Source organism: Indicator indicator, chromosome 4 (assembly GCF_027791375.1).
Source record: "Indicator indicator isolate 239-I01 chromosome 4, UM_Iind_1.1, whole genome shotgun sequence".
Lineage (NCBI taxonomy): Eukaryota > Metazoa > Chordata > Aves > Piciformes > Indicatoridae > Indicator > Indicator indicator.
This window is the reverse complement of record NC_072013.1, coordinates 6,650,431-6,794,609: the sequence shown is the minus strand read 5'-3', so window position 1 is coordinate 6,794,609 and position 144,179 is coordinate 6,650,431. Positions and strand designations below refer to the sequence as shown.

Sequence of the window (144,179 nt, the reverse complement as noted above, 5' to 3'; positions counted from 1 at the left end):
AAGACTGAATAGACACAGATGCACTTTTTAGAAAAGCCACAGGAAATGCCTGACTCTTCATGTGCTTGTGCCATTGCAGAAGGAAGCCTTGACAGTACAAAGCAGAGAAGCACTGAATCTGGTTTGGAGTTTGGAAGACCAGACTCTCCCTTCACTGCTGTGATCGTTAAGTTCTCTCTTCTTCCCAATATATGCTCTGTAATAGACTATGGCAGGCTGTTTAGGATGCAGAGCAATGGACTCGAATCTTGCTCTTTCATTTGTAATTAGGACAAAGCATTTGTGGCTGTAACTCGCTTGGCGATGCAGTGACTCACACCGATCACTCTGTTACAGAGTTTGACTCAGCCACCAGCTCTAAGTCAAGCAAGCTCAAGCCCCTTTCTTTAGGGGAGAGAGCAAAGAGCAGCAACCTGCCTCAACTCTCCCAAGATGCCTGTTCAGTTTGGCCCCTCACCAGCAGGTCCCAGCCTGGTTTCTGTGCCCTTGGTAGGATCACAGAGGTCAAGTGTGCCTTCAAATAAACCACCGCCTGGGAGCGGGGGGCAAGAGAAAGCATCATAGCCTTTACAAAACCTAAGATTTCAGATGGTTCCTTTTTTAAATTTTAATTTATGAAATCAGAAATTACTGGCTTAGCTCTGCCTGCACATCTGAAGGTTAGAAAGTTGAAATCTGCTCAGCCTTCCTTTCACTTGATAGATCAGCCTTCAGTTACATACTGCTAAAAAGTTAATCATGACTGTTTCTCTTTGTTCTTGATTATCAGATATTGATTGCATTATTTTTATAGTCTATTCTCTTCAGTTCTCTGAGTTGCATTTCGTTAGTTCTGTGGGTGTGTTTCCTTTCCACCACCTCTTCTTCCTGCATTGCAGGAGGATTTGCAAATTAGTAATATTATTTTTATCACATTTCTCCTTGTTGATGGTTTAGAGGCTCTGAAGGTAGTACATGCAGCCTCTTTTGTTGGTCTGGGCCAGGAAGGAGCAGTACCTGGTATCCTCAGCCCTTGTTGCTGCACAACAGGAGGAAAGTAGGATGAGCAGAAGCTGAATAACCCCTCCTGAGGCAGAGAGAGGGCTCAGCTACCACCTCCCCAGCAGCAGGATGCTTAGTCACAGTCCAGCTGGCCTTGCCATAGGTGAACTGCAGAGCATGGAAAATTTCAGGCATCTTCTCCCTAACTTCCCTGCTCGCATACAGAAAGGCAGGATGGAGGCCACAGGACGACTCAACTCTGTTTTCACTGTACAAGGACATAACACACTGTCCTAGGTTTCTCAGCAGTCAAATATTTGCCTGGTGGGCTGTCTTCAAAGCTGTTTCCAGCAGCCAGGCTAGACTACTTCCTGCAGCCGCAGAGCTCTGCTCCTCCCATTGCCCATCCCTCCTCTCACACAACATGCCAGAGAGAATTAAAACATCCACACAGAACCTCATGTTTGAGGTATCATCCAAAATACACCCTGCTACCACCCACTCTGAGGAAACTCATTGTATTTGTCTAACAAGAACAAAGGGCCGAGCAAGTTAACCCTGCCAAGTTTACAGCCGGGAATCCAGACTTTCACATCCCATATCTAACACCCAAACCTACCATTCAGCTAATCCTTACACAACTGTGATAAATCATCCTGTATCAGAGGCATCACAGAAGACATGACTTCTACCAACTCCAGCAGGTGCAGGAGATGTATAAACAGGATGTGTTGGATTAATAAACACGTGCACTCTCCATATTACAAATTACATAGTCAAGGCATTCCAATTAAAGGAATAAAAAAATAATAATTGTATGTCTTTTGTGCTGTTAACTCAGGAAAAAAAATTCTTTCAGAGAGGTGTAAGAGAAAATGGCAGGGAAGCTATACCCTAGGTCTGACATACAGTTGTGTGTGCGCTGTAAGAGCTTTGAAATAATTTTCCTGCAGCTGACAAACCAATAAATCCCTGCGATTTAAAGCAGGGTGTCAGAAACATCAGGGTGGGGGAAGAACTGTGCAGAGCATCATTGAGGGGGCTGGCAGTCCTGCTTTCAGCATGTTGCCTGCTGCTCCATGGGTACCAGTTGTCACACAACTCACTACATCTCCAACCTAGAAAGACTGAGTAAATATACTGCCAGTTCCTCTGTCTATTTAGACAGTGTGCCTACAGGTATCCCCAAACTCTATTAATTACATCCTGAACTTGTAATAGTCTATAACACTCACACTTCTTTAGTATCTGTTTCTGACTCAGTACCTTTGCATGTTTTGTCTGAGTGGTATAAATCTAGGAATGTTGCCATTTATGGATAGAGAAAAAATAAATGTGTGACTGCCACTGATGGGACACTGTCTGAGAAGAAAATATTTCAAGTTCGATAAAGCTGCAGTGCTACAGTTGCACTGAAAAGCAACAACATCAGCTTAGGCAACGCTAAAAGTAGGGCTCTCCTAGACTAATGGTTTCCAAATGCAAAGTGGAAACCATGTACTTCCAGGCTGGATGATTTACTGCAGGTTAACAAAAAAAAAAAAAATAAAAGAAGGGAGACAGAGGTAAAATACGAATGTGGAACAGGCTGAGCAGCGCCTCCATCTTGAATCAGCTCGCAGCCCCTTTGCTCCGCAGGCAGGTTTTACGTGGCACATGCTACACAGAGAGTGTACACCATTCCCACACAAAGATGACTAAGACCCTGACTGCTCAATTTGCTGAGCCCCTCAAATAATCCTATGTAAATACACTGCTTTCCAGAATCCCCTCAAGGTCAAAAACTTCACAAAGCCTCCCTCGTTGGCCTACTACTAGTTGATCTCCTTCCAGGAGAAAGCTTGTAGCTGCTCCAAAGATATTTTTTATCCAGCTGATCCTAAAACTTCAAAGGAGTTATTGATATTTATGTGTCCTTGGGACCAGTTCCCTGACTAGAACATTTTAGTTATGACTTTTCCATGCATCCAGTATTGTAAATGTTAATAACACACAGAAATTGTTTACAGAAGTGAAGATGGGTGATAAGAGAATTTGCAAACATGCTGCAATTGACAGGCTTTTCCGGCCTTTTCCTTTTGTTTGGATGAGTGGGTTGGTGATGAATATTAAGGAAAAAGAAAATAACTTGCAGGTTTATGCCAGCAGCTGAAGTCCACGCTGTTAGAGCTAATCTGCTACCAGCACTTGCTGTGTTTGCCTGTGCTATGCATGTACAGACGTACCACAGTCTAGGTATATCCTTTCTTCAATCGCTTTGCAGCAAATTGCTTTCAAATACAGAGTTTTCAGTTGTACACATTAAAAAAAAAAAAAAAAAAGTCAGACTAGTTCTCATTCTTGCACTGCTCATTGCTTCCAGCTCCCTGCCCATCTGCTTGGATTCTGCCCCGAGGAGGTTAGAACATAGCCTGTGTCTGCAGGTCCATACTTCATCCCCTAACGCACCACAACTATAAGATTCTGCTGTAGTAACGAGCCCCTTTTTGTCACCAGATAGGTTTGAAGTACGTAGAGGGCCCCAGGTTCAAAGCTGGGAAGCAAATCCTCATGAAAAAAGCTTTTTAGCATCACATTCCTGTCATAGGGTGGATGCTGGCGTCAGAGCCTGAATTTAAATGTGACCTAATCTTTCCTGGTGTTCAGGGCTGCTTGCAGATGGGATTTTGATAGTCCATTAGGGAGGCAGGATGCACTTTCTTACAGAGGAGGAAACATCCAGAGACCCTGATCAGTGAGGGCACAATGTTGTCTTCAAATTTGTGGTAAATTTAGTTTGGTGCTGAGGGGAAACACACAAATTCATCTCTCCTGAAAGAATGTATCAGGATTGCGTATCTGGTTCTTACACTCCCATGTAGGAGGAAACACAGTGTTTCTTTTTTCCCCTCATCCTGAGGATATCTTCATTATGTTCTACTAAGAGCTCAGCTTTACATGATGATGTTGGAAATGAATGCCTCTAGGCTTCAAAGGGCAGAGTCTCAAGAGCTCTATGATTAAATATAATAATTTGCAGTTCTGCAGTACCTTCCATCTGAAGATCTTAGCTGTTTGTACAGAATTCTGTGAATTAAGCTCAGTTTTTCACAAGTGAGCAGAGAAGCTGTTTCAAATACTCTCATAGCAGCAAGTTTCCCTAGAGGTCAGAGACTGAGTTTTGAGCCTCTTGCATACGACTGGAACAAGAATTGGCCCCAGGAGCCCAGTGCTCCTGGAAGGTCCACTCTGCAGCTGCATGCACTGATAGGGGAAAGGACATATCCCACCTTGCCTGCTGGCAGTTTGGAAAAGGTGGCCTCTTCTCAGTGCTTTAAGAGAAGGCTATACATAATGGATCCCAAACAGATGAATATGTCTCCTGGAAGACTCCCAGGGAGACGGATTTAAAGCTTATGTATCCTCAGCATTTCCAGCCAGTTCATGGCTGGGTCAAGAAAAGCTGAACACAGGATGCTTCATCCTATGGTTTGTCTGAGTCCCACTAGAAAGGGAATTTAACTCAGTCCTTGGGCTGTATGTAGGACATTGACACCTAACACAGAGTTCTAGATTTTATGTAGTCTATTTGATATAATTCTTCATGATTACATAATTCAAGAAAATTTACAGAATGGGCTGATGATGCATGATTCTTCTCTTTCTCTTGTGTCTTCCACACCAGTTACTGCTTCTTTGCCCCCAGCAAATTTTGATTATTGGCAAAATATGTCTAGACAAATTTCAATTTAATGTGACCAGTAAAAGTTGATAGGTAAAATAAATAAGTAATTTCTAATTATTCTAGCTGCTTTTGTTTCAGGAGTCAAAACAGAGAATGGGTTTAGAACCCAACTCAAATCCTAGAAGTAGTAGTATGAAATGCTGCTGAACCATTAGACTGGAAGTTTCACTCCCAAATGTCTTAAACATGCCCCCTATATCAAGTAGAATTCTCATGCAAGTTTTTCTTAGTAAATTGTTTTCAGTAGCAGTGAGGTCATGTATCAAGTGGATATTTCAAGTGGATGTTCAAGACTCCAAGTTCAGATCTCTGTTTGTTCAGTGTTTTAACTCTTCTAGTTTTAGCTCTTTTGAACAGGAAATTTCTCTGATCTGCAGGTAATGGAAAAGTGCAGAGAAACAGAATCGCAGTAATTCATAGAATCATAGAATGGTCTGGGTTGGAAGGGACCTCCAACGGTCATCTAGTCCAACCCCTTCTGCAGTAAGCAGGGGAATCCTGAACTAGATCAGGTTGCCCAGATCCCTGTTGAGTCTCACCTCGAGCATCTTAGGGATGGGTCTCCAACCATCTCCCTGGGCAACCTGTTCCAGTGTTCCATTACCCTCATGGTAAAGAAGCTGTTCCTAACATCCAATCAAAATCTACTCTTCTCTAGTGTGAAGCCATTGTCCCTCATCCTATCACCACAGGCCTCTGTAAACTGCTTCTTTCCATCCTTCTTGTAGGTCCTCTTCCTGTACTGGAAGGCCACTATTAGGTCTTAGTGGGTTAGCTTTAGTTAACTGAGCATTAAGTAACAAAGTGAATCAATAAAAGAGGCATCCTCCTTGAAGGCTTTTGCTGCATTCTTTCTAGAATTATTTGTTATATGCTAGAGGCAAAGTAACATTTCTTTCAGCAAGAGGGGAAGAGAAACACGTGCTTGGGGCAGGACAGTTAATGAAATCCTGCCAGAGGGGAGGTCTGAGACACTTCCACATGCAGGCAGCTGGAGGGAAATGCATTCACCCAGCCAATGAGAAAGATTATCCAAAGGTCAGGGAGTAGCTAAGCAACAGAGGGGGAAAAAAAAAACCAAAAAGAAAAAAAAAAACAACCATACCAAACCCACAACCCAAAAACCCCCAACATTTCCAGCTGGAAATAAAGGAGAAAATAAAAAATTGTCCAGTGGGTAGGCAGGCAGTGTCTAGCTTTACTCTGTATGCAGAGTTGTTATTTTGTCATTAGGCAAATGAACTGTTACTGCCTCAGTTTCTCACCTAAAGATGTCGATGGTATGCCTCAAAACATATACAGCATGACTGGAAGGTCTCCATTTCTACGCTGCTTTAAGACCCTCAGGTAAAAGAGGCTGCAGAAGTTGTGACTAACATAGCTATTTTCTGTTTATTTCTAATAGGTAGACACACAGTAGAAACCATTTTGGCATGTGTTAGCGTAGGTGGAAATGACTCATTTGGCTGCACTGGGAGATAGCTGCTATAAACTAAAACATAAAACAGATTTTGAAAAATAAAGTGAATCTTGCTGCTCTGATACTGCTTAACTAAATATGTTTAACATGTGTACATATGAGCATGTCTTAATTTATACACATGTGAACATACCTACACTCTCTACACTGTATCCGCTCTTTAAAGTGTAATGAACGACTAATGCCAAAGGGGGTCCCAAGTGTTTATTTCTCCACTGTCATAAGATCATAAGATGTCCTAGAAAATACCATACAGACATTTCCTGAAATTTACCTACATGTTTTCTAAGAGACCTGTTATATCCAGAAGGGGGTTTAGCAACAAATGTAACTTTGTGGACAAAAATGCAAGAGACAAAACTCAGGCTCAGACTAAGATCAGGGAAGCTGAGGGATTAAGATCAGAGTTTCATTCTCAGTTCTATCAGGGATTCTCTGGCTTCCTGATGGAGACAGGAGAGCTACAAAACACTGCTGGGCCAGGTCCTGCAAATGGCTGTACCAAACAAAAAGCTCCCACTGGCTGCTCCTCAGAGCACCTCCTCTTCCTGACTTGTGCACAGTGTTTATTCATAGACTGTGCAAAGCAGCTAACAAGTATTTAATGGCTTAATTTTTGTCGTTAGATCTGCATCACTCACTTTAGGGTAGGGATGCATCTTTACCTTTATGGTAGAGACTACAAAGTGCATTCCTGGGCAGGCAATAAGGGTCAGTACTAAGCCATAGTCACCATTTCTTTCCATTGCAATAAAGATGTGTTCCTGATTTCAAGAAAGTGGATGCAAGCTACTTGCATTTCCTGCTGGCCTTGTCAGCTCTCAGCCAAAACAGCAGCATCAGAGAAATACAACACTTAACAGTACAAAATAAGGGGGAGGCTCCTTGATGAGCTAGCTCTGCTGGGCATCATCCAGGTTCCCAGCCCTGTGGGTGCCCTGGAGACACCCTGCCTGGGAAGGGGACATGGATGACCTGGCAGATCGGGGTACAGTTGGCCCCTGCAACTGGACGAGTTGGAGTTAGCTGCCCACAGCCAAGAGAAGGAAGCTCTGTGCCTGCCCACCTCAGGGAACAAACAGAAAAGGGCACATCAGCCCTGCTCAGTTTCTGTTCATCCCAGGAACACATCTTCTCTCCCCCTTCTCCCACACGCCAGTAGACAGATATTAAAGCAACTGCTGAGAGGCTGCTAGTCAGAGATCCACTGATTTATGTCACACTTAACTTTGGCAGAAGCAGACTTGGAGGTGGAAGCAAGAACATTTCAGTGACAGCATTTCAATGCCAGATTTTTTAAAAATCAGGGCCTAATGTTTCTGTAAATTAAAGTGACCTAATTAGTCAATGTGCTATGAGACTCCTTCAGCTAGGAAAGGACTGTAGATGCAAAGCCCTACTCTGAGACCAGAATAGGGCCTGTGATAGCATTCACAAATCTCACCTCATACAGTGTCAATGTGATAAAATACTGCGGAGGACCTGCAGACAAAGCTGCTACCCTGCTCCAACAAACCTCGTGCCACAGACCCCAGGGGAGTTCACTAAACAGACCTTTTGCCATTGTCCTTGCCAGGAAGGAGAATTAATACTGTTAATTGTTAATTCTGCAGGGTTTGGATCAGTTTCATGCTCACCCATTTCCATATTCTTTCATGCTGCCCACCAGTTTCACCTGCTCCGGGAAAAATCTCGGGGAAGCCCCTGAGCTACAGAGCTGGGATTATGTTCATATTTTAGAACTTAGTGTGAATATTATTTAAAGCTTCAAGTTCCATGATAGCCTGGAGATCACTTATTCAGCACACCTAGAAACACAGAGCACCCAATTTTCAGCAAAGTCAATGGAAAACACTAATTTCTGTACCTCTTTCTAACAACACATCTCACTGTATGATTCCAAATCCCAAACATTCTGGGGAGAATGGATGCACAATATGGGTGTAATAGCCAAAAGCAAAACCACAGAATTTTAATGTTCCATGAACTGAAGAATGGCCTCACAGAAAACCTGTGACTGACTGCTCTGCATAACTACGTTCCCAAACATTTTCTGTAGCTAACAGGTTGCTCCCATTTTGGCATATGGAGTAATCTGACCCACCCTGAGTGGTGTGAGTGGGGGGCAGCTGAAAGTGGGAGTCTGTGACTTGCTAAAATAAGACATAAACCCTTGAAAACAGCTTGATATACTCTTTCAGGGGGTTGTTCAAACCTTCTAACGAGAGACTCTTATTGTTCCCTTGCATCTGTCCAGGAATGTGCTTTTACTATTGTTAAAAAAAGATCCTTACCTTCATGGATTTATTTATCCTTGTGTTACATATCCAGATAGATGAGAATTTGGACCTGCTGCTGTTTCAGGCACTGGTTCCTCAGCCTACACTTGCTTATTCTTTTCCAGGAAAATACATGAGGAGGATCAGGGAGGCGAAAGTGCTTTTCACGCCAATGATCTAGGAGGGATAAAAAGAGAAACAATTTAGAACCAAAACTATCCCCAGCTGGAAAGCAGAGGTTTGTCCTGAGAAAAGCCACTGTGAAGAGAATTTGCTAAACTTCTGATGAAAATAATGAAAACCACCTGCACTGTAGCTCCCTAAGGAAGCTAATTAAGTGAGGAAGATTGGCGCTTATTGAAACTCAGCAAAATTTAAAGCATTATCTCTCACATGACTTATTTGCTTACTGTTTTAGGGAAACATATTTTTCCTTCGTTAAACTGATTGGATGACAAGATTTATTGAGTTCCTATGTTGCTTTGAGTGATTCAGATAAAACCTGCAAAAGAAGTATGTGCGTCATTGTTTACACTTTCTGCACCTCGGTGCCCTAGAAGTCCGTTCCTATCTCCACCTGTGTGCCAGCCTGCCACAGGAGCAGGAAGGTGCACTCATAGATGGCCTCTTCTCTTGCAGATAAGAAATGTGCAATCATTATAATCCTTTAAAAAAAAAAAAAAAAAAGGAAGAAGAAGAAGAAAAACTAGGTCCCATGCTTTAACTTTCCCCTCCTGTGAAATGATGGTATTTACCTATCTCACAGGGTCTTTGAATCATTTTGAGCATATGCAAATACAAAAAATGACAGTCCTGACCCTAAGAGGTGTCATATAAAAAGAATTAAAACACATAATGGAGAAGAGAAAAACGACAAATATGCAAGCAAGAAGAGTAATGACACTGCTAAGGCATACCTAGCCAGCTTGTTTTGCAATGTTTGCAACATTTATTTATCAATACTTCCTTCCTGTTCTCTGTATCATCATACGAGCTGCAGTTTCATTGTCCCTGTAGTACATGGCAATGCACCTAAAGCATATGGTACCTGATAAATGAGATGAGGGACTGGCTAGTGTTGTGGTTAGAAGGGGTAGATGATCATCAGGCTGCACCTGCATACTATGCATGAAATACATTTTGTATGTGAAATAAGATAAGCCAATCAAACTTTTTGGAGGTGGCCTGCAGTTCATAGAATACCAGGTTGGAAGGGACCTCGAGGATCATTATGTGTTTATTATTTTCTGGGTGCCTGACTTGAGGCTTTGAAATTGCAGGTAAAGTGAGCTGGAGCTAGAGCACACAAAGTGATATGAGTTACTGAGTGCTGTGAAACACGAACTGCACTCTAAGATGGACACTTGAAATCAGTAACTTCTCTTCAGCTTCTGCTCTCCATTCCTCAGCTCTGCATTCACAAAATACAGCTCCACATTCATGAAACACAGGTAGTGCCCTGCCATCTCCAAGGGGAAGAGAGAAAACAGATGAGCTAGTATTCGTAAGGCACAGTTACTATAGCAATAAGCAGCACAGAAAAACTCACGAGGAAAGTAATTGCCTTCAACGTGGATAATATGCAGTCAATAAGGCATGGAGACACTGAACAGCAAAGGGAAAAAACATTGAGCAGCTGCTCATTAAGTGAGCCCCATCCATCTTGAGTGCTGGGTGAGGCAAGGGTCCTGTGGAGTGCAATGTAATCATAAAATTAGCGGTGCTCCTTTAGCACCTACACACACAGAAGCACACAGGTATTCTTAACCCTGGCATTTTCAACTTTTGAAGGCCTGACTTTTTGGTGAGGGCAGAGTGAGTGCAGTACATACTTATCCAATCTACAGAAGCAGAAATTCCATGTTGTAGCATCAAGTCATCTGGAACACTCAGGTCCCCTACACAGGCCTCTGTTACTTAGACTAAGGAAATAATGGACTACAATAGCAACCTCTCACCCTTGCAATGTGGACCAATGGGAAGGTACAGAAATCTTGTCTTTCTTGAGGCAAGGTGATTACTCACAGAAAAATATTCTCCCTTCTTTCCAAGCTCTCTGTGCTTTTCCTCCTCTGCATCTCTTTGCCCAAATCTCCCTCTGAATTTATGTGTGCTCCTGCTGTCAGCTTCACCCACATGTCCTGGCTAACACCCAGTTTCCCATCTAGGGCACCTTGTACAATTTCATTAGTCATCCCAGCCCATTTCTTAGTTGCCTCTCCTAAACAATAAGAACTCTGCCTCTGGATCTTGGCTTCTTGTAAGCTCTATCTTCTTTGATCCTAACACTTTCTATCTTCACCAAGTCAGTTCAGATTCCTCTTCCTGATCCCCTCCTCTGACTCAGTTTTCAGGACCATCCATTTGTTTCTGTTTTCAGAAAACTGAGATTCTCCTAAGAAGCCCATTGTAGCAATTCTGGCTAATGAAAACACTTGATGTTGTGTGATGAATTAAAAGTCACGTGTACTGGCAGCACTGCAAACTGTGACAAACATTTTTTTGCATGCTAAAAATAGGCAAGTAAGCCCTGAGATTATCTCCTGTCACAGGCTGCTGTTGCAACTGGTACATGACAGCAGTTTTCTGAGATTTTTGGTGGGATATTTTGCATATCCTGAAAATCACTGCAGACACTCAAATAATTAGCTCTATGCTATTTTCCTTAAACCCTTAGAGTTTTGAGGAAGAAGAGTGCTTTACTGAAAACTTCAAGCTACACAGTTATAGTTGGTTTAATGTTTCCTGATGAAAAGTGTTTCCTAACACTCCCTGATTTGACTCCTAAGAGGAGGCTGGTAGTGAGGTGAAAGGGGGAAAGCGTCCTTGTGACCCAAGCCTGCCCTTCACGTTCAGAAGAAAGATCTAAGAAGGTGAAGGTAGCCAGACAGGGTACCAGGAAAGGCCAGTCTCTCACAGCCAGTAAGGGATGCTTAGTGAAGGGCAAGCATGGGGTTATTCTGTCCCTAGGATACTCTCTAGCAAGGTGTAGCTTAAGGACTTCTTGAGCTTTGCTGTATCTTTATCCACTGAACCACCCTTGACAGACCTTCCTAGCCAAGAAGATGTGGGTTTTTTTATTTTGTTTTCTGGGGGCTTTGGGGCTTTGTTTGTTTGTTGGAGGGTTGTTGCTTTTTCTTTTTTTTTCCTTTTGCCCTTCAACATGCATATTCTTCTATCATCCAGGGCAAGCCAGAACTGAAAGTCACAAACTAATGTACTAAGGGAGAAAGCACTGACCTCTGTGCTTTTTGAATGCACAGACTAGCTGGGCTTAATGCATCAGGAATACAGTGAATACAAAACTGTATTGAGAGGATCAGGGGAAGAGGGACACAAGGACCATGAACTCACTTGGCTCTCCTGTACTGTCACTCATGTTCTGCTACCAATAGTTAGGCAATAAGTCTTCCAGCCCCAGGCCTTATCACCATTTTAGGAGGAATTACTAATTCTCAGTGTGTTGTTTCTAGTCTGTGTTTCCTGGCTTTGTTCAGCCTCCAGGTCTCTCTCAATCATGATTCCCTCATGATCGTATTTTGATTTTTCCTTTCTGGTCCCAGAAGCATTATGTTTGCTGGTTGAACAACGACCTGAGCAACAATGAAGGTGCCCACCATAGTGACTGAGCAGTTCATTACAGTAAAATAACAGAGAGGAAAATAAATCTTCTGTGAATGCTTCCAGGTTTATTTACATGCAGCCCATCTAACCTGATGCCCTATCCAGGGTGTTGGGAGGAGCAACCTCCAGAGTTTCATGGAATTGTTCCAGCTGCCAAATTAATTTTTGCAGTTTACAGCTAACAATCAGTCATACACTACTCAGATGTTAACTTCTTTTGTTTAGATCATTTGGATAATTAAAACACCACAAATTCCATGATGTCAGTGGGTATCAAAGAGACCTCCTGCTGGCTCTGCACTCTCTTTCAGAGATCAGAAAATAAAACAATGAATAATATTAGAAGGAGTCCAAGTAACTCATATTTTATGTTTTGGTTTTTCCTAATGACAAGGTCATACAGTCAGCAGTGGGATCAATGCAAATACAATAAGCCTTTGGAAAAAGGCCAATGTCTGCCTGTGGAAAGGACAGTCAAGGGAACTGTTTTGTTATAATGTACTTTATGGGGTAGATAGCAGACATCACAGGATCACAGGATGTTAGGGGTTGGAAGGAACCTCCAAAGATCATCAAGTCCAACCCCCCTGCCAGAGCAGGACCATAGAATCCAGCACAGGTCGCATAGGAACGCATCCAGACGGGTCTTGAAAGTCTCCAGAGAAGGAGACTCTACAACCTCCCTGGGCAGCCTGTTCCAGTGCTCTGTGACCCTCACAGTGAAGAAGTTCCTCCTCATGTTGAGGCGGAACCTCCTGTGCTGTAGTTTATATCCATTGCCCCTTGTCCAGGGTGCAACAGAGAAGAGGCTGTCCCCTTCCTCTTGACACCCAGACCTCAGATATTTATAAACATTTAATAAATCCCCTCTCAATCTTCTCTTTTTCAGACTAAACAGCCCCGGGGCTCTCAGCCTCTCCTTATAGGGCACATACTACAGTCCCTTAATTAACCTGGTAGCTCTCTGTTGGACTCTCTCCAGCAGATCCCTGTCCCTTTTGAACTGGGGAGCCCAAAACTGGACACAATATTCCAAACATCCCAAAGCTCCTTACCAAAAGGAGGAAAAAACCAGTGATTCAAGTTGCCAAGTTAAAAACAAACAAAAAACAAAACAAAGCAAAACAAAAATCAAACAAAACCCCCCAGAACCACTGGCAAGTCCCTGGATGTGTCCCTGGGCATGATATCCTGTCCTTTGAATGAACATCTCGCTCATGCACACTACGTTTGTGTCAGCATCATTTGCTGTGGCTCAGAAAGCCTATTCTCAGCAAATATCTGGAGCTAACAACTGTTCTGCATTTAGCTGGCATGCACATGGCCATGGTAACCCTGGCCAATCACTGCTATCTCTGCTAAAATGCAGGCGAAAAGTATTAAGTGCACAGATGTTAAATTGTGTCAGCTTGCCTAACTGTTTGAAGTAATTAATTCTGCAGACTATTTTTGACTCAGTCTACAGAATCGACATCATTCCTCCTTATTGCTTGTTCTTTGCTGATTGTGTTTTATTGCATCTTTCAAAATCATAGACAGCGCACAAATGCTGCACGTGACACCCTCAGCAAGCAAACTCCCTGCTCTGCTTAGTCTCCTCTGAGGGTTTTCATGATTATGAGAATGAGTTAGACACAGCTTTTTGTTACCCGGGCTCTGTCCACTTGAGGGAGGTTTTTGAAAGCAGCTGAGATTCACTTTTTTAAAATTTAGATAAAGTGAAAACAGTTAATGACAAAGGTAAAAATAAGGAAGGGTAAAATAAGGCTAGAGAAAGACGGACTGCAAAGTCCAGCAGAGCCCTGGGAAGCTTTTGGAAGCCAGTTAGAAGTTTCTGATCATTTACAGCAGTAAACACCAGCAGTGTGCCTAGGTGACCAAGAAGGTCAACAGCATCCTGGCTTGCACCAGAAATAGTGTGGCCAGCAGCAGTAGGTAAGTGATTGTCCTCCTGTATTTGGCACTGGCGAGGCTGTACCTCAAATACTGTGTTCAGTTTTGGGGCCCCTTTCTACAGGATGGACAATCTGGTTCTGGAGTATGTCCAGAGAAGGAAAATGAAGCTGGCAAAGGGTCTAATGCACAAGTCTTATGAGAAGTGGCTGAGGGAACTGTGGTTGCTTAGGCTGGAGAAAAGGAGGCTGTGGGGAGACCTCATAGCTTTATACAACTACCTGAAAGGAGGCTGTAGTGAAGTGAGTGTTGGTCTCTTTTCCCAGGTAACAAGTGATATGATGAGAGGAAATGGCCTCAAGCTACACCAGGGGATGATTAGGTAGGATGTTAGGAAAAAAATTCTTCCCTAAAAGGATTGTCAAGCACTGGAACAGGCTGCCCAGGGAAGTGGTGGAGTCACCGTCTCTGGGGGTGTTTAAAAGGCGTGTACATTTGGTGCTGAGGGAGATGGTTTAGTGGTGACCTGTCAGCATCGGGTTATCCATTCTACCTGATCATGTTAAAGGTCTCCTTCTGTCTAAAATGATTCTATGACTATGTAAGACTGAGCAAAGGGACACTGGTGAATAGGTTGGAGTTTATCTGACTCTTGGATTGGCATTACCAAGAATACACCAGCTCAGTACTTGGCTCCTTTATTCGGTACTTATGGCACATGGGACCCATAGTGAATACGAGGAAGCAGGAGGTCATACTCCAGCAGAACAGAGCTCAAGTCTGATGTGCTCTAGTGACCTTAAAATAGAGATTCAGTATAAAGGCATAGTAGAGTTTGTGAGTGAATGAAACTGCCCACATAGACAGTATTTATAATCACATCTGCACACTCCTGGCTCCAAGGCTGTCTGCAGGCCACTGGAGTGCAGTTGTGTGTTTGCATGCTAAAGCAATCAGCATGCTCACTTTCTAAGGGCACACACAAAGGTCCATCATTCTTACAGCCTTGCTGGTCTCAAGGCCATCCAGCTTCATCCTTGTGCAACATGGGCTCCTGGGAGCTCCAGGGCAAGCTGATTCCAGCTCCCAGTTTCAGCCACACCTCCAACATTACTGGCTGTTTTCTCCTGCGATACATGGTCTTTCACATGAGATTTTTTTTCATGTGGCTGTCTTCCTTTACCTGCCTGCAAGCTTCAAAACTACTGACCCTTGTTCTCCCATCCCCATTCACAAAGCAAGGTTCCTGTGCATCTCATAAATTGTTATTGCAAGCTTACATCTTCACTGTGGGCAATTATAGAAAGAAGACAGGAGGAGAGGATGAGAGAGACTGAATTGGTCTAAAGCGTAGTCAGATGTGTTTATAAATGTCTAAGGGAAACATGGGAATGTCTTTGATCAACCAACCATCAAGGAGGCAGAAAAGCATCAAGAGACAGGTCTGTGTATGGAAACACAGTACAGTCATTGAACACAGAGGTTAAATAGCCTGTGCTGATCCTTCCTGGCCAACAGACAAAGAGCTCAACAAAAACTACCCTTGCCTTAAAAACTGTATCAAGTCGTTTATGAGCAGTGGGGACCCATTAGGAAAGTGAAACTGGAGAAGCTTTGAGACACACGTAACTCTGCAGGATTAAAACTCCCAAACAATTCCTATTAAAAACCCCAAGCAATTCCTGTTTTATTTGTGTAGCATGAAGGGTTACACTCCAAAGCCAGAAGGGTTTCATTCTGGTGTTCATTATCATCGTGAATGACTAATGTATGGAGTATCATGTTCACTGGTCTCTAGGAGGTTGCCCAGTCCAGTAGGAACTCACTCCATCCATCCATCTGGAGAAAGGCCATTTAGCACTTGCAAATTCCACACCTTCAAGTAAACAAGTCCATGGCATTATACACACCTGGGATGTAAAACCTGGACTCTAAGAACTAGTCTGTATACATGTCAGAAGGCTGCAAAATGAGGACTGCTCAGATTAGCCCTGCAGCCAGGCAAAAAGCAGAACAGGCATGCTTACATGCACTGCACCCAGCACTGGCATGCAAGCCCAGAGATGCAAGCCTGGGGCTTGCAGTATTTACTAATATCCTTGGAGTGGGATATTTTTTCGTTTTCTCCAGGGGGGACAATAGCAAGGGCAAGAATTTTTTCAACAGTACACACTGCCATAAACTGCTAAATATTTATTTGGCTGGAGCTGTCAGCATCAGGAAAGAACAATTCAGTCAGGGTGTTTGACATATGATGCATGAAGCAGCTGATAACCTTGAAACTATGGTCTCAGAGGCAGCCCTGCCTGGAGAATAAAGTGTTCTCACAAGATGGAGATAGGACTGAGCAGATGGAGGAGGGTTGGGAGCATTACTGAGAAGGAGTAGGGAAATAAGGCTCTGGTAGGGCAAAGCAAGGTTTTGCAGGGATTAACTGCAGCAGGCAAGGATTCTGACCCCTGTAGGTAGCCCTTCCCCTGGCTGTGTCCTCTGCAAGGGGGTACATGGGTGCAAAACACTTACAGCCTTCCACTCTCACAGACCATGGGCCTATGAAGCAAGAGGCTTCTCTTGCTGTAATTTGCTCCCACTCTGTTCTTGTAAGTAGTGTGGAGGAGTGATGAGCAGGCACTGTGCTTGCCTTCACGTTGCCTTCACAGGCTGTCTGAGCCAGCCCTGCTCATCACCACTGTGAGAGAGACAGCTGAGCAGCAAACACTCAGCACCCTCCAAAACAGCTCAGCCAAACATCCTCCTCTGCACAACTTCCAAAGCACAAAGAGCACTTGGCACCTGCTGTGCCTGCTGAGCCTGGGCTGAGGAGTCCTTGGTAGCTCATCACTGCTCAAGGACAGAGGAGGGACCTGAATTAAGACTACAGAAAAAGGAGTTCATGCAGGTTCAGACATGCAGCTGCTGAAGCTACAGCAGCATGGTGGAAATTCAATGTTGAATATGCACCGTGTGTGCCTCTAACCTGGGTATTTCTTGTAGCAGTCGGACATGTTTCTGTCCTATCAATCCTTCCCTCTCTGTGCCTGTGTGGAACAGATCAGCTTCTCTTCACATGGTTTTCACAGGAAGCCTGCTGCAGAGAGATCTTTGCAGGGCAAACAGAACCTCAAGTTACTGCTGCTAAGCCAAAGCATCCTTCTTTTGATGGAAAAAAACACATTGGAGAGGGCCAGAAAAACTGTGTGGTTTCTGCAATAGTTTTCTGTCTCACAATTTTGAACCATTTTCCCTTTTCTGAGGCTCACAAGCCATTTTTCCAGTGGAGCAGGATTGCCACGAGTTCTGCTTCTTGCTGCTACCTTTTTGAAGGATCATTTTAAGAGGAAAAATAAGTTGGTATTAATTTGAAGCAGATTCCCAGCTAGTGTCCACAAACTGGAGCCCATAGTTAGGGCTCCAGTCACCACAGCTTCTTTCTTTCGCTGAATCCCTTATACTGCCCAGAGGGGCAAGAAAAAGAAGAGCTACAGGAAGGTGGCTGAAATCCACGTCTCAGAAACTTCAAAATTCTGTATTTCAAAGTGTGCCTAATAATTTTAATTTGGGTCTTTCCTGGTGAATGTTATTTTCCACAATGCTGAAAAAAAAAATAAATGCAAGGCTTTATGAAAGAATTCCAGTCAGGTTTTCAAGTTTTAGGGCTGTGTTTTTTCCCCCATTTATCCCATTTGAAAAACATCAGCCACCAAAATAAACGGCTCATTCAGTCTTCAAGAGTATCCATATATGTGCTGGTGGATTTTTCAGGGAATTTTCTGCTGTTTTGATAGGCAAATGGCTGCTTTTTGTGCTATTAGTCATGATACACACATAGCAATATAGACACCCACCATACACCGTGAAGATGCTTCTGTCTCATCAAGAAGAGGACTGAGATCAAGGCCAAAAGCATCATTTTGCTGCTACAGAATTTCCTGGTGCACCCATAGCAGCTGGGTGCAGCTCAGGTCTCCACATCTCAGGAAGGATGTGATAGAGTTAGAGAAGGACAGCTAAAAGAGCTGAGAGGCTGGAGAAGAGAAGGTTAGGAAGGCTAGTACTCCCTGGCTTGGAGAGCAGATCAAGCTTAATATGATCAGGCTTTATAGAACCATGGAGACAGTGGGTAAAACAGGAATATAGAGACGTTCATGTAAATTCCACAACAGGAGAAGCTGAGGATGAGAGCACTCAATGAATCTAGTAGGAGGTGTATTTAAACCAGAGTTTTAGAAGCCCACCTTTACACAGAGGGTGATGAACTGCTGGACCTTCTTGCCACAGGAGAGTGTGGAGTCAGGTAACATCAGCAGGCTCACACATGGACACCTAAAGGTATATGCAGGCACCTACCCTCTAGAACCCCAAATATAACAGCTGTGATTACTGGGAAAGCTCAAAGGGGAGTGAACAACAGAAAGAGGCCACATTCTCCTGCCATTGCCAGAAACTGGGCAGTGGGCTAGGTGGATCACTGATCTGACCCAGTTGGGCATTTCTCAAGGCTTGCACTTCCCTGGATAAAACAAGCAAGCAAACAAACAAACTAAAATCACTCCCCATATATATGTACTGTGTACCACAAGCTCTCCATACTATCCAGCCAGCAGCCTTCCCATTGAGATTGGGATAAATGTAATGTTGATTTCTGTCCTTCTGGAACAGAAATAAGACAATTTAATAACAAGTTAATAATTTCCATAACCAAGGCTACCTGAAATTTGGCAGGTGTCATGTAAATTATATTGGATGTTTTATTGCTAGTCCCCTTAAGGTTTTTAAGCTTCCCTCTCAGAAATTCGTTTTGAATTATCTTCCAACAAATAAGTACATTAATAGATTTTAGCAGATGCTTTAGTCTCTGTTCTCAATGGGAAAATTACATGAATTAAAAATCAGGGCTTTTATAGTTAGGGAAAGACGTAAGTGATATTAAGTTACTGAGTAAAAATGGATCCTTCAGACCTCAGCTGAAATCCTGCAATTATGCAAGGTGGGGCTCGTTTGAAAGGTCTCAGAGGAAGACATGCCATTCTCACCATAAAAATATGCTTCTAACAAACAAATTGGAACCTCTCTGCTGATGTTGCTGCACAGAAAGGGAAATAAGCGGAAGTCCTTTGGGGGTATTGGTGAGGAAAAAAAAAAAAGGAACACCAAAGCAGATGCCCTTGGAGAGACTTGTAGACCAAACCCACAATCTCTATGAAGGAGCAAAATGAAAAACAAATCAGCAAGCCTCTCAGCCCACTGCTTTGCTATTAAAGTCATACCTAACCACGCAGGCTTTACAGCTGCAGTATGTCCTCACTGATTGACACGTCTCTAGTCTGTATATTTATTAGAGTTTAGTGCATCCTTTCCAATAATCTTCACAGCAGAAACGTGGCTTCTAAGTCGATCTTACTTGAGACATCCCACTGACCTGGGAGGTTACAGGCTGGTACTTCCAACTGCATGCTGCAGGGCAGGAGATTGTCACCATTACATGTCTATGAAATGTCATTCTTTGTTGTTGTCATGGTATTTGTGTCAGTGTCAGTTGTATGAGTAATTAGCTCCCTGTAGACATGGTATTGCCACCCCCAGAAATCTTTAATAGCTTAGTTATCAGTCTTAAACCAAGAAGCAATTTGGTGTTTACTGTCTGAGATACTGTGTTTTACCTTCACTCTTGTCCACTTTCAAACAAACTTGGAAGCTAGCAATCAAGCTGAGGAGCTCACCACATGAGATTTCTGCAGAACTGCAGCTTTAAAGAAAATCTTCAAACACATGCGTATCATGAAAAGGGAAATCATCATCATAAGCATGGGTTCAGCCATATCCTCCAAAACTTATCTAAAATCAGCCTATCTGTAGCTGATAGAAACCTCCCTTCATCCCTCTGTGACTTCTCTCACACAGTTTGGTCCTAAGATTGAAATCAGGTCTTAAATGGCATAAAGAGTCTTTTCCAGGTCCTCTGTAGGGATACAGATTTCATCTTTGAAGCCTTTAGGAAACACTTAGTGCAATTTAGAGGCCTGACCTCACTAACCTTCAACATAACTTTGGCATCCAAACCATCTGAAAGCTTCTGAGAATACCTTTTGTTTGTATTATTTCTAAAGACTAAACCTTTTTCCCTAAGTAAAAGTAAGATGATTTCAGTTAATCCCTGATGCAAGTTGTACATTTCAAGTCATATCAAACCTTCACTGACACTCTAGATCTTGAACAAAAAAAAGGCCAATTCTGAAAGGTATTGTTATCAGGTGACATTCTGTGGCAGATTTAATGAAAAAAACAGAGGAAGACACGATCTGCTGGATCAAAGTCAGAAAGAAGCATCAGTGCATCCTCTATCCTACAAACACTCACTGCTTTCAAAAAATGTGGGCTGCACTCAGGTTTTTGTTGCTCCCTCTCCCTTCCTAGACAATTAAATAACTGCATGTTGAGTGAGGTTTTACTGTGATCTGTCTGTATCTTTTGTTGTTATACACTCCCCCCTAAATTATTTTTAGCTTGCTATCAGCATGTTCATTACAAGCAGATTGGAACATGGCCACCTACTTCATAAACAAATCAAAACAAAGAAAGGGAAAAAAAACCCCAACAACCCTGAGTCCTACCTTTGTCTTCCTGACAACACTGAATCCAGTGTTCCACGCTGCTGCCTTGGTAAGAGGTAAAAGGAGTTAATCTGTCTTTGGACTAGATAGCATGACATTGAATTGCTGGCCAGTTTATTCACAGCCAAGCAGAGAATCAGGTGCAGATAAAAAGAATAGACCACTCACTTCCCTCATAAGCTCCAGTGTCTGTTGTCTATTCCAAATAATTCATCGTTGTCTGCTGTGAAGTTCACATCACCTGTACCCCACTCAGGAACAGTAAACACTTACTCACTGTGATGAAGAGGATTGCCTCTGGCAGATGAATTGCTCTGACTCCCCTCCTCCCTAAGTAAAACACAGTTTCTCATTATTTTCTGGGTATGTTATTTCAGTACTTCATCCAAACACTTGGCAGGGGGCAAGTGCTCTGGACACCCCTTAAAATCCCATGACCAAGCTCCTCATTTTATTTAGTGTTTTTGTAAGCTTGGGTTAAATAAATAAAGTGCTTTATAGAGCTATGGTTTCAAGGAATCCTTGCTACAATTATGGGGAGGTTAAAATTATTTTTCTTTTTTTTTTTTTATTGTTTTTGTTTTGTTGGGTTTTGGTTTAGTTTAGGTTTTTTTGTTTTGTTAAACCAGTTACATAATACAAACCTTTCGTGATGATACTGCTGGGTTTTGGCTGCTGTATTTTTGCAAAGTCCTCCCTGCAAAGGCAACTTGAGTTACTTATGGTCATATCACTTGGCCTTGAGTGAGCCTGGCACCTGTGATATCAGAAGCACTGCTTGGTCCACACCAGTCTTAAGCTTACCTTTGTGCAAAACCAGAACTTGCACAAATTGCAGCCACATCTGAGGCTGAAATGCTCAATAAACACTTCTCATATCACTGTGGGAGATCTTGCTTATCCTTTCTGGAAACTTGACAGGGAATTCTGGGAAGGCCATAGAGGACCATGGGTGGTCTATGGCAGTAGCCTGCAGACGTTCTACAAAGCTGTGTACTGTGCCCACTTGACCACATGAGCCAACTGATCCAAGTTACAGAAGGGTTTTGTGTGCAGATGGCAGCTAAAGTAGGGCAACACCTGTGCTCTTAGCTCAAGTTAACACTACAAAGAGAAACACTTTTGAAGTAACAGATCAAAAAAAAAAGTTTGAGAAACCATCTGGTCAAATGGTGACAAAGGAACTGGGTGGTTGCATGGAATTATATATCATGAGCCCCAAATGGGACATGCCCCAGTGAGTGTGGATTATTTTAGTGATCTACAGAGTGATGATCTCATTTGCTTTTCTTGCAGAGGAATTCAGGAAGGCTAATGCAGCAATGCATGACTTGCAAATCTTTTTGAAACCTTTGGGTGGAAGGTGCTGTTGCATGTGCAACATTTGTTTCCTGATCTCAATATTGCAGCACATATGCATGAGTAGCCTCCATCAGAGGTGCTTTCTGCTTTCTCTACAGTGACAAATGTTGGTTCCACTGCATCAATGCAGGATGCTGGCAGTGTCTAACAAAAATCCTCTTCCTAGCCTGTGCATCTCAGTGTGGAAGAGCAATCTACAACCCACAGTTGGTTCCTCACACCAGCATAGCCATAGAATTGGTTGCCTAAGTAGTAGGAGTCTGAAAGATGGAACCATGCCCTAGGGTACCAGTCTTCCATAGCACATAAGATGACAAGCAGAAGTTGGGCTTGTCCCTGGTTGCACAGACAGCCTCAGGAGCTGGGGCAGTGCTTATCCTTACTCTGTTGTCATACGCAATTGAGTAATACTCATTTTGCTAACAGCTTGTCTTTGCTACTTGCCTGACTTAATTTTCATGCTGGTTTGCAGCCATCTCCTTGGGAGATGATCTGTAGTCTCTGAGCTTTACATGATTCAGCAGAGCAGTTCTCTGCTCCTACTCAGGACAGCAGAAACGGTCACTGGTGCAGCAAGCTGGACCCTTTTCTAGCAGAAGGCACCAGCAGAAAGCTGTACCATGCAGCAAGCTGGCTCTGCTGAGGGAACACATCTTGCCTCTGCAGGCAGTGGAAGGATGCCTCATACATCTCTGTGCAAAGCAACTTCTGCATAGCCCAAAAGCAGCGTGGTTTTTGCCAGCTCACTTCATAGTGAGCAAAGAGATTGGTAAGGACAACTCCCGTGCCTTAAAGTGTACAAGGAGCTCAGCACATGCTATAGGAAAATGTTAGGCAGAGACTGTTGGATGTGTAGGATGACAAGATTCAGCTCCCCTGGCTGGTCTGTGTGTAGCCCTGTGCCACCTGTCAGTGCAGACATCCCTCTCCTCCTGATAAAGAAAGTGGGCATGGCTGCCAAAACAGCTGAGGAAAAAGAGAAATCTCTTTTCAGTATGACTTTGAGGACCACAGAATCATTTTGAGAAGATCTTGGCCCAAGGGTGGTTGCTCTCTGTGGGGTTTCCCACCAGTCCCCCCCAGGACCACCCATAGCACAGCAGGTGTAGCCCACTGCACTGGTGGTGCTGCTCTCTGTGGATACCAACTTCACAGTCTTAGCATTGGAGTAATGACCAGAGATGTTAGCTCACAAATTGCAAATCCAAATGCCAGTTGGGGCTTCTATACCAGGAAAGTTAATGCCTTCTCGAAGCAGACAAGCTTCCTGTGAACTTCTGAATGTTAAAATCCTCTTATAAAAACAAATAGGCTTCAGAGAAAGCCCAAGGGCATATTTCAGAGCACTTTGGATTTTAGCCTGTTTCAGCCTCTACTACCAGCTATCCATCTGTTCTGCTAATGTACTTCATTATGCAGCCAGGTAATGAGCCTACAGCTCCTTTACTGGTGGGATTATAATTGCAAGGGGGCAGGGAGACAACCTTGTTATGTGGGACTGAGGGGGAGAAGGACCACAGGAGGATTTTCTCATTTTTCATTCAAACACAGCTAGAGTACATAGCATTCTAGTGAAGTTATCCCCATTAGTAAGAAATACGTCCCTTTTCCTCACCATGGGGAAGCTGAACTCTGGTTCAGAGGAATTGCCACAGGGGCTCTCAGAGGTGATGTTTCACTGACATGAAGTGATGTCTCTGGATCTGGCCATGCTGCCTCAGCAGAGCATGGGACCAGGCAGACCGATCAGGGCAAGATGCTTTTTCTATTATATTTTCCCTGCACATTAAAAAAGAAGAGAATTTAGATACAGAGCTCAGAAATGCTACAGTGCCAGCAGTCACAGCTTGCCTTTTGTTCATGCCTGGAAACCACTCAGCTGGCACAGGTGCCTTCTCAAGGTCCAGCCAATGTGGATGGGATACAGCAGGATCAAGCTTTGGCCAAGTGCCTGCTTCTCCACAGCTCCCCTCACCTTCCACTGTTTCACTTGCTGCCTGGAGAGACGCCTGCAGGTCCCATTTACATGGGTCATCATTTCCAGGTCTGCTCTGGGAATTTCTGCATTTGCAAAGGAATGATAGCAGGAGGCACATATATCCATTATTAGCCCTTATCCTCCTCTACAATGGGTAGCAACTGAACTTTGTAGTGGTTTATGGTTTTAAAGGCTATTGTTCTTTCAGTTAACTCCTTGAATTTTGCTGCCCGAGTCATCAATGACCTGACTGTTTTGATTTTACTGGCTTCTATTTTGACTTCCATGGAGTGGCATTACCCAGTGATAGGCAGTTTACCATCTAAGTGGGCTAAACATAAAAGAATTGTTATATCATGTAATCATGGTGGGGAAAGAGAATTTATTTTATTTTGATGAGTAGTCTAAATATTTTCGTATCAGATTTTGGCATTGTGAATGCAGAAAGGGCTGCCTTTGAACTCCACTTAGCTACTGAGAAATGGCATTTCTGTTTTATGTTACTGAGGCATCACCTTCTACAGATTTATAATAAGGTTGGATCTGACCTACTCAGAAATTGCAATGTCAGTGTAAGTTGACTGTTTTCAAGTACATTTCTCATCAAAGTGCATGCCTTGATTCAAAAGTAATAGCTATGCTGATATTTTTTGTGATTTTACATTTCTCTTTGATTAGGAGCTCTCATGATTATAAAAGTCAACTGTAATACTGTCATGGGAGCACAGTTACACAGAGCTGGTGTAGCTAAATATTAAAACCCAGCCAAATCAAACCCCGAAAAGTATTAGACTCATGCTAGATTTCTAAGAAGCAGCCAAGAACAACAGAAGCTGACAACTGTCAGCAACTTTGACAACAGAAATCAGAGCCTTCAGGTGATGCACGCAAATATTGAGACTTCCAAAATGAGAGGTTACTCAGAAAAGAAGTTTGATCCTAGTGTTCTTCTCCAGAGCACACACACAGGCAGACCCCATGAGCCACTAAGGCCTCCTGCCAGTCAGGAACGCTCCAGCTTCAAGGTAAGAGTCTCTTTCTCTTACAGCATGCTTTATATGGAATTCAGTTTCCTTTAAGCTTTATGCTTGATGGAGCAAAATAATGTCCTAATTGTTGAAAGATTGGCTATTGACCATAGTAATTTTAAAGAAAAAGAAAAAAAAAAAGTCTGAATTATAAAAGAGACAAAGGGCTTGCACTCAGACTGGCTTTAATGCCACCAAACAGACTTAATGCTAGCTGTGGTTCTGCCTTGAAATATCAGCTTGTATCCAGCACCATCAAAGAAACACCCCTCTCAGAGAGCCCAGTTCTCCACTCTGCTGGGGAAAATGTTGAAGAGTAGTGCTTGGACATAAAAGAAAGGCCAAAGTGCTGTAGCTGCATTGTCTGAAAGAGAAGCTCGTGCTGAAAGAGCAGGGGCTGCCTCGGACTGTTTGGACAGCTAATACCATACTGATGGCAGGAGAAAAGACAAGGTGTAATTCTGCCATTAGCTACCCAGAATAGTGGTGATCATATTAACAAAGAGCCTTACATGCTGTATTATCCGAATAAAGCTCTAATTTGGTTCATTCTTGAGAAAATAATGACGTTTAATGGTAAACTGGGTCAATAAATCAATGTTGTATTCCATGTGTATGCATACTGAATGACTTATCTCGTTAACTCATCACAAGCCCTTTGAACCTAGTTGTCTCCTCATCCTTTGTACACTATAAATCTTACATCAAATGACCATCACACTTCAGGCAGGTGCTTAATATCAAATGCCTAGGCCACAATGAATGGTGACACAGACACTCACGTACCCTGCATATATCCACAGAAAGTCTCACCACCCATTCACCCTGCCTTGTGAAGCCTCAGAAATCAGAGACAAGTTGACATCCCTGAGAGGTCCATCATATACAGCAGCATCTTTGCTTTGCCAGACTGGCCTGGTGTTATGGAGGGCAGCAGCTCACACACACACTTGCTCAATGCCTTTTGCAATTGTTGTGCAAATTATTTCTCACCTCATCGAGGCTTTGTGTGTGTTTTAATAAATGTGTCACAGCTTTGTTAGTCTTTGCATATTAAGATAGAACTGTCTTCACCTGGAAGGATGAAGCCTAAGATTCCAAGCTTTTGGATTTTCATTTACCTTTCAGGCTCATTTTTTCACAGAAATAGTGAATGACCCCTACACTCATTTTCCCCTTGTATGTGCTGCAGCTCAGGTTGTCCTTTGTCCTGTCTTAGAAATAGAATCAACACACAGGCCAGAGCAAGTCCCACCACCATTTCCTTAATCCAGTCAGGCAGTGTTCAGTCCTACTTATTGAGAATTACTCTAGACAAACTGCTTTAGACCTGTGCTGAAGACACCAATTGCTCTCAAAGCAGGAGGCTTCTCAGTGCCAGCACTGCTGAAGTCCCATCTGCCACAGATTTGCATCCTTGAAGCCTTCAACCTTTCCCACAATTTCCCTGTGTCCCATCCTTGACTCTTCCCATTTTTTTCCACACCCATCTCCCTCACACCTACAAGAGCAAGTCCCAGCAAGGACAGGTTGGAAGGGACAGCCATGCCAGCAGGCTGGCTGGGAACTGCCTTTGACACCAACCAGGGCCAAGTTATTGCTACCTACCTGCCAGCAGCAGGCTCACAAGCAGGGGTGTCTGTATTGCCTACCCACATGCCAGTAGTGTGAGCTACCCTTCATAGCTCTGAGACCTCTGCTGCCTCTCAAATTTGTTTAAAATTAACATATGGATACAAAAGCTATGAGGGTTTGTGTGTGAGGGGCAGGGTGGGTAGGGCTGTAGAGACATTGTTGTGTAAGCACAATTCACTTAGGAAAATAGGCTAAAAATAATAAAGCTACATCATCACATTCTTTCACAATGCTTCAGAAGAACTGGAGTGGTGCTTACAGCTGCAATGAATCTCTATTAAAACCAAAGGGAAATAGGTGAGGACAGAAAAGCAACCTCTGTGTCCTGCTCACTCTGCCAGGCAATGCTGGAACAGGGTGCTGGAGCCCCTTGCCTCACCTCACCCCACCCCACCCCACTCCATTCCACACATTCCCACTTACACACAGGCTGCATGAGCAAAGTCGTCACTGCACCACTCCGGGTTAGCATGCAGAGATCTCATTAAAACCTCCTCTCAGCTGAAGGGCTCCCCTGCCTCCTAAACAGGTTTTTGAAGACAGCTTGTCAGCAGGGATGAAGCCAGGTGTTAATCTGTGTTCCCCCTAAGCATGCTGACTAATTAACTAAGTTCACAGACTGGTTCTGTGGGAGCTCTGTTTGCATTTCTATGAAGGTGGAATAGGACTGTTCAGGAAAAGGAAGACTATAGGAGTGGTAGGACTGTGCAGACCAAACCTTTGCTAAAGTTGAGGGTACCTGAATACAAAATTGTGTGTGTAATTCACCCCTACTTCTGGCTTTTAAAAACATTTCCTGACCTAAGATGACTACTGCTGTTATCATTAATTTTTTGTATTTTGTGGTTCAGGAGCCTTTGCTGATGAAGGTGGCTGTCACATGCAAGGAAGGCTCCTGCTGCAAACAACTGACATACTGAGGATAAGATAGGAAGACATAGACCAAAAAGAGACCATGATGAACTGCTAAGACTTTCTCTGGCAGTACAGCAGGCAATGGTCTCAGCACAGCAGGAAATGAATCACTGCAAACCACTGTGTAGTGGGTGTAGGCGCAGGCTAAGAAGAGTCTTCTTCAGCAGAGCCTGCAGAAACACTTGAGAATCTCTGGCCGCAGAGACCTGGCATAACCTTATAGGAGAGCCTGAAAATAAACACAGAGGGCAATGAACAATGTGGACACTTCAGAGTGTCCTACTTCAGAGATAGGAGTCAAGTTCTCAATGAGTGATGTGCAGGAAAGAAAGGCCATTTGTGACTCTCCTATTTTCTGCCCACTTTCCTGTGCATGGAACTGCCCTGGCAGTGCTGAAGGGGATGGCACTGGGGATGTGGCTCAGCTGCTCCTGTACCAGCTGTGGCCCTTGTGCTTTGAGACTTTGTTTTCCCTGTTGAATGTTTGCTGTACCTAAGATGGTAGACAATTTTAGGACAAGTTAATACCTTTTATGAGGCTATGATTTTCCTGTAGAGACACTTGGGTGTTCTCATTCCCTAAGCAGTAAGGGATACTGCAGTAGTGGGGACACTTATGTCCCTCACTTATATCCATTGCCTGGGGGTGTCTTTATGGTTGGTTAGTCGGTGCAACAGAATTGAAAACCACTCTGGGATATGTGTGCTACACAGCACCTAAAGGGAAACAGGACAGATGCTTTCTGATAAAGAGAGAAAGAAAAGGCTGACGATTCATGTGGTGCAATGCTGTGATGGCTGCAATCAAGAAAAGGAAACTACGTTTCTTTTTGACAGAGCCACGTTTCAATGGCTAAGCAGTCACGAAAAAAGCCACATTTACACTGGAGTAGAAAATAGCAAGTGTACGCTTTTATTATCTCATTAACACCCTCTCCTTGCCTCCCCAGGATCATTTGGCTCCAAGTCTGCCAGCAGGGTACAATAATGTTCCCTGTAGAAACAGCTGGTACAGAGACAGGATACTGTTTGAAATGGCCTGAGAGACATCATCACCAGGTGGCATTTATCGGCTGCGTGCGAGCGCCGTGCGCGGGTAAGGCGGTCTGAGAAAGGGGTAGCTCTCCAACAAAATAAGAGCGAAGCACAACTTAGCAAAGAGATGATTTGTGGCTGAAACCTCCTTTTTGGTATAGATGGAAGGGGAGGGAGTAATAAACAGCTCAGTTAAGCTCTTCTTTTGGCTTTAGACCAAGGTAATGAGGCGTGCGGGTGCTTTGACAAGGAGCCAGGAACTGCATTTTGCCACCGATTTGACTTCTACCTTTTTTGTCTCTCTTAAGCTGACAGTAAATTCCTCACAGTCCACTGAGCATATCAAAACGGGGCTCAGGCTAGGTCTAATGCACTGTTAATTGGGGATATAACCTTTTAAAGTACTACTAGGAAAATAATTCACTTAATTGAATATTTCCACTTGTGGAAAGCACCCTCTAGGCAAACTGCACCACCTCTTCCCCATTTCACACACACAAAATGTAGAATAAAATGGATATGCTCATTTTTCCCTGCACACAGAGCTTTCCCCACTTGCTCCTTCTCAGCTGTCCTTCCTAGGGCTACTTTGACATGAGGGAAGATTACTCTAGTGATTGCCTCAGAGAAGTGGGAGTATGAACTCCTGCCTCTGCTGCCCACTTGTTTTGCAGCCCTGGACAGAACTCTTAACCCCTTCTTGCAACAGTTTTTGCATCTTTATGGCCTAGAGCCTAGCAGTGTCCTTCCACCTCATCATTCTGCTCATTGGTAAGTGTCCACAAAGCAGCTTAGACATCCTTTGGTAGGAGATGTTAGACAGAGGAGGGTTAAGAGTTTGTCCAGGCTAGAGCTGTGCCAGTCTGTTCCTTGGACAGGATATTGTTCAGCATGCAAACCCCTACCTTTACGGGACTGCAAGTGGCATGACCACTTGATCAAAAGTGCATGTTCATTACCAGGGAGACGTTGGTGGCCTGCACTGGCAGAGCCCATGTAGGAGGAGAGAGGTAAAGAGGAAATCAGGGCCAGTTGTTTTGTATGGCTTTGACTGATGCTATAGAGACTCTCACTGTGAAAGAATACTTGGGGTTTTTACAAAGATAAGGAGAACAGCAAATCTTAAGCCCTCTTGCAGGAATACTTTTTTATTTCTCAGGATGTGTCACAGCCAGACTGAAAATGTCACCACTGGGTTTCTGGATCCCTTTCATGAGATAGACACAAAGTGTTGCCTGGAGAACAAAGCATCTTGGTGATCTTTTAACAATCACCTCTAACTAACTTGCAGTATTTGCCCTGCAGTAGATAGGCTCCTTATAGCTAAAATATGCCCTGCAGTGAGGAATTGAATCAAAACACACCTGTGTCTTTGTGTGCAGGGGCTGCTCAGTGTCTAACTCATACCAGGTCCCCAAGCAGTTCCTAGTGGCTGTATTTTGCTCAAGAGCACATCTATGCTACCACTGGTACCTGCTAATGTTTCTTTGACTGAAAACATTTCCCCATTCACCTGCCTCTTGCTAGGTACCACCACAAATATTTACAAGTGATGGCTTGTAAAGGAGCAAAGCACAGCAAGTCATGCATTAGGTTTGCTTGTTACACTTGCAGACATTAACTTGCCCTCTCATGCAAGCTCTTCAAAGACTAGGAGACACTGTCTTCAAGGTCCCCCATTGCAGCAGCACCAGAGGCAGGTGACTGGGAGCACAGCTTGGGCTCAGGACCTCATGTTCACAGCATTGGTCTGAAGACAGCACTGAAAGCGTTTTGAGGCATCCCGAGCTGCCAGAGGATGGTGTTCCTCAGCTGACAGGAGACACTTGCCTTGGAGTTTGCTCACTGCTCACAATCAGAGAGCTGGCCAGCTGCAACACAGAAACTGAGTTTTGAACTGCTTCCTCAAAACCAAGGAAGAAAGGGATTATTTTATTTTGGCCTGTAATGAAAACAAAGGGGAAGTGGGGAAGACACATTTATGATCTGCGTAGACATTTTACTATCCACTCCAACAGGAAGGATGTTTTCTGACAGGCTTTCCAGGACACCTGTTTCTCACTGCAGAGCACCTCCCAGCAGTATCACCTTTTTTTGACAAGGAGCTTCATTCCTTTGAACATTATAAACTCAGAAGAGGTCAGAATAATCTCCTCGCCTGGCCTCCAGCCTCACATAGGCCACTGAGGAGCCTGAGTTTATCCATATCTGAATTTATTCTCCATGGAAATCAGTCTGGAATAACCACTGCAAAATGTATCTCTAACAACTCTGAGAAATAACAAGCCCTTGGAAAGACGATGTTCTGCTGTCGGAGCATAGCAGCAATTATTTGACCATACAGGACATTTCAGACCCTTTTGTATGCAGCTGTTATGAGTTGTCCTACCTGTGCCTGTTTCTGAGTGACTTTTAAGTGCATTAATTGATGCCACATGCTGCCTCCGTAAGGAACATGTGAGTCATTTGGCAGATCATGTGAAGCCAGTTGGTGGACCTCAGCCCAGGTCATAGTGGAGAGATGTCAACATTACAGGGTGCTCCCAAGTGTCCATCACATAGTCTAAACGGCTGGAGACCCTCCACATTAAAGAAGACCCTTTTCTCAGAGGTTTGTGTAGTATCTGGATAGATGCCTCGGGTCTCTGGCCCTTTCATTTCATCTTTCCCTGGAAATAAGTTGGAGCTAAATTTAGGATTCAATGCAGAAACAAACCTTCCAGTGGTCTCACTGCCTAATTGCTCTCTATTGCCTTAAGTACAACAGCTAACAGCTAAAATGGACTTTGGACTTTACAGAGCTCCGTAATGGCTTCCTGCTTTTTCTTCCTATTTTCAAGCTATTTTAAGTTCCACCTTTCCTGGGCAGCCCAAGAGAAGCTGTGTTGTGCACTTTCATCAGTTGATTCTGGGAAATGTCAGTTATGCTGTTCTTCTGTTAGTAATATGTTTCTTGAACAATTTAAAAATAGCACAGCATGAAACATTTCCATCTTCTCTCTTCTGGAGGAGAACTGTGGGGGAGTTAACTCTTTTCTGCTTTGCTGGAACAAGAAGTCATACAGCACTCAGGTGCTCTGGGGCTGGAACCAGCTACTGGTGCTGTGAGAGGCAATGTGACAAGGGTGCCTGGTCAGAGTCTGAGCTAAATAAAACTTTTGCTGGTATCAGAGCCACTGCCAATCCCAGCACACCTGGCAGATGTGTGACACAACAGGACTGGGCATCTGAGTGCTGACCTGCCTCTCTGCTGCTTTCACAGCTTGTTCAGAGAGCTTTCCAGACAGCCCCTACCCAGCCAGCTGATGCTGATCATGTTAAAGCTCCTCTCTGTCAACTGCTCCAATACATGCTAACCCTAGAGTCTAAACCAAAGCTGAGAAACTACATCTTCCAGATCTCCACATCAGTCCTATAGTACCATCCCATTTTTAACCCTTGTTGGAGCACATCATCATTGGCTACTTCATTTGCGCCTTGGATTCACTGCTGTCTCCTTCCTCAGCTCTTTTGTTTCTTGTTAATCTCTTCTCCCGGTTTGTTTTGACCTTCCAGCATCTTTTCCTTTGTTTTTCAGTTCTCTCCCTCTACCTTGTTATGGAATCATAGAATGGTCTGGGTTGGAAAGGACCTCCAAAGTTAATCTAGTCCAACCCCCTCTGCAGTAAGCAGGGGCATCCTCAACTAGATCAGGCTGCCCAGAGCTTATTGCTTCTTGTTGCTTATTGCTTCTCCACCTCTGACATCTCCTCCAGGGGCACCTTCTCCTACACTTCCCCTCTGAAGGCAGCTTCACAGTCAGTCAACTACAGTGCCATTTCAAGGAGCTGCTTGGCAGCAGCCTGCTGTACCAAACCTGTATCTACCTATGTTAGAAGCAGAGGGAGAGGGAGAAGAAAAGGTCTTTTTTATCACCCAGCAGCAGAAGCATAGGCTCCTTAGGCACAGCTTCCCCTGTCCATTTGCACTTGCCATGCACTTTTCCTGTGGTCTGTGGTCCTTTTGAGACTTCTCTGGTAACCACAGGTTGGGAAATACTGTTTCAACCACAACATGTAGCTTCCTCTTTCAGATGACAATTAACTTTTCCTTGATGCTTGTGGGCAGCTGAGAAACATTTAAACAACAACCAGTCTTGGCCTGCTTGTGTACATGCCTCTAACACACCCATGTAGTTGCTCATATTTTTAATCTGGTGGCTTTCCTGGAACACTCTTCTCCTCTAAACCTCTCCCTCTGAGTGCAACTCCTTCCAGCTTTGTCTCCCCATTGGTGTGACCCAGGTTTTCTAGGTGCAAGCAGTTGGTGCAACTAGGCAAACACAGACTGACCACATCATCCTGAGTTGGGAGTAACAGTAGAGGTCAGTAAGAGTCAATTGGCACATGGTGGTGGAGAGGTGTAGAGAAGAAACAGTGATGCAGTTAATTACAGAAGACTTGTCCTGGTTCTCAATGAGGTTTAGTGGGGCCTTTGTTCTGTGCCATGGGAAAGGCTACACAGGAGAGTGCTGGCTTTGGAGCCTGCCCCACTGAAATGAACACATTCCCACCAGCCCCATGTGTCTGTGGTTATGGCTCATCTTTTTTCAAGTAGGTGTCTAGAGGCTTATCAGAGCTTCAAATTGCTTTGAGAATGGTGCTATCTCATTCTGTTTTCTTTCTTTTCTCATGGGCAAGTATTACTTGTGGGAGGCCAGTCTTGCTTTCTTTGCCTGCCCAATAACTGCTTTAAGGCACAGATTAGATAGCTATAAATCACAAGGGATCTATGGTATTTTGCATCACTCTGAACTTTGGCATTATAGCTGAGGTCTTGAATGCATTCTCCAGCAAATCCACTCTATATTGGTTTCTGTTTACTCAGCAATGATGTCGTATCAAACTTTCTGGGGCACTCTGACAGAGACTTAAGTTTATTAAAAGAAGTCTGGGTAGCAAAGCCAAGTTCAGCTGCAGCCAAGTTATTCAGTAAGACAGCAAGTTGGGTAGCAAAGCAGAGAGGTAACTCTTGCTGCTCCGCTGATGTCTGGCTAGAAAGCCTGCACCTTCTCTATCTGCAAATGCTGTGGTGTGCAAGGGCCCACCCTGAACAGGAACTATCTGCACCCACAGCAACCCAGGATTTCAACCTTAGCTTGTGTGAAGAACACATCTGTGTATTTTATTTGTTTCCACTTGAAAACAGCACTGGCCAAAAGGCATTTTCCACCAAATAAAAGCCCTACACGAGGAGAAACAGTAGCCAATTTTGCAAGGAAATATTTTCCAAGGGAGGAAATACTAAGTTGCTAATACAGCTCAGAAGCAACTTCCTTCCCATGAATTTTCAAATGTGAAGAAGGGTTTCCAAAGTTGCTTGGCAAACAGGAATGCATCAGTACCATGCATGGATTTTCCCTCAAGTTTCCTTGCTCCTCAGGAACCAACCAATATTTTCCACATTTTCCAGGTCCCTCTCTGGCAGAGATGCAATAGCTGAGAACACAAAGCTTTTACACTCCCTGATACAATTCTTCCTGGGAGATATGGACTCAGGAAGCACTTGACAACCTCTGGCTAAAACTGGCATGCTCCCTGTCATCTCCACCACTCTTTACAGCTGAATATTTGCACTTAAATATCTCCACTGTAACAACACAGCCCGTGTCACTTAGAAGCAGCAGGTCTGTGAAACATGTTTCACCAAGGGGGGAAAACCTGTGTCTGCAGTATGAATTTCCTGTGATTTCTGTTCCCTGGGCAATTCTTCAATTTTCATTTAAGCTTTCAAACAAAACCAAGAATGAGGGCTTCAGATAAACAGTAATCCCCAAGTTTTGAGTAGCTCATGGCATGTGCATGTCCCCTGCCACGCTTGATGCCCTGTGCACAGCCAGGCTAGGGAGGTCTTCTCCATCCATCTGAAACACCAGGGCTCCTTGGGGGAGTGTGGGACATCTACAGAAATGGGTACAAATAAAATATTTTTAATGGCTTTTTTTGTAATGCACAGAAACCAAAGTTACCAGGGGCAGCTGCAGCCATAGCTTTCTCAAAGCACAGCTTTGTTTCCCCATTAGCAGCTCTGTCAGGTTGAAGTGTGCTTTGAAGTGCTTCCTACCGGTTTAAAATCCCCTGAGAATGCTGGGTACTTGTGGCCAATGCAGAGCCAGGGCACAGCCCCTGTGCCAGGGGCCCTTCTTTCGGAGGTTTGCTGCACAGCCTTAGCCAAAGCTTTTGATGCTGCCTGCCAGGGTTTTGGGCAGTATATTAGCAATATTTCAAGCCGCCTCACACAGGGAAGTTGGGTCAATTTCGATATTTATGAAGTATGAGCAGAACATCTCAGGACAGCATAAAATATTACCTGTTTTCCTTTATTGGCACTCACAGGAACAGTTAATACTCCATTTGGATAGAGCTGGCGATTCTGCTGTTGTTCATCATTTATCATCTCTTGCTTATCTCTCTGGTTGCAGATCATTTGGCTGATTTGTCTCTTTTTTCTCTTTTGCAGATGGCAGCGGCCATGAAGCATGACACAGTTGCAAGCATCTAACTTACTGCAAGGCAGGAAGCTCAAGGACCTCTGGGTACAAAACAACCCTCAATATTAACTGACCTCTAATGTTCATGGGCTGATGCACTGTGACTCACACAGTCCTCCCCAGTACAAACTCCCTCTGCCTGGGTCTCCGCTTGACGACTGTGCTGCTTCTTGAGAGAAGCCTGCGCCCAGGGTGGGCCAGCACACAGAAGAGTGTGATTTTATTGCTCTGCTACTTGATAATCATGCCTCAGCTCCAGTTTAACTTCTTCCAGGGGGAGAACTATAATGCACTTAAGATGTAGCTAGATCAAGGCAGCATGGAATAAGCCCACCACTGTAATATGTGAAAGGAAACACACGGAAGCTGCACTTCTCCAGCTGATGCCCTGTTTTTCTCCTGGGGTGGACAGCTAACAGAGCAGCTGCAAACGGAGGGTGTTTCCATCCCCAAGACACACTGAATCAGTCAATGTACTGTTTCTCCTTCACTGCCTTATTAGCAGTTAAAAACTAAGAAAACATGGTGTCTTCCCCAAACATCTGCCTCATTTGCCTTACTCTCAGCATAGCAACAGCCCCCGCCACAGGCTCGCCCTCATTACGGCAGCTTGGGGGGAAGCGTAGGTCAAATTCTTCTCACATAACGAGCTGCAGCCCTGAGATCTTTAACAGGATTATGCTGGGGGAAATGGACAGGGCTCAGCCTTGTGATTGCAGAGCAACTTATGATTCATGGACATCAGTGTACTATCTGGGGACGTCTTGAACACTGCCTTCTTCTCCTTCTCCCATTAAGATCTCTTTGTGCAGAGACACAGGGTTTGTTCAGCTGTTCCTGACCTCAGTCCCTGACATTATGCAGCCAGCACCTTCCAGCTGCTGGAGCCTGGGCTGAATCCAGAGCAGGATGGAACAGCCCAGTAAGCAACAGAAATGACCAAACATGCTCTCCTAGGCTTCGTACCTTGGGGTTGACCAGCTTTTCAACTGAATTGTAGTACAATTAGGTCTTACCTCTTCCTATCTCCTTAAAATACAGCTCCTTTTTGCCTTACAGCTCTCCTTGGAAGAGTACTTCAGTGACAACGTGCAGGCTGGCATGTGCTGCAGCACTGCTGACTCTTGGAGGCCAACCTGGGAATGGTGTCTTCTCTCTTCTTCACACAGCATTTTTTTGGCTCTTTTTTTTTTTTTTTTTTTTTTTGTGTGTGTGTGAAACTTACTTTACTATTTCTGAGGGCCCCAGACAAACTTGGCCAAAATTGGCTAGCAGGCTTAAACATAAGGGGGACAAAATGGGTAGTCCATGAGATCACAAGAAACTTCCTTCCATAGGAAACCAGGTCTTAAAACTTACCTAAAACTAGGTGAAGTAAGTAGGCCAGATTTAGAAGAGAGCCAGAGCATGTGCAGATAGATGTGCACACCCCTCTCCCAGGGGCATCCTTCTGGACCACCCCACAGGAAAATAGCCTATTCCCACCCTCAATTAAAAGCTCTTTCCCCAGTGTGTGATGGGCCTGTACTGAAGGGTAAAGACCTAAGTGATGCTGAATCACGCATTTGCCACCTCCCACCACCACTAATGCACTGTGCACCACTTAGGAACGAAGGTTCAGAGTTTCTAGAAATAGAGTGAAATGAAATATCATGTCATCTGCCTGAAGATTCAGCAGCCTACATGTTCTCCCACACGCACTGCTGCCAAGGTACCATGCTGGTGCTTTGGGCAGTCCTCTGGCTGGTCCTTCAGTAGCAGATGAGATTCAAGCTCCCCCTCCTGCTTCAGAGACAAGAGCCCAGAGCAGCAGTTATCAGGGGCAGTGGTCCTCTCTGCACCAGGACCCTCAGGACAGAGGAGTGCTACCAGCAATAATGTCAGTACAGCCTTCATTTTTGTTTTGCAGGAATGGGACGATCTTTCTGTAGCCAAGCCTAAATACAAGCCCCTGCCTTTTCAGTTTAGCCCACCCCTTCACTACCACAAAAGATGGTAAATAAAATTCCTAACATATCCTAGTAGGAAGAAGAGTTTCTCCAGAGTATGCCTATTTATAAAATCTCTGCAGTGCTCAGATACCAAGGAAATCAGTAAAGAATAATACCTTGGCAAGCCCGTGGCACTGCAGCTTTATGTATCATTCACTGTTACTAGTCTTAAACCTCCTTCGGTGTTTCTGCCCCCAGGCTTGCCCCAGTGAATAGCCATATTTTGGGACCAAATTGCATTTTCCATGAATTTCACTATATTATTTCTAGTCATGTTTCCTTTCTTTGAGCCCACAGCTCCTTCCTGTCCAGTTGTCTCCAGAAGCAGCAGCCAGATAACGCTTTTATTCTTCAGCTTGGCTCCTGCACAGGGATATTTATGAATGTAGAAGGCAGACTATTTAACATTGTGTATCTCAGAGCCACCCCACCACTCTCTTCTGCTCTCCACTGACACCTTGCTGTTGGGTAGCCTTCAGCAGCAGTTTTAAAATTTGCTAACAAGATCTCTGTCAGGGACAGGGTAATTAGAATAAATTTTGAGGAACTCTTTTAAAATGTAATACTGAGACACGATTTTATTTCAACTTACCACATCTTCCCAGAACCTGCAGATTAATAGTCTACTAAACTTGCTGGTCGGTCCATTTTAAATTCATTTTGCTGGTGTATATGTACAAGTGTTAGACTGCTTATCCCATATTCTGAGGAAACTGCCTTCTAGGTAAGCTTCTATTGCTAGGAAGTCTAAAGACCGAAGTCCAAAAGGGTTTAGCTCATATCCAGTCCCTGTTGTGGTTCACTCAGTAAAAGAGATTTAATCTGTCTGCAAATGTCATACTGCCTTCTGACGGGTCACAGGCTTAGAAACTCCTGTCTCTTGCTCATTTTATGTGATCAATTGTGACTGCAAGCTCCAAACCCTAATCCTTTCCTTGCCAGAGTCCTGCAGGAATATCTGATTTCTACCTGACCTTGGTGATTGCTGTGGAGCTCATGGCAGCTTAAATCAGGCAAGCGGGTAACATCCAGAGGACCTGCCTTGGGGTATAAAGAGTAGGCTACACCTTTACATGGATGGTTTACTAACATATTTATCCTTTGCCAGAGAGGTCACGCATCCTTTTCTTTAAGCACTAGGGACATTAAGAAAAAGCTTTGGACTGTCAGTAAATACACACGAAACGTGAATTATTCAGCATTGCTGAGGATGGCTCTGTTATTCAGGGAGCGATCTGATTCAAAAAGCTCGCCAGGTGTAAAGAACTATGAAAGAAACACCAGAACAGAGAAGAGTAGTATGTGGCTTAGATTACAAACAGCCATGCTACTGAAATATGTGACAAGTACCCAAGGCTCTGGGTTTGCTGGCTCACTGGCCATAAGTGCAGGTTGAAGTGACAGCTGCACATTCTGTGAGGAGAGGGGGATGTTTTTGCCTTGTCCTTCCCAAGTGACTCCACTGTGTTTGATCCCTGACCCTTGTGCCAGTATCCACCTTTACAGATTTTTCTTGAAGCAGGTATCCTGTACCCAGCAAGCTTACAGTTTTTCAGGCATGCAGAGATCCTGGGTGGGAAGTGACAAAAAGACCCAGAGGATTGCAGAAGGGAAGGCATTTTGTTGGTAGAGAAGGGCAGATCACAAATTACTGATTCTGAACACAGTAAGGGTAAGCAATTAGTGGCAAAAGGAACCCATCTCTGTGCAGACAGAAATTTTGAGGTGCCACAATCAATCATGGAAGACTGCCTTTTAAATACCCCAGGTCCTCTGTCTCTTCTTTCCTTACAGCAGTCTGTGGGCTTCTATTTGAATTAGCAGCTTTGTAGGTAAAGACCAACTCTCTCAGCCAGCTACTTCAGCAAGTGGTTGATAGAATGGCTTCAGACTTTACATCGCTGCTGTGCTTTGCGCTTGTCCCAAGAAACAAACCACATTCAACACTGCAGGGATGTGTCCTTCAACACAGACCAAATGCAGCTCCTTGCAGTATTTACAGCAACACATTGTGGCTTCTTGAACAGTAAAAATGCAGAAGAAAGCTTTCATGCTGGAGGCAACTGAAAATACTCAATCATTTTGGCTATTAACCTTCTTTCTTGCGGATACTGAAAACACTTAAGGATCTGGCAAAGCACCCTTTCATTAGCTCATGTAGCTGGAAGTTAGTAGAGATAAATGAACAAATTAAACAGAATGGAATGGATGACTGCAAAGAAGATCTAGGTGGACTGCTAAAACCAAAGCAGCTTTGTTTTGCAATTTCTAATCAAAACCAGCATTTTGATTAGGAGTTTTTGTAAATGATGATTAAATATATTATTTTGCAAAAGGATGCAAATTGCTTTAATCACGCTGACATTATTTTTCTCCTCTGCTTTTCTATCAGATAGTGAACCAAAGAATAATTTCTGCCACTCTGGCTATGAGGCAGTTTTGAAGATTTGCAATATTGCCTCTAAGCTGATGGCAAACTTGAATGCCCTGCAAACAGAAAAAGACCAATGCCCTAAGAGTTAATACTTGTCATACAGTCAAGTGACGACAGAAAAAAACCTGAGAAGGGTTCAAATACCACAAAGAGCAAGGACCCAATTAGCAGAATAGACCAGGATAGAATCAGCATTCAAGGGTATAGATAGGAAAGGAAAATGTGGATTATCAGGAAGGACTTCATGGCAGTGAGATATGCAAAATTATCTCCCAAGAGTAAAGTGGTAGAAGCTCCACTGCTTGGTACATTTAAAACTAAGTTGGACAAAGCGATAGTGAGTGAATGTGAGATAACAGTTCTGCTTTGGCAGGAGGATGGGCTCAGGCTATTTTCACCTTCCACTCCTCAGAGCTGGCTGTGAGCATGTTTGTTTCCAAGCTGGAGAGCAGCCCTGCGGAGAAGGACCTGGGAGTCCTCGTGGACAACAAGTTATCCATGGGACAGCAACGTGCCCTTGTGGCCAAGAAGGCCAATGGGATCCTGGAGTGCATTAAGAGGAGTGTGTCCAGCAGGTCGAGGAAGGTTCTCCTCCCCCTCTACTCTGCCCTAGTGAGACCTCACCTGGAATATTGCATCCAGTTCTGGGCTCCCCAGTTCAAGAAGGACAGGGATCTACTTGTGAGAGTCCAATGGAGGGCTACAAGGGTGATTAAAGGACTGGAGCACTGCCTTATGAGGAAAGGCTGAGAGACTTGGGGATGTTCAGTCTGGAGAAGAGAAGAATGAGAGGGGATCTAATAAATGTATATAAATATATGAGGGCTGGATGTCAAGAAGGAAGGGACAGCCTCTTCTCACTTGTGCCCTGTGATAGCAAAATCACAGCCTGCTATGGTGAGAATTTAATGCAAGTATTCAAACTCCCAAAGGTTAAACCAACTCCTCTGCAAAGCAGCTGCAACAGGTGCTGAGTTGCAGTCAGCCTTAACAGGGTGGTGAACCAGGAAGCTGGGTGAGAAGCATGGGTTGAGGGCAGCCCTTTGCAACCACTCACTGCAGCATCCAACTTAAGGCACGACGTGATACATGGTGGATCTGGCTTTGCATCCGTTTGCAGGTTTGGTAGAGGGTCTCTAGGGCCCCTGATCCTGCTTTACAAGAGAGACAGGTAACCCTTAGGAAACAAATAAATTGTTGTGGGAAAGGTCTGTTATAACTCCAGAAGGCAGCAGGCAGCTTTGAACTGGCCTGGATCCTACATAAGAAAAGCAACCTACTCGATTAGTGCATTTCCTTCCACAATAGCTGGGAACTAGAAGTCACAGCTGTGCGGCGCAGCACAGCACTGTACAGCCAAGTGGGTGCTTATAGATTTGACTTTAGCAAATTAAGCAATCCATTAACTGCCTATTTCTGCTACTGCCATTCTTGCAGATGGGTAGGATATGAGAGGAGAGCAAAGACATAGTGAGTTAGGTTTGTGCTGCTGCCAATTTCTGTTATCACAGCCTAGAGGAGCATTGTTTAGATACTAGTCTGGGTTTTGAGATCTTGGCCAGAGTCATCGCAATGCTGCAGGATAACTTTGATCAGCAGCAGCTCCCAGGGACCAGTTACGTTGACAGCTTCACCAGCTGTACAGGGGAAGAACTGGCCAGATAGAAATCAGGTCTAATATATTTTATGCTTGGCAAACATCACTATTAACTGTGATTGTGACCACTTCTTCCTCAGTTCTCAGGCTCACATTGCAATCTGGTTGATGCTCAAGAGAACCAGTCATACACACACACACTTCTATGTATTTTTCTGGGAAAAAGTCACAAGGTTGTAACAAGAAATTGTACAAGGGCCAGAGTAGATGAAGACAGAGCTGAAACATTTCTCAGCTATAAGCCCTGGCTGAGCAGGGAGAATTGTTAAACTGTGAGACAGTTTTCAGGCAGAAATGACATAAACCAGTGTCACACTTTATTCAAAACTAGACTGCCAAGGCCATTGGAGAGTATGCTGTAGGCAACAATCTTGCAGGGACCCCACAGGGCAAGTGAACAGAAACTCAAAATGTAGCCATAAATTGCTGCCCCTATTCCAATTCCTGCAAGCTCCACAAAGCCATGCACAAGGTAAGCTGCCCTTCCTGTGGCTGAGGCCCCATCCCTGGAGGTGTTTAAGGCCAGGCTGGATGAGGCTCTGGCCAGCCTGATCTAGTGTGAGGTGTCCCTGCCCATGGCAGGGGGGTTGGAACTAGATGATCCTTGTGGTCCCTTCCAACCCTGCCTGATTCTATGATTCTATGATTCTACTGTCAGCTGTGCCAGTTCTCCTGCAAGACCATTTGGAAGTAGATGCTATTATCTTCTTCATTCATGAAAGATTAGAAATACATATTTGTCACATACATTGACATTCTTATTACCTCTGCCATTAATCTCACTGCCTCTCCTGGCTAAGCTATCGCTTTCTTAGCAGCTGATTGTACCCAATTAAGAAGTAAGCTGTGTGTATCAAATCACAAAGGTCAGACTTTCCTTCCTTCTCTCAGGAAAGGTGATGTTAAACAAAAGTTTCCATTAAATGAGGTTGGAAAGAAATTCATCCTGGCTTAATGGTCTTTTGAATGTCACCTTTCCATTTAGATCCTCTTGTGATAATCAGGGGCTTCCCACTGAAGCACAAAGGCTTTGGCAGCTCTTTTCATAATACCTGTCCCTTCAGGCAGCACTCTAATTCAGGGAGCTTGAGTGTCTACAGAAAAGAAAAAGCAGTGCTTATTAGAAAGAGCACACAAACTTCATCCACTCTGAGCCTCGTACATTATTCCCCAGTGAAAAGGACTTCCAGTTCCTCTTTATGGAAGTGGAGCTTCATGAATACAGAAAACCCAGTGGATCAGCCTGTTAGTCACCACATGCCCCCCAGCTTTCCTCTAGGATAATAGCAAGCCTCAATCAAGCACAAAAAGAATTAGTAAAATATCAGCACAAGCCATCAGACATCAGATATCTATGTATGACTTGATAACGAAGCACAAAGGATTAATTTGTGTCTAGAAATGTGCATCTGTTATGGTTATGTGGTATTGCCTGTCCTGTCTGAAATGCCATTTCTAGACCTTCAGAAACTTGGCATTTAAATCTCTCTTGAAAGTAATTTTCTTCCTGTCCTTTCTTCAGTCGGAAAACAGCAGATACTGGTTTGGGCTGGGGTTTTGCCATTGTGGGTTTTTGGGTTTGTTTTAAGTTTCTTTGGTTTGTTTGTATATATATACACCTGTGTATGTATTTTAATATGCCTGCTACAAGGCCCTCTAAAAACTGCACCTCACTGACAGTAACAGATCCCTTTCTTCACCCTATATTAACACTCTTCATCATCATCATCTCCTGTTATGACTTCTAAAAAATACTACAGGAAGGCAAGGGAAGGCAGACAGCAAATCTTCTCCTACTTCTTATCATAGAATCAGCCAGGTTGGAAAAGACCTCCAAGATCATCCAGTTCACCTGGTCACCCAGCCCTAAGCAATCAACTAGACCATGGCACTAAGTGCCTCATCCAGTCTTCTCCTGAACATCTCCAGGGACGGCAGCTCCACCACCTCCCTGGGCAGCACATTCCAATGGGCAATCACTCTCTCTGTGAAGAACTTCCTCCTAATATCAAGCCTATACCTTCCCTGGCACAACTTGAGACTGTGTCCTCTTGTTCTGGTGCTGGTTGCCTGGGAGAAGAGACCAACTTTCTGCCATTACAAAAATAAGTCTCTAGGGATGAGTGCTTATCCCAAGGAGTCCAATGAGACACAGGGAGAGGCACACTCAAATCACTCCTGCAAGCAATAGCGTGATCATTGCAGCTTCCCTCTATGCCTCTTCACAGCCTCACCTGAGAGAGATTGCTTTGCCTATTGCTAGTCCTGTAGGCAATTAATCTATCAGTGTCTGTATTTACAGGGCCCTCACCAGGCATAAAGTGATGTAGTTCAGTTGCAATGTGATCGTCTGGTCTATTACAAATAGAACAGTAAGCATAGCTTCATGTTGAATGGAAAGATCAAGCAGAATTGCAGTGTAATCCTCCTCTAATACTGACATGGAGGCAGAGTGCCTGCCTAACAGAGTACAGACAACCAAGTGCACAGAGTTGCTGATTAAACTAATAAACCAGCTCTGATGAGCAAAGAAATGTCAAATCCTTCCATCATCAGTTCACTTAGGCAAGCTCTCCGTGCATGAGTAAACAGATTCCAGATGCCTCCCTAGAACAGTGCAATGATATAAAAAAAAAATCCAGGTGATGGATGGCTATCTAAAGCATTAATTAACTAAATAATTAAATAATTAATTAATCAATCAAACAAATAAATAAACAATCTATTTCCTTGAACCACTTTAGAGCAATAAAGGAAGCATATCTGACACAAAAACTGGCCAGCAACACCAGGAAGGCTGCATTTCTGCTCACTTCAGTTCACCAGCAAAATTTTCATGAAGGTCAACATATTTTAATGATATCATCCCAGCCAGAGAACAAGCAGTTTCTATATCTGAGCAATTACTTTTGAAAAGCACCAGGCTAGCATCCCTGTCCATTCACAAATTTGTCATTCTGTGGGTGAACCTTAAATTAGGTAGGAGGCTAGAAGATAAAATATGATAAAAACTCAGTAGACCGTATCTTCAACAAGAAAAGCATTGCTCTTTGCAAGGAGAACAGAGCATTTCCTGCCTTTCCTGTACAAAACTATGCCTGGCTTGAAGTTGGCCCTGCAGCAGGGCAGCTGGATGCTGCTGCTCTCACCTGGTGCTCCACAGCTCTTGGCATGCCACATCCAGGCTGTGCTAGCGCAGCTCCAGCTCGTTTCTGCAGCTCCAGAGGCTTGGCCATGTAGGGCAAAGAATACATATGCTTTGGTCTTGCACTTCTCCCTGAACTTTCAGGCATAAATTATGTCAGCATGTTACTACCACTCCATATCTAGCCATGCCATGTCCTTTCCAAAAAGCTTTCTTGCTCAGGGCTTTTCTCTCAGTATTGATGCTGCTATCAGCACCTGTTTCTCAAAAACTGGCAGTGGCATTCAATCCAACCTCACCCTGTCCTTCATGACAGTGCCACTCTACAACAACCAGACTGAATATTCAGCCTGAAAAGCTATTCTTTGGGGGATTTGAAAGTATTTTGGTATGATTCCAGTTATAAAACCCACAGATACATGTGGCTTCATCGTTATCTTGCTCACAAATGGCAAATATACTTCAGGCACCAGTGCAAACTCAGGCTGCAAACAGGAATTTCACAGGTGGAAATAAATCATCCTTTTCCAACCTCAGCTCTCAGGAGAGAACAGCTGGAAAATGCTACGTTCAGCATTTATCCAAATGGAAGACACTAGCCCAGTTTTCCAAAGTAGCTGTCACCTTGGAGCAAGGGAAAGAAAAAACTCTGACACCTAGACTAACAAACAGATTTAATTATTAAAGTTATTAATACCTGGACATTGCAAAATGGCCTCTGCTTTTATCACTTACTGATATTTTGTTTTATTACAAAGCACAACAAGAAGGCTAAAATACTTTTTAATCTCCCTCATACCCAGACTAAGGCCATTTGAATAAGCTTAAAGCTTTCCGTCAGATGAACCAAATGCATGCTCACCTAAGTTCCATTTACAACCCAGTTTGAGGGAACAGGAATCCTTTGTTTTGTTTTTGTTGTACAGTTTGCATTATGCTTATGTCATGTTTGAGTTAGCCTTGTAAAGCCTGATGGCTTAACTACAGCACAGGAGGTTCCACCTCAACATGAGGAGGAACTTCCTCACTGTGAGGGACACAGAGCAGTGGAACAGGCTGCCCAGAGCAGTTGTGGAGTCTCCTTCTCTGGAAACTTTCAAGACCCATCTGGATGCATTCCTTTGGCAGGGGGGGTTGGACTTGATGATCTTCAGAGGTCCCTTCCAACCCCTGTGATCCTGTGACTTCAGCTATAAGCTACTAGATACAGGATTTAAATTGTCCACAAGATGCACATAAACTAGGTACAAATCCTAACACAACTGCATGCCTGAATTGATGCAGATTTACTTTTTCCACTAGCAGAATGCCATAAGTATTCTCAAACAGAAGAGCAACACTTTTCCCAACCTGTGCCTTGCCATACATGCACCCTGTGTACTATGTATGCACAGGCACAGGGATAAGCACATGTACTGTGCTGTGGTGCAGCTGATACAGGTTAGTTAACAGAGAGAGCATGCTTCTGAAAATTACACAGGAACTGACAGTTCTCTGTATTGCCATAATTCTTTCCCCTAATGTGTGTCTTGTGGACTCTTAATGAAACAGAGATCTAATGGGAGGGGGGAAAAAGAGCCTCTAATTGTGTCATTAAAAAGGTGATGTCTTGGTATATACACCATGTGTGAAATCCAGTGCTGTCAGCTATTCAGCCAGACTAACACCAATGTACCTTCTAAGACTAGCTGTGTTACCCAACAGCAGTTCCCTCCAAGAGAAGGAGCAGTTGAAGAATGGTTGTGGGAACCATCTTCATTCCCACCTGCTGAAGCTGATGGCTGTTGGGACACAGATGGGTTCCACAGACTGGCTTGTAAGGAAATGCTGAGAAGGGCTCTGACTAATGAAAAATTGCTCATCTTGTCATGCTTTCTGTTCAGTGCCGAAGCTTGTGGGTTGAGGTTTGAGCTACTGGTGTTTTGCTAGTCCAGAGAAAGGAGAAATCTTTAACAGTTGCATTGGGAATCCCTGGTTTTCCCTGTCAGTGTTTGCAGCATTTGCTTTAGGATAAATGTTTCCCTACCTACAGGAAGCACATTTTGTTATTGGTTTTGTAGGAGACCTTTTTTGAAGTTATGCAAACAGAGGAAGAGAAATATCTAACAAGTTCAGTCTACAGAAGTGGAATTGCATGGGCAGGTGAGGGCTTGTTCATCCCTTCATGGCACAGCTGGGAGGTTCTCAAAGAGAAAAAAATCACAAGAAATGATGTACCAAAAGTGAGGGCCCCCTCAGCAAAGAGGCTGCAATGAGGCTGAACACTCAACCTCTCACATTCAGCTTTGTTAAAGCTTATTTACAGGCCATCAGGTACAAAGGTGGGAGTACGTTACAGCACTACACTAAGGCAATATTGGACACATTCCAGAAGTGCTAAAGGGTGGTGGCAATGAAACAGGTGGGTTTCAGCAGGTGCAGATCCATCTCACTTGCACCTGTGGGAAGATAAAGAGGATGACTTCACTCTGCTTATCTCCCTCCCCTGACTGTGATCCTGTGGGACTACAGATTACTGCTCACTGCAGCAACTACTGGCTCCTGCTTAGCTCTGAGCCTTGCTGGCTAACCAGTTAGCTAGCACCAGAAAAAAAGGTGTCTGGAACATGCAATGTTCTGGAAGAGATGGCATGATGTGCCCCTCTCATGCAGCCAGGAGAAAGAGGCAGAGGCTGCAGCATGCAGCACAGCCACAGGCTTTCTTCCAAAAGTTTGGGTTTACAAAGTTCTCTGTAGCTGTTTCTTCCCTGTGGAGGGAGGGGATGTCCAGTGAGAAACACCCCCATGGTGTTTGTCTACTCTTCATTAGCATGTGCTCTGTGTTTATCCTGCTGCACTGGGGCTGCGTGCAGAAGCCCTGCAGGCAAATGGTTCTCTCATCCAGGACAGGACATGGTAAGCAGGGAAGTTAATTTTGCAGGGACTTTATTTGGTACACAAATGAGTTTGTGTGTTGTAGCTTGGGCAGTTCATTAAGAAAGGGGAACAGTTTTCTTCGGGCAATGTGTTTGTTGGATAAAGACCTTCCTTAGAGAGGACAGTTGATACTATTTATGGCTTCAGCTGATCTAACAGCTTGCTGCCAAGGAAAGGAAAAGTCCCACTTCTCCCTCCTTGCATCAACACCAGCCCTGGCAACACTCTGAGGTGGCTCTGCTCCCTGAGCTGGCCAAGGTAACCTCCTCAAGTCCCAGGGACGCAGAAACTGGGGACAGGAGAACTCCTTGCCTGGGAGCTGTGGCAGAGGGAAGGGATCAGAAAGCTGTTAGATCAAATTGTCTGCAGGGCGAAAATTCCCCTTTGGTGCTAAAGACAGGTGAGATGAAACTCTTTGATTTGGCTTCTTGGTATACACAAACACCAGTAGAACCTGATCATTTCCTGATTATTTTCCTGCAGGACACCCACCTCATTCAGTGGGCAGCATGGTCTGCCCAATACTCTGATTCATTCACTGCACAACATCTAGCACATTAGGCAAGAAACACTTGCCAAAGAGACATATAAATAAGTAATGAAGCAGCAGTGTAACAAAAAGGCACTAAATGACAAAGTTACAGTGGGAAGCACAACTTTCTTTCTGTAAATAACTTAATTCCAAGTGTTTCCATCAGGAAATGTGTCCTTTCACATGTAGCTTTTAGCATACCACTTCTTATTTTTTCAGGGTAAAGTAACCACATCCAACAGAACGACGTACCAAACCAAAGTGAGACCCAGCTGTGGAAGAGGTTATTTGAGAGCATGTCGCCAAGGCCCCTCCATCCTAAGGCACAGACAGGTCATTTAGCTAATTGATCTCCTGCTACTTGGACCATTTTAGGGGGAAGGAGCACTGCCAGCATCTTCTGTAGCCCTGGTTAATGGATTAGAAATTTTCCTGTTTGTCATTTCAGCATGACTCTCGAGGGTCAAAATCTTGAACTAAAACACATGTAGTGACCAGTAGCATTTTCTATGTACTTCTGTGGAATGGATTTTAGCTCCTGTAAGTGCTGAATTAACCTATTTCCACGACCTAGAAATAGCACTTTTCCTGCATACACAGCATTACTGAGTCTCAGGGCTTATTGCGTTGGTCTGAATATTTGGTGTTTTCCTTAAATCTCTTGCCTGTGAAGAACATCAGATCTTAAATACCATCAGAAAAGTTTTGATTATTCTGGCTGGAAAGAAAAACTCATAGCTCAAGTGCAGTCTGTAGATTCAGCAGCAGAAGGCAAACCTCCCCGGGGCTGCTCAGCTGCAAGCATTATTCCCAGCAGCTGCTTTCCTTCTTCAGTCGCTTGCTTCAGTACAAAATAACCAGAAGCAGTTTTAACAGTTTTAATTCTGTGCTCAATTCAGGATTTTACAGGCAGGAGCTCAGATGACCATGTGAAGTACAGATTTGGCCAGGCACACTGTGGCATGACAGTATGGCTATGCTTAGCCTGTATCCAGGTCTACACTATAGCAGTTGCTCTCACCTAATGACCCCTCCACAGCATGGAAGGGGGAAGAGACCTATGGTTGAAATGAAAATTGATTTAATGAAACAGCAAAACTAATAGCAATACCAATGCAAAGTATACAAAGTTATACTCAGCACAGCAAATGCATGGCAGTGCCAAAAAACGGGAAAGCAGTCCTTGGGAGCAAGCCCCTCTAGGGATGGGAGGAGGAGGAGGAGTCCCCATCCTCAGCAAACTTCCCCATTAATAACTGCTCATGACTTCCATGGTCTTGAATACATCCTGCAGCTGTAATGCAATGTCCTGCAGCCCATAGCTTGCCTATGATTCTCTCCCAGTGAAACCAAGGCACGGTGTCAGACAGAAGACGGGAACAGTCAGCTCAGTGACATGAGTGGGATCCAGCCAGGTACCTGTCCCAAACCCACACCCTGAGAACCCATCCATCTGAATTTCTTCTTCTCACCACATGCTACGCTGCTGTTAGAAAGACACTTTAAGCTTGACATGATATAGAAGTCTCATGGATATCACCTGTAGTTGAATGTATTTAGATCCATTAACTTGTATTTAGAAAAGTTGAATAACTGAGGAATAGTGGCTTTGCTTGCCATCCTGATTTCTTGCTGCAGTGACGCTGTGACTTGAGTCTGGGGGCAGCAGTCAAAGACCCACTGAGGGAGGCCTGCCTGCTCCCCAGTTTCTACCTCCTTGGCTGAGCTGGCTTGCAACTAGCAATGACAATAGATGTCACTGTTTTTAACATAGAGAGAGTATTTATAGTTTAGAGCTTTTGTACTCTCTTCCATAGCTTAATTAGCTATGTAATTTCCTGTAGATCTCCCTGTACTTGTGGGAGCAGAGGAGAATGGCAATTACTGAATCAAGCCAGGGGTAGGGGGGAAGAGGAAGACAGACACAGGCATACACACAGAGCCATCCCTCCGCAAACGGTGTAATGAGGAGAGGGCAGTGAGGTAGTGCAGGCCAAGGGGATGGTCTGTGGTGGGTTTGTAAGGAAGTAATGACTCATGTCGTGTTTGACTTTGGGAACGTTCCCTTGTTGCATAGGAAAAAGTCTCATACATATTGAAATGAACCAGCACAGCCTGCATTACCAGTGCCTTCACATTTAAAGAAACAGGACCTAAACAACACTGTGACTGTGCCCAGGAAATCTGAACAGCTGTTGAAGCCCTAAAATAACTATGTTTGGGTAAACACTTGAAGGCCATATTTTCTAAGAAGCTGTGCAAACATAAAAGACCAGATCTATGCACTGAATCTAGCTTATGGCAAAGGACAATGAGGGAAAAGAAACTGAAAAAGAGAAGCAGTTGTATGAGGAAGGACATCCAGACCAAAAGGTCTCTGAGATGCACTGTTCCCATGGAGAAACCAGCTTAATCAAATCCCTTTCCCCCAGACAAGTATTTCTCACAGAAAACCCTTTTCTAGCCTCATGCCCTGCCACAGGCAAACAGATTTATGCTGATGCGGCACATGTTTATATCACTCTAAAGGCTTTCTCCTGACCCCATCTCCTGACACTGGCTGCAAAGAACCCCAAATGGAGCTATGTTGTTGCATGGGAAGGGGCTACAACTGCAAAATTCAAGGCTGGGAGTTCATATTTTCAACACTCCTGAGAATCGCAGCACTCATGGACCTGGGCTGCTTTCTCAGCTGGCTTCTAGTTCTGCGTTGAGTGAGTTTGTTCAGAAAACCTGCCCCCCTCCAACCCCGAAACGAGAAATTCTAAAGCTCACATCTACATCAGTATTATAGAAGCCTTTATAGCATTATATGGAGAGAGATAGAAATTGCTTCCCGCAACACTTCACTCCCATGAGGTAGATAAAACTGTTTTCACCTATGAGAAACTATGAAAAAGAAGGTGGAAAGAATTAAAATGATCCAAAATTCAACAGAGCAGCAGAGTTTTGACTGCAATCCAGGCCTCCGTGACTTGCTGCTCAGCTTTACCCTCTGCAGAGACGCTTTCTCCCACAGCATCCTTGGCCCCTGCTGCAGCTGCTGCCAGCTGAGTCAGAATTCATATTTCAAGCAGTTCTCACTGGAGCAATTATGTATTTTACATGACTGGTTTGTAACTATGTGCACAACAGAGGCATGGTTCCCTTAACTGCCACTGTTTGCATCCTCCCAGGCGTCATTTAAAACCAGTGGGGAAAACATTTAAGAGAAGAGTTAGGAAAGGTGAGCATCTGCGTGTTTATGAATGAGAAAAGAGAGCTGGCAAAGCTGTGCTTGTCCCCAAGCATTGTTTATAAACCATTTGCAGGATGAAAATGCAAATGCAGTTGTGGCCACAGATGCAGCACCCTGTAGCAAATCCCAGGCTGGCTCAGGCAGAAACGCTGAGCTACAACTACAGTTTTCTCCAACCTTCCAGCTCATGCAACCCACACACTTTCTGCCCAAATCCTTGTGAGATGCCTGTGTTGCTGCAGACATCCCAGAACATGGCTCTGTATGGCTGCCTTGATTTTGTAAGTTAGTGCATACGCTTGTAGTCTGTGTGTATAGATATACACAATGTGGCCTGGGGTCTCTTTAGCAAACCAGGAACTGCCCTGTGCTTCTCTGAAAGGCCAAGAAACAGCCCACAAGGCTGAAGTGTTGCTCAGCCTTTTGTGGCTGGGCAAGCCTGAACTCACTGCTCAGTTCATGCTTCATACAGCAACTGTAAACTCCCTCCCTGCTTCTTCTGTCTCCTCACCCCTGATCTCAGGTGGTGACACACCAGTGCTAGAAGCAGCTTCCTAGAGCATAGACAGGGATCAATGGACCTCAGTTATTTGGGTACTTATTTGGTACATAGCTGGCACTTGGGCATCTTCAAACCACAGCACTCAGGCTGCCAGTGCCAGGCTGTGAGCAGCCCACACATCTAGGGGAGGGCAGGGGGATGCTGGGGGTGTGGATGAAAGTGGTGGGCAGCCTTTTCACCTTCCTTCAAAGCACTCTTTATATAGCTGGTTACATAAAGCTGTGCAATTTGGCTCCTGTTGGGAAACGCAGGCGTAGGAGTACTGTACACCAAACCCGACTGTAAAAGTCATCTGTGTGCTCTGGGTTTTTTGCCTGTCATTCACCACTAATCTCTGGAACAGTCACTGCTAAATATTTAATAAAGCAGAGCATAACTAAGCAGTAAGTCATGGCCATGCCTCTAAACCCCGAGCTGGCAGCCAGAGGATGGCCCCCCATGTGGTTTTCCAGTTGTGACTGTAACAAGCTTCGGGGCAATGGCACAGTGCTCAGCCTCTTCTTGTAGCAGGGAGACAAGGGTCAACGAGAGGTGATGGGGAGCTCAAGGGGAGCCTGTCTGCTTCCTCTCCGGAGGGGCGGAGCTGGCCAGTAGTAAGGCGAGGAGTGCCCCCGTCCTTTCTTCCCCCCAGTGCTGACAGCTCCTTGGCCCCGGAGAAGGGTGAGCACACGTTTTTGGGCTTGGCCTGAGACTGGAAAAAGTGCCGCTTCCCTCAGACTTGACATTTACTCCTGGTGCTTTCTGTGCCCGAGACGAAGCCCAGCTCTGCCGTGCCGCGGTGCAGCCGCGCCAGCACCGCTGCCGTCTCCTGTGGGGACGGAGTTTTCCATAATGAAAAGCAATTGTGCTGCACGGAGGTTGGGAGCCGTGCAGCCCCACATCACGTACAGGCGAGCTCGCACTCGCAGCCAGCGCCGCGCTCCGAGCCAGTTCCTCATTACACAGGTCACTGCCATTCGCTGCCGAACGCGAGGCGGCTGCTGCGGCGCTAGGGGAGGGAGGGAGGGAGGCGAGCGGCTGGCGGCGCACAGCAACCCCCGGCACGCCTGCGGGGGTCCGACGCCTTCCACCCTCTGCTGCAACGGCGAAGGCGGCAGAGCAGCGAGGCCGTGGCAGAAAGAGTGGTGCTTTCATCTAATGGCCCCTGGGGCTGGCCAGTCGCAGTTTGCATCAGCTTTGCAGCAGGTAACACTGTTTCTGCAGGTTGAAGCTCCCACCTTCCCACCAGGTACCTCACCTTTCAACATAGATAGGGGGTGCGTAAGGGGCCTGTAGTGATAGGAGAAGGAGTGACACTGCTAAACTAAAAGGCTGCAGGTTGAGACTGGACATAAAGACATTTTCTAGGATGAGGGCAGTGAGGCAGTGGAAGAAGCTGTCCAATGAAGGTGGGGTTGTACCATCTCTGAAAGTGTTCAAGGTCAGGTTAGACAAGGCACTGAGCAACCATGACACTGTGGCAGGAACTAGATGATCCTTGACCAAATGATCCTGAGATACTACCTCACATAGGTATCCACCCCACACACTTGTTATCCAGGCTATTCCTTACCTAGTGACTGGACAGCAGATGTAAGACCTCATACATAGGATGGCTTCACTAAGGGCAAGCTTTGCCTGTCGAACGTAGTAGCCTTCTATGATGGAATGACTACAAAGACAGCAACAAATCTTCTGACTGCATTTTCCAGCATCCACATTGGATGGAGCTTGTAGGGTTGCAGGAGATTCAGTAGGGCACAAGCCTCAAGGATTTCTTTCCACAGCAGGACTGCAGGAGCTATTGAACTCCCAAGCAGGTAAATGGTATGCCTCTCCAAGCTATCTTGAGGCCTGCCACACCAGCAGGAGGGGTGTGGGGTCTGAACAAACAGCAACAGTAAATCAAACCCTCATCAGCCTACATTTCAAGCAACTGCAGTACAGATACATGTTTGGGTTGGAGGAGTTAGTCATGCATTTTCAAAAACCACAAGTGGAAAGAGCAACCTTTTCATATCTGCAGTTGCAGAGGAGCAGGGACACAGTGCCCTTAAACCAAGGCTAAATCTGCAATTTTGTATGAAAATGATAATGCACTATAAACTATACTAAACACTGCAGTGAAAAAAAGTGGCCTTAGCAGTTCTAAGAGTGATGTTTGCTAAGTCAGAATTGTATTCAAAATTAATTTGCACTCTTGAACAGTTCACCTCTGCTTCACTTAAACACAGTGGAATTACCAGAAAAAGGCCAAGAATTTACATTGGAGCTGCCCATTTAAGTTATTCCAAAAAGATTAAAGCAATGCTTTTTTTCCCCCCTATGTGTCCTTTCTCCAGTATATTTCACAGAATCACAGAATTAACCAGGTTGGAAAAGACCTTTGAGATCATCAAGTCTAACCTATGACCCAACACCTTCTAATCAACTAAACCATGGCATTAGTGCCTCATCCAGTCTTTTTTTAAACACTTCCAGAAACGGTGATTCCACCTTCTCCCTGGGCAGCCCTTCCCAGTGGCAAATCACTCTTTCTGTGAAGAATTTCTTGCTAACATCCAGCCTAAACTTCGGTTTTTTTGCTGCTTATTCTTTTCTTACTCGATTCTCTGGCCATAGAGTAGCTGACAGTCAAAGAGAATTATTGGTCAATTTGGTGTCTTCCTTTTGACATACAAATGAATGTTACAAAACAATGCCAAGAAAACCTAAAACAGAAATCAAAATGATTCATCCTTGCTTTGGTCCATTGGGGAAAGGACACAGGGTGAAACTAATGCAGCTGGCAGAGATGATGAGGACAAAGGACTCCTAGAATACCACCCTAAGCTGTCCCCAGGGCTGGGTCAGTAGTCAGGCAGATACTGCAGTGCTCCTGCTGCACTTGACCAGCACAGCTCTGGAGTGGGCCCAGTGGAGTGGGCTCTGCCTTTCTACCTCAGCATCTGAGGGATGTGAAGCGGAGAGCAGCAACACACCACGCATGAACCAGCGGGCAATGCTGCCCATGCTGCTGTGAGGATATAGGTTACTCTGCTCCCACATACACGGACTTTCTCAGCCGTTTTCATTGACATGTGTGGGAGGCTCACCAATATTAATACGTGGTGGCCCAGGAAGGTTCCAAGTGCCTTATATCAGACTGCAGGATCCCTCGATGAACTGTTCAGCCTCAGCTCTCTCTGCAGGGACTATTACTCTGCTCCTCCTTCCTGCTTACCCCTTGGTACGTTCCCCTCGCAGGGCTGCTGGGATAGCATTTCTGCCTGGAGGTAGGGAGGAAAGGACTATACTTTTTCAAAGCAGGCTCAGTTCCTTGACAAGTTAGGACTGCAGCATCCTCTCCGCATGGGATTAACAGGGCAGCTCGGTGCTAACCCATTGCGTGAGCGCTGCCCTCAGCTTTGCCGCTTAGCTTAGCTGAAACATCTGGATTCTTTGAGGGGAGAGGCATTAACGTAGCATCACTGGAAACCATCAAACCGCGAAGGTTGGCTAGAAGAGAGAAGTGAACAGAAAGCCAGGTGGGAGCTTGAACACCGGCGCTCTGCAGTCACAGGCATTGTGCCGTCCGGGCACATGGTTGGAAGCGCTGGGGCTAGTGGGCACCATCAGGGCAGCCTCGAGCCCGCCGCTTGGAGGCGGGGGCACGAGACTGAGGCGGAGCCCGCGCCCCCCCTTCACCGCGAGGCAGCGGCCCTGGGCGGGCTCCTGGTGCCCCCTGCCGGCCGCCTGTGGCAGGGCCCCTGCTGTGGTTCAGCCGCTGCCTCAGAGCCACACATGGCTCCTCCCCGAACCCCTTTCTTAAACTGCAGAAGGCCCCTAAGAACCTGCCTTTCCGGTTACTAACGGCTGAAGGCAGCAAAGGAGGGGGCTGAAGGCAGCAAAGGAGGGGGCTGAAGGCAGCAAAGGAGGGGGCTGAAGGCAGCAAAGGAGGGGGCTGAAGGCAGCAAAGGAGGGGGCTGAAGGCAGCAAAGGAGGGGGCTGAAGGCAGCAAAGGAGGGGGCTGAAGGCAGCAAAGGAGGGGGCTGAAGGCAGCAAAGGAGGGGGCTGAAGGCAGCAAAGGAGGGGGCTGAAGGCAGCAAAGGAGGGGGCTGAAGGCAGCAAAGGAGGGGGCTGAAGGCAGCAAAGGAGGGGGCTGAAGGCAGCAAAGGAGGGGGCTGAAGGCAGCAAAGGAGGGGGCTGAAGGCAGCAAAGGAGGGGGCTGAAGGCAGCAAAGGAGGGGGCTGAAGGCAGCAAAGGAGGGGGCTGAAGGCAGCAAAGGAGGGGGCTGAAGGCAGCAAAGGAGGGGGCTGAAGGCAGCAAAGGAGGGGGCTGAAGGCAGCAAAGGAGGGGGCTGAAGGCAGCAAAGGAGGGGGCTGAAGGCAGCAAAGGAGGGGGCTGAAGGCAGACCACACTGTTCCGCCAAAACGCCTGCCTCTCTAAAGCACCTCTCATTGCTAGTCAGAGTGTAACTTTGTGCTCTTTCTCTTCAAGTAGCAAAGTTCAGAAGGCTGAACCGCCAGGAGAAACTTCAAGCAAGCCTCTTGCACAAGCAGTTTAACTGCACGAGCTTGTTTGAGGAACTTTTGGTATGCTGCATCACCAGTGCTACAGCTGTTATCACTGCTGTGACAAGGCGTTCTGCACCAGTATCTAGGAAAAACCCCTCCAAATCACTTTCTGACGAGAGAGAAAAATCCATTTAAGCTGATCCAACCAAAAGGGAAAACTCTCTTAACAAATGTGCAAAAGTAAGACTGGCAACATTCTGCTGAAACCCAGTTGCCATCTTTCTAGACTTTTTTAGAAAGATGGTTAAAAACAGTGCAAGATCATCTTTGGCATTACAAGAAAGCCACATGATTAAGACTACATCCACAGACTATCTAGATTTTTGAAGCAAAGGTTGTGTTCCCACACATGGACTCAAATGGATAAGCAATCTTAGAGCATGTGAATTGGATTCCTTTCAGGAACAAAACCAGTATATAGACTCCAAACACTAACTGGGGCTCCACGTTCTCCAATTCTTACCTGTTACAGATGTGAGCCTGACACCAACAGCAAGAAGCAGGAGACTACAGCATAGTAGTTGCAGCATATTCTTTGCCAGCTCTACATCATGCTGCAAGTGGTCATGTAATCTTTTGATTAAAAAAAACCCAAAAAGCAACCAAAAAAACCCCCATGCCACCAACCAAAACCTTGTTAAAAAGCTTCTTAACGAGGCTCACCAGCTTTTACAAAAAAGGCCTAGTTTTTCCCTAAAGAACACTTGTTGTATTTGTACTGCGCTCTTTCATTCATAAATGAAGACCAGACGCAGCTGCTGGTTGTCATCATGTCTTGTACAGGCAAATGCTAGCAACTTCCAGGCCATGGATAATGTTTTGTTTCAATTTAAAAAGCAAGGAAACATCCAATCTTTGATCAGTGCTGGGTGTTTCAAATTAATCTCCATCATTCATAGATTTGAAAAATTCACTTCTAACTCCGAGAGACGATGTTGTATTTCTCTGTGCTAGTGTGAAGAAACCTGAGGCAGTGTACAGACAGCAGCCGAGTTTGTTTAAATTAGCACCTCTGTGTCAACAAACGCTTCATCTAAGTGTAGCATTCATCAAGACTTTACACAATGCCGCACTCAGCTATCAGATCAAGGACAGGAGAAAGTTACAAATCCCTGATTAAACCACACTAGGTATATTTCCCAGGGAAGGGTGAAGAACGGAAAAATTACTGAGCATAAAGACAGTACAATAGTGTTCTGGGCTTGGAAAAAAAAATTCAGAGAGAAGTCTATGATAAATACAGAAAATGGTGCAACACTAAGCGTAGAAGACAGGGCACATGGTACTTCTATTGATGCAAAAGCAAGAAAATTGGTATGACACTGGCAGTAAAATAGGAATAGTTGAGGTTTTCCTTTCTACTACCACAGCTACATAAGAGAAATAATTTCAAAGTAAGAGAATCCTTTGTTAAAGGGTGATTTAAGAAAACTTTAAAAAGGGATGAGGATCAGTGAGACATTTTTTAAGAGAACATAATAGTGCAATGAATGACAACAAGCGAAAAAAAAGGATTTTTTATTTCTCAGTGTTTCTCCACTGTCAATACTGTCCTTTTGATGCAACATGTTGCAAAAGAAACTCTCTGCCTTTTCCATTTTCAACAGCTACAATATTTACAGGCTGTTTCCAGTAACACACGCAGACACATACACGCTCACAGACACGCAGGTACATATATCCCTATCCCTGGCAAGGTATTCATTTGCTGGTAGAGGCAATATATATTTTCGTTGTCCATTGAAAACCAAAGCCATCCTCTCATTTATGCTCTACTCCCCTCTCCCTCCATTTCCTAACCAGCAGCTTATCATTAAGCTTTTCGGGGAGGGGGGGGGGGTGTGTCTGTGTAACAAGTTAACATATCCAGCTATTTAACTGCTGTCTTTCAGGTGTGGACTAGGTGTACTGGGATTATCTATTCAAACTGTACAGATCAGAAGTCCTAAAAATTGCTCATATTCAGATATCTGTGACCAAGTGATGTATTTATATTCCCAAAATCTTTTGGAGCAGCCATCTTAATCACCTTTTTGGAAATATATCATGCTGGGGTGAAACAAGCCACATGCTTTACTTTCCACCACGGTGTTATGTACCCACTTTTTTACTAAGGCACCAGTAATCACCAGTATAATTTTCTGAAAGAGTCCAGCGCCACTTATTGTACTGCATTAGATTATCAAATAGGAAGCCAGACAAGAATAGATGCCTATATAATAGGTATAAAATTCCTTAATAAAATTAAGTACATAAAACCTGTGGTGGTAAAACCCCAAATCCAATAGAAGTTGAGTAATATTTGTATAATATTATTGTTAATGGTAAGAAATGCAATCTATCCTGCTCCATTTTGTGAATGGAGAGCTCTGTAACTGAGAAAGATCTTTAAAGCAGTCTTTTTATCTACACCCCAAGGTTGTATGGTGGTGTGTGCATTGTCAGAGAAACAATCTGAAGTTGAATCCAACTTACAGGACCTCTCTCCTTCCGTGCCCCTCATAGCCCAGTCCAGACCAAGCTCTGTGGCTACTTGCCCAACAGCCAAGAGCATGGACCCATGCCACAAGTCTTCCATCTTTGTCCTCACCAGTCATCTAGGCTTCTCAGCAGAGTTCTTCAGTTCCACAGGGTTGCAAGCATGGGTAAAGAATACCTGGTGATAACTACACAGCTGACCAGAAAACAGAGATGGCTGCTCAGAAACATGCCAAATGTCCCAGGAGAAGTGGCTGTAGGACTGATGTTCCACTGACATGGAATTACCTTAAAAATTAACCATCACCACCTTTCCCCCTGCTGTCCTTCTAACTCTGAAATCATCTCATAAAGGCTGTGTCATGAGAGAGAAATTGTCACAAGTACTGCACAGCACAAGTGGCACAGAAGTCTAGTTGTCATCACTGGTGTCCCATACATGTTTCAGGGTTTTGTTTTAATCTGAACATTTTAAAAGATTTCACAGGGAGGTAAAATGGGAAAAGGTTTTAAAAAAGTAAATAATTAAGTAGCAACCATTTTTACCAATAAACAATCTGATGAGTGGGGTTTTTAAGTACTCTTTTGTAACTGAGTATTTGCTTTAGGGAGCAGTTATGTCCATATGCATGTACACAGAGATACCACCTACAAAGAAATCTGAGAGAAACAGATTGGGAAATACCTGGAAGCTAAAACAATGTGATTCAACTGGAATGTTTTTATGGCAAGAGAATCCTACACAACGCAAGTGAAGAGAGTTACAGCACTCATCTGCAACAGCTTTTCATGAAAGCTTTAAAAAGATAAAAAAAAAAATAATAATTCTGCTCTATGCTGAGCTCAATCTGGACTGACATGACTCAGTTGAAAATACCCATCTTTTCCATACTCACAACAGGAGAAAAGTATTATACATCAAGACAAAAGCCAAAGAAGAGAAAAGATGAAATGATCTCCATCTGGAAAAGATGATTCCATGGACAGGTCAATCCTGTGAGGAGTCAGAAGAAAAGAAACACGGTTTTGTCACTTGCACAGTGGAAACCAAGACAAACTTTGCACAAGCCAACATACAATCATCTTTAAGTATTAAAGAGTTCCAAATGCAAGAAAAGTTTCTTAAAAAGCTACATTTTCAAAGCGTTGTGGAAGTGTGAAAGTTTCAACTAAGGTGGCTTCTGTTGAGCTGATCTGGAACAGATAAAAGCACTATGTGAAATGGCTTCCCGACGAGTGTTTGCTGAATATCTGAAAGAACATATTAACTGGTTAACTGGCCACATTAAAATCCATCTCCTGAAGACAACACAGCAAAAGCCTTAAGATATTAAATAAAAAAAATTAAAAAAAAAAAAGAGAGAGAAGAGAGAAAGATCCATCTCTTTGCCTCTTTTAAAAGAAAACCCCATTTTTCTTCCCTATCTGTTCTCTGCTGGTCTAATTCCAGGCAGTCACATATTTTCTAGAATTTTTGTTAACAAGCCATTAAAATTCCTGTCATGTCTATTACCAGCAACATACAGTGTCATGATCTTGCCCTAGAGAGAGTGAAAGAGATTGCTCAGAGCCAGGGTTAACACATTGAAAGTTGCTTCAGTCCAGTTTTTGAAAAACCTATGCACTGTATTTTGGTTTTCAGTAATTTTTTTTACCTCAAGGCAGTACAAGAAAAAAACCCCACAAACTTGTACCACCAATATCAAATCAGGCCTATTTTCAAACAAATTCCTCTTTCTAAAATGAAGCACTATTTCTAGCAATACAGGAAATCCTGCAGTTACCTGCAGGGAAAGACACAATAAAAACCTTAACTAAAACACCCTCAATTCAAAACTTACACATTTGCTTCGTTCATGACAGTGATGTTACCAGACTGCTGAAGTAGGTTCAATTCATCTACTGTACTACATTTTCAGATACACAGGAGATGAATTCAGCTACACTGCAATGTGCGCATCTGATAAACTATGTGGAACAGCAAAATTATTTCAGTGGTGGCAGATCCAGAACTGTGCATTTATATTAAAGGTAAATGGGACTACAGATGCATGAACCAAACAGCAAAATGCAACTGTAAGATGCACAGTACTTCGAGTACAGGTTTGCATAGTAAATGATGTACCCAAGATGCCAGGAGAATTTGCTGTGAATAGTACCTAGAATTGACTGTTTACCAGGCACACGGACTTACCCTTTTCAAGGCTAGATGGCATACAGTGACTAGAGTTGGAATACCAATACCTCTTAGGGAGCTGTTTCTTCCTCTGTGTTTTGCTTATGTTTTCCATCCCATGTAATTTCACTCTTGCATTAGATACATACGTTTTTTTCCAGTGTCAGAGAAATAATTACAATAACCTCGGTGGTACATCAGAAGTCTCTTCTGGTTTCATTATGTAGGAAGAAGGGAAGGTGACTGGGAAGAAGATGGCTGCTCCCAAAAGCTAGGACTGTGTGCAGTTTCCCCCCAAAGTCCTATGTCATTACAGGTCAGAAACAGGAAACAATCACAACAGGTACATTTTTTTTTCTTATGGGTTACGAGAAGTGAGTCATAGGAAAGGCAAGTCAAGAACAAACCAGTTTCCCTCTCACGCTCCCATGATAGTTCGGTTACTTGTTTCCCTGAATACACACTTTAAAAAAAAAATACAGTAAAACCTAGGATATGCAACACATGAATAATTCAACTTCACAGTCATAAATACTCAAATTACACTTACATAGAATATATAATCACAGAAAATAAAATTCAAGTAATAGAAAAGAATGAAGACTAAAGGGAAAGAAAAGGCAAGGTGGTAAAAGTGATACAAGTTTAGGGCTGTGCCTTCTGTAAAAGCTCTTCAAAAGCTGAAGTCAAGTTTTTCTTAGTTTTGTTTCAGGGGGGGTTATTGTTGCTGTTTCTTTTTAGATTGGAAGGAATCAAAAACACCTTCAAGCATCCATGAAGTAATCACAGACCTGCACCTCCCCCCTACAAAACTCAAACTTAAGTGTCTCTGCCAGAGAAGAGCTAATGGAACAACGTAGCCAGCTCTGGGTGTAAAGAAGCAAAGTAGCCATGGCTAGCAAAGGGAGGACAGATGAAAGGTAGTATATTGGAAAGTCCACTTTAAAGCTAGACGTGTTGTACAGATTTGAGGTACCACTGCCACCACAATACAGTCTGATGCAGTACAGGGATACTCAGGTGCTTTTCTAGATATTTGTTATTTCACCATTTATTGTGAAGAGGATGCAGCAAATGCACTTGTACGAAATACAGAACATAGAACCAAACCCATGGCACAGCCCTTACCATCAACATGTATATGGAGAGGGAGGGGATTAATCCCAAAGGCAATTTAAATAATGGTATTTTATATACTTATATTTATATATATAAATAAATGTTCTCAGCAATCTCAGGGTTGTTTTTAGTGCATTGCTGTAAAAAAATTAGTGCAGTTCTCATTAATGTTTAGCTCACAAGGAATAAGAATCTATACATCTGTTCAGTCTCTTCTTGCCACACCTGAAAAACCCTTACACTGTTTCACCAAACTGAAGGTTTGTAGTCAATTTCTTTAAAATAAGGTGGATGAATTCCACACACTCTGTGACAAGACATGACTATTTTTGGCAAAACAATTAGAAAAATATGAGGTGCTCTGATCTTAGAACTGAAAAGTTTGTTGATTTAAAGCATTACGCAATGCATAAACAAAATTTATAAACAAAAAGATATGTCTCAACAAATCTATCCTTCATGCAAATGTTTCTTCAGCAGCTAACAACTGAAAAAAATTTCATACACTTGTTTATTTGGGAAAAGGGACTTAGACAAATCTGTGTTTCAAGTCCTTTCCTACAACTGGACTGAAGTTTCATGTCCTGGGAGCTGCTTCTTCGGGACCCTTTTCCCTTCTGAACCATTGGACAAAAGGAAGTTTCAGTCTCAAAGAGATTCTACACCTCAGCCCCAAGTTCAAGGACTCCAGTTTCAACAACAGCAACGTATTTATCTTCGATTTGAACCAGCAGGATGGTTTTGTCTATATGGGACCGACTACTTGGATCTCTGCTGCAAGGCACCCAGCGGTGAATCACCTAGGGAGAGGGGAAAAAAAAAAATAGAACAGTTTTATTGGGAGAGCTGTGGCTCATAATTCAAAACTCCTACATGGCAAAGGGAGCAATAGTGCTACACTGACTAAGTCACTCATTTTGAAGTGACAGCATACCTACAATTTAGTTATTCATTGAATTTTTGCTGCAGATCTGCAGCTTACCTGAGAAAAATTAGCCTCTGATCTGAGTTTCAGCAGGAACACATAATTCAGCCCAAATCACAACTAAACACTTAATGCACAGTAACAACTGAAAAAAGTACACAGATGGATTTGAGATAATTTTAATGTTCTAGCTGTAGTAGCATTGAAATACCTCAGTGTTGTACAGCACATAATATCAGAGAACTGTAGTTTATCAACAGTTAGGTATAATCTACTGTCCCTTCTAAGACAAATCCCTTGCTCTAGTTTTGTTCTTTACTGTGAATTTAAGGCTGGTATTCTAAATAATTTAAAGATCACTGAAAATGAAAAAATACTACAGAGAAGAAAGGTTTCAGAAAGTTCCAGGAACTACTGTCCCATGCTTCCTTGGATCTACAGAATTGAGGTACTTTGATCTGCTGCTTCCAAGGATCCCAATTATAATGACCATCAGAAGGTCCCTTTTCCAGACAGGCCCTTGTATGACCTTACATGTCTCTGCCTAACTGCCTCTATAAAAATACACCCTTAACTTCTGGGTACCTGAACGGAACTACAAGGATGCTCCAGTAACATGATTTCAAGCATTGCCAGCTCCACAGAAATAGAATTATCACAAATTTGCCAGTTGGAAGAAAATTTCAAGACAAGGCAAGGTAAAAAGCAACTAAAATCTAATTTTTACAAAACCCAGGACAGCACAGTTTTCAAGAATTCTGAATATACAGATGGGGAAATAAGGGCAGAAACCCACAAGTAATCTACATCGCCTCAGAACAAATCCAGTAGATCTCCTTAATCCTCACAATATTCAGTTGTTAATTTCTCTAACACTTGGGTGAGGGAGATTCAGCTTTGTCCACTGCTTGAGATCTACACTGCATTCATTTAAGCCAGGGAGGCATGGCATCTTTGTGGTTCTTTTGTCTTTGATGGAACAGCACAGTATGTAAGAGGCCTGTTCAAGTCTGACTTACAAGTCTGTGCAAATGTTTTATGCTGCTGTATATGTATGAAGCCAGCAATCTTTTATCCCTAGACACATGAAACATTTCTCAGAAAACTCAAGTACTACAGCCTGGTTGTCCAAGTTAGAACTAGTGCCTTTGAGATAGTCAAGAGATGACTCCAAAGGCATCAATATTATGGCTCCTTAAAAAACATGCACAGATTATAACTCACTGGAACCGTTCTCCCACACTCAGTTTTGCCATTGCTATCATGATTGGCATTTATTTGATGCCCACAAAATGACTGATAACATGTAAAATTGTGTCACTAGATAGTCAAGAAGTGGTAAGAATCTCTTGAGGAAAGACAAGGGTTCTTGCACGTGCCAGTGTCAGGTATCACTAAAAGATAATGCAGAGTGTACCTTCATCTTGAAGTCCTGGAAAAAACAACTATGATACACAGAACTTCTAAAACTTCATTTCCTTGAGGAAACCCTATGATGTCTTTGTGTATTGTATATAATTGTACCATATACTCAGCAAAATAAAAAGCAAAGTCAGGAAAAATGCACACCCTATCTATCCTATCTAGTAGAAAAGTTATGAACAATTGAGCACTGAACTGGATATTGAGAGCACTCATATAAGGTTTTCACTGGTAAACTGCTTGATAAGCAGCATTTTAGCAGGCAAGAATCATTTCTGCCTGTTTGCAGAAAGGACTGCAGCTGCAAAGATCAGAAAAGGAAAACTGTCTGAAGAGCCACTGGCTTTACTGCTACTAGTAATTTAACCACAGACAGCTGAAGCTGGCAGTGGAAACAAATGTCATCAAGTTAAATCCTCTACTCTTAATCACACAAAGGATAATCTGGTGCTTTCCCTCTTTCTTCTTAGGTTAAAAGATGCTCTTCTATAAAAACCTGCCAATATGCTGCACCAAAAATAGATGAGAAACTTTCAGAATGGTAGCTTCCTCTGACCTTCAAATCCTCTTGTTTTAATCTTTCTGTAACATCAATCAGCATACCTATCAGCATGCTGCAGTTTGCAAAACACGCTCCTGAATTGAAAAACAAAAAAATTATCCAGGCAACAGTACACATTTTGAAATAGCCTTTTACATTCCCTACCTCCACGACATTCTTGATCTGCAATAGCTAACAAAGAAATTCTGAAAGTATAATGTCTAAACTCAGGATAACTGTGAGTGCTTACAACAGCATCCTACTCCTAAGAGTTGCCTAAAAGGTAAACCTCCCACCTTAAGAGCGGACTGTCAACTATGATACAATTATTCATGAACAGAATTTATTTACAGGTCCCTTCCTCTGCATATGTGTTACACTGCGGTAGCTTTGGCATACATTCTCATCAGCATATTCCCATTTCTTATCTGAAGTTTGCACATCCACAGCTGACCTGGATGCAGGCTTTCAGACACCAAAATCCAGACCCTGAATCCAGTTTATAAGTGACACCTCCAATGAGGCAAGCAGTCAATCACAGCCTTACAAAGTGTCAGAACTGACATATTCCAAATGTAAATGCAGTTGGACTGATGAATCAATGCAGACACAATGTCAGTGACTCTCCCCTTTCACTATTTATCACTGAAAGAGCATCTTTACAGACACAAAGGACTAAAAACATCCCTAAATATAGACCTGGGGTTTTATCCTCCATAACAGAACCTATATTGGTAAGTTAAGTTATGAAGTGAGTAGTTTTTCAGAAGTTTTAGTTGCAGCAGATTTCCTTCTTAACAGAAATCTTAGAACACCTTCTTAAGAACTGTCCTTCTTAAACACTTATCACATACCTATTATAAATAAAAAGAAATCTCATGACACTCTGATTAAAATAGAGCCAAGTAAGACTAACTCAAACCCAAGTACTGTTAACCATTCAGTTAAGGAGTTGTTTGTAAACTGACCTTCTGTACTGACAAGGATTAACAGTTTATGGAAAGGAAAATGAAGGCTGGATGAATGAGTGCAACGCCTGAGAGTTCATGAGAAGAGCTAGGAAGAAGGCAAGGAAGAGGTGGTTGACAACATTTGAATCACCATCCTGTATTTTTCAATCTGGTTGCAGTTACATTTCTTCGCTTCAAATTAGGATCTGCCCTTCCAGCAACACTGATTTGCAGAACAGATGCTGACCTAACTTACATCATCTCATGTATGTTTTTACGGGGCAGACCGCCACAGAAGCAAGACACTGCCCTTTTTTAAATTCACTTGTCAACTTCTAAACAAAACTTACATGGCCTTCCATGCCTTCCTGAGGACTCCAGTCTTTCCAGCTGTTTCTTCCAGCTTTTAGCCGTATCACCTCATCTGGCCACTGCAGCTCTTTCCTTTTTGACACGTTGATCCCTTCCAGTACTTGACTGGGATCCATTAACTATAAGTAGGAATTGAGTTTTGACTGTTAGTTCAGCCAAAATGTAAAAGAAACAGTAACCTTTTGCATACTTCCAGAGAACTGACTTTAACCCATAGAAATTTATTTCCGACCAACTTCAGTGTTGGAAACTCAAGCTCAGGAAAGAGCCTGAGCATCACAGAATTCATAAATTCTGCAGCAGCACTTCACTGCTGTCTGATGTGGCAGCTCTGGTTCCCTTTCCCATCCCTTGTGGTTGCTCATGGCAGGGTCTGAATTACTGGCACAATATAAGCATTGGCAGCACATGGTCAAGTAGCAGGGAAGGCTTAAGTGATGATGAACTGCTAGAACTGGCTGATCACTTCTTACTATCTTAGGAAACAAAAAAGTCTTGGGGAATTTATTGTTAGGCTAAACAATTATTTATCTACTGGCATGGTTAGTTGAGAGCCACTCCTCACTTTGAAGTAAACTAGACCTTCCACAGGGGCAGCAGGAGAAAACTCCTGAAAACTTCTTCCTCTTTAAGGACTGATAATCACTGCCCCAGGGCAGAGATCAACTATGCCTGTATCTTCCTTACACAGAAGAAATTAAATAGTTGAAAACAAAAGCTACAAAGCACAGATATGAAAAAATTAATTTTACCCACTACGATGCAGTTTACTAAAGATTGCTCTAAAATGAAGTAACAGCAATGGAATCATATTTGTCACTATCTATCCTACATGCTCCTCTTGGTGTTTCCCACTGATATACTGCCAGAGGAATATATGCGGGGCTAGTAAAAGCTAAAAAAGCAAGAATTCAAATTTCTGGATTTTCACAAAATTAGTAAGGCTGCCATGATTAACTTAATGGTGTAACATTTGCTTCCCAGGAAACCCAAACTTGTGGCAATAACCAAAGAATGAATACATATGAAAATGAATAAATACATATGCAAGTGAGCAAATTGGGGGGTTTTGCCTCTTTGTGTTGTTGGGGTTTTGTTGTTATTGTTTGTTTGTTGTTTGGGGGGTATTTTTGTTTTTGTTTGCTCTGTTTTTTGTTTATTTGGGTTTTTTGGTTGGTTGGTTCTTGTGGTTTGTTGGTTTGGTTTTTTTTTTCCCCTCACACTTACTTTTGTGGAAAATCTCCTTGGTTTAAAATAATAAAGCTAGTTGCTTTCTGCCCTGCAAATGGAACCATTTAGCTTTACATGTTGGAATGAATAAAGGCAAACTAAGTATGAATTGGAACCAAGATCAGCTGACATTCTCAAAGCTGCACTGTATCAAAACATACAAATAATGTGAAAAACAGGGATGTCTAAGCATGCAGGAAGGCTGGCTGTCCAGAAAACCTTTTCCTCAGATTAGCTCTCCAAACATAACTGTACAATAGTTGTATACAGAGACATTCCAGGCTGTATGCGTATTTAAAGGTAGTGATTGCACCAACACACAAGGTAACACTAACAAAAGCACACGGAAGCATAGGTTAACTCTTCTTCTGGACTATTCACCTGGATTCTGTAAATAACGTCATCCTTTTTGGCTTGCATTTGATTTGCAGGGCTTGCATTGCCACCTGACTGAGAGTCAGTTGCATTACTCCCTCCTTCTGTCCCTAGAAAGCCCACAAGGGCATGCTGTTTACAGGCTGGGATGCTTTGGCTGGAGCTGCTAGAAGAGGGCAGTCCATGCTGCGCGCTGACCCCAGTCTGGCCAGTAGGTTCCATTTGGTTCACCATGGAGAGGCGGGACTGGATGGATGATGGGAGGTTACGAAGGGATATCTGACTGGTGGAAGAGCGCCGACAAGGCACAAAGCCCGTTGTGGATGTGCGAAGAGATGAATGACGACTGCCGTAGCAATAAGATGAATGGCTAGCTACTGAGGCACGGGCAGGGGAATGTCTGACAAGGCTGGACTGCACAGAGTGAGAGCTGTGACTGGTGCCTAAAAGTAAAAGATACAGAATCAGGAGAGTTTGATCAAGCCTCCCACACCCGTATAGATAACTGACACACAAATGTTTTAGAGCTTAGGTACAAAACTGATAAGTCTCATCGACAACATCTGAAATAGCTGTATTGCAGAAGATCTGTTGTATTTCACATAGCAGAGCATTTCAATAGGCTTTATTTTTTGATCTCGAGTTCACAATCCCTGCAAGACTAGCAGCTTGAAAAACACTTCAGCTTTGCTTTTCCTGTGTTAGCAATTTGTTTCTTAACACCTGATTTTCCCATACTCAAGGCATTAAAGCAGACAGAAACGTCCATGTTTCCAAACACCAAATATTCTTTCTTAACATACTGGACTGGACATTCAAAGATTAAGTCAGAAAACGTTAGCACAAAAGCTGGTTTTAAACAAGATCCGAAGAATTTAATACACCTAAAGAGAAACCCAGGAACTGTGGTTTATGAGCACTGGTGTCATTACTGTTTCTATACTACATATGTGTAGTTACTACCTCTCCACAGCTGACAGACCTAGTTATATTGTGTAAAAAAAAAAAAAGTTCACTCAACTACACACACTTTTATATTCTTTGTGAGCCAAGGTAGTGTTTGGAAAGCTTTTTTTCCTCAGCTTTATCATTCACCACTCCCTAACTATAGATCACTACAGACTTTTGGACAGGATCCAGCCAAAATACAGCAGAATTGACTCTCCATTTCCATAGTGTAAATGAAGACATTTGTTAAAAATGACAAGTTTAGCATTTGCACACAACATGACAGAAGTGAAAAGATCCAATATGTAAAGATGTGTTATAAAAAGTTCTTGAATCTATTTTGCCAGCACAACTATACCCCTGTTGCTCAAATCTGTTTGGGAATTTCACATTGCATAGAGGAGCACTGTGGTTTGAGATGGATCCAGCAGCTGTTCACACTGTATCAAGGCATTTTTGTTTGCTTTTCTCTTTTAACTTAGGCCAAATCCAAAGAACTAAAAGGCCAGTTCTGGCTATAGAATTACATAAAATTGTAGCTTTGTTGAGTTTCAATATTACCCAGAGTAGAGGGATGAGCTGGTGGATGAGCTGCAGGAAGAGCTGTGGGATGAGCTGCAACAGGAGGGTGCTGTACTGCTCCAGGTGCCTGCCCTGTATTTGCATTCCCTCCTCCTTGTGACATGCTGCTCTGAGACTCATTGATAGTTGCATTGTTACTTGTGCAAGAAGCTCCACCTCCAGCATCCGAATCTTCTATGTTTCCACCACTATTGCAGCCAGCTCCACAGCCTTTCCTTAGTCTGAAAACACAATGCAATTGGCACATTAAGTCAGGCCTCCTAATCACTGGGATTCTATGAAATGCCTTATGATGACAAGCTTTACTCTGTACAATCCACAGCATTTCATAAATGAGATAAAACTTGACTAATTTTCTCAGAATACACTCTGCAAATATAAAAGCTGCTTTCTAAAAGATTGCCATTTTCTTCACAACAGCTATTGAAGTAGCAGTTATTTTTGATAAGCCAAATGCTCATACAATATAGCTTTTAGATGGGGGGGGGGGGGTGGAAATCATCACCTCTGAAGTACAATAAAGTAAAAAAATTCCAGATAGAAAATTCTGGTAGAACTTCTGCAACCCAGATCTGGTGGATCTTTTGCAACAATTTAGTAAAATTTATGCTCCTTAACAGACCAGTCACAAGGGTATTCTTATACTACAAAATTTTGTCTGTTCACACGAGTAGGAAAAGAATGTTAGTTGGATATTTTGTTTGTTTTGGGGTGTGTTTTTTTTTAATGTGTTCAGTTTCCTGTTACCTTCAGTAACATACTCCATTGTTTGAGGCACGTATTGCAATTGTTCGAATACAAATTCTTGTGCAAATTTTAAACGTTCCAACAAGAGGTCAGCCAACTTTCTAGTGTATATAACCATGCAGGCTTTTCACCACATTGTTTGCATTAATAAAGATGGATACAAAAGACACACCATGTTCTTTCTCCATTCATCTCCTACTTCTTACTATTCTGTTACACTCAAAGACACTGAGCACTCCTTTCCAATTTATTTGCCTCAGGGATCCAGGATCTTGAAGCATACCCAGCTCAGATCCAAATGTTGTTGTTTGTCATACTTTTCCACCTATTATTCTATGCATGTGTTGGACATGCAGATGGTGACAGAAGGCAAACATCACAGACTGTAGCATGTGTGGCATATTCTGGGTTGAAGCAGCATGTGTTTTGATGTACTATAGTTGTCCAAGTGTAAATATGTCCACTGGAACAGCTACAGGATTGTTCCAACTACAGGACCAGTTCCTGAAACTGTAAGAACTGGGATGTACATTCCTGAATGCCACCCACCACTTCCACTTGCTTTTGGAGCCACAGTCCTAAGGGATCAGGAGTGTAGTAGAAGTTCTCATAGCACATAAAACATTGCACAGCAAGAGTTTGTACTGGGTTACTGAGGGGTCGCATGGAAAGGGGATTATATTATCATCACTCCAGTTACTTGTTCTTGTTCTAATATACAGGGCACTTACCCATGAAATTATAAACAACAGTAGAGCATGTGTTACTATGTATAAGCATACTCTAACAACATTAAAATCAGCACTTGCATGCAAAATATTTGCCAGACTGGAAGCCTACCACAGTCTTGATTCTGTAAAGATAGTGCAGATAAACAGCAAAAGTGACAGTACTGAAAAAAAAGTACAGAAGTTGCATGGCCTCATTAGTAGATGTGATATTAGAACTGAAATGGTAGTTGTTGCATGAAGGCTTTCCATCCTGTTTTATTCTGAGGTGTCATTTACATACTTTGTGGTGTATTACATATATACCTTGAAGATTAATCCTGTACCAAAGAAGCTTCTCTATGCTACAGATGTGCCTGAAATCAAACTCAAGGCTTATATATTTATATATGACTATTTCATATTATGCTGTGAAGGGCATGTATGAAACTAGTTAATAGAATAAGAGAGCATGAACACATCCAAGTGAGAACTCATTTTTCTCAGCTTACCTGTGCCACGTAGAAACTATGAAGTTTCTGATATTTCCTAAGCTGATAGCTCCCCCGAGAATCTCCCTAAGCTGTTCATGACTATCTGAATAGGAAGTAGTTAAAGGTGAGACGTAGATTGGGTATCCAATTGGCTGGTCACAAGAGGAATTAATCATGTTCCTCAGAGCTTGTTTTGCATTTTGGATACTTCCTCTTTCTGGGTTACGATTACGCAGGAAGACAAGCTCCTGCTGCTGTCCTGCCCACAGGCCTCGCACACACTCCTTATTCACCTGCAAAAGCCAAGTAGAAAGGCTGTGTCAGAAAGGGAAGCAAGGAGAGTGTGTGATGATTGCTTTGCTATTCCTAGGCCTGCATGAGCTTATGTAATACTGCACTGCAGAATGCAGGCGTTCATATTCCTTAATATGAAATTAACTGAATATACCCTTAAGAAAGGTGGACTCATGGACACAAGTTGCAACAGTGAGAAAAGCAGGTCTACGAATACAATTAGAAATAAGTCAAGAACTGAGTTGCTGATTAAACGATTCCATTTTATAAGAAGCAGCAATCCTAGCAATGATAGGCCAATAACAAAAAAAAAAAAAACCTAATGACTTGCAAAGTAGCCATTTGGTACAGTTATTAAAATGCACTACAACATAGTGTCATGTTGGGGACCATGCACAAAGCTTACCTTAATGACCCTGAAGCTGAGATACCGCTTATTCAGCATAATGATTTTATATTCATTGGTGCCATCATCCATCACATGGCGCAGAGCAAGGAGGGAAGGTGAATTGGAAAGCACTGCACTGCGCCAAGCAGGGTCCCCTTCATGTGCTATAACTAGATTTTCTTCGTGGGTTGTTATGGCTTCGTAAAGGACAGAAGGATCATCATATTCATCTGGAGAAGTGAAGTGATCCTGTTTCCAAGAAGTAAGGTATGATTAACATTTCAGCTGTAACTGCAGATAAAAATCAAACATTTTACACCTCAAACTCTTGAAAGGCTCTCTCCCAGACATTTTTAAAAGAACACACACAGAGAAATAAAAAGAATGGAACACCTTCCTGTATAATCTCTCACCTGATGTAGCTTAAGTGACATCCGTATTCCAGGAACCACTACTTTCCTCAGCAATTCCATGTCAGCAAAGATCCACTCATCTCTAATTGAAGATATACGGAAGTCACCCTTAAATAGGGCGTGCAGGCCATACAAGAAGGATTCCAGATTACTGTTGAGGGGAGGGGGAAAAAAAGAAGAAAAAAAAAAAAGAACAGCCCAAATATTAACAGAAACACAAACACATCCACAAGCATCATCACTTACAAGAGCAGAAAACACTGAGATGCACAGAAAGGCACATAATTTTTCTCTGTAAAGATAACTTAGAGAGTAAGACAGGGAGTAAGGATACACATTGAAGCAAAGCTTGGACACTAGGTGGCTATGTGGCTACATGCACTGAACAGGTAATGAATAAACCATGCATGCAACAGGCTGTTTACACAGACTAAAGTCAACAGAACACTGAAGAATGCCTGACTTCACGGTGAAGATTTTTAAAGAGAAAACCTTTCAAGGTACTTAACACTACAATGGACCAGCTAGAAATGATACATAGCTTCACTTGTGGATGCTTTAGTACAGTATAAAAACCTTGACAGCTTTGTCACACTTAAAGGCATTATTTCCTTTTACTAAGCTAACTGAAGAGCGGGGGAGGAGGGGGTATCAAACATGCTCTGATCACTCTCGCAACTGCATATCTTCAAGACCTTCAGGGGCGACTGGCTGGTATGCTTCAGAGAAGTAGTCAACAGTTTCCCTTGCAGTCAAGTAGAACAGGTTTTATAATCAGCACCTAGCTGACCAATAGATTCCACACCTAATTATGCTTGTTTTTATTTTCTTTTTCAACCATCACCCCGTGATTTCTTAAAACATACAACTGTATTTTATATTTGTTTTCTCAAGTAAGTTGAGGTTCTCATTCTGCAAGAAAGACGTTGGTGTATGATGACAGAGATGAGCTGAAGGAGATTTGTACAAAACAACTGCCTGCAATGGAGCCAGCTAAATTGTGAAACTTGTCATAATGGCCTGATCTAAATTCCATGACAACGTGTGTTCTTCATTATAAGAAGCTGCCTTCCTCTTCTTGCCGTTTCTATAGAGAACACACACTTGCAGCAGGAAGTGGAGCTCACTTTCAGAACTCAACCAGTTCTCGCCTTTTTTTTGTGCCAGTTATAACTGGTCCTTACCACATCACAATTCTCACTCTCCCTTAGCTTGATAAAACAAAATGCTCAAATTCCAGTTCTCCTTCATTTGCTGTCCTTTGCTTGCATTTCACTGGCTGTTATAACAAAGACAAGTTACATTGTGCATATATGTCCTGTTTAAAGAAAGCTAGCATGAAACATATTTCTTTTATGAATGGGTTCTCATCTAATACCTCACCTAGGAACACAGAGGAATTTTCAGAAAGGGAAGCTTACAACAGTATTTTATTACCTAGACATATGATGTGAAGCTGTTCCCAATGCCCTCCGCCCCAGCACACACAGTCCGTAACACAATGTTACCAGGGGTGAGTCTTTACTTGAATCCAGTGGCTTGTGGTAACAAAAGAAAAGAAAACAGTCAGGTGAATGAAGCAAAGAAAAAACATTCTGCCAGGACTAAAAATGTCTAAACACATATGAAGACACGCAAACTCAAGTATACCAGTTACTCTTCTCAGATCTTCCATATGAATTCCTCTTTAAAAGTTTTGGAAGTACAGGCAGACATAGGGTATGTAATGCTCTAGGTAACAAAATCATTCAAGTGATTGAACCTGACTGTCAATACCTACACAAAATGTTTCACAAAATCGTGACTCGGAGGGAAACTATTTTCTTTGGCTGCTGTTTGTCATTTCACTGCAGAACACTTCAAATCTTATACTCGTTAAAATATGCTAGGAATTAATCTTTTACCTCCAAAGTAAAACTGAACTCTGAAGTCTCAGATCCTCATTAAACACAAATTTCAGTTATATTCCCATGCTTTTAATCTCAAAAAAAAAATTCCTTATTTCAAAGGAAACATTACTTTGAGTAGATCTCACACAGGGCTTTTTTGTATAACAGTAAGAAGTCAAAGCATTCCTCTACAAGCACACTGACGTTCTGTTTAAAAGGTGGAAAGATCTGGAGAGAAGAGACTCAAGTATGGTATGATCATTTCCATAAGCTGACAATTCCAGTGGTCTAATGAACAGTACAGCATAAGCACTAAGAAAGAAGTGGTCAGCTTTATAAAGCTGGCAACCGCTATTTGTCTTCTCAGGGTTTGTGTTTTGCTTTGGATTTTTTTCAAGTTAGGGTTGATTTGTAAACACTGACATCTGAGCACAAAACATCATTTCTATAGACATATGCTTTTGTATATAGATAAATGCCTAAGACTCAATTCAACCTACTTTGAGCTGGTAAATGAAAATTCATTAGTGAACAGGTTAAACCATACCCTACTTACAGAACTGAAATTCACATCTCAAGAACAGAATACAAAAACCAGTGGACTACAAATTAACATTTTGATTACAAATCTTTACTATAAAAACAATATTAAACCCGTCTGTAACTCAAGCCAACAGCGACAAGAAAGTGACCATCCTAGAACGGTATGTGGCTTTCCTCACAGGTTTGGACTTACCTTTTCTCTTCGAGAGCAGCAATATTCTATCCAGTTCAAATATATCAAACAGAAACTCTCTCTTGAGATCCCTGCTAGACGGTGGTCATAATCCTCATCAATATTGGGGTTAAATGTCGGGTCTACATCAACATAATTGCGGTCTGTGCACAACCGCAGTCCTTCCTGCATTGTCTCATTAGCTAACCATTCCTCTAGCTTGGGGGATGTTGTGACATAATAGATGATTCCCTGAAACAGTAGCAGTTAAAACAGTGAGTCAATAGTGCAATAAAAAGTCAGCATCTTAATTGTTTCAACTAATTTAAATTATTTTACTAGTAATGAACCAAACTGACACATAGTAGCTTTTACTTAGCTCACAAATGCAACAAATTTGCACGGAAACCATAGTACAGGCATTTTTTCTCTAGTTAACATGGAGGCCTAGATATTAAATTTATAAAGAATTTAAACAATAAATACAATACAGCACACTAACATCCTTGTGTTTGGGGGTGGCAGGGAACACAACACAGTTTAAGTATCTTGGAGATATTCCAACCTGAACATTTTTGGCTTCCTGAAAGAACAGATCTTATGAAAGATGTCAGCTAGTACACATTATCTGTAGGGATCTGAGGTCTTGAGTGCTCCTACAACTGCACGGCAAGGATTTTTTTTTTTAAAAAGCAGAAAGTGTCTTCTTTCTGTTCTAGACTACAGAGTCATTGTCATGTTTATGCATTAGAGTATCAAACAATCAGTCTAGCAAGCTCTGCCCTCTTTTGATGATGGGTGCTCATACATCTGTAATTCGTATTACACTCTATGATCCTCATATGAAAGACATAAGAAGTTCAAGCCAACCGTTTCCCAGACGTAAAACGGTCTCCCTCCCCACAAGGGTTGTATGAATTTGAATCACACCTTCACGTAGTAAGTTGTGAGAATTTTCCGGAGATCAAAGACTTGAAGCATGGAAGCTGCACTGTTGTCAGTGATGCTGTAGCCCTCCAAAACATACTTGGTCACAAGTACCTCCCAAGCCAGCCAACGCTGCCCAAAGGCAGCATTAAAGGAAAGCATGTGAGGAAGATGGCCTGGTTCACAGCAACAAAAACCTTCATCTTCCTCTACACCTTCAGTGATGGCCTCTACTTCTCGTTGCTGGCAATAAGTTCCTTAGGAGAAAGTAGAGAAAATAAGAAAGCATTGAACACTTTATATGATTCCTTTACTGTTGACTTGTGTTTTAAAGTATTTAGAGTCCAACTCATATCCAATTACACTTCTGTAATAAGAATTCAACTATCTGCCAATGGGACAACCTAATTTATCACATCTTAGTTAAGTGTCTCTAAGAATCAAATTACGATAGCTATGTTGCACTAAAATGGGAAGAGAAACTTGGCACCAGCTCTGCTAGAGCAAGCTAGTTTTCCTCACATGCGATGGGCAAAAAGAGGCTCTGCGGTCCATTTTCAAAACAATTAATTTGTAAGATGGAACTGAAAATAACCTCAGTTTCCAAAGCAAAATTCCACTTAGTACAGACATTAAAATAAGTGTTACACACTCACCTCTGAACTCAAGCCCCCTCAGCTGGAAGGTGACCAAGCCATTTCCTATCTCTATAAGGTGTACTAGTGCATTGAGGTAGTCAGAAGCTAGGATGAAGCAGTCCCCAGTACTATAGTTTCCCCACCGACCCAACAACAAATCTCCACACAGGCTGTGCTGAAGGGAACGGGTCAAATGTTCATAGAAGATTGAATTCAGGTTGTTATCATCTGAACCTGCAGGAAGATTGGATTTGGGTTATTATGTGAATCTGCAAAAAGATATCAAGCTTGAATGTCAATTATCACTTCACACTGAATCCTATACTTCTCCAACAGTGGCATGTTTGAAGGTCATTCTCCACACTCCATGCCCCCCGTCCCCTTTTAATGAACAGCTACTCCAAAGGAATGCTAAGTAGCATTTAGTCATTAGGACAAAATTTTTTTCTTTCTTAGTAATGCCTCCATTTTGCAAATTATTCCATCAATTCCACTCATGCATCTCCCATTATTCTATTCCACATAAAGTACAACAGCAAAGGAGCACAGAGGTATCTCAGAAACGACTGTTACACTGGTCTCATCACTATGGCATTCAGCCATCTTCAAAAAACATCTGGGTGTTCAGTTTTTTCGTTATTTAAGAATAAAAAGAAGAACAGATTTATGCATATTATGATTATAAATAAAGAAGTAAGCCAGACATGCATAAAGGTAAAGAAAACTTGTGCAATAATCTAAAGAATAAAACAACAGAGAGATAGAAGAGAAAGTAACAAACAGAACAACAGAAAGGTTGGGCATAGGTAGAGACAATGAAAGGGCAAACTGATCATCAATACTATAAAAATCCTATAAAAGCCGTTTATATTTTAAAAAACCACAACTGTAAAAAAACCCCCAACACCACAGAACCAAAACAAACAACAAAAACCCCCCAACAAAACCTCATTGCAGACAACCCAAAATAATGCACCAAAAAAACCCCAAACCAACCACCAAAATAAACTTCACCACAAATCTCATCATGCCAAAGAAAACCCAACACAAACCAAAAAACCCACCCACAAAAACCAAACAAAGCAAATAAAAAAAAAAAAAAAATCAAACTAGAAAAGCTACCTGGATTTCGATCAAGCTGCGAAGCCAGTCTTGTATTTGAATGATCCACACGCTTTGTGCTGAAGACAAAATAAAGCATATTCAACACAAAATTTATTACTGTAAGGAAATTTCAAGGAAGAAACTATTAACAGAATAAAATTTGCTTCTTCCACTGTATTCCAGTATTCCACTGTATTCCACTGAAATACTTATCAAAAAATTAATTTAAAATAATTGCATATGCAAATTTGCTGCACTTCTTACATACAAAAAAGTATTTTCTGCCTATGATAGAATTATGATCCAATACCTAATACTTGGTCCACAGTAGATGGGCCATATACCTAAAGATAAAGATGATTCTAAGTGTACATATTCTCTTAGATAATCACAAAGCCTTAGATATAACAGACTTAAAAACAACTAAATCAGTACAGCTAATATTCTAGTAGACTTAATTGAAAGGGTAAATTTCAGAAAATTCTTAATTCATTGCTTGAAGTTATAACCTTAACTTTTTGAGATAAGATTTGGAGCACTGTATTTCAACTATTCCTGTGTTAGAACATGAAAAAACCCCAAACAATACAGCAGTGAAATGAAAAATTTCTTTTCCACGAATACCAGAAACATCCACTCATCTTACCCTGTGTTGTCAAACACTTCACTAGTCTCCTACTCCATCAACAATGGTGGACTTTGGAGAAATAAAACATAGGGATGGATAACCTGATATGAAGAGTCTTACTACTGATCTCACCTTGATCAAAAGAGATTTACTTTAAGGATTTTTGTTTTATGTTGAGGTTAGCCAGCTTTAGCTATGAAATGAGCAATAATGAACATGTGTTAAATACAGTTATGAGTTACCCCCAAAACCTTTTTGTACATAACTTCACTGTGATTAAAATTGCACTTTACAATTATATAATTAATATCTTAAAAAAAGACTACCAGGATGGCATATCACATGGAATATAAAGTAGTCCTCTGGGGAAAAAATGGCAGCACTTGGAGAAAACAATGAAAAAAAACCACTAAACCAACATGTTTAGCTTCAGTAATATTTTTCAAAACAAAGGACGCAAAATTCAAGGGGCTTATTTCACCTACTTGTAGTCTCTTTCCCAGAATTTGACAGGCCTGGCATATGAAGTGATGAATATTGCACTTCCCAGAAAAGGATTCAGTGGAGTAGAAAAGAAAGCTGACACAGCTGCTTGGACAAACAACATTGCAGAATCTGAATAACAGAATTAAGGAAAGTGAAGCAACAAGTGCCTTCTTTCCCCCCAGGCTTCTGTGATAGTACCTGAAACAGACAGTAGCACCACTTAAGAGCAAAATGAGATCTCTGAAAAATTGTATGCAGCACAGTATATTTACATTATCTCCAGCAATAAGGGGATGACTTTTGCTTTTAAAAACAGGCGAAAATGTGGCACTAGACATAGTGGTTATTCCCAAATTCTGCAGAAAACACTAACTCAACACTCACAGAAAACATCCATTCGGAAGAGACTTCAAAGATCATCCAAGTCCAACCTTCGACCCAGCACTGCAGGGTCAATACTAAACTGTGTCTGTAATCACCAGGTCCACATGGTGCTTGAACACCTCCAGGAATAGTGACTCCATCACTGCCCTGGGTAGACCATTCCAATATTTGATAACCCTCTCAAACTCCATTCAAATCAGACTACAGAAGGTGAAAAACACAAAACCTCAGGAACTAAAGCCATAGTTAATGACTCTTGAAAAAGGAAATGACTGTCAAACAAACAAACAAAAAAAAGCTGTGTCATCTTCAGAATGACATAATTACTGCTGTATTTCTTTCAAAGCAGAATTCTATTCCTACTAGTTGCTGCTGTACTAATTCATAGCATTGTAGGAAGGCAGGAAGTGCATTCATTCATAACATTCAGCCCACAATAAATAATCCGTTATAACACAACATTCAGATGTTATATGTACATGACTTCAGGATAATTTGTGTTTTCAAAGGATACGTGGCACAGCAAATGGCTGGGCAAAAGCATGGAAGGCAGATCCCCATGTGATCTGCCAGGGAGCAATGTAGGTATAAACAAATCTCAATTTATAAAAGAGTTCCCAAAGCTACAAAAGGAAACAAACAAACAATTTAGTGATTTGGCAGAGAACCAACATACTTTATAGTACACAAATATCCTTAAGAATTTACTGCCCACCCTAGAGTTCTTGTCTACCAGAAACCTTAAGATTTACAAAAAGGCTGTAACAATTAAGTAACATAATACACTCTTCATTGTTCTACTAACAGAAGCTCGTAAGATGCTCAGAAAACTACACATGCTTTCTCAAGCTACCATAAATGCTTGGAGAAGGAGCAGTCTTAACTGTCTTTCAGCATATTAGTGACAGTACCAATAGGATTCATCTGGAAGATTATCTGTCCATTAGGACTATCTATTTTCCCTTTTGGATGACCTTGAAGACGTAGAAATAGAGGTGATGTTACCTTGCTGAAGAGAATGGACATGAAGAAGAGATCTAGCAGCATGGTCTCAGTAAAACTTTTGTAATCAAAAGTGAAGAAGAGCACTGTGAAAATAACAGTGACATACTGGCACGTTGGGCTACTGAATGATGAACGCAGTAACTTCAAGCCAGCTATTGTGATCATTAAAGCACCCAACCTGTATAAGAAATTCATACAAAACAGTCACTTATCACCACCAACAAAAAACCCACCAAAACCAACACAAAACACCAAACAAACCAAACACCCAACAAAAATCAAACAAGAGAATTGGTGTCCTCATGCAATGACAATTTCTTCAAACTCAAGGTATAGATTTAGAGTAGGGATATGTGTTTAGAGACAACTTCATTTAAAAAAAAAAGTTGTGAAAGGTTACTAACAAAGTCCTTCTATCAGTATTTTGAAGCCAAAGTTCAAGGATTAGTGTAACTTTTGCTCTGAACAGAAAATTGGGTCTTTAAGGTTATAAATACTGAGATGCAAAAACAGTGGAAGTGCTCTAGATGGATCACTTAGATGTTAATGAATTCTGGATTATCATCATTTCATGCATGACTACACTGCTCCAGCTTGTATTGGGGGAACTGCAACTTAACACTAAACTCACAATGATATTCTTTTTTCAGAGATAGCAACTGACAGATTAAAGAGTTTAATGTTAATGTAATGTCAATATTCCTCCCAAAGGTCTTGAAGTGACAAGTGTAATGAACCCAAAGCAAGTCCCAGGGATTATTAAACTTCTAAAAACCCCACATCCAAAAAAAAAATTCCAACACCCATGCCTAAATACATATTCCATTTTGTTTCAAGAATGACTTTCTCTACAACAGTTCTGTTCTAAATTAATAGAACTTCAAGTCCAACAAGACACCTGATCACTGTTCTTGAAGGTAAAAAAAAAAATGCAGGAGTGTTACTGAACTCAAATTTGCTGAGACAGATGCAGTGCTCAAGGAATTGTAACTAAGGCTCAATTTGAGAGGAAGTGTGAAATTCTATCACATTATACTTAGAGGGTAGAAGGTTGAGGAATTCCTTGAGAGCAGAAAGGTGTAGATGGGCTGCAAGCTGGCACTCCAACTTAGGGAACATTATACAAGTCTTAAATTTACACCTGACAAAAATAGCAGAAGGTACTGTCACTATCTTGAACTTGCGGTCTGGATAATTGTATCAGACTGTGAAGCTCAACAAGGAAATTCTGATATCACACTACTAGATAGTTCTGCAACCTGCAATTGTTAATAGTATACACCATGAATTGAATCATTTATCTTCGTGCAGGTTCTTTTTTTAACACTGTAATCCTCCAGTTTAAGTCAGGAAGGTAACTTGGTTCTGTAAGAGCTTTCAAATAAATAAAAACTATTTATTCCTTTCCTTAGTTTTAAGGCAACAGCATTATTTATCTTCCCACTGAAGTCAGAACTCACTAATTCCCACCACAGCAGACATACTCAGATTACTTGATAACCTTTTTACTTACTCAGTATCCAGTTTCTTTGGACTAGCAATATTCTTAGCACTGCTACTAAGCTCATTGAGGACTATCAGTGGATAGATAACATTCTTCTCTACAAAAAGGAGCCAAATGTGAAGTTTCTCAAACCACATAACATGTGCAGCACCTATCAAGATATATTAAAAAGAAGAAATCAGTTTGCACTGTCAAATCACACTCAGCTAACAGAAAGAAAGATTCTTGATCCAAGTAATTTGTGGAGCCAAACACTAACTGTACTTTCATACTGGACTTCCATAGTCTCATCTAACCAAAATAAAGAGAAGCTCCTTCAAAGCTGTTGTTGGTAGAGTCTTCGAGTCTTCGCAATGCTAAACATCCATACAAAATGTATTACAATATAGCAGTCTGAAAGCTACCTGCTTACTACATGAGAAACAAACAGGATTGCCAACTTTTCAATAATTTCAGCATTGATACTGATGAAGTTGTCTGACATCACACATTATCTCTCTTGCAAAAGGACATTTTCCAACCATATTTGAACCAAAGATTTCCGATTTATGACTAAATATAGAAGAGTGAATGTAGCCTGCCAACACAAATGTCTGGATTGCTGTGTTCCAAATTAACACAAATGTAGTGTTACAAGGTGGTACAAATATACATAAAGTGTCATGGAATCAAAGAATATGAAATTGAGAATCAAAGACATTTCTAAATTAGATGCCACTAAATATTCCATGGTGAGAACAATAAGGAAAAAAAGAGTAAGTGTGTCAATCTGGGAACACAAGTTGGCCAGCAACTACAGCAAGTTCAAAAAGAGTGTCATGAATGATACTTACTTCGAACTTCGAACTGATAGTATTCCTTGGTTTTCAGCAGTGGGTGAGAAAAGCAATGCCAGGGAAGTTGCTTTCGGAGTTGAGGCAGAACATAATGGGTCACAAAGCCTACCGTACCCACCAATGCATAGAGAACATAACTTAGAATAGGCTAAAAAGAAGAATTAAACAAATTAAGGTTTGCATTTTATAAATAAAAGCACACACTAGTAATGTAATACCTTTTACAGCATCTAGGCAGGCGTTCCTGTAATAGTAAGTTGTGACTATCTTTCTGCACAAGTGTTACTGCATTACCAAGTTTCAGATCAAACAAGAAAGGCCTACGAGAGAATAAAACCATTCTATTAAATTCTCACCAAGCCAAATAGTATTTTGAAGGTAGGATACCAATCTCCCTTCACAGTCCATTGCTTCTGATCCACCTGCCCTTTAATTTTATAAATAATAAAGCTATTATCCTCTAAATAGCCTAAATTCAATTTACATGTTCATTTCCTGGATAAAATGAAATATAAGCACAAGGAAAAACAAATCATTAATCTTATATTCTCAAGAAGGCAAATAAGTCTCCCATCAAGACCAAACCTTTTCACAGAAGTCACAAAATGCTGCTGTATCAACATGGTATGGAGACTGGATTCCAAAGCAAACATTTTCTACAGGTTAAACTTTACCCTAAATGTCCAGACATGTCATAGTAAAATCAGCATCACATTACCTTGTCATATGCTCTTGACTAAGAAATGTGAAGCTTAAGCCTATTGAACAATACAGCTGGTAAAAAGCCTGTAACCAAGTTTCTCAAATGCATGAGAACACAACACTGGGAAGGAGTGCTGAAACCCAGCCACACAACAGAAAAGACATTTTCCTTAGGGGAAAATCTTCACTTGAAAACCTAAAGCTACCTAAATGCACACGCATGTGCTTTTTAAAAATCAATTTCTTACTTTAACTGTAGGCAGCAGTGGGAGGATAAAAACTCTAAGATACACATAAGAAACTCTTATTGGCCTGATGTGAGGCTTTTCCTAACCAAAGGTTCTGTTAGAGGAACACCCAAATAAGAATTCAACAGCTGCAACTCTTTAGGCAAATGCCTTTACTCAAAAAAATTCAAGCACAGGATATGGTCCCATGTCACCATCATCAATTAGCATCATACATACACCTTAAAAGTATCCGAAACTAATAGGAGCTAGACTGACAATTAAAAAACTTCAAACTCAAAGGCTCTTTGAAGTCTTGGAGAGAACCATTCCAGTAAAGGGGAATTTCCCTATGCTACAAACAGCTACACTAGCATGCAATTGCTGAGTCAGTTTCCACATCTAAATCTTGAAGAATCAACTTTTCTTAAAATTTCATTTTTCTTTACTCCAAAATGATCCTGACACTATTTGAGAGAGATGATGCAGAAGAGGGCATTCTGTGTCAGAGACTAAAATAAAAATCCAGAATGCAAGAAGAAACTAGGAAAGAAGAGTGTTTCAGCACATAAAACTGGAATGTGAAGATCTTCAGTCACATACTTGTTATACCATACATTTAAAAGACCACCTAAAATTAGGCAAATCATCTGATGCACTATCAGAATAAGTGTTCTATCCCATTAGGAGTATTTGTACATGGAAGACAAATGGCAGACAAGATGGAACACCTTACCTGTAAAACTGTAAATACTGTGCTGACATGAATTGCAAAATAGAGGACACCAATGACTATACACACGATCAGGTCAGACTGCAATCGTTCGCTCTGAGGAGTCAAAACAAAAATTATTTTAGAAAATGCCTGCTTTGGTTATTCTCTTTGCATTCTTAACGTCCATCAGCAGTAACAGCTAAAATGATGAAAGATTTTTCAAGTTACGTCAGTGTTAATTACATCAGTTGAAGTTACCAGAAATCTCACAAGATAAATCTTACAGCTAAGAGCATTTGTTCAATGAGTTAAATGGAAAGATGTATGCCCAAGGTGGGCCAGGAGAAATTAGTATACCCAGCATATTCTCTCTCTAATTCTGGACTGTGAGAAGCTCTAAGGACCCCCTGACAGCACTGACAGAAGAGTTAGAAAGGCTAAACAAATTTCCCATTCATGACTTAAGAATTTATGAAGCAATTAAGAGCTCTGGAAGGGAGCTGCCTAGACAGAACTAACGATCAGAACAGCTAGGCTTTTCAACCCTTTTCCCCTCACCTTTGTAGGAGGGTAAAAGGACAGCTCTAGAGTGAGTCTGAATTTTATTTTACCCTTTAAAAATTAAGGCAAGACGTTGTTAATGAGAAAAAAGTGCCAAATCAAGCAATGCCAGATGCAGTCACAAGGGGGCAATAAATACTTAGGGGTCACTACAACTCCAAGTCTCCAAGTTCAAACCTGTTCCCACTCTGTAAATACACTGTTAACATTTTCATCCCAGAAAATCGTTAAAGGATTAACTGTTATGAAATCAGCCAAACAATTACACACAGCAATTACTGCTGCAAGGCCTTAACTTCTTGGGCTACAACTTCAAGATCAGTAAATCCTGATTTAAAAAGCACTGAAAGAAAAAAATGCATCATAATCTTCAAATCCCATAGCCCACTGGAGACTAACACCATAGTTTCAAAACTAAAGAACAGCTTGCAGGTCCCTCTGGTCATTCTTTCCTGTTAACTGTTAGAAGAACTACAGTTTCTCCACGCTAAATACTTTTGGCATCACTACCACTTTCCCACTAACTTCTGCACAAAAGCAAGTATCATTTATTATCAATATGAACTAGTAGAAAACTCTGAATTCACACTAATTCTCACACGTCTCCTTTAAATAACTTAAATCACAATATAAATATTACACTCCTGTAGTACACTGTTTCATCTGTAGATGTAAAGGAAATGTTCTGATAGCCAATTCTAATTAACACCATGGTAATCAATGAGTATTGTGAGCTAAGTAAGATTCAGATTGATTCTATACAAATCCACGTAAAGTAAATCCTTAGAAGGAATAAAAAAAAAAATAGAAAGATACTTACCACAGAATTTCTAAGTTTTTCAGGTAAAGGATCTTTCACTTCAGATAGAGGATCCTCAGGGTTTTTGTCTTCAGAATTAGGAAAAAATTTTGATTGCACTAAAGAGCTTAAAGACAAAAAAGAACCCACTGAAAAGTCTGCATTGTTCTATATGGTTTTAGAAGAAAAAAAAAAGTCAAAAGTTCTATTACAAGTTGATTATGAGAAGAAAAAAAAAAGTTATCCTGACATATTAGTGCTTTCACATGGCAGAGCAAGTTTACAAAAATGCTATCTCCACTTCATAAAAGTATGAGTTCTCTGGTTGCATACAATGACCATCATTAAAGATGAGCAGACACACGATGTTCAAACAACAGTTTCTCCAATACCACAATAAAAGAACATCTACTGGGTTTAAACTGGAGTTCTTAGTACTCATGAAACTAAACTTTACAAAAAAACACACAGAAATGTAATCTGGTGCAAAGTTTAGAAATGGTCTATTTGTCAACACAAATTAGACAATCAAGAACTCCTTGGTTTAATTCAAACTTCAAAAGCAACAACAAAAAAATTAAAGAAAAAAAAAGATTAAAAAAAAAATCTCTGTGCTACCCTGATTAGTCTATGAATTAGCCACACTGACCAAACTGATCTCTTAGCAGACCTCACTGGTACCAAAGCCCAAAATACTTATACCTAAGCTTTCAGTATACCATAATGCAGCTCAAGTTAGCCATACCCAGGTGTCTTGCCTTCCCTCAATCTGGTGACAATGCATTACAATACACATTGTGTGGTACAGAAATACATATTGTTTCATTTTATAGACTGAAGCTCACTATAAAATGAGCCCATGATCTTCAAATGCAATTACATGCTAATCCAGCTAAATAGGTGAGCCTGAAGGTCAAGCATAAGCAGCCAGTCTATAGTGCTTGGAAAGAACAAAAGTACACCTAGGTACCTAGGGACATGGACTTCATACCAACTGAGTAAAGTCATCTGAACTATGAGTACAGGACAAGGTTTAGTTATCAACCCAAAGATAAGCACTTTCCTTCCATGTGAATACTCAGAAATCATTAATCTCCCTGTTCACTGAAAGGGCTTCTCACTTTCTACACCGGACTGCTGCTTATCAAATTCATCCAACATTATGGCTAAATATAAATCCAAGTTCATGCTCTGACTAACCCAGGTATGTGACTAAGCCTCTATTGGCTAGGCTGTGGGAGGTGTTTCTCCTACTGGAACTATTTTGCTTTGCACACATAATTATTAACTGAATCAGAAACTGTCATCATCAGATCAATACTCCAGAACAGCAACATGAGTATGTTTCCCTGTGCTAGTTGGGAACATTCACCACAAACCCAGATTCTGACTGTTTTGTGTTATTCGAACAAGCACTCTGAGAGCACATTTGTGGTGGGTTGAAATTCCCCCCCCCACACTAAGTTCACCAGAACACAGTATTAAGTGAAACAGTTCAAAAAACCCACATGTGGACTTCACCTTAAACTAGTTCTTTGAGCACCTCTTGAAATACAGAATGGGTACAGGTTGTTCAGCACAAATGCACCAGCAGAAAGATGGCACCTGACTGGCATTTTGGAGAACATCAGCAGACAGCTGAATCAGATTTTGGCACAAAAGTTATTTGGCAGAAGTCTCAAAGAAAGGCTGTTGCTAATAGGAGGGACTAGGTGCAAACAGTGAGAATTTCTAACTACTGAACCAGTATCATGCTATTTTTGCTAATGCTGGCAACTACCAGTTCAAACTGAACTAATCTCTAACATTATTTATAACATTCTCCTGTGACTTGCTTTTTCCTTGAAGAAAGGACACAAATTGAGTCACTTACAAAAGCACAGAAGGATCACTACTTTGTCTGCTGAGATGATATGATGTTGCCACTAACAAACCACAAAATATGGAGAATAGAACTGGAATATGCTGCCCATCCCAAGAATCCTGGAGACAGAAGTGAAAAGTTAATTAAAAGGAGGTAACATATAGAACACCCAGTGTGCAAGAATCATATCCATCAGTCACAGCACGAAAATGGAAAAATCAACTACAATTACACAAAAATTAAATAGGACTTCTGGTACAAAGTATTGTTCAGTATTTACCCATGTCTAACTATAGATCAGAAACTCTCACATGAGGTACAACCTTTAAGCCTACATCATATTTATCTTTTAATAATCATCAGTTTTCACAACCATTCTGAAGAATTTCCTGCCTTCCTTGAGACCACAGGTTCTTAGACCTGAATATAGTCACTTAATTTTGAAAGGTATGTGTTTTTAACTCAGATTTATTTTTTTATCTTCTGAACTCAGATAAAACCAGTGGTTTTGTTTTCATCATTCGTACTGGATCTGCAAAGGTGAGACAGCAATGCTTTGCTGAAGCTGGTTTGTCTTGAACAGACGCTTACAAAAGGCTAATGAGAAATATACAAATTTACAGAAAACTAATGATGTTCTGCAGGAGACAGCCTCATGGGAGTATTTCACCTAGCAAATTTTTTTCTGTGACAGAACGAAATAAAAAGCCAGTCAGCTCTGAATTGGAAGGCACAACATGGTACAACTAGGAACTGAGAGCATTTGATTACTGACACATAACTGAAACTACAAGCTGAACCAGCACCACATTTTCAAACAAACAGAATGGCATTTCAAGCAAGGAAAAGCTGGTTCAGGAAATATTTCCCCCATTTGCCAGCTAACTCTACATTTTAGATAGGCACACGTCTTCACTTTGACACTACAAATTATTTCCTGGCTTCTTCACAAGTGAAGACTAACTTGAAGGGACTATTTCTGGTTTGCAATGCTGGAAAAAAATACTCACGTGAGCCATTTTGAGAGATTAAACATACACTAGGATTTTTCTAGAAACAAGGCACTTGGGGTTTTTTTTTTGGTGTTTTTTTTTTTTTTTCCAAAAACCAGAGTAGAAGGGAAATAATGATAAAACTCATGTGTTTTCAGCCAAAAAAATTTGCCTCTTAGTGCAGATACAAATCATACACCTTTTCAAAGCGAAAGATCTGCTTTGTTCCTGCACTGTATCCCCTTTACAGATTGTAGGTATGTATATATACATACACAGCTGATCAAGGAAAAAACCTACCAAATGAGATTAATATTTCTAATTCACATTTTTCATATTTATCTAAGATGCAAGCAAGCAGAGAACAAAACCCAAAACATTCATGTCTGCTGTGTTTAAAATTCTGCTCACCTTCAGGGCACCATAGCACAGTCCATACAACAATGCTACTGCCACAATACTACAGATAAAACTGTAAAGTGCTGCAAGCAGGCTTGTGGTAGCTGAATATCAAACAAAAAGAAAAATAAAACAATGTTATATAATCAGGTTAGAATACAAAATACTTGAGATTAAGGAAGATATCAGTCCCCTAATTACAAAACCACTCTGATGTTATAAAAAACCCCCCTGAAACCCACAGCTACTACTTTTATTTCACCCACCCCTCTCTCCCCCCAAATTACTTTTTCTTAAAGACCAATTTATGTGGCTTTATTTGCCTCTTCATTTATTCAACAGCATTACCATGGGAATAGGTAGCAACTGCAACAGAAAGCAGTAGAGGAAGAAAGTACAGTTCCTGACAGACTTATCATGACAGCAATTCCTTTTCATAATAATCAATCAGAAGAACTTTAGCCCTTTTAAAAACACAGTCAGTATTCTATGTTCAGAGAGTAGGAGGAATGCAAACAGTTTAATCATTAAATTCTTTAGCTCGCCTACTAATCTGATAGCTGCTCTTAACTAATGCTTTTGATGCTGACAGAAAACACCCCACTCACCATTGCCACCAAAGACATGAATATCCAGCTGTTCGCAGAGATACATCACAAATGTGTTCACCTGAGGCAGGAGACCAATGAAGAATACTATAGGGAAACATAGTGTAAACACTATGGAGAAAACAAAACAAAAGTAGTTAAAAAGTAGTGAATGAGTAATATTGTAATGTGCTCTTCAGTTTAAGTCCTAGGGTATTACATACACCATTTCACTTAACATCACTGAAGTATTTCTACTATTACTTCTAAAGAAGATATCCATTATGTGAATCTCTACTTCATTGATGCAGAACTGACTATATGGAGACCAAGAGTCAGAAGTTTCTTGTACTGCTGCTTTAGTCACTGTAGAAATAGACACAGGCCAATTCAGGCTTTCCATTTTTATTTATCAAAGATCAGCTGGGAGCATTTATAGATGAGAAGATTTCAGTCACTGTAAGTGAGGCTTATCTGAGCCCAACTGCCTGCCTGCAGTCACAGGAGCAAGCTAACACCAGCCACGCTGAGCTAAAAGAGGCCAAGCACTTCACCTCTGGGTTTTCTGCTACTGGTAGTGTCTAACAATTTCAGTCATTTCCCCACCCCATTTATGAAAAGTTCTTATCCTAAATGATGTTATTGATTAATTAAAATTAGTAACTCTATGAACCATTAAAGCCTCTGAAAATTGCAAGACTTAAGAATGCAAAGATAATAACAAATGCCACTTAATTTTAATACAGAGAATGCTATGTCCCACCCTGTACCTATCATTTACGTTCTATATTAAGGAATAAAAGATGCGGAAGTAACCTTTTAGACAACTGTTAAGTAGTTCAGATGTAATTCACAAACAGCAGCATATCATAAGCTCTAGGTTCTGAGAGACAGAAGGATCAAATGGTGAAAAGAAACCCAGTAGATAAAAATGACAGTTTAGGAAGGACTGAAAACAAAATTACAAGATAGATCTGGGAATACACAATTTATAAATAGTCCAGGAAAAAGCCAACATTTTTGAAGTCTGTAACAGAACTGCTCTCCAATGGAGACCACCTAGGTCAAAATGGAATATAATTGTTATACATGTGTGGCAGATTTAGATTAACTATCAAGTCCACTAAGTGATGTACAAAATAAATTATTTGTAACAGTCCTCACTTGCCTGGTGGCAAGGACACAGCAATTATGTTATCTAAACACCCCATTTGCCTTGCCCTGCACCTGTGTTGTTCTAGTATCTGTGCCTGGGAAGGGGAAAAGAGAGCAGCTGAGATTTTTGCTTTATGCTAACAAAGTATGTTTGCTAGCCGCTAGCTTGCTTTGCGATACACACAAAGCTTTCCAAAACAGTGCTTCAGCAATGTTAAGACTTAGTCCAAAAGGCAAAGCTCTGCATGCCTGTGTGAAGAGTAGGGGAGGTTTTTACTTCAGTTTGTTTTGGGGCTGTTTTGGTTTGGTTGGATGGATTTGTTTTGGTTTGGTTTGGTTTTGTTTTTTTTAAGTGAGAGCTGTTCTGGAAATCTGATTTGTATTGGGTATAACTGCTAAAAAATATAAACCACCTAAGCTGGTGAAAGACACCAGAGAAAAACATAATAATCGAAACACATTCAGAGCTTTTTAATTAATAAGTTTTAAAAGATTAAAGTGGACACAACCTGGCAAAGATGCCAGCATATCTTTTTAAAACTGGAGAAGACTCTTTATAGTACAATGACTCAAGGTGATGGCAAAGGAAAGGCTTCTGAATTTGACAGACCATAGGCAAAGGGAAATGAAACTAGTTTTGTACCTTGAATGACTCAAAAGTATCTGATGTCTTAACTTGTTTTTCCATCATTGATACAAAGTGAAATATAATAGTGCATAAATAGATCCATAGAATTTGTAGAAAAGCAACTTTAGAAATTCCTGGGCAATGGTCTGCTCTTAAATAAGTGGCTTAGATGTTTTTAAGAACAAGTGTATTCAATTTAGATTAATTACCACATTTTCTTCCCACTCCAGAGAGGCCACTCAGAGAAGGTCACCCAAGTAACTTTGCTCCATTGAAGAACACACACAGAGTTTCCACAATAAGATAGCCTTCAAATATTTACATTTTGTATCCTTTCTATGGGCTCTGCCTGACATTACATAGCTATTTCAATAAATTTTGTAAGTAAACAAGGGAAAGGTTTGCTGATTTCCAGGGCCTGTTTCACTGTGGGTTTTTTTGGGGGGGTATGTGGGGTGTTAAATGCCAGCAGTATTGTGAATGCACTTTGCTGTTCAGAATACAATGAAAGTACCTCATACAGCTCCAAATTATATTTTCAGTACTGTTGACAAGCCTGTTCTGAGAAGAAACAAATTAAAAGAGGATTTAATGGTCTATAATGTTTTTTTGAACTGTGACAGTACTATTCTCTTAAGGTTGAGTTCAGCAGTCAGATAGAACTCAAACTTCTTCGTCACAAGCCCCTCTAGGGAGTACCTAAGAACCTAGGTCAAATTAAGTACTGAGCAGCTAGGTCCCAGCATAGGGTAGTGTCTCCAACTCCAAGCTAAAGAAGAAAGAACAGAAGGTTCAAGGATGGGAACTAATACTAGATAATCTAAAAGCTGATTTGCTTTTTCCCCCTATAACACCATGCTAGTTGACATCTCTGCAATTTGTTACAGCAAAGCTATAGAAGGGAAGAACTTTCCCATAAACTTCAGCAAAGTTATAAATACTCTTTCTAAAGGAAACTAAATAAACTGCATTTAGATGGTGATGATGCAACAGTATCATAAGATATAGAGAAGGGAAAACCAACCAACCAACCCCAAAACACTTCTACTCTGGTGAAGCAAACAATTCAAATCTGTGAGAAAGTCACTCACCTATAACTAAGTCCCTGGCTGACAGCAGCAGCAATGGGTTGGTGAAAGCCATTCCGTACAACCTGAATCTTGTTGTAGATATGTTTCTGCTGCCATAATCCAACAGCCAAATAAGACCACAACATAAACAGAAGTATACAGGCCTACTATAGGCTATGATACGATTATGACCCTGTTGGGGGAAAAACAAACAAACAGAAAACAAACAAACACACACACCAAAAAAATGGACATTTGTTTCATTAGCAGAAAAAAAGAATTGTTACTCTTCTGTTACAGATAATCTCAGAACTGAAATTATTTGTTGTTCATCACTTAATGTGCTGTCACCTCAGCATAGCTTTAGTTTTGTTCAGAGAATGCTTAATGCTTTGCCTTGCAGTGATGTGTCTTTTTTTTTTCTGGCTTCGATATGAGGACACAAGATTTAAGGTAGACTAAGCTTATTCTCTGCTAAGTTTTAAAATACGTTTCTTGCAATATTAAATACCAGAGAAACTGACTAGGCTTCAGAAGCAAGAGAGAATATATTCATTTTGAAAGAGCAATTAGAGTTTATGACTCAGATACTGCTCCTACTGAAAAAAAGAAATGATAATCTGTATTTGTGTGTTCATTAAAACATGCAACTTACTACCTAGAATGGTATCAATTACTTTCTACAGAACAGCAATGCTTTTTCATATCTTATTTAGGACATAAAAATACTTGGCAATGTGTAGTAGAATACAAACACACTGTGCAACAGTAGCACATGAACATTTCCATGCTCAAATGTTAATGCTTACTTGAGCACTGCATACTCAGCTTAATAGAGTAAAAAAATGAGGCTGTGTGCACACTAGGGCAAGTGAATGATCTGCAAGTCCAGAACAGAACATCAAAGCTCTGTCAGTTCACACCAGCACAACAAATTACAACATAAAGGATACTCAGTATGATAGCTGAATCCTAAAGATTCATGAAAGGCCCTATCATGATACAGCTCCACAGCAAAACCTGGGGGACACCATGAAATGGTAAATAAAAACAAATCATGTAGGAGGAGAAAAATAGTATCAGTTTCTTTCTAACACATTATGACTATGTAAGCCTCTTGTGCCTTACGAAGGTAGAAAGAGAAATGCCCCAAAACCAAGCCAAAACGCAACTCTGTGTAAGTTCTACATCTCTAGATGCCCATGACTTACGTGTCGAGGGGAAGAAGAATCTGGTTGAACGCTCTGAAATCAAAATGGAAAGAGGAAAGTTAAACAAACTACAGATAAGGGCATTTACCTCTCTCCACGCACCCGTAAGTTTTTTAATCTTAAGTGGGTTTTAGTATCTACAATTAATTTTAAAATCATCAAGCCACTCTACAGCCTTCAAATAGCACAACACAGCAAACAACAAAATCTGGTCAGAGTATACATTTTAGAAAACACCTTTTTAACATTTTACTTTTAAGCACAACGTGTTACGCACTTGAAATTTAAATGTAATTTTAAATGTAATTTGTCCCCCTAACAGTCTAACCATAAGGAAATAAACAGTTATTCTTATGTTACAAAAATGCTGATAATGACTGTCCAACAAAACCTAACATTCTGATTAAAAATATGCTTAGATATGATTACCTAACATGAAAGCATTGAGGTACATGCACTAAAACACACACACACACAACCCCGAAACAATACAATTTGAAGTTTCATTTGTAGACCTTTTTTAATTAGTAAGAATGTGCTCCTCTTTGGGGAAAAAAAAAGTGCATGAGAACAACAACAAAAAAAATTGTTTAACAAACATATGCAGAACCATTCCAGTGAAGTAACCTCGTAGGATCATCTATCAAACTTTCCTTCAAGATGGCATTCACTCATTTTCTATTCAAATTAAACATGCAGTTTTCTCTCTAAAATTCTACTAACCTACAACTCCCAAAGTTATTTGTGTTGTTTATAGATAATGAAGACAGAAATTAAAATACCTTCAACAGCGAGTACTGACAACTGGCTATTACCAGGCAGAACTGGAAGACCCAAATATCCTTGAAAAAGCCCTCTATAAGAAGTACAGAGCCCAGAAATGCAACTAGAATAGCTAGTAGGACAGATAACACATTTTCAAGGATCTCACGATTCCTGTATTAGAGGGAAAGAAAAAAAAAAGAACAAAAAAAGAGAACATTCAGCCAAGTAGTTAAGAATAGATTTGAACTTGCATAGACTATACTAGCACCATTGCCTTTCAGTAAAGGCAGAAGATACCAGGATTTCAACAACAGCTGAAAGCAGTAAGTGTCTTATGGAACTGAACTTTAAACAGAAGATAACTTCAGCAGGTAACTTCAGAAATAACTCAAATGCTCAACCAGAAGCATGCTCTGTAATGTATACCTAGTCAAGGTACACAGGTTGATTACAAGCCTGTAAAAATATATGCATGGCATCTGTATATACTCTGTCATTCATGATTTTGTAATGAAGAAACTAAAAGATACTCCTGCTTGGCTAAGATATGCTAAGTGGAAAAAAAGAGAATTCCATACAATACTGGTAGTGCTTAGGAACAGAATTAATAGCATTTCTGCCTGGACAAATTACCAAATTGTTTACCTCTATAAAGTTTATTACCAAATACTCTCTATATTCCAAATGCTGTTAACTGAACAAGTATTGTATTCCACTAGTTAAATGCAGACGGGACAACAGGTTACAGTATTAGGTGACTCTTTGATAAAATGCTTTGAAACAGCAGGTAAACTCCTTCTATTTGCTGAAATAATTGAAGTGTGTGCGAAGTTATAAACTTTTTTGGAGAAGGTTATTTTCCCATTTTGAAGATCAGCAAAAAATCTTTTTTTTTAAATTTTTTATTTACAATTCAAAAACATTACTCGCCCACACATGTAAATTGAGGGTTTATTTTTCCCTTTCCAGCACTGCCAGAGGAAAAAATGAGAACAGCCTTCATTATTTTAGAAAAAAGTACATTTTGTATTTTCTTTCATCTTTCAGAGTAGAGTAAATACGTAAAATTCCTTAAGGATGGCTTTATCTGTACTGCTCACAGTTTAGTTACCTTTTTTAATCTTTACTTCTGAGGTCTAGTGACATACAAAGTTCTCACCTATCAAATAAAGCCAGAAGAGTTAATCTATCAAAATTGATGCTAATCCAAAGCTTAGGCAGGATCCAAAAGCGATAGTACTGCTTGACTTTTTGAGCTGCTTCCTCTTGAGGTTGCATGTGGTCCTGAAGGTCAGGGCTCAGGTCAATATCTTGCTGCTCCAGCAGATCTGTATCCATGGTTAGCAGCCTGTTCAACCTGATCTGAGGAAGAGAAAGCTAAAAGAAAGTGAGTATTAATAAAAGCTGAGTTTTATTATGTCACTATATTCTGTTGAAAACTGTTTTGGAATAAATTGCTACAATTATTTTAGTTTCACTTTTGAGAAGTTGCTCTCTTAAACAGTCAGTTCAAGTTTCTCAGTGTTTAACAGAAGAAGTTCCACCTCAAGATGAGGGTGACAGAACACTGGAACAGGCTGCCCAGAGATTCTGTGGAGTTTCCTTCTCTACAAACTTTCAAGACCATCTGGATGCATTCCTATGTGACCTGCCCTAGTTAATCCTGCTCAGTCTTCTCAGGTTCCTTCCAAACCCATGATTCTATTTACTTTTCCTCTCCTTACCATGGCAAGTGAACAGCAAAAGCAGTGATAGTAGTTTGTGTGTAACACTACTGTTTGGCACTTCAGCATGTGTATATTTAAAATAAAGTATGAATGTGTCCTCAAAACACATATTCCCATTAACTTCAAAAACTTCAAATCTGATGACAAATAAACTGATATGTGAACAGGAGTACATACACTACAAGAATAAACCAATTTTGAAGTGAAATCACTACACATCTCTTACAGTCAGTCTGCATGTAAACCCAGGACAAATGATTGGTTTTTTTGCATGACAAAAATAACATATCAGTGCATCAGCTGTGAAATTCAAACTCGCTATGCTTAGAATATACTCAGAGACAAACTGAACAAAAGCTCTGCCCTAACTAGACAAGCACTACTTACAGCTGACTATGTTTCTTGCTTGTTTTGTACTCTCTCACTCTAGAGTTCTCTTGAGGTCACAGCAACGCTGAACACCGTAAAGGACATTAAGGAGAGTACTCAGAAGGCTAAAAAGTTACTATAGTATGTATGTGTCATCTAACCCACTTCATAAATTTCATTAAGAGGTCAAGAAACATCTTAATGCACTGCCCTTTATCCTTCCACAATATTATCATTAAGATATCATTTGATGACAAATCTTCACAATATTAAGCAAAGAATAAAACAAATATTTATGGTGGGGTTCTTTTGAGGGCTTTGAGGTTTGTTTGTTTGTTTTGTTTGGGACTTTTGGCTCTATTTATCTTCATGTTTAACATTCAATACCTTGTTTTTGAAAATTCTCATGACTCCATAAAGCACCAATGTACTGTAATGATGCTAAACCAGCTTTTCCTTCCTTAAAAAAATCCCATTATGAAGCAGGAACATTCCCTTTCTAAAGGCATTTCAAAAATACAAAACATACAATCTAAGATAAGTTGCCTCTGAAAAGAGGTGGGTTTTGGATAACTTCATTAAAACTTGATTTCTTAAGGGGCAGAATCACCATAATGTAACATTCATGACACCCACAATAAATTCAGTGGAAGTTTCTTTAGGCACATGTGCTAAGCTTTCACAAATAACTGTGTGCCTTAAACAGAGACATTTCCTCCAACAGGACCTACACTGATGGACCAATAGCACATAACAAGCAATGCAGCCTCTTTTTTTGAGGCCCTGTTCTTGTGGGGGATGGTAGAAAGCAAAGAAAATTTCTCTAGCAGACACCCAGTTTGAAAAGCATATTCCTGATCAAAAGCATGGTCAGGCAAATGGAGGTCTCTTGCTTCTCTGCCAAATGCTGAATTCATACTTTATTCTCCTCTCTTGATTAGGTCATTAGGTACTTCAATATACTTTACTTTCTTTTCCTAGCTTAATCGTTACTGTAAAAATCATGACTGTTTGCACTGTTTTCATGACACAGCAATATAACCCTTCAGAATTGACTACAGATATGTCTGGACTTCACAAGAATACAAAAAGCTTAAGATCACAAGACTAGGAAATTCTAAAGCTATTTGCAGTATGAAACAGCATAAGCCTCTGCTTTTTCCCCTTCAGTCACTCTTTGCCTATGAAAAGGATTTGTACAGCAGATTCCAATGATGAGGTTTTTAATTCTTTTCAGGGAAAATTACTGAAGTTTTCTCTTGGTCAGAATGTGAAATTCGTTTTTACTGCTGCTTTCTGATCTTAGTAATACATACAAAGAAAACTGTCCAAGCTGTCCAGTCACTCTGGAAACCTTTACAAAGTGTATCAGAATAGCTCATTTCCATGTGATTTAGGAAATCACTATGCTTTAGATGAGAGAAAATGATTCTTTTTTAAAGTGTTATGCAGAAAGACCGATTTCTATATATATGTATGAAGACACTGTAACAATAAATACTTTCTCTTCACTTAAACCTAGGCAAAAGTCTTTAAGAACAAAGAACTACCACCTAGGATGATTAAGCAGTGCTATAAAATCAGAAAGTCTTCTGCTTTTTTCATGCTTTAACAACAAATAAGAACAACTTACTAGATCATGTGGATAAAAGCGAACTGAGGTAGAACTCGATACATGAGAGTCCGTGTCACTATAAGAACAGGGGAAAGACTTCAGATTATAAAACTACATTTTATTTCAACAGGCACTCTTATTTTCTAGCATCCCAAAAGAATTTTGACTCCTTGCAAATTTTATCAAAAAACCCCCCAAATCCGCACTTGAGTATTTTCCCCTCAATCACATATCTTTAATGTAAGTATCCACTTAGAGACTCTTTACCCTTGGCATAATTTTCTCAATACCTAGTCCCTAAATTGTCTAACAAGGACTATCATGACATGAAACAATCTGCTTGAAGAAACACAGATGTGCTCTAATCCATTGGTTACTGATGTGCAAACACACATCCCAATTCTAATGGAGTGCTCAGTCCACTATGTGTTCACAGAGTTTTTGTTGATTCTATATTGTTTTTATCAAGGTCCCAAAACTGCCAAAGTTACTACATACTTAACAATAGTATACCAAGTTACTTAACTTTAAATGGCTTTTGAAAAACACTTTAAATAAACTGAAATCTCTGTTAAGAAGAGCAACATTACTTTGCAATTTCTGTTCATTAGAGATGAGGAGAAATGTCTCTTACTGTATGAGAGTCCATATCCAACCACTGCTTTTTTCCCCCAATTTTGGATTGCTTTTGTATGTTTGTTTTCCATGTAAATCACATGGCTGTAAGACTTGTATCAAACTTATGCACCTTTCCTTCAGTTCCTTGCCTTAAGATAAAAACATTCTTTGTTATGAATTTTACTTCACTGAAACTCAAGTGTTCTCTAAAGCTGAGATCCAATTATTTGGTGGTGGCTAGTCTGTTCCTTCCATTAGCACATAAAAACTAACAGCAGCCATCAGCAAGGCCTTTGCATCTGGAACATGCAAGCAGTAGATGCAGACATTCACAGCTTTGTGCAAGGAATAGAGAACTTCCTATAAAAATTCAGCTCTAAGAAAAGACACTTGCGCACTTTCACGAGAAATATTTGAAGATGGAAGCTTTCATATTCATTACTCCATAATTCCAATAGCTATTCTACCTACATGTGGTGGCAATTTGTAGCATTCTGCATGATGCAATAGCATTAGAGGAGTCCTATGCAGTGAAGTAGATTGGGGAGGGTAGTAGGGTAGAGGGTTTGAGTTGTTCTTCGTTCTTCTGGCTTCTATCCCTTCAAAGAAAGGGCATCTTTCCAACAGCAGGAAAACTTCACTGTATGTTGCTGTTTATTTCAACTCTAAGTCAAATTTCCACCTCTGTCACATTAACATTTCTATAGATTGTTTCACGCCATCTACAAGCTTGAGAACAAATTTATCAGTTTACATTTGCTTCACAAATCTAAGTTCATTTGTAAATAAGTTAATAGCCATTACAGTCAACAGCTAAAAACTTCCCCAAAGTCTGGGTTAAATCTTTCGAAAAAGGCTTTCTATAAGCCAATCCAAAATGCAATTGTCAAGTTCTCAGCTGGGTCATTTATTACTTAAGCTAGTAGTAGTCTTAATATCCTGTGATTTAAGTTAAGGAGATTATTTATGCAGTTATTGACATCTTCTAGTAAAGATCAGGTTTCAAAAGTAAAAGCATATGGCTAATATTTTACACTGGTTTATTTTTTAAGTCCATACTAAAATAACCTTTTAAAACTAAAATCAAAGATTTTGTTCCCGTAAGACAAGAATCATCACTCTTGACTGGCCTTCACACACACCAGATGTTGGATGCTCTTCTTGCAGCTGGCTCAAAGTTCACAAGTGACATGTCGCAGCCCCCCGTCTCGTAGAGCGTAGAACTGAACTTACCTAGCAAAAGAAAAGGTCAGAAGCAGGTCAAAATTTCATAATGCTTCATCCCACTGACATTATTTTACATTTATTAACTTACTACTCTGATCAATTTAGACATCCATATTACATCAGTGTCAGAACATAGTATGATTACACAGCAATGTCACCAGTGCAGACATTAGCTACTTAGTCCTGTATCATACCATTTTATATGACATATACACAGCAAATTGCAATACTGAACTAAATTTATTTAAGAGTTTGTATTTATACAATGTCACCATTAATACAACAGAATCTTTTTCAGTTCTTCTCTGTCCCCCCATTCCCAGAACAATCAGTATATCATTTGCTATCAGCATTGAAAATTCAGGCATTTAACTAAGGCAGAGATTCCTTGAGTGTCCTGAAAAAAAAGTTTGAGAGGCACATGTCTGTTGGAAAACAAACAGTGAAACAAGCAGACAGAGATGATTCATAAAATAGACCCCTAAAAAACTGGAAAAGGAGTGGCAGACAGATTTATTCTACAATCCAGAAAGAAATGCTTCAGTATAAAAACTGAAACCTGACTTCTCCGATACACCATCCGAAGTTACTGGAACTCCATAATCATAATTTCCTAAAGGTGTTATTAAAACTTTTGAATTACTAATATCAAGCTATTCCTAAATACATAACGAACAAAAAAGTGGCCAGAGATTATAACTCTAATCACAAATTACCTTTTCTACTGTGCCCTTCTCCCACAATAGTCTGACAGAGAGATAAGCAGCGCAATTTCCCCTGAATGCCAGGTTCAATATCTTTCAGCTCCAAATGAAGGAAGCTGCTTTTGAAACTGTGGTCTCATATGAAATGTTCTGCCAACTTCTCCATCTCTTCTAACTCAAAACTGTTCTTCAGCCATGATGCAAAGAATGGAGTATTTTCAGATTTGCTTACACAGAACAAACACCCACCCCCCCTTTTAGAGCTTCTGAAGCAAACTATATACACATCTCAGCTGCATGTCTTGCAGCTGTTCCTTCTCTTGTTGATAAAGGATAACAAGCAGTCCCCACAAAAATACCTAACCAGATGAGAGTTTTCAAGCTTTCTGTGAGAACACAACCTGCTTCTGATATAGATGATATACTTCAGGTTCTAGTTAAGACCAAATTATGTAAGGAAAAAGAATCTTCTGGTCAGCTACACCTTAGAAGAGATAATGAAGTTTGGGTTAAATTTATGTTTTTGCACTACTGAATTGGGAGCCTGGAAATTAACCTTTCCACTATTTAAATGAATTACTTTCTAGTAACAGAAATTAGAATATACTACTTGCAAGATGTAACTTCCTGTTCGCTTAGGCTCAGATAATACATCAGATATATTTGTTCCAAAAGAAGCTTATTTAATCGTTACACTCTTGTGAAGTGTCTGAAAAAGGCCTCAAGCTATGAAAACCACAAAATACTTCATTTCAGAAAACCTCTAGCTCTCTCACATTAAACTCATCTTTGAATCAGTCAAAATGCAGCGCATTTGTACTGCTTCTCTAAGTACTGCACGGCTGTGATGGGATAAGCCACACCTGCTTAACAGGAGAGCAAACAGACAAAACACTTAAAGTGTTTACATACAAACTACAAAACCAACTCAGGTTTTGCCATATTTGCTTACATAGGCTCTCTGCCAAGAAAACCATGGCTTCTCAGTAAAACAGCCTGGCCCCTCCCACCCTTTTTTACCTTGTTGAAATCAAAAGGCTCTCCAGAAAAGCCTTGACTCATCACAAGTAGAAAAGATGACAGAACTATTCAATGCTGTTGAAGACACAAGACCTAAGGTGTGCCTGGAGAGTCTATGGATGACCTCCAAAGTCCCATCAATTAGATACGAAAATTGTGCAAGATGACAGCAGCTTTTGCACAGTACACTATCACTCCAATGAAGGGTTCCAATGCTCACAAGATCTGATACCTATAGGTACATCTAGTAGTTTTATTTACCCTAGTAATTTTCCATGCTTTCAGCATAGAGCATCCAACTGAAAAAGCTTAATAAAGCTTTTACTTTAAGGACTATAGTTTGATCAACTTGTCAACAAATTCATACTCTTGTTTATTTTAGAAATCCAGAAATACAGCTAATAAGCATGTTTGTCCACCAATAGAAATCCTTGTAACTTCTCCCCTCCACCCCTCAAAGGGCGAGCTGGGAATTCTTCACAACTTAAACTCACCCAAACATTACTCTACTGGGACTAGCGTGATGGTTTAAAACTGTCTTTTCAATTTTCCTTTGCAAAAACCAAACCAAACAAAAAACCCCAAACAAAACAAAAACAACAATAAAACCAAGTCACTGATGCTCAGGCACACAAACGGAAAATACATCTTAGTTCAGACATAAGGAGAGAAAAAGATGAATGTACCTCCTTTGAAGCAAGCTTCCTTGTTTTAAAAGCAAAAAAATATCTTAACCACCAAGTTCAGAGACAACCACACAACAGTTCATAATGTAGAAATGATGCTCCCACAGTTAGAGGAATCAATGAAAGCAACAGGCTGATGACTGCACAGATAAAACCAGCAAAGTTGAAGTGTCTCAGATTCCAAGAAAAATGGTGGTCTAATGGTTTCTTCAGCCAAGTTATTTTCAGCACATTTCCCACTTTTCCATCTAGTAAATACTACTTTGCTTCAAACCTCTCAAACTAGTTCTGAATGTTGCTAACACTTGGCATGAAGTCTACACCATTAGATCAAGACACATCTACTTTTGACAGTATTTTTTAAATCCTAATCAGCAAAACTGAAGACATCAGAATCTGAGTACTCTGTAGACTGCAAGGAGCTATCATGTCCAAAGGTCAAAATTTTACCTTCAGCTGCATTATGAAAACATACAGCTTTTCAGTTAAAATGCCTCAAAGTGTTCCATTTTTTAAATTCCATATGAAGTTTATCAGAAGACTAACTTGCTTATCATACCAAATTCCACAGACTACAATTGGGATATTTTCAATAGGCACAATGGGAAGTGACTGTTTTCTACATACACCTTTGAAAATACTCCCCTATCCATCCCCAAAAATATCTACTTAATTATAAAATGAAACTGAGGAATAGATTCTAAATTGTTTAATGAGCGATTAGGGTATACGTTTATCTTTACAGAATAGTTTTGATCTTCAAGACTATCCGATTGCCTTCATAAACAAATACTTCAATAAATATGAAAGATTTTCACTTGCAGGTATGGGATAAAAATCAAGAGATGAACACAGCAATAAGTGTATTGTAAAGCTCCGGGTGACCATTTCTCTTTAACCACAAAAATCAACTTGCCTAAAAAATAAATGTATTTAAAAAAAAACAAAAACAAACCATGCCATCTAGCTGAGGATAAGAGTTTGCTACTCCATGTGTTTCAGAAAGTGGGCATCTGTTATAGTGACTCAGTTCTTGGATTCTTGACTACAAATTGTAATGCCTGCAAGCTTTTGCTGCAAGGCCTAGAAATTCCCACCCGTTGCCTGAACATCTCAGGCATTAGACACTAGCAAGAACACCAGACACTAGTACTGAAGACTATCATTCACTTAAGTCAAGGTATGGGTTTTGTCACCTTCTGGATTCCCCTTATATTAATCCTGCTTCTAATCATGTTGTTTGGTTTGTTACGTTTCTTTTTTGTCCAGCACTCTTCACAGGATTTACTTCATGTTTACTGCTCCACATTAAGTCTTCACCCATCCTTTCAAGTTCCTTCCCCCTTGATAAAAATCTTTCTACTTCAAATCTAGAAGACTAAAGATACTGCCTCCCAGCATCTCTCACTTTACTCTCACAACAATGCCCAATTAAAGATGACTATATAGGTGAGGTTCACCCTTCATAAAACAAGTCACCAGAATCGAGTTCATGGACATGACTCTCTAAAGTCAGAAAAAAAAAAACCAAAAAACCAAAACCCTTTCTTGTTAAGAGCTACAGCTTGACATCAACACATAAACGATACTTCATGAGTGCACAAAACCAGGAGTCCTGAATGTGGGGGTTTTTAATGTAGAAGAACACAAGCTCTGTTTGTCTTCCTGAAAACCTAAAATATGCTAACCGAATTTCAGTAAGAATAGGAATTCTTATATGCATTGTACAGAGATATACAACCACATCTACTACATTAATTACGTATTCCCAGATGCCGTAAATCACATTTTGTTTTGGTATCTTTTCCCCAGTCTATTTTTAATGCTTTTTCTGCTCTGGGCAGTCACAGCAATTTTCATAGTGACAAAGAACTGGTCATATCACCAGCATCTCTTTGATCAGCTCCAAAAACTAAAAGAAAAAACAAACTTCTACCCCAGTATCACACCCAGATCATACAACACCTAACATAAAGCAAGAGGGTCATCTGTCATTGGTAGGTATCCTGGGACAACAAAGCAAAGCCAACAACCTTATACTTAAGGCAAACAGAGCAATAAATAGCATTTCTTCATCCCTGACTGCAGATAAAACAAGAACAGAAACCCAAAACAAACCACATATCAATTATAAGGAAAAAAAATACTTTCCCTTCCTGTCAGGTCTAATAAAGCAATCATGCTTGTGAAAGCCTGCACCATTTTGCATTAGTCTAAGAGAAGACAGTACCTGTCACAAAGCCTGCTACCCAAACTAGAAAATTTGATTTTGCTAAATAAAAAATAGATCTTGTCTAGAAGAGCTGCTTTCACTCAAATAAGGTTTCTCATCAGATGCTCAGAGCTTCAAATCAGTAATAAATCCCTATTATACACAAGATTTTTAACTGAGCAGATACTGGAAAATTTTTTGCCTCCAAAGGCAACATTCTGCCCCAAGTCACTCACATCTTTGGAAATGTTGCCTGTTCTGTGCTTAGCCATACACATTTCTGAAGATTTCAATGCATGCCAAGTACAATGAATGCACCTTTTCAGAAAGCATGAACCCAATGCTGAATTTGTGATCCACTTTGACTTCTGCTACAACATCGCAATGTGTTCTTACACTCGAACTTACCTAGACTGTGTATTAAATCCTGTATTCTATAAAATTTGATTATATTAAGACGAATCAATTCCTTCCAAGTACAATAACGATTTTGAGAAGAAATTCTAACATAAACCAATACTGCCTGTAGTTTCATTTGATAAGCTTTGCTTTCTTAGTTCAGGTATCAGCACTGAGACAGAAAAATTGAGACATCTAGATACTAGTAGAGCCACAAAAATCTAATCTGAAAATTTCCAGGTAAGAAGATTAAGCGAAGTTAGTGCATCCGTAGTTAAATTTCATAAAACATCTCAGAATGTCAGGGCTCTTTCCAGTTCTGCTTAGATTCAATTTTTTTCCTTATATTGCAGCTAGATGGTGCAGAAGAACAGCAATTTGCTAGCCAAACTAATATTTAAAGGGGTACCACAGCCCCACAACCCTTGAAGTCTTCCTCACTCGTGGAGTAAGATGACAATTCACTTAGCTTTTAGCACTGGGAAAGAGTCAGGTCAGAAAAGTGTTGTACCAGTGTTCTGAGCTAACCTGGACTTCTAGATTACTAGAGCTGACAGCTGCTTAAACTACTACCAGTAGTAATTGTCAATTCTAAAGATACCCATTTTCATAATTTGGGGGAGAATTCCATATTAATGCTGAAGTCACAAATAATTCAGGCCATGTATAGATAGTTGCAAAGATGCTTGCCAGGAATTTTTCCACATCTGACCCTGCATTATTGTGTCACAGGAGATCAGTCACTTATGATCATCTTAACTTCCTCCTCCCTCACATTTTTATTAGCTCCACATAAATTAATAAATAGTTAAGAATACCACATAAAACAGACCATGATGAACTAAGGGAACTATAAGGTTCTGTGGATTGATGACATTTGGTATTGGAGAGATATCAGATTTTCTTCTAATCTCAAGCTCCTAAATTTAAGTACACATGAACAGCAAAGCAGTCTCAGAGTATTTTTTAACAGCAGCTAAACATCACATCTAAAGAAAAGATGAAGAATTCCTAGGGACCATATTTTTTTTTCCCCAGGAACAAGAAGATACCCAAAGCTGGTCTCAATTTCTGCTTGACTATCTGTGATAGTGCAAAGAGAACTTAGGCATTACATATTTCATGGTTCAAGTCATGAAAACTCTCACACCATCACTACTTCTATCTACGTATCCTTAAAGTATTTCACATTGTCCCGTATTTCCCAGATAGAGAAACAGCCTGGAAAGCAACTGTGAAAGGCAAGGGATTCATGAGCAACATGGGCTTCTAATAAACGCACCTATGACGTTAAGAAAAAAGCTATGGTTAGCTGATTTCCACAACGTTATTACCCATATAGCTGCTGTATTAAAACTTCCATGTCACCAAGGTTACATAAGGCCTGCATACCAAGTTCATCGTGTAAACTGCTACCGCCTACAGCAGATGCAGTGGCATGTGATGCTTCTAAGTGGACACTCCCATTTCTCACCAGCAAGGAGGCGCTAGCGCTGAGCACAGCTGCCTGGGAAGGGGGGCGGGACTGCACTCTGACCTGGGAGGAAGGCTGCTGACCTTGCAGACCATCTTGAAGGCTACGAGAAAACACGGATTTGGGACACATTACCAGGAAGAAGAGGAAAAATAGCTAGAAGTGAAGCAAAATAAAGACTTCATAGTTTAAAGAGGAAAATTTAAGAGAGTATAGCATTAAGAAGCTGTTTATTAGGGTTAAAGTAACCCATGAGTTCCATATAACAGAGTATTTGGTCAATAGTTACCATAAGGAATACAGAGATACAATTCCTGTTATACTTTTCAGAAGCACTATTGCTTTCTAGCATCTCCCCATGTCACCCACAAGTATAACTCTTAATTTGTGGGTGCAAAAGCAAATTAGTGTGTGTTAGTCTATTTGCAGAATAACCTAAGCTATTTGCCTACATATAGTAGTGACTATTCTGGTCTTCTCACAACAGTTAAAATCCTTTTTGCTCACTAAAGTATGTCTCAATCAGGTGTTTAATTGGCTGTCTGGGGTGGTTTTTTTTTTTGATCACAGTAACACCACTTTGTTGATATTAATCTGTACTCCAACTACAAAAGCATCTTTAAGCCTTGTTAGTAACCGTATGTTAGTACAGACCTTGTAAACTACTGTAGTTAAATCTTTGGATTCAGAATTTTTTGAACATATGAAGAATGCTTACAACAAATTATGAATTGCATTTTTTAATGTTATTTTGAAAGTACAATAAAAACTTTTATTCAGTATTATTACCACAAAGAAATTCTTCTATACCCAGACACATACCTGCACCAAAAGTCAGGTTTTTAGAAGTCAACTTAGGCTTCGGAGAAATTTTTAAGTTTACAATCATACGATAAGACAACAGTTGAAAATTAGTTCTCCTCTTCATAGCCTTCTCATTGCAAAACTATTTTATACAGCAATTTAACAGATATTTTTAATCCCTTGCTTAATATTCAACATTACAGTGCTAGAAACATGATGTTCACACTTTTATATCACATCTACTTTGCAAGATTAGTGTTTTTTATCCTTCTTTTTGTGCATTTAAGGAAGCTAATGTCACAGCCATTAGCTGCGGGACATGATCAAATTAAACTTTTTTAGACAGATAAAAATTACTATTCTAAAGACTACAGAAAATATCTTAAACATTTTGAAAAACTGTATCACCTGTTGCTCTTAACATCTCACTGTTTAGTGTGATGCTACAGTGATGCTTACAGGAAAAAAAAGTAAGACCTTACTAAGAGCTGAGGGGTTATAGCTCATGAACTTGCTCTTAATATTTTCTAGAACATCTACTTTTAAGTTCTTTTGTTAGAGCACCACTGAAAAGCAAGATACGGCTATAAGAACAGATGTTAAGAAAAGCTCATGCAAAATAAAGCAGACATGCACATAGCTCATGAAGTAAAACATTGCAACTCAGTATCATATTCTAACATACTCAAATTTGAACTTGAAATTCAGTGTTTTGCTGCTGCAGACAAGGCTGTCAGTGAGCCACACAGCAACAAGAGCCCTAAGGAAATTCATAGATGTGTCAGTCTTCATTGTCTCCCTTAAGTCTTATCAGCAACATCAAAACAACACTAAACAATGCTGCTCTCCCTTCTACAGTAACTATGTATTGAAAAGTATCTACACTGCCCTTTCAGTGGTTATCCATACATCACAATAAAAACCTCTAAAACACTGACATTAAAAGACTGCACAGATATGCAAAAGCCAAGTTCAGTCACTGCCTAATTAGTAATTCTAAAAATACAATTCTGCTTCAGACAATCACATTCTCATGAGACACACATGCATACACCATTGACTACAGAAGATGCCAATGCATAGTTATGTTTAAGCTACTCAAAACACTGTTGACATTTAGGCAGACAGAAGCAGAGGTGGTTGGGTTTTGTGGGGATTGGCTTCTTTCTAAATTACCAGACAAACTACTCTTGATGCTAGATTAGACAAAAAACAGTTGAATATACTAGACTAGGTTTCACTTAAAATGTCCACCATTGCCAAACACAAACACATGTGATGCCATCGTCTCTAAATATTCCACGGGAAGTAAAAAGTAATTGTAGTAACAAGGAATTGTAAAAAATAAAATCAGGTGAAACTCAACAGGTTCTAAAAGAACATGCCCACAACATCCAATTTTATGCAAGAGTTAGAAGATTAGCAGATTAAAGTTCTGCTGGCAAGAATAAGAAAGAAATAACATTAGGGCAAGTAAAGATTACTAAATCTAATACTGTTAGAAGTTCAACATCTGAAGTCACATGGATTAAGCAATATCAGGTACTAGACTGAGGCAGCTCACCACTAGCATGTTCCATTACTGCCAGTACAGCTCTTTTGAAATGATCTTGGTAGTACCTGGCTACAAATTTGTGTTTCTTCATGCTTTTTCCTTATGCATGATTTAAGAAAAAAAAAATTTAAAAATTCTCTTAGAGGTATGTTTTTCAAGCAACATATAGAATGTACATTAAGTTACCCAGATAAAGAGAAGTTTTTTTAGACTACATACCTAGAAATCAGAAGAGCAATAAACACAATTTTTCAGATACATCCCACAGTTGGTAGTTCAAACGGAATTTATGTCAAACAAATCTGAAAGCACTTTGGTGTTTGGTTGGACTAGAACACCACTCCAAGGGACAGTTATTTAGTATCACCAACAAAGATTTGGGCAAAGCATTGTTGCTCACTAACTATTAAATTCTGAACACATCTATAATACAAGCATTTTTTATAATATCATTATGGCAGAGAGATTATAGTGTTGTGGGTTAGAATTAATTTTTTTTTAATTTGGAAAAGAACAATAGCTGGAAGATATAAAGAGGAAACAAGACTGGAATATTTGTTCTGCTTTTTCACCCTTGAACATTTTGTCAATTAAAAAGTTACTTCCAACAACTTCTGTTCTCACATGATCTCACTGAGGTCCAGCTTAAGCCACAGCAACCCTAATGACTGTTCCAGCATGTAAAAATGTGGCAGCTGTCGACCTCAGTTTAAAACAAGACTCCTTTATTTGCCCTACTTTCTACCCAAGAAAGCAGCCTCATTGTTTTCTGGTTAATGCACAATTAAAGAGCGCAGATTAGTCTGCACAGAACAGTACTATCCCTTCTCTTGAAACTGCTAAAAAACAAACCCAAAACCAGATCTGAAGCAAGTGAATGAAATGTAGAGCAGAAGTGATCCAAGAGAGCGTAAACTTTTAGCATCTTTCACTATGAAGCACATCACTAGAAGTTGAACAAGCTATGTTCAGCAAGACCAGAAGCTTAATGAAAAATTATCTGAAATGTGGTAACTGCTTACATATTGCACTAACCAGAAAAAAACATCTCACTAGTTTCAGTTCATCATGTGGCAGAAGTCAATCCTTCATCTGATAGATTTTAGGTACTATTTTTGCAATCCTCCAGCCTGAGGAAAATTTAGGAATTTACTCCTTGATTACTTCAGTGGTGTCACATAAATGGCATGATTCCTTCCCATCCTCTGCTCTAATTGTATTGCATTTTCTTGTTATTTGTTCAATTTCTACAGATTTTACAGTTACAAGAAATTACATGAGTATTTCTCAAACACAAGAGCAGCCTACTACAATTATTAAAAGACAGTTCAGCATATGAAGGAAGATTATTAAAAATATACATATCTACAATTATTCCTGTGTATTTATCATATAATTGGATGAAGAGTTGCTTTAATATAGGGTAAGTGTTCCTTCCTCTACAGGTAACATTGTGCTTGTCAGATTCTCCAATGCTATCAGCAACCACAGAATTGAAAGATCTAAAAAACTATTTTAAATCTTACTGTGGTTGCTGTTTCTGCTGTTCAAGCTGACAGACCAGAGTTACTGTATGCAATATGTAAGTGGCTCGGTGTTGTTAACAAATGTGTCATTGACCCTTGGGACTCCTGGGATACACGCATGTAGTTATTTCTAAATACCATCAAGGCATGCAAAATGCCATGAAGATTTAATATTGACCAACACCATACATTCTATAACATACATGTTATTACTCCACTATTTCTAATGCTGGAAGACACTGCAGGATGTTCATACAATGATTTACATGTACTTCAGATCTGGAGCCTTTATGGGCATGATTTAGTTCATTACTATGTTCTTCCATATTGTTATTATGCTCTGCCTGTCTACACATCTGAGAACTGATTACAGTACTATACCCTAATGCTGACTTTCTTAATGGAAAGAAAACCAAAATGACAAGTAATATTTTGTTTAGGGTTTTTTACAGCTTGAAATAAAAATTTTCTGAAGTTTTTTGCAGTAGAAAAACGCCACTAAGTCTCAGTTTGTTAGCTTAAATTCCTTTTGTTATCAATCTGAAACCAGCTGTAACAGGTTAGAGACTGGCTATCCTCATCATTCTGAAAAATAGTGCCACATACACATGCACAATTCAACAAGCCCACAGTGACATGCAGTAACAGCTCAAGGAGGTTATGGTGGGGAAGGAAGTAAAAAGTGCTTTTTTTTTTTTTTTTTTGCAACATTGGTGGGTGTGGGGAGAAGTGGTCTGCTACATGCATGCTAGATATGGTGGAACATTTAGATACCCTACCTGAGGGGTGATCCGATGAGCAATGTAGGAGGGGTAGGGTTACTCCCTGCATTGTGCCGGCGTCGTACTGCCTGACGCCTAAATGTGCTGCGTTCACGGCGAAATGTGACAGTCTCCTCGCTGGCTTGTGCTGCTGCATCAAGACAGACTTTAGGTCAAATATGAACCCATCCTAGTTATGTACACAGTAACTTAAGACTCCTTTCTTCCCCCTTACCCTCCCCAAGTTAATGAACTTGACCTGCAACAAAAGCAGCTTATGCACTGACTGTTCAAATAACCTGCCTCAAGACAGGATTACAACACACAGTACTAAAGATCTGGGTGTTTGGGGAGCGGGATGTGTCTGTTCTTGAATATATAGAGCTTACTTTCCACCCCCAGATTCAAATATCAAAGTTGCAAAAAAAGTTGGATAGCCCCAATCCCTTCCATCTGCACAGGGCAAGAAGAGACCAAAACTGATTTCACCCTTTATCTCATTTAATACATAATTAAAGGAGAAGCCTAAAAGACAATGTAGAAAGACTGTCATCTGCTCCTCCTCATAATATTCCCTTCTTGATTTTATAATTTCTGTCAAATGGGTATGGTTGAGGTTAACCTCATCACCTCAAGGGAAAAAAGTGAGTTGAGTTTTTTTTTCTTGTTTGTTGTTTTGTTTTGGGGGTTTTCCCTCTCCTAAGCACCAGGGAATATATGTTGCTTATCTTAGACTAGTTACACTATGATTTAGAGGAGCAGGGGGTTGAAATTAGGTGAGGGAATAAATTTTTAAGTATTGGTGATTATTGCAACTCCCCCTCCACCAAAGAAACCCCAACAATAAAAACATTTGGTCCTCTTCAAGCAACACCGTGAAATGCAGTCTGTATGTACCCAACGAGAAGCTAAGATTTTTCCATAGACTATCCCCCAAAATTCAGCTGTGCTCCCTAAGCTTCACAGTCTGAACAATATGAGTTTAAGACTGCTTCATGGTGTGTCTACAATGACAGTATTCCTCATGAACCAAAGGAAGCTACTAACCAATTTGAATGCAGAGCACTAGAAAACTCAAATGAATGGGTCACAAAGAGGTTTTGGCAAGCAAGTGAAGGAGGAGAAAAAACAAACAAAACTAACAACTTGAGTCAGTGCAAGAAGAAAATCACCATCCCAAAGGGGAAGTCACAACTTCGTACCCAAGAAGCCTGTTACTAGAGTGAGAATACCAAGGATTGCGTCAAGTCAAAACAAATGAAAAGAACAAAACAAGGAAAACAAACTGCTATGGCAGCAACATATTTTTTCTTGGAGAAAAGATCACAGGCAGAGTAGCCCATGCTCACCTCAGTGCATTTACAACACTCCTGCCATTAAGCTTCCAAAACTTACCAGCAAAGACTTTAACACTGGTCTACAGTGAACAGCAACCTACAGCCACAGCTCAAGCAATGAGGACTGCAGGGAACAAGAGTCTAATTCCATCCATGAACCGCAGGTTATCAAGTGAACAGTGTATATGAACCTTCACTCTATAATTTGCTTTAAAAGCTAAGACGCTACATGAAGAAATTACTTTAAGGTAAACATTGAAGTCACAAGCATTTCATCACCAAAATGTCAGAAGTTTAAGACATCCTTAATTCTGTCCAATTCTGTATTTTCAGAACTGCAGGACTGCTCACTTCCTCCTTGCTCTTCCACAACTGTTTATGTTATTCTAAGCAAGAATAGATGATACACTGACAAGGAAGTACCTCAGCAAGAATTTAATACATTTCTCTAGGGGCTTAACAGTTTTATGTTTTAATACACAATCTAATTTCTTCAAGGATTTTATTACAGCTCCCAGTAAGAGAAAGTCAAACATGCTAAACAAGGTAGTATGAATCCTGATTTTTCTGGTGGATTAACACAAAACAGGTCAAAACTGCCCACTAATTTTCGGTGCCAATTTGTAAAGCTCAATTTTTCCATTGCACACATCAGCATGTAAAACTCATTCGCAGCACAGCTTCCATTGAATTCACATGCAAAAGCAATTCCCCAGATTTCTGCTAATCAGGTCATAGTTATGCATCAGGAAAGAGAACAGTAACTGAACTGAAATGAAAACATCTTAAATACAATTAGGATGGTAAACATCAGCATTACATCTTAATTATGATCTGCAACTACTTAGGAAAAGCAGACTCGAGGTGCAATTCTTTAGCCAGCATTCTTAACACTGACAACATCTACTCTTTTTCATTCTCTTTATTCAGTGAACATCACCTTCTGCAGTAACTGAAGCCTAGATTATGGTAACACTAGAGGTTCTTCCTACACAACCCCAAGTTGTCACTGAAGCAAGTCTACCTCAGGAACTGACTGAAGCAGTGTCCTGTGAGGAAAACATCATAAATGTAAAGGATTGCACAGCTTTTCAGCACAATGAGCCCCAGGCCTAACCTTATGCAACTCCTCAAGAAGTTACGAAAAATGAAAACACCTACTTGTGCAAAAACTATCATTGCTTGTTTGAAGTGGGGAAAGGCAAACTGAACAAAGTTTGGGTTTGTTTTGGGTTTTTTATTGTATTAAAAAAACAAACAAAAACCCCCCACCAAACAAACCCCAAACTTTCTAAAAATCATATAGGTTTTAAAAAAAATTGAAATATATATATACACACACACACACACATCACACAGTATGGAAAGCTACTTATGTCAATACATATTATTCTTGTTTCTATGTCTTTAATGAGAAGGAACAGTACAGCTGCTCATGAGGTCATCAGTAGGATGTAACAAAGATCCTGAACTATTCTCTACCATGCTCTAAGAGCAGTTTAATCATGAGGGCAATAGTTTCAGTTTAACATAAATAAGCTTCCTTTAATATTTACAAATTAACACAGTGTTTTCATATTTAAAAGTAAAACTAAGCAGATCTAAAAGTATCCCTGTAGGACTTTTAAAAACATGTCTTTAGACCATTGCTCACACTTCCCCAATGCTGCTACATACAAGAACTTTTTCTAGACTCCAGAAAGTTATTATTCAACTTCTATACTCATGAACAAAATCTATATCTAACAAGGATTGTACAGTTCCTGCTTACTTGAAGTAAGACTATAGAAGAAAAGAAACTTTCCAGCTTAAAGAGTATGTTGTTGTTGAAGTCTTTTCCTTCTGATTTATTGCAAACTTCCATGTTGAAAGATTACACTGCACTAAAGTCAAGAAATGTAAGTATAAATTTCTTCTGCGTGTTATCATGAATTTGAGCCCACAACATTATCTGTTCTCAAGAAAGAAAAATCAGGTTTGAAGTTCTGAGTGCACAAGTTAAAAATAGAAACCTACATCCCAGACAGCAATAAAATCAAAGGTGGAGACCTAACGAATTTTTAGCAAACAGCCCTCCCACATCCATTCCCCATCTATAATATACCTAATTTAAAAGGGAAGTAATTCGACTTTAGTGTTTGTTAATGCAATTGTGCATGTATTTATTAAAATCCAATCACTTTTTTTCTTTCATTACTCTTCTGATTGGGGGGAAAAAAAGCTGAATTCAGTTATGCACTTAGAAAGCCAGGAGGACATCATTTCATCATCACACATTTGGAATGATACTCTCCAAACAGAAGAACTGCAATTTATTCTAGAGAAAATTCTATAACAACAAATAATTCACACTCCTTTGCCAAACAGCTGAGAATATGCAGAACTACCTTGACTGCAGGTCATGCTTTTCCAAAATTTCTCTCTGTACTACATAAGTGTTCTTCATGTGCATCTCTGTAGTTGCTTAAATGTTTTACACAATAGTGAAGACTTCAGGTTTCATACTACAATAACACAATTACAATACAACTAGCTTCAAGAACATGAAATGCAAGTATTTTCCTTCTGACAGGAACATCTACATATACAAGCCATAAAACATTTACAACACCACTCTGCATGTATTGCTGCTTATAATCCAAACTTGTAACACAGAAATTGCAGAAGCATGAGATGAAAAAGGAGAATTTCCAAATTTCATTGCATCGCAAGTCCCATTTAGGAAATATCACTAAACCCAGTGTCTCAGATGAATTCTGAAATGCAAGTAAGACTCCAGAGACATATGATAGGGAGGCAAGTCACAAGCAAAATATCTAGGGGGAAAGCTACAGAGCTCTCAGGATAAAAACTGCAAACTTCAGGCTGACTACAGAGCGAAAAAATTCCACATACAATGGAAACACAAAATCCTCCACTCTGGAACATAAAAGTACATCCCTTGAAGTGTAGATGGTTTTCAACATTAGTCAGGTTAAGCATGGTTAGACATGTGCATGGGACCCAAGTGATGCTTGGGTATACCATCTTTCTCCCTATCAACCTGAAGTAATGCTCTAAGTATTTCCAACCACTTGTAATGACCAACCCTACAAATACTCACTGGAAGTCAAAATGGTGTAAGGCTCACAAGCCATAAAAATCACTTTTCTAACACTGAATATACTTAGCCAAACCAAACAGCTGAAATTTAACTCTCCTGTATCAAGCACCTACATCTTGGTCATGGTGAAAACCTGAGAAAAATCTATACTTCTCACATACATTTGTTGGTTAACACCACCCCTCTTCTGATAGTTGAAGCATCCATAGTTTATCCTCATGAGCCCTAACAATTTTTAAAACCATATTTGTCAGATATTCAAGTAGAAAGGAGTTTGATTCAGTCCGTATCTTCAGTATATGATCATTAATCACCATGGATTATACAATATTATAAGACATACAACTGCAGGGAATTCTTAAAATTCTCTGATGAAGAAGCAAAATACTGGATTATAGCATTATAAATTATGGTGGACATTTAATGAAAAACATCACTAATGCTATTTTCTCAACAATGGAGATGTGGGCAGAACAGGAGGAACAATGAAGAGGGACATCCTTAACAAATAAACTTCTGCTACAAAATAGGGCAGAGGAAAACACCATACAATTTAAAACGGAAAGATTATCTTGACAACAAAATAAACAAACCAACCAAACAAAACCCACTACCACAACAAAAAACGTAACTGAAAGAGAAACAAGGGAAGTAAAGCCCAAGATTTCAGTGCTGTGGTTGAATGTGTGAGAAAAAACAAGTCACACTAGGCCAGAGCACTATTTGCAGTTACATCAAACCAGTCACTACAACCATCTGAAAAGCAAAACACTGTCAAACAAAGAGTAACCAGGACAAGGAAACCATCTGTTTTGAATTCTAAAACAAAAATTTCACAGACCAGCTCAACAAACAAAATTCAATGCTAATACCAAACACAACGTCTTCGTTGTTCTCTCATTGTATTTCCCACTTGAAAACGTCACTTAAAAACATTGAGTGCTCCTCACACAGGCTTCTTGACTATATTGTTGATAGACTTGGGGTCAAACAGCTAAAAACATGACTTAATCTTATTACCTGCCCAGTATAATCCCTAAGTAGAGGGATTTAGGTATCAATGGCTAGAAGTATGTCCATGCAGAAGAAATATGTTCATAGCCTACACTAATCTTTATGAAATTTAAATCTGCCCTTGTATGTGGATTTATTCACCTTAAAGAAAAAATGCTTTCAATCTTCAGACTTTCCAGCAGTGATATATTAGCAAATACCTTTACCAGTTGCTTCTTCTATTAGCATATCACATACCAAAAGTCATGCTTGTTTTGAATGGGCTTCAATTAACTATAGCACCAAATGTTAATTAGTAGGCAACTTGGATATATTCTGGAATTATGTATCATGGCTACACCAGGCAGCGATATGAGCACTTCCATTATTGCTTTGCTCAGAGAGCTCTCAGAAGTGTTCTTGGTTGTATGTACAACAATAATTCCAGGTTCATCCACAAAAAGAGCATAAAAAAAGTGGGGGATAAATTTAAGTAGACTCAGCTTTGCTTGTATCAAGTATCGAAAATTCTTACTCAACTCCTGTTGGAGATGAATACTTGGCAAATTTATGCATACCACATACTACTTGCCAATAAAACGGAACCATTCTTTCCAAATCAAATAGAAACTGGGAGAAGTACTTGCATGAACACCACCAATCCAGGACATTTTAACAAACTGACTCCCACAGCAATGCAAAGTATTTTAAAAGAACTACCACTTCTGGTTTCTTTGAGAGGCTTGAGAAAATTCAACCAGGGGAAAAAAAAATTAAAACATTACATGAAGTGTTACTTGCTTCATTTTTAAATTTTAGTATGTGTGCGCCATGCCTTTTTCATCAAGTATCCCGAATTTCCCTCAGGCAGCCCAGAACTTCAGGTAGGATACCTATTACTCCATAGATGACACACTGAAAGGAACACTTTTCTACCAAGTGAGAGGAAGTCTCTTACCAGCAGTAATCAGCGGTTTTGTCAAGCAGTCACACACATTCCTGGCTCTCAGCAACCACTGATGAGAGCTGGAAGATCTGAGATGTGTATTTCTTCCCCATTATCACCTTTATGGATCCACACATTATCAGGAAGACTGTAGTTATTTTGGTTGTGAGCCATCTAATGAAAGTCCTTGTACTATCTATAAATACCAGAAGGGGACAAACCAGGCAAGACATAGTCCCCACAGAGCATACTAAAACTGCATTTTGCTTTATGAGGCAGGGATTAGCAATTAGTAAATGAAAGATTCGTGACAAGTGTTACTTCATTGTCAAGTTCCAAAACTGCAGAGTTAGGTTTCAGCCTCCCACATCACTTCTAACACCATTTAAATCTTTAAGAATTTAATGGCAACATCTCAGCTCTACTAGAATGACAGAATATTACAGAATTACCTCTGATTCTGAAACCCCAACCTTTACACACAAAAACTATGACATAACAAAATTATGCTTTCAAAGTCAGACTTCAGGAAGGCTAACACTGACATTTCAAATGTCATTCTGCATCTAAAAAACAGGTAATGGAATTCAGCCTTCTGGTTCCAATGAAGAACCTTATATGCAAGAGAACCCTTTCATCTGATCCAGTTACAGGAAAGGCCCTGTTAAACACAATTAGAGATAGCTAACATACACACAACCAGATTACAGTAACTTCACACAGCTTCTAATACCTCTTTCATAGTTTGATTTCTGATGCAGAACTGTTTGGTTTAGTAGTTTGACTGTGTACTGAGACTCCCAGAAAAATGACCAGAAGCTCCATTTTCTGCAGCTGTATTAATTCCACCTGCAGAAAATACATCAAACTAAAGCCATCACAAGCATGGAACAGTTCTACAACACAGATAAAATATGTAATAACTGAAGACCACATGCAGCATAAGCATAGTAAAAAAAGGTGATACGTTGGTAACAGCTGACATTATCACTGGCTGCACAGCAGAGATCCAGGTTGTAGCTTTCACGTTGGGAGCAGTACTGTCTAATGATTACAGGTGGACACGCTAAGCATACATGTACAGAAACATGGAAACTGAAGAGATGAACATGTTTCCATAAGCCATATGAAATTCAAGATTTTGATCCAGGTTCACAAAAGCCCGTATTTCCTGCTTGTAGAGATGTACTACAGCCCACAAAACACAAAAGAACAGTATGAACAATACACAGAAGGAAAAATGCATTACATTACATGCAGTTATTAAAAAAAAACCCTTTAAATAAAACTTAAATTACAGCAAGATGTAAAAGAGCAGCAACTCAAAAGGTATCTTTTACAGTTAACATAGAACTGAGGGAGAATACTTCTCAGTTCAGCTCAAGTTTTTTATAAAACACCACTGTGTCACACACAGTACTATTTTGTGGGTTTGGTTTGTTTGTTTGGAGCTTTTTGTTTGTTTTGGGTGTGTTTTTTTCCCCCCTCCCTCTCAATCTTTACGAACAGTAATCCAGGAATAGCTCACATCTGACAGGAACCAGGCATAGGAGAATATCAAGGTGGCGTTTCCAAAACATTGTGAGACATCTAAACAACTTCATATAGCACATAACCATCAGTTCACTAGCTCCTGTTAGAAGCTGAGTAGTTAAACAAGAATAACAGCTACTGTAAAACATCTTCCATTTGTTTAACTAGATATCCACCATATGCATTTAATTACAGATTTTTCAGATGCTGTTTGTCTACATCTTAATGAACTGCAATTTCTATTCAAATGCACAAGTTATCTTATAAAATGTGAGTCATTCACCACTTCCTGGCACAGTAAGATAGAAATGAAACTGCTAAGTTGCACCTGCAGAAGTATAAGATGGACACAGTTGTATAGCATCCTGCTTACTAAAAGATTACTCAAGGCTATATTCATTATGAAACATGTTTCATAGTTACAGAAACAACTAAGAGTGTCCTTTCTAGTTTACTCCCTTAAAGACCTAAAATGAAGTTATTATTACTGAGTTAAATCATATTTGAGAAATGGGAATTGAAAACTGATGACTGACAAAAAAAAAGGTGATATGAATACAAGTCTATTGGTTATCCAGTTGATATCTGTTAATTATGTTTCAGAAAGTTATCAAACAATCACAGAAATGAAAAAATACTTATATAAAATAACCCTTTCAGCAGGAAGATGGACCAGACAACCTCTAAAAGTTCCATCCACCAATTCTGATTTTATAAAAAGCTAAACAAAGTTTATTCTGATTCATTTGCTACACAAATAATCTTCTCAAATAATTTCTATACACATATACATATGATGTAGTTTTATATTACACATGCATGTCTTCAAAAAACACTCCAACGGTGAAGGCAACTCAACAGAAGGAAATAGTAAATGTAAAGCAACTTGGCTCCTAAAAAGTTGAAACATCTTTTCTGCTTACTATTAGACACAGATAAACCCAAAGAAAAAAGGCCCAATTAAAAATATAGCTGTTACACAACTTAGAAGTTATAACTACCAAAACCAAATCACCAAACAACAGAAATACACAAAAGAAAAACCACTAGAAGTGAACAGCAACACAAAACGAATTGTTCAGATTTATCATGAATACACTCAAATAATTACTGGCTTGGTGCTGGACATAACCACATGAAGATTTAAGTACTACTAAAGAAAAGTTATTTTTGTTCTGCTTGAAAAAAAAAAAACCAAACCAACCACGAAAACCCCCCCACACACAACAGAGTATCATTCATTTCGTACAGTCAAAAAGGAAACATTTCCCATTCAATCGGTAGTAAGAAACAAAACACAGCAAGTGTTATTCTTGATATGATGTCATCAGATCTGGAAAACCTGAATCCAAATTGCTTCTTACAGTCATCCTGAAACCCATGGACAAGTAATACTTGAGTGCTCATCATTTATTATAGCTGTTAATGACTTCAAAATGACAATTAACTACACAAAGTTTAAAGGGGAATCTGAATAGTCCAGCAAGAATGACAGCAAGACTTCTCTGCTTAAGCTCTACAGATTTCTATCTTTAAGATTGCTTTTAAATGTGCCAGGGCTGGTGTTCCCCACCATTTAATTCTTTAGAAAAGCAATCAAAATATTTGGCAATATATGGCATCAGTCATGCACTGACTGTTTTACACTGCTGATGACTGGTTAGCACATAATGTCTGAACATGTTCTGTAAGGTAAAGTGTATTAATCATCCTTGGCATATTAAGAGAGAACCTTAATAGCTTTAAAGCTGCAATAATACAAACCAAAATTAAATTAAATCTTGTGCTAAGGAAAGCGTAGAGCCAAAAAGTTAAACATAAAGCAGATCTTTTATCAGACAATTACTCTTAGCAGACATGAAGAAGAATTGTCACTTTAACAAGGCATAATAAGAATGCAGCCAACTGTTTAGCTTACTCTTCGTACTAAAAATGCAACCTGGACTCTTTCATTAATGCTATGGCAGAACTCTGCTACTAGGGAATATCAGACAGAACATACCAATATATACAGAGGGTTTTTTGTTTGGTCTTTTAGGGGAGCATGTGGTTTCATTTTGGGTTTATTCTTTTGGGGTTTGTTCTGTTTTAAGTGAAAGCATTTAAAGAAGTCTGAGCTAGCAGCAAACCAAGTCTAATCTGTTCAGTAATCCATACATAACTGAAATTCTGTGCAGCACATTTTTCCCCTTAAGAGATGAACTGAGGCCATTTCTTGAGTTTGCTGTCATGTCAGTGTCAAGGGAAGGGGGAGCAGAACAGAAGTGAACTACTGGTCATATCTCACTGATTGAAAAGTTTCTCATTTTCAGACATAGGAGTCACTATACTTTGCTTACACAGTCTAAACAGTAAGGATAGTAAATTTGCTATCATGTAAAGAAAAACAAAACCAACAAACGAAAAACCCAAACCAACAAACCACACATACCTTTTGATGTACCATACAATTTTATCAAGTATTTGTGTGCTTTGCTAACAAGATATATATTATCTCATATGTATTTCACTCAAACAATCCCAAAAGTCAGAATGAGAAAATTGGCAACCCCATACTGCTCTGAAAATGTTTTGGTTTTTTGTTAGGTTTTTTTGTTCGTTGTTTTTGTTTTTTTTATCTTCCACGACACAAAAAGCTTTCCAGTTAAGGTAGTCAATATGGCTAACTAAAGTAAGAAACTGAAACGTTGTAACAAGAGCTCAAGGTAATTTTTTAATACCAGCTACTACAGTTAAGCTCAGTATTTGTCACACCAAGCAAGGCAATAGTTACACAAAGTTAGAGGAAACTACATTCCTCTCTCCAGCACAGGAAAATTATTGTGTTCTCATAATGAGGACCCAAAAAAACATCCCAAACCCAAAGTAAACAACGCTGTCCAGCCAACAATGGCAAGGCTAAGCAAAATCAACCCCCTAAGAGACTTCAGCTTAGAAACATTCTTAAGAATGCACAATTCTAGGCAGCACAGTAAGGGTTTGGGGTTTTTTTGATACCACCTCAAGCCATGCCAGAGGTCATCTTAAAAAAAAAAAAAAAACACCAGTAACTTCAACCAACCTCTCTTATGATCTCAGTTCTCTAAACTTGACAATGAAAGAAAACTTCTCTCTTTTATTGGTAACTTAAAATCACATACATAATTTGACATTTCAGTAACACAATGAGGCAGGCGTTTGTGTGATCACAAATAATAATTTTAAGATGCAGCTCTGCATAGCAAAGACTCCCAGTTAAAAACCCCTAACACCCCTACCTATAGATTTCATAACAGCTGTCTGAATTAAATTTCCACTTCTAAAGATCTTCCAGGAAATTATAAAGGAAATACTTTGTCAGTTTTACTACACCGGAGGAAGAAATGGGAAGACACTTAAGTATAGTAGTAACTTAAGTCACAGATACCAGACTCACTAACAAAATACAGCAAAGGCACTTCTGGTAGTTAATTTACTTACCTCCACTTGCTGATTCTTGCTCTTCCCCGTCAGGAAATGTAGCCTGGCTTGGTAAGCTATTCCTAGAACGTGTGACTGACTCTAAGTGTGAAGCCCTTCCCAACAGAGATAGCTCATCTAGCACCTCTCCTTCTTTGGCTTCCAAATCAGATTTTGAAGTGGTTAACTGTTTTATGTTACCTGGTGCCATTAAACTATTTGGGTCATTTAAACAAGCCACAGTACCACTGTCCAGGCTTAATACTCTGGCACGATTCTTGGCACTGTTTGTGCTAGAAGTCCGACGTGTAGATCGTTTTTTGCTAATTCCTTCAGAGCTTACATGGATTTTGTGAGCATTGTCAAAGTCTGTGCCCCCACGTTCTTTAGAAACGTATTTGGTCTTTAGAGCACTGTACTTTCCCTCAGGAGACTGGCAGGAATGGGAGGTGGTGCTGGAAGAGCTATCACTGCTGAACTGGTGAGCTGACTGCATACTTGACGTCCTGCTCAAGTCACTTTGATCACTGGAGTCCTCATCATGACAAAACACAGCACTGTGAGGTTTAGTACCAGATACACCTCGGAAGGAAACATATTCCCTGTGCCGACTTGAATCAAAACTACTAGCCCGCTTTTTTCCTGTCCTTCTCCGGCTGGACTTATGGGTAGAGGCTGTTCGATGTATTAAACTAGAAGATTTTGGTCGAACATCTCCTTCTTTTTGTTTTCCACTTGTTTCTTTAGAAGCTCTTGCATCTACTAACACAGCTAGTTTCTCACTCTGCTCATCTCTTTGTTCAGCAGCTTTCCCAGGCGGCCTGTCAGCCTGTGTAGTCAATTCATTGGCATGTGGGTTCTTATTGGCCTCCTCTGAAGCAGAGGCACCAAGACCTTTCTGACTGTGCATCTCATCAGATGCATTAGAACCCTTTACCGCTTGAACACCATCATTAGTGCTCACTTCCACAGCAGTCCTTTCACTACTAGTTCTTTTGTCAGTAGAACTACTATCTGAGTCAACACCACAGTCCTTTTTCTTACCATCCCTTTTCTCTTCTCTAGGCGACTCCTCCTCATGCTCTGACAACACACTCTCTATGTGTGTTGAGCTGGTATGTTCACTTTTATAGCTACTGATGGTACTGTTAGTGTCACGATCTGTCCCACTGCAGTAGCTTTCTGTTGAACCACTGCTTCTAGTACTCAGGCTTCTCAGACTGTCCACGCTTTTGTCGGCTTTCAAGGATTTGCTTTTTCCACTCTTAGCCAATGGTTGAGGGCTGCTACTTTTCAGAATGTCATCTAATTGAAAAACTCCTGAAATGCAAGAGTTCTCAGCCAAGGACTCTCTGGACCCAGAAGGAGGCTTGGAAGCTTCTAACTCACTCACAGGATCTAGTCCTCGTTTTTGCTGATAGAGGGGGAAGTCATTTAGTGAAGCATCTGGAAAAGCGACAGCAGAGCTAGAAGTCCTTGGTACACCTCGTGGTCTATGATCCTTCCTATAGGAGTGAGAATGCAGAGTTACAAGTGAAGCTACATCTGCATCACATGCACCGGTTTTAGACTGGTCCACAAGCTGGTTGTTCGAGAGGCACACTTTGTCACTGTTGTCTCTTGGCAAATCCTGTCCAGAGGATAATGAAGGTTGGATGGAGACAAACGAGTCATTCGACACCAGTCGAAAAAGCTTCCGGTCAGTTGCCAAATCTGTGTAAGCACATATTTTAAAACATTAAATGTAGGAAGCAGATTGTATAACTTACAACGGCTTGTTTACATCAGATCAAGCAAATAAACTGACAAATCCATTTTCAAGTACTATGCATTGCATTACCATTTAAAAAATTTCCTAGCAGCTGGGCAAAACTTCGTATTTTTAAACAAAACAAAAGCCACCAACGCCAGCTTAATTTTTCCACCTTATAGAAGACAACATAATTCTGACAAATCCCCAGCCTCCACTAAACTAAACTCTGGGATATCCCAGAGTTTAGCTGTTTAACAGGTATCCTGCCTTTTCTATTTCGTACATGCAGTACAGCAGCTTTAAAATTACTGAAGAAAAAAAGGGCAAACATAATTAACATTGGGAGGGGGGCTGGGAGTGTGGAAATCATCTTTCTGACCAGATGTCAGTAAGCTCACAGTTAGCCAGGATGCAGGCACTGGCACAGGTCTATTGGTACTATAATGAACCTCTCTTCAAAGTTATTGAATTCTACTACCTCAAAAGCTGTGCTGTTAAATGCAAATTGAAAAGATTTGCTGTTAGCACTTAGAACAACTGACTGTTATCCATCACAAGTGGTCTTCTATCAAAGTGTCCACCTGCAGGTAGTCAGGCTACTTGCCTTTTTGGTACTGCCATTAAACACAGACCTGAAGGCCAACTTATGTTACCACAATTTCTAACTTTTTCTACTATGTATTTGCTTCACAAAGTTCTGTTAGTCACGTGAACCTGCTGCCTTAATACAATAGCATGGCCACCTGTAATCCTCTATTTTAAACATACTTTCTCCACTGAATCACACAGTAATGAGTGAAAGGAACCCATCAGTCTGACTAGATTGGTAAAAATGAACTACAGTATTTCCAGAGTCAGTTTCCTGCTAATCATCAGGTACTTTACAGTCAGCAAACAAAAGATTTCCCTATGGTTTTAAGCTCTGTTTCAGTGAGAGCAGACTTTTTTTCTGGCAATGAAGCTAAACGGAAAATGAGGTCTGAAACAAAACTGGACAACTGAAGAATGCAAGCTAGCAGTTTCCTTACATACTGGGAAAATGCAGAACTCCAATAGCTTGCATGTTAGAACCAACCTGTAGCTGCAGAATCACAGAACTCAGCGCAGGATTACTTTACAGAAAAGCATACTTGATTTAAAAATTCATTTGGCTGTACTGGAAAGTAAAGCACATTACTCCATAATGTGAGTTCATGAATCCCAGGACATTTTCTTATGAGAGCGAGCACCCAGAGACATGCAAGCTAGCTATCTTTCAGCAGAAAGACAGTAAATATTTATTACCTACTGGAAGATACCAGAACAAGAAACACAGAGAGAAATAATAAAGTATTGAAGCTATGCACCTCAGGAACTTACAGTAATTAAGAAAGGAATGAGAGCTTCAAGATACCTTTTCCTAGAATCTATCAATGAATTGCATGAATTTATTTAGCATGTTAAGCGAAGTGTCTTTGGTAACAAAATACCACGTTTGATATGCAAAAGAAGAAATTTTACCTTGTTCTTCACTCCCTTCTTTACACAGGCTAGAACTCTGTCCCAGACTTAAACTGATATCATCAGAGGTCTTGGCAGTGTCAGTATCTCCTGTGAATTTTAAGGAAAAAGAGTACTAGTGCTCAAAGTAGTAATGCATACATCTATATACACTGCAGATTTCTCACTTACTCCTTCTATTTCCTCATTTGAAGGTAAAAAATAATTACAAGTAACACAATTTATCATTTAGAGATAAGTATAGTCTACTCCATTTCTTGTATGCAAGAAAGTTTACATTCAACTACACAAATCTTCCATGAAGAACTGAAAAAGCATCTTAGACACAAGCCAATGCAAATGTTGTTTTCCTTAAAGATGTATGTATTGGAACATTCCTTTTTGCACTGCTGCCAATAAAAATGGGATGTAGATAGTAATAAAACACTTGTAAAGACAGAAAAGTCAGGAAGGTGACAAAAATTCACATCTCACTTTGTCTTATCAGCTTAATAAGATTTAAAAATTAGCAACTTTGCATATTACAAATCATGCATTATACAAATATTTGGCTCAGAGGATGTCTCAAGAGCTGACCTAGGCAATATTTCTGCTAGGTGACAAGCAACTAGGAATAATCAAGTAATTGAAATAAAATACCAGAAGGACAATTAGTGGCACACAAAATAGTTGGGAAAAGTCCACTCAAATGAACTCCTCAGCTCTTCATTTACAAGGAAAAGAAAAACAAGTCATTACACAGACAACAGAACACAAATTCCAGGATACTCTCTCCTAGTGTTTTAGGCACATCATTCACAACTCCAAGGAATACTTCTTCCAATTAGAAAGCACCTCACTCAGCTCACAAAAAAGTTTTGAACACGAGCCAAGTAGTTCATCCAGGTAGTTCAATACTAGGTAGCATTTGGAAACAAACATAGCATGCAATAGCGATTTGAAGTGCTACTGCAAGGTAATGTTAAGTAGCCAAAAATCTCACCTTTGATGGTTGCTGCTGTTGCCAGACGAGATAACCCAGATCCAACCTAGAAACACAGAATTATGTAAAAAGCTGCAAACTTTCAGGAATTACCCAACTATTGTTTCCTATTGCTGCAATATATGCAGTTACCTATACACTTAGGAGAGATTTTTCAAAGGTACAACAGCATGCAACAGTGCAGTGTTGTAAAATCCTTTGATTCAGAATGCTTCCACTGCAAACAGATAACAGGCCATCTAACTAGGAATCCAACTGTATCACTACATTATGTTGTATAGCCAATGAAATTGGGAGATCCTACTATGAGGACTTCAAAAGTAGTTTCTAATCTAGGAATTTCCTTTGACAAGACTTACAGTGGAAACAAACTACTAGTGTGGTGGCACACTAGTAACTGCTACTGTAAAACTGAATATTTAATAGAGCCATCAGGGCTGCCTAAAACACTTAAAGGAAACACCATGTTAATATCAAACAAATCTGTTTGACATAATACACACCAAGTTAAACCCATAAACTGATCCCATTGGAAGAGACACATATCTTTACCAGGGTTAGTTTTGAAATGTGTCAAGAGTTGATCCAATAAACAGGTAACCAAAGGACCTAAGTATTGGTACATAGAAAATTGCAGCAGCATGAACAGGGGATAGGGTGGGATGATCCCAGCTGGCAGCTGAATAAATCAATTTAATCTATTAATTTTACTAGATCTTATTCCTCCCTCTCATTCCTGCAAGCACAGTTTTTCTTCGGAGCAGTTTCCAAGCACACAGATTACCATTACCTCAAAGCACATTAACTGTTAATGGAAAAGTGCAGTATTCCTTGACCTATTCTTGGCTATTTCTTACAAGCATATATCAAAATTTATAGTATCTGCTTTTCAGCCAGGTTCACTGGCCAATCAGTAAGCATGAACCTCCTATGAAAATGAGCTAGCTGTTTAGGTTTGCAGCCCTTCTACATGTGCTGTAATGTGTAGCTAATTGTTTTGCAGAGATGCTAAAGACAATTTAGTCTTTCTTTCAATAATATTTCAAATACCATCTCTCTGAACAGCATATAAAAACACATGTGCCAAATAACTGAAATCACTCAGAAATAAGGTAAGCTTTAAAAGCAAAAATTGTACTCAAGATGCATAAAAAGATGGCAGTTTGACTTCACTGTATACTTATTGGGATGTTGCTTTTCAAAAAACCCTAATTCAGATGACTGGGGAAAAGAGCACGTAAGCCTACAAACTCTTGTAAAGACAAGAAATTTCCAATAATCTGAAGATACATACAGATTGTATTCAGCCATACTACAGAACAACGGCTTTGCTATGTGCAACGCAAAAAAAACAGCAGCCGGAGCTTGTTGAGTGCATTTTCCTTACTATAATGTCACATTTCTAGTTAGTCATTTTGCCATGTTTCTAGTTAGTCATTTTGCCATGTTTCTAGTTAGTCATTTTGCCATGTTTCAACTTCTTTTTCCCCCCCTTCAGTAGCATGCCTTGCTGAATACTGTAGCTGAATGCAAACACATCAACACGAGGAAGCTATCTCGCAAAAAAACCTAAACAGATCTCAGATGCTTACTGTTCACATGCCCTTTTGATGCTGCAAATTCAATCACAGGGGGACTTGTGAGCACTAATTTTATCAGCATAAACACATTTTAAAGACTGTACTTCTTTCACAGTAGCTTTAACCCTCTTATAGTGTTAGCATTAAAGCACACAGGAAAAAAACAGAGCTTCTTCACATGCTTTAACTTTAGAACTGTTGAGTATGTTTGGAATCTTTCTTTTTTTTCCCCTCCAAAGATCAAAGAAATAGGATTCCCAGCCTAGTTCTGTCTTCTTACAGGGACCATTGCTTCCTGTTCCTTTGAACACTACTAAATACCTGCTCTCTTCAAAAGAAAAAAGAAATCTCTTAGGACTATCTATGCTGCATAATGGTGCATGATCCAGATAAAACACCAACATTAGCATAACACTGCACTACATTATATACTGCTTGCTCAGACAGCTAATTAGAAGGATTTGATATTGTAATACCACACCACTGATTTGCAAGTAATTGAAAAATAGCTCCTCTGTCTTTAACATGATGCAGCATTGCTCATTGTCAGCATAATGATACAGTCTGGCCAGTCAATCTGCTTGTCCTTAAGAGCTGGTAAAAGAAAGATGCCATTACTGGCTAAACATCACAAGCCAAATAGAACAAACAGCACATGCAGCACTATGGAAGTTGAATGCATATATCTAGCAGCCATATTAAGGAAGTAGAACCACTTCCCCAGTGAAATTACAAGGCAACTAGAGCATAATGAAGTGGCATTAAAATCTAATAAAGACAAGTTCTTCAGCACTTCCACCTAGTGTGCAGCAGCCCCTATTTATTGTCTTCTTCCTAACCTTGTTGAAGTGTCTAAATAGTGATGATTTTGCAGATGTCATCTAAAAATAACCAGTTTTAGTCTTTCCACTTCTACCAGTTTGTCTTGCTTTGTACTTGAGCAAATTAACATTTCTAACTGCAGAGTCTGAACTGTGAGAAATAATCACTTTCAGAAAGCCATTTAGCATTGCAGAGATAATCAGCAGTGGAAACTTAACGGAAGCGTCCTCAAAATCAGTACAGCTGAAGTTCACCACTTAAGCATCTAAATGAGACAAGTAAGGGAGGAAAACAAAGTCAGATCAGAAGGATCAAGTTATAGCTTGAGCTATCTAACAACTCACTGATAACAAAATAGGGAAGCCCACTTGGTACTTATCTGACCACATTCTGAGCTATTTTGATTTATACAATCAAAAAAAAGCTGCTTGAGCAAAAGGAAGTATTTTCTGATGGCACAGTAAGTAGCTTTATAGTATGTAGCCTTATAAAATCCAGTCATTCCTAAAACAAACACAAGGTGGGACGAACAAGAGGTATACAAGAAGGCAATACCACCCTAATAAATCAGTTAAGAAATATAGAAAGGTAAATTGTTTACACTAATACAATTTTTGTAAAAAGCTAGTAAAAAAAAAAAGGCATTTTAAAAACAAACACACACAACACCACCACAACCATCCCTGGAAATTACTCCACATATTGCCAAGTCAGCAGCACAACAGCAATAGCTGCAGTAGCTTTAATTCTTACCTGGTTGTTTGGATCTATCCCAGCATAAGAATTGCGTGAACTACAGCCCACAGGAGGAGTTGCTTCTCGTATGAACTCTGACATCTCGATTCCTCCACCAGGGTCACTGAGAGAAACAGAAAGAAAAAAAAAAAGGGGGGAAAAAAAACAACATAAAACATCCCAACATTAATCTACTAGTTAAAAGGAAATTTGTCTACATTGAGTGGAGGTTCAAAACAATTTCTCCCTTTTCAAACGTCAGGGCCTCAAATACATCCCAGTATCTCAGATGAACACCGCCCATTTGGCACAGGAAGCTCAGTCAGACCTGGTGCACCCTACACACTGTCACAGAGGCTACTGCCTTGTAAAAGTCCACTGTCACCAGCCAACACAAACCGTTACAACTTAGGAGCTACAAGGCATTCTGAAACAGTAATTTGAAATTCTGTCTATACACACACGTAACTTTTGGATCAAACTACAATACCCATAAGTCAATTAACACAATAAGTACTAAGCAGAAGTGATTCAAAGAGCAGAGAAAGGACTCCAGATCCTTTTCTTAAACTAGATCTAGGACCAGAAAGTAAGGATAGGTTCACTGAGAAAGCCACACATTGTCAGTAAAAGTTATTGAAAAGGCAGAGACATACAAGGACACAGTATCTGTCCCAGGGAAGCAAGCCCCTTATTTCTACCAGAAAATAATTTCCCTTTGGATAATTTACAGGCCTTACCAAGAAATATTTCAAGGTACAATACATATCCTATTAATATTGAAATTATTATGTATTGGTCTGGAAGTATTTTCTAGATCAACATCACTGAATTGCAGTTTACCACAATTCAGCTTGCTAAAGTAAAACACCTATGAAACAAAAGCAAGTGGGACTGTCCATTAGGACAATGGTGTGACACAAGTTGGGGAGTACAACTCAGGGATCCAAGCCAGCATGCTCTGTTAAATGCAAAGTGGGAGAAGTTGAGACATCCTTTTTCCTCTCTTAATACAGTTGTCTTCAACCATACTGATCCAAGAGACTTATGAAAAGTAGTAACTGCTGTGTAATTTAACAAAGACCCTCTCTGCTCCTTCCTCAAAATAAACAACTGCCTCCTAACAATCAATGACTCAGAGCTGTGGCAAGTCCACATATGCATAATCCTTTGCCAGCTGGACTAAAGAAAGATGAAATCCCTCTGAAGAAGGGGCCAGAAATGGACAAGAAGCACTGCAGGACTTACTTAACAGGCAGCAAGTCTCAGATTAAAAAAAAGTCTCACTCATGCTGTAAGATCAACACCCAATAATTTTTGTAATATATAGACATTGATCTATGATACTATAAGCAAGCTGTAGACTAAAGGACCTGAGAAACATTCATTCTGCAGCATGACATCTGAAGTTATTGTCATCTTAGAGAGGCATAAAAGCACAACCTTCAGATCCATTCTTGATGATGCTAGGGGCCCCTAACCCTTCCTACATCAGAGAGATGACAAAAAAGACAGTTTGACATTAGGACTATTGCTTCAGTAAATAGAACTTGAGACAACCAGCCCTGAGTTAGCAGAACAATGATAATCACAATAAAGCAAAGCGAAGAAAAGTGAAAAGCTACCATTTCAGTATACTTCATGAGCAAAACATAAGCATGCTCTTTCTTATTGATTGCTATTACAGAGTCCTGATACCTGACCTAGTATTATCAATTATGCTAAGGCAGAACCAGGTAAGGAAAAAAAACAAAACAAAAAAACCCAAAACCCCAAACAATAACAAGGTAAAAAAAAAAAAAAAAAATCAGATTCAGTAATTTCTGCCAGCTTTAGCCAACTAAAGTATGCCTTACATAAGCACTGTAAGAACACAAGGACATAATGAAGCTAGACTAAACTGAACATTTCTCACTTAATATTCAAATTCAGCACACTATGATGACAACTGAAGATCTAACAAAGGATGCCTTTCACAAAAAGATTGAATTCCTTTCCTGTTTGAATAATTCATTGAGAAACACTGCACATGATTATAGTATGTCCCATGAAGCAGAAAAGTAAGTCACCATGAATAAGCTCTCATGCACAGAACTGGGTAGTTAGCTGGGGTGGAAGGAGGAGAAGATTTTGCATAGCAGTAAACCAATAGATACCAGCACAGGCAACAACAGAACCCAATACTACCACTCTGCTCACAGCTGCTATATTCTGTGACAGCAAACATAAACATGGATTAACAAAACCTAGTAACAAACAACAAATGAAGTCTGCAGGAACAAGCACTAAGTGCAGATTTCTAGGATTTATGATTGTGTGCATAAGAATCTATTCTGTCACACGTAGAATTCTTTGGGAGCGCTTTTCTCCTACCGCTGTGAAGTTCTGTGATCTGTTTCTTACAGTTTGCCGAATTCATACCTTAGATCAAGTGCTACGCTGCTTAGTTTGCAAGCAAAAAAAAAAAGTGAATACACACATCAAGAAGACTGAATAAACTATGTCCAGCTATCTGAAACAGAATCTGTGGAAGAGAGTCAAAGACTGCACTACACAAATTGAAACTGGTACTTCTAATTACTACCTGCAGCTATATTACAGTAGTGTGTCAGAAACTAACCAGAGTCTAAGGAGACTAAGTCCACATGAATTCTGAAGTTTAAAACCTGACTTAAGTTGACTGACTACAGAAATCTGCTTATTTGGGCTAGAACTTCCAGAAAGAATCTGGAACGAGCCATTTTGATTTACAATCGCAGAGGAAGGGTTTTATTCTTTTCTTCTGAACACCTTCTTCTGTCCTTATTCTCCAACTAAAACAGCAGAATAACTAATCAGGAGGCAGCTCTCAAAGCACAGGACCACCACAGCCTGTACTGCACATGCTAGACCATGACAGTTTCAAAATAGAAAATTTTCCTTAAAGCTTGAATCATTAATTAAAGTTAAAAGGCAAAACAACTCCAAGGTCTGACAGCTAGACAAAGGTGTAAGGAGAAGAAATAGCGAAAGGTAAGGCAAGAGGTGTAGAGTTTTGGTTTGTTTGGTTATGTTTTGGGTTTTTTTCTTTCAATCTTTCTTGCTCACACTTGTTTAAATAGAGTCTGTGTAACTCAAAGCTGAAGCATTCTCCAGCTGACAGTTTTATTTTACAGAAGTAAATGTGAAATTCATGTAGCAGCATGATTACAACTCCCCCATACTGATGGAGATACAGGACAGCAGCATCACCAAGTTAATGTTTTTTGAGACTTATCATGGTCACTGACAGTAAAAATAAGCCATATTCATACCCTCAAAAGCAAGACTGTCAAGTGTTTTAAATTAGTTATAAGTGTCAACTGATACCCAACACTTGCACTGCTCCTTCCACCATTTATGTGATATTAGGAACCTGTATCCCCATTACTTGTTTCCATGAAACCTCACAGAAGCATTAATATCACCAGCCCAAGTATGAAAGCAGCAACTTCACTAGAAGCTACAGTGATTCACATTCCTATCTCTAAATTATGAGTAGCTTCTTTCAAGAAATATTAATTAGAGAATTGCAACTTTATAAAGAGGATGAGGACACCAAAAAACCCACAAACAAGGCATTCTTCAGGGAATAGCAAGTTGTTCTTGAATAAGTATACCAAAGTTTTTATATTAAAAAAAAAAAACAACAAAAATTGATACTATTCACAAACCAACATGAACTGAAGATAAATGAGCAGTTAGGTAATTTAAACCGACAAATGTCAGCACGTAACTTTTGCCAAGTACTGAAAGCACCACTTTGCAGATAAACATCTTCAGAAAGAAACAACAGCAGTTCTTCAAAGCTAAACAGATTCCCTAACATAACTTCTAAACAGAAACTAGACTATTGCTTAATCCTTCAAAAATACCAGTATTTTTATCTAAAGTGGTCTCAGGGAGTGTGTGCGGTGGGATGAAAACTCTAGGTATCACATGCTGTAACCTAAGCTATTGAAACTCATCTTCTGATTATGCAAATATTTAAGGTAGTATGTCTGCTTAGGCCTCCCCTATACCTACCTTATGCTGAGGGAGCAGAGGTTTAAAAAAAAAAAAAAATAAAGTCCTACATACACACTTTCTTCCAAGACAAGTCTTTTTCATTAGTGTTCTGACTTAACTTACTAAAAAGGGTGCCAGCTCAATATTACACTCACTCTATACCCCCTCTGCTGCTTTGAATGTTAACCCAGAGTTCTTGTAAGCTTCCAGGCAAAGATTAGTATATACTGTACATCCCACTTACCAAAAGTAACTCCGTAATTTCTGCATTGACCTTGTTCCCAGTTCTAGTTAAGAGACCTGAAAGTGGGAACAAGGATCATACAAAAGTTAATGAAACTTTAGTTGGCAAGCAGGACACACAGCATCAAACTAACCTCTACTTCTGAGCTCACAAATGCTTAAAATGTAGTAACTTGTCCCATGTCAACTGCTCCTTAGGCAAAACAGGACTTCTGAAACACCCAGAAGTAATTCACAATACTAGGAGAAAGAAGTCCCTTGCCAAGTCTTGGCTACTGTCTGGGAAGCAAAAGCTATATGGCTTAAAAACCAAAAGGAGAAACCAAAACCAAACCAAACACCAACAAACCAAAACATCTAAGGATCACAGCTCAAACATGTGTTAGCAAGGTCGCATTGAAGCAGAACAGACCACTAGCTTACTTTAATGAATTTTATTAAGCAGAGTAAGCATTAATATACATTTAGGCACACATTCTGCCAGAATAGCTCAATACAGTTTAGTAGGCCATGTTGTGATCTAAATGGAGTCACAATTAAAATCAGCAGGTTCAGTTACCAAACGCAAGATGGAAAAAGGGTCAGGTTGTAAGAGATTGATACGAGAAGTTACTGTATATCAACTTGAAAGGTTTTTGCTAACAATACCCAAGGTGACAGCAGATACAAGAATTTAAACCTATCCTGTGAGAAGCTCAGTAAAGTCCTTTTACTTCTAGGCGGAGCATTTTATAGAGCATCAATTTAACACTTCCTTTCTTTAAGCATTCTGATAAACAAACTTAAGTGGCTTCTTTCAGTCACATTTCCTTAAATTCTCCACATCAAAGTTTCAGGTTGTTTCTTTTTAAAAAGATGCACACAACCTTTTAAGTGTCAGGACAGCATATTATTTACCTCACTTTCAAAACTATTCATGGCTACTAGTACCAGAAGCTCACACACAAAAGGTTTAAAAGGTAACATTTTGAGGTTGCAGTCCATCTCTCAAGACGGCCTCAATTATCTGGAGCCAGGCAGAAGCTTTGATAATAGAGCTCGTAACACATCCAAAGCCTGATCAGACTGGTTAGGCTAGCCTTGTTGAGTCATCTTTTGTTCTTCCTTCTCCAAATAGTCCAGGTCAGAGGAAGAAAACCTCTGGCATTTTTAATGCTGGCAACAGCAAAGTTCTGTGGAAAGGAATCACCTCCTATTGACAGGACATCAGAATCACCATCTTCATCACTGATCTGAGCAATTTGTAAATTTCCAAATCCTGAGGACAGTGTTCTCCTGACTTGAGGCTATGACTGGAGTCAAGCATTGTATCCAACTCCTGCTTTTGTAAAACTAAGCAAACTGAACCCAATTAGGCATTCCCTTTAGTGACAAAAGCACTTGGCACGTACTATATGGGCCTTTGACAGATACATTTTTAAAACTAAGTGTACTACTGAAATAAGAATCTTTGTACTGGTTGTGTTCATTAAGTATTTAGTGACCTAATCAGCACACATTTTCCATGCTATTGTTTCAGTGCTTCCAGCATTTCCAATGTTCTGGAACTCCCCTAGGGGAAGAACTAGGAAACGAAGCTGAATCCATCATTTCAAACCTAATACATAAATAAACCTGCTTTTAAAGACCAGAATTAAACAGTCTTTCAGAACTACAGAACTCTGCATCTACATTCCTCAGTGTTTATTTCAGCCACCATTCCAGTGAGACATCTGCTGAAGACAGGATTGTTCATCATTTGAAGCAGCATACAAACATGAGCAGACACCTTACCTGGGCCCATTGCTGTCTTTCCTTTTGGCTGAAACACTGCTTTGTTCTGTTTTAGCACCTCTGTCCATATGTTCACTGGCATTCCTCTCCACAATTTCTCCCTCATCCAGTGCCCTGTGCAAACGGTAATTCACCATCTTCAAAACGATAAAGAGAGCTGCTATCACCGGGCAGTAGACAGCTACTATCATCATGGAAGAAGGAAGGGCCTTTCAAAAGAGAGCAAGAAAGAGTTAATGAACACAAGGCCCATAAGGATACATAAAGCTATCTAGAGTGTAACAGCTTATTTCAAACAGAGAATACTGATTATACAGAAAATTAAGGTTTAAACACAGTTAATGTGTGAAAACTTTTAGAAGTCTAATGACAGACAACAGAACAGTTGGACTACAAGATGCCAAAGCACCACAGCAGCATGTTAAGTAGACCTATCACTGGAGCCTGAGAACCAAATTCAGCTCTTGTTCTCTTTTTTCCAGGCTACTGGAATACAAGACAGATTAGGAAATCTAGAGCTAGCATGATTTTTGTGTGTCACATCCAATATGTTTGATAGCTTGTTAAGTTTTTAGAAGGAAAAAAAAAAAGGGGGAAGATTTTAAGTAACTTGGAAACTCAATCAAGCACAGGGTAGGACCTTATTTCAGGGACAGTACATAGCACATCACGTCCATCTTGGAAAAAACGATGCAAGTTCAATGCCATGGTAGATGGAAGAAAATCTGCCCAACTACTGCTCAGCCACAAAAGACAAACTTTCCCTTACTTGCATCCAAAAAAAAAAAAAAAGGTGTTTACATATGCAGCTCACTTTTGAGCAGCAGAGTCCACAATAACCTGTGATACCATACTGCAAAGATTATTTGTGCTAGACTTTTACATGTCCACGGTAAGGCAGCCAGTGCCTCAAAGGGAACTTTTTAGTTGTGTCAAAGGTTTTCCATACAGCTAGAAGCCATATGAAAAACCTCAATCCTGAATTCAGCTTTTGAAATTCCACTCTGAGTTAAGACTTCTCATGAAATTTTTTCTGAGGCTTTTACAGATCGATCACTTCAGCAAAAGGTATTAAGTGCAGCCTAACAGCTACTTAAAAGAAGTGTTCAGAGTACTAGTTAAACTTCACATTTCACTTTCACAGCTTCCACCCTTCTAAGTATGAACAGACAGTGAGTTAGAAGTTTGCCTAGGTAGTCACTAAACAAAATGTGATACTAACTTTTAGTCTTCGTCTACAAACAGACCACTTTCCTTAGGAAAAGCAACAAGACCTTGGGTTGTCAAGTATTTTCTTTCATCACTATCCTTTATTCCACTGATGGTATAGTTTGATAAAATTCTAAGTCATAACTATATATATATATATACACACACAGAGAAATACAACAATTTAGAATTTGTCACCCAGCAAAGCATAACTTAGTAAATGAAAACAACAAATGAACTCTTTTTAAATCTCCTAGCCTAAAGGAGAATTTCAGCTTCCTTTGTACACCTTGCCTCCCTCACTATACAGATCATTGCAAGAGAAGAATCTGTATGGTGATCAAAGCCCCATGCAGAATCAGGAAGAGAAAATGACTGGAGAATGACACAAAGTCATCTCTAATCCATATATAAAGTCAGTTTCAATCACTTAAAAGACATCTAATTACTACATTAACATACCCATATATCCAAGATTAGTCTTAGAAGAACTGGTCATGAGTTTAGCAACAACACTGTTTGAAAAGATCTCTAAATACCAAGTACTGAAATAATAAAGGGGATGGAAGAATAAACATTTTAAAATATTGTACAGACTGTTGACTTCAGGGGATTAAAAAAACAAACAAAATAACAAAACAGACACAGCAGTTCTTAATCTGCCTACTCACTTTCTGGCAATAAGCAAAACCAAATAATGTAACTTTTCTAAGGCCAAACAATTACAAATAACCAAGTCTGGAATAAATCAGGAGGCAGGCTACTTATTAGGATTCTTTTCTTCAGGAGATGGAGTTTAACCTAACTTTTCCTCCAAAACAAATCAACACCTAATGCCACACTTGAAGTAGGACAGGCAAACTGAGGTGTGGTATGCTAACTTTCACATGCTGACCCGGACGAGACCCTAGCGTACAGCGAGATTCACTAACTATGCACCGCCCCAGGAGGAGAAATTGGAAGCAAAGTTATTTTAAATACAGCATCAGTAAGCAGCTAGGAGCCACAATGATGCTACTGGCATCCATACAACCCCTGAGGCAATGCCACAAGAGTTTCTTCAAGAAATGTGGTGCTTCCGCTTCCAAGAACTTCAGAGGCAGCTAGCTCCCTGCAAGCAAGGGCAAGCCCGTTAACTTCTGCAAAATACAACAGGAGCTTCCTGTATCTGCTAAGCAGTTTGCTACCCAATCGCAAACGCAACTTCAACCATCCTCTGTTACCAGTACCTACTGTTCACAAGCCACTAACAAAAGAGTCAGTTTAACACCAGATGATAAAAGCTAGACTTAGTCTACAAAAGACAGACCAATCATTTTCTGCCTGGAGAGCTCTTCAATTTCTCTCCTTCACTCCGTCAACCACGAGATCACATAGTATATCCAGTTTATCTTGTGGAATGCAAAATCTACACATCCTGTTCTGCAAAGGAAAGCTTTAAGAACGAGCAGGGGGGTAAAGCAAAATCTCATGTAACTTGTGGCAATCCCAGGAAAGAATTAAAGGGTCTTTTTTTCCTTATATCCTTCTTTCCACAGCAATTGCAAAGAGCTAAAAATAAGGTAAATTAACTCACTACATTTCGTTCCTCATATTCATTAGTAGTTATTACTCTCTGGAGAGTGCATAGTCTGGGAAAGAAGACATTTTAGCATGTCCATCACACTATACTATCTGATCATACTTTATATAATAAAGTCTCATGCTGTGCAACAGCAGTTCTACCCATGGTACCATCAACTCATCTGCATTCCAGCCTCAAGAGGAAGAGTAACAGCAATCTAATCTAAACCACTGCTGCCTTCTCTATTTTTCTTTGCTGAACTTAAAAGCATTCAACTTCCATTTGGGGCCTCTCCACAGACCAACACAAAATAAAGGGAGATTAATATTTTAAACTATGCTTGACATTTTACTACATTTGAGGAGAGACAAGTTTCTGAGTAGCACAACTGAGCATTCTATACAGTATAATTGTTAAGATTGAAATACAAATGTAAGTTCTACAAATTCATAGCTACATCTCATTTCAGTTCTCTTCACAAGTACTAAAGCATTTTTATTGGGCGCAACAGACTTAAAAACCTCAGGTCAGAACTTGTTAGCAAACAGCAGCTGGTTACAAGCCTGTAGCTGCAACAGCATTTCAGAGGACATCTCATTTTTACTGCACATCTCTAGTCACTTCCATTATCACCAACAGACAACACAGGTTGAACAGCAAGAGTCACAAATGAAGCTCTCATAGAAGAGAGAAGCTAGACATGGCCATACAAAAACTGACCACTTGAATTACATTTTGTTGAAAACTTCAGTCATCTATTGATTGAACAAACTCAATCTTCTGGCTGAAAGTCTTTCCTTAAAGGGAAGTTAAATAGTACTCTCAAAGATGGAGGGGGAAGGACACTGATTTTCTATCACCTTTGCCTCAGGAGTTACTTTCCGAATTTAAACCTTTCAAGGCTGCGTATGAAATCCATACTATACATGTGGACAAGAGTAAGAAGCAGGAAAGCACAACTGAGGAGTGGGACTGCCCCTTCTAGAAGCCGCTGGCTGTTAGGTTAGCTCAGTTTTATTACAGCACACCTTTTGTGAAAGAGTAGATAGAAAAAGATTTAAGCACTCCTAGATTCCAGTGGTCAACCCAGAACAGAAAAGAAACCTCAGACTACTAGTTACAGGACTAAACTATTCCCATATGAGCTACAAAGGTCACTGCATCTTAATACAACATTTCAAATATGTAAGTGCCAGGAAGCAGAGGGAGTTTCATTGATCACTGGTTGCATTGCATACTTCCTAAGAAACAAAGACTAAAAGGATCTTACCTAATTACACCTAGCTTTAGCTAGGCACTACAGATATAATGAAGCTGTTTTTTTGAAAAGAATCTGGAAAATGTGTAGGTGTTACCTGTTGAGAACACTCATAAGACTCCCAATGCAAATCAGATTGCAAGTCCTTACACAGAGGTGACATCAATCAAACACTCATTAAGCATTAACAGTTGTCTTGTAAAATGCTTTTATGTTCAAGCATTTTGAGGCTAGTATTTTATATATCCATTCATAGTGGAGAAGAAGAAACATGAAGAAACAGATGCAGCTTTGACACAATTTTTTATGAACAAAGTCCTCAAGAACTGTATTTATCAGGAAGCATGCTCAGCTACCCGGGTTTTGACTGAATCCTCACGGTATACAAATGAAACTCAAATAGCCAAGAAACTGTATGTGGCTTACAGCAATGTGGAATACCAGGGATTCTCATTGTATATCCAACTTCAAGTACTTAAACTCTTAGAGAAACCATATCCATTTCAGAAACTTCACTGGAAAAAAGACTTCCATGAAGCTACATTTATACAATCTACTTCTAGAATTATGTACACAAGTCAGGAAATCAGATGCCTATTAAGTGAACTATTGTCTAAACGAACTTGACTTTGACAGACAAGTTCTGTAGGTACATACTTACATTAGGTACATAGGTACATTACCCCAAGTGACGTACAGTCTTGGCTTCTCTTCAGTCACTGGCAAAGCTCCCTGAGTGCTAGAGCCAGGACTTCACCCCCCCCTGCGCACGTGGTGGAGCTGAAACAGCACTCCGACTAGGGGAAGTGCTTTGGCAGCCTCTTCTCTTCCCATCTTCCTTGTAATACTGATGCATAAACAGGGGCCTCTGCATTTAGAGTATTTTTTCCAAATCTACCACTGTATTTTACAACCTACTTGTATAGTTTCCCCATATTATAGCATATTTTCTTCTCTCAAGTTTTGGATTAGAGTGAAAAAGGGATCACCTCTTACAGCAGATAAGCAGATCAACAAGCACAGCTGAGACTGTACTGAATACAAATATCCAAACAGGATAGGTTTAACTAGTCTAGAAGGCAGATTTTTGTATGTATGATGCCAAGCTACAGATCCACAAGTACAAACTCAAGGAGCTTCACTCAAGCAGACACGTCTCTCTCTTCCTCTACATCCCAATTCTTTCATTATCGACAATTTTTGTTTAGCCATGCTTCTGAGAAGGACAGATTAAGTCCATAAATACAAGAAAAAGCACCTGGATCTGTAATACAGAGAGTTATGTATGTATCTGTCTCTTACCCTTCATACAGGGTGCAGAACATGATTTTCATGTGCTTAAATTCAGAAGGCAGATGAGGAACAAGGAAAGAAAGGTTAGCAGAATTCTGTTAATTTCTTCAGATGGTTTGCACCATGGGTTTAAACCCTTTCACATTAACAGCACTGGCATACATAGATTTATGGTACTACATGCTGACCACAACCATTATGAGATTCCATTCTGAAAATACAGAATCAATAGAAGGAATGCACAGACAAAAGATTAGTTGGGTGCAATAAATCAAGTCTTTAAGCAATAAATGTATCTAAATTATCAGTGCTTGTTCCTGTTGGGAGTTAAATGACATTTGGAAAAAAAGTGATTATATTACTGTAAAATGTATTCAGCCTTGAAAGCCAACAACAAACAAAGTTCTCAGGGGATCCTTTTGCCTTTGTTGCTACAGTACAACTTAGGAAAAACTAGTTATTGCTGCTCCAATGCGTCAAAGCAACACTACGATCTTGGAATTTCTTATGTGAGGAAGTTTTGTAAGTAATATAAAACCTGCCAGCATGCTAAGTCTTACCTTGTTTTTTAAACACACGGGGTTGTCTGCCAGCAACAAGTCATTTGAAGCTAGCTTAGAAACTCCCTCCTACACACCAGTGAGCCATGCTCAGAAATCAGGTTACATTTACCTAAGAATTTTTAATCAAGTTCTGCTTATTTACGTACGTCCTACAGCAATGCAGCATTTAAACCCTTTCCAGAATAAAAAGCAGTAGAGATACAAAAGAGCTAAAGATGACCATCACAGCTCTGCCCTGTTTAGTTTATGTCTAGACAACACTTAAACGGCAGAGGGTGGAAAGAGGGAAAACAGCCAAATATGATTCAATCTGCTTTAACTTGTTACTCATCTCCCTACTTATTCTCAGTGAAGTTGGCACTTGTTTTTACATCTTTACCTTGTCCAGAACTATGAAGCAAAAGAATTTCTCTGACCAACAAAATCCAAAGCAGCTTGCTTTTGCCCATCTTTTCCCCTTGCACAGAAAAACACAGAAGTTTAACCAACACTGAAGTTTACCCCACAATATGTGCAACTTTGCTTTAAAAGCAACAAGGGACTCAAATGCTGGACCAGATTGCCAAACAAAACCTGTGTAAAATACAGATGAGCCCTCTTTCAAAAGTCTCTTGCACATACAGGATACAGCCCACCACACCTTTATGAACAGCTCTCTCAGCAAAGTAGTACTAATTAAATAAACTGTTCTCTCAATGTAGAAAAGAAAAAACTTCTGGGGAAAAACCAAACAAAATCACACAACAACCCCATTCATATAATATATTTGAGATCTGAAAGACTCTTCATTTTCCATATTCAGTGGAACTCCAAATAGATACAGACTCACAGATCATTTTATGGCAGATCTGCTCAGCTGAAAGTTTTATCTAGCTCTTGTCACATTAACTTTGGTTTTAAAAGTGCTTTGTCTCAGCTTGTGGTTTCCTTGCCAGCAATCTAAAGTTTTCAACCAAGAAGCCTTGGAGCTACCTTTTCCAAGGCACAGCAACATGAATTAAAAACTAACCATACAGGGCTGTAACCTCCTTTTTCCACATTAGCTATTTCTTATTGCACTGTCTCATACCACAGTCTTACAAATTACTCTTTAACAAAGCAAATGCCTGACCCCAGAGCTCTCAATCTCTGCAACTGCACTCATCTAGACTTTTTCCTCCAAGGTTTCATTCACTACCTCATTTTTGTCACAAGGCAGTTTCTACTTTAAGTTGTCACAGGGTCTGGCCCTGGAAGGCTTGCAAATTCCATTCCACCTCATGTGTTCAAAACTGGTCACAAAACACATAGAATAATCACACTTTTCTACTGAGTAATATGAAGTGAAACATCAGTAGTTCATAAATTACGCAGTTTACAACAGAAAGGAAAAGCACTAGCCAAGCGGAAACTGCCCTCTTCCTCATAACTGATCACACCTCTTCTGTATTTGTTTCCAAGTCCAGAAGTCAAGAAAGTTTATAAGTTTAAAGGTGAGTATTTTAACAGCTTTAAGTGTTAGATAGAAAGACCCATCCAAGAGTTCTTCCAAACCAAGCATACTAGGAGCCTTGACACAAACAAATAAGCCAAAGTAACTTCTTAAGAATAACAGTCCAGATACACTTCCAACCAGCACCCAGCACCCTGTACGATGGCCAAATAAACTTTTATGTTATGGACCCTGAAGCGCAACCCCCCCGCCCCAGTCTCAAAAGTCAGAAAAGTGATAAGAGCTGACAGCCAGAAACACTGTCTGGATCCGACAGTTTCTACAGAAATCGTGCTTTTTCCCCTGGACTACCCAGAAGATCTGCAGCGGAAACCGGTAGAGTTATACCCAGTTTTGATGGAAAGCAAATAACAAAACGAAGGCAAACCGCCAGCGACTGAAGACTTGCCCTGCTACCCACCCCTTCCCGGACCCCAACAGGTCTCCGCTTCCAAAACACTGCAGTCTCAGGTATATATCTCGCCGCCTCTATCACGGCTACCGGGCCCGGCTTGTACCACCACACACAGCGGCAAGCGCCGACAGGGGAAAACCTCGGAGAGGCGGGCCCCGAGGCGCCTCTTTCCCGGGGTAGCCCGACAGCGGCGGCGGCGCGCAGGCAGCGCCGCGGGCAGGGGGCGCGCGTGCGACGGCCCCACAGCCCTTCCCTCCCCCGCCTCAGCCAGCCCCCCCCCCCCCACAGCCTCCCCGCCGCCGCTGCCGAGGCGAGCGGCCCCCGACAAGGCCCGCCCGCCTGCCCCAAGGCCCAGGCCGACACCGTTCTCCTGGGCGCGGCGGCCTGCGCTCACCATGTAAAGGGTGAAGGGAAAGCCGAGCAAGAAGAGCCACAGGTAGAGGTGCAGCGCGTTGACCCCAGCGCCCTGGTGCGGGTCCTGGTACCAGCCGCCGCTCAACGCCGCCCACACGCCCTGGCGCAGGATCTGTAGCACCTGGGAGCCCATGGCGGCCCCGCTCCACCGAGCCGGCCCCACTCTATCCGCCCTGCGAGCCCGGGCAGAGCTGCGCACCGCCCGCGCTCCGCGACAGCCCACACGGCCGCAACCGCCGCCGCCGCCTCCCCAGCAACGCTGCCGCCATCTTATGTCCGGGCCCCGGGCCGGCCGCCCGCCCCCGCGCCGCCGATAGACCGGCAGCCCTTGCGGCAGGGAATGCCCGCCCCGCGCTCTGTCGTCGGGGAGGGACTAGGCTGCGGGGGCCGGGGCAGCAAGAATAGCCGCGCTCAAGCTCAGTAGCTGGCGCCCCTGCCCCAGCTGAGGAGGATGAAACCGCTGCCAGCACCCCCTGGCGGCGCGGAGGAGGCGCG

At 40.6% G+C, this 144,179-nt stretch overlaps 1 protein-coding gene across 2 annotated transcripts; it reads right to left on the bottom strand.

The window, feature by feature from the left end:
- Nucleotides 1-62,285: 62,285 nt before the first annotated feature.
- On the bottom strand, nucleotides 62,286-143,817 carry PCNX1 (pecanex 1). Of its 2 annotated transcripts, XM_054400731.1 has the most exons (36): nucleotides 143,665-143,817; nucleotides 135,498-135,706; nucleotides 129,474-129,579; nucleotides 126,319-126,364; nucleotides 125,337-125,426; nucleotides 122,105-123,796; nucleotides 110,752-110,884; nucleotides 106,006-106,190; nucleotides 99,508-99,598; nucleotides 97,766-97,823; nucleotides 95,196-95,413; nucleotides 94,054-94,207; nucleotides 93,272-93,304; nucleotides 92,082-92,253; nucleotides 89,229-89,339; nucleotides 88,633-88,724; nucleotides 87,239-87,348; nucleotides 85,387-85,492; nucleotides 84,027-84,119; nucleotides 82,359-82,509; nucleotides 81,535-81,676; nucleotides 80,022-80,199; nucleotides 79,531-79,639; nucleotides 78,632-78,761; nucleotides 77,537-77,595; nucleotides 76,433-76,648; nucleotides 75,780-76,033; nucleotides 74,871-75,101; nucleotides 73,683-73,783; nucleotides 72,246-72,396; nucleotides 71,851-72,081; nucleotides 71,169-71,443; nucleotides 69,182-69,423; nucleotides 67,679-68,115; nucleotides 66,046-66,186; nucleotides 62,286-62,657 (listed from the first exon to the last, which is right to left on the bottom strand). In XM_054400731.1, the coding sequence occupies exons 1-36, from the start codon at nucleotides 143,815-143,817 to the stop codon at nucleotides 62,517-62,519; spliced, it is 7,041 nt and encodes a 2,346-aa protein (XP_054256706.1). In that variant the 3' UTR covers nucleotides 62,286-62,516. The 2 variants fall into 2 exon arrangements, with proteins under 2 accessions (XP_054256706.1, XP_054256707.1); XM_054400732.1 differs by lacking the exons at nucleotides 106,006-106,190; nucleotides 110,752-110,884 and having other exon boundaries at nucleotides 95,196-95,398.
- Nucleotides 143,818-144,179: the final 362 nt, after the last annotated feature.

Excerpts from the sequence above, each read along its gene's own strand:
- PCNX1 (XM_054400731.1), bottom strand. The coding sequence starts at position 143,817 with ATGGGCTCCCAGGTGCTACAGATCCTGCGCCAGGGCGTGTGGGCGGCG. Across the intron at positions 129,580-135,497 it reads AAAGACAGCAATGGGCCCAG|TGACCCTGGTGGAGGAATCG; the intron begins GTAAGGTGTCTG and ends TGTTTCTCTCAG. Across the intron at positions 84,120-85,386 it reads AAAAACTTAGAAATTCTGTG|AGCGAACGATTGCAGTCTGA; the intron begins GTAAGTATCTTT and ends TTGACTCCTCAG.